The sequence below is a fragment of the Fistularia commersonii genome, chromosome 15 (assembly GCF_037954325.1).
Source record: "Fistularia commersonii isolate RoL2024-O1a breed Wild chromosome 15, RoL_Fcom_v1.0, whole genome shotgun sequence".
Taxonomy (NCBI): domain Eukaryota; kingdom Metazoa; phylum Chordata; class Actinopteri; order Syngnathiformes; family Fistulariidae; genus Fistularia; species Fistularia commersonii.
In genome coordinates this window covers 9,606,160-9,746,892 of record NC_141298.1, presented here as the reverse complement: position 1 = coordinate 9,746,892, position 140,733 = coordinate 9,606,160, and the positions used below count along the sequence as shown (strand labels likewise).

At 47.6% G+C, this 140,733-nt stretch overlaps 8 protein-coding genes across 15 annotated transcripts in view; 3 read left to right on the top strand and 5 right to left on the bottom strand.

The window, feature by feature from the left end:
- camkk1a (calcium/calmodulin-dependent protein kinase kinase 1, alpha a) overlaps positions 1-14,887 on the bottom strand; it is a 31,566-nt gene extending 16,679 nt beyond the window's left edge. Inside the window, exons 1-2 of one of the 2 annotated variants that reach the window (XM_086160286.1) lie at positions 14,619-14,887; positions 78-435 (exon numbers count right to left, since the gene is read on the bottom strand). In XM_086160286.1, the coding sequence (XP_086016412.1) occupies positions 78-398 (321 nt within the window). In that variant the 5' untranslated portion in view covers positions 399-435; positions 14,619-14,887. The remainder of the gene's footprint in view (positions 1-77; positions 436-14,618) is intronic. The other variant, XM_086160287.1, reaches the window with a different exon arrangement.
- A 5,082-nt stretch (positions 14,888-19,969) lies between these two features.
- atp2a3 (ATPase sarcoplasmic/endoplasmic reticulum Ca2+ transporting 3) lies at positions 19,970-57,639 on the bottom strand. Its single transcript, XM_086160913.1, has 21 exons — positions 57,005-57,639; positions 47,840-47,857; positions 47,471-47,553; positions 43,341-43,445; positions 42,981-43,119; positions 39,123-39,203; positions 38,935-39,020; positions 38,367-38,831; positions 31,900-31,988; positions 31,006-31,108; positions 30,402-30,533; positions 27,420-27,536; positions 27,114-27,332; positions 26,710-27,045; positions 25,840-26,060; positions 25,564-25,766; positions 23,852-23,937; positions 23,265-23,398; positions 22,860-22,977; positions 22,217-22,334; positions 19,970-21,866 (listed from the first exon to the last, which is right to left on the bottom strand). The coding sequence occupies exons 1-21, from the start codon at positions 57,495-57,497 to the stop codon at positions 21,823-21,825; spliced, it is 3,390 nt and encodes a 1,129-aa protein (XP_086017039.1). The 5' UTR covers positions 57,498-57,639; the 3' UTR covers positions 19,970-21,822.
- Positions 57,640-73,047: 15,408 nt separating this feature from the next.
- zzef1 (zinc finger, ZZ-type with EF hand domain 1) lies at positions 73,048-99,887 on the bottom strand. Of its 2 annotated transcripts, XM_086160912.1 has the most exons (51): positions 99,346-99,887; positions 98,828-98,972; positions 98,357-98,735; positions 98,074-98,273; positions 97,758-97,968; positions 97,557-97,673; positions 97,300-97,478; positions 97,121-97,219; positions 96,943-97,034; positions 96,714-96,859; positions 96,532-96,637; positions 96,202-96,426; positions 95,598-95,689; positions 95,316-95,506; positions 95,090-95,223; positions 94,925-94,995; positions 94,729-94,843; positions 94,482-94,641; positions 94,269-94,390; positions 94,062-94,184; positions 93,818-93,987; positions 93,661-93,742; positions 93,383-93,584; positions 91,988-92,139; positions 91,672-91,894; positions 91,520-91,599; positions 91,362-91,446; positions 90,842-91,265; positions 90,468-90,752; positions 89,316-89,477; positions 89,091-89,223; positions 88,491-88,629; positions 88,244-88,409; positions 87,900-88,162; positions 87,632-87,804; positions 87,012-87,186; positions 86,773-86,918; positions 86,368-86,651; positions 86,095-86,269; positions 85,888-86,020; positions 85,580-85,806; positions 85,083-85,495; positions 84,868-85,003; positions 84,430-84,789; positions 84,203-84,346; positions 83,960-84,128; positions 83,771-83,869; positions 83,530-83,695; positions 82,405-82,555; positions 77,161-77,232; positions 73,048-75,811 (listed from the first exon to the last, which is right to left on the bottom strand). In XM_086160912.1, the coding sequence occupies exons 1-51, from the start codon at positions 99,787-99,789 to the stop codon at positions 75,737-75,739; spliced, it is 9,015 nt and encodes a 3,004-aa protein (XP_086017038.1). In that variant the 5' UTR covers positions 99,790-99,887; the 3' UTR covers positions 73,048-75,736. The 2 variants fall into 2 exon arrangements, with proteins under 2 accessions (XP_086017038.1, XP_086017036.1); XM_086160910.1 differs by lacking the exon at positions 73,048-75,811 and having other exon boundaries at positions 76,564-77,232.
- Positions 99,888-99,994: 107 nt separating this feature from the next.
- cyb5d2 (cytochrome b5 domain containing 2) lies at positions 99,995-108,982 on the top strand. Of its 3 annotated transcripts, none has more exons than XM_086160906.1 (5): positions 99,995-100,373; positions 100,907-101,047; positions 101,607-101,793; positions 101,866-102,067; positions 107,914-108,982. In XM_086160906.1, the coding sequence occupies exons 1-4, from the start codon at positions 100,118-100,120 to the stop codon at positions 102,035-102,037; spliced, it is 756 nt and encodes a 251-aa protein (XP_086017032.1). In that variant the 5' UTR covers positions 99,995-100,117; the 3' UTR covers positions 102,038-102,067; positions 107,914-108,982. The 3 variants fall into 3 exon arrangements, with proteins under 3 accessions (XP_086017032.1, XP_086017033.1, XP_086017031.1); XM_086160907.1 differs by lacking the exon at positions 107,914-108,982 and adding an exon at positions 107,490-107,889; XM_086160905.1 differs by lacking the exon at positions 107,914-108,982 and having other exon boundaries at positions 101,866-102,562.
- ankfy1 (ankyrin repeat and FYVE domain containing 1) lies at positions 102,148-113,026 on the bottom strand. The gene is made up of 25 exons (XM_086160902.1): positions 112,750-113,026; positions 111,106-111,292; positions 110,828-110,946; positions 110,368-110,503; positions 110,111-110,234; positions 108,603-108,752; positions 108,363-108,528; positions 108,058-108,262; positions 107,900-107,968; positions 106,954-107,156; positions 106,774-106,871; positions 106,375-106,576; positions 106,195-106,293; positions 105,970-106,123; positions 105,724-105,892; positions 105,491-105,609; positions 105,237-105,393; positions 104,954-105,154; positions 104,697-104,873; positions 104,462-104,609; positions 104,247-104,337; positions 104,012-104,136; positions 103,800-103,946; positions 103,630-103,720; positions 102,148-103,529 (listed from the first exon to the last, which is right to left on the bottom strand). The coding sequence occupies exons 1-25, from the start codon at positions 112,757-112,759 to the stop codon at positions 103,397-103,399; spliced, it is 3,480 nt and encodes a 1,159-aa protein (XP_086017028.1). The 5' UTR covers positions 112,760-113,026; the 3' UTR covers positions 102,148-103,396.
- Positions 113,027-113,709: 683 nt separating this feature from the next.
- Positions 113,710-119,701, bottom strand: ube2g1a (ubiquitin-conjugating enzyme E2G 1a (UBC7 homolog, yeast)). Of its 2 annotated transcripts, none has more exons than XM_086160908.1 (6): positions 119,464-119,701; positions 117,388-117,490; positions 117,143-117,240; positions 116,657-116,835; positions 116,417-116,536; positions 113,710-115,067 (listed from the first exon to the last, which is right to left on the bottom strand). In XM_086160908.1, exons 1-5 carry the CDS (start codon positions 119,507-119,509, stop codon positions 116,450-116,452), a joined length of 513 nt encoding a protein of 170 aa, XP_086017034.1. In that variant the 5' UTR covers positions 119,510-119,701; the 3' UTR covers positions 113,710-115,067; positions 116,417-116,449. The 2 variants fall into 2 exon arrangements, with proteins under 2 accessions (XP_086017034.1, XP_086017035.1); XM_086160909.1 differs by having other exon boundaries at positions 116,444-116,536; positions 119,464-119,692.
- Positions 115,686-129,360, top strand: spns3 (SPNS lysolipid transporter 3, sphingosine-1-phosphate (putative)). 2 transcript variants are annotated; one of them, XM_086160903.1, is made up of 13 exons: positions 115,686-116,149; positions 122,441-123,157; positions 123,222-123,287; positions 123,466-123,602; positions 124,841-124,992; positions 125,900-125,966; positions 126,049-126,191; positions 126,617-126,769; positions 126,864-127,053; positions 127,214-127,279; positions 127,358-127,456; positions 127,538-127,694; positions 128,472-129,360. In XM_086160903.1, the coding sequence occupies exons 2-13, from the start codon at positions 122,941-122,943 to the stop codon at positions 128,528-128,530; spliced, it is 1,506 nt and encodes a 501-aa protein (XP_086017029.1). In that variant the 5' UTR covers positions 115,686-116,149; positions 122,441-122,940; the 3' UTR covers positions 128,531-129,360. The 2 variants fall into 2 exon arrangements, with proteins under 2 accessions (XP_086017029.1, XP_086017030.1); XM_086160904.1 differs by lacking the exon at positions 128,472-129,360 and having other exon boundaries at positions 127,555-127,671.
- A 10,571-nt stretch (positions 129,361-139,931) lies between these two features.
- spns2 (SPNS lysolipid transporter 2, sphingosine-1-phosphate) overlaps positions 139,932-140,733 on the top strand; it is a 44,465-nt gene continuing 43,663 nt past the window's right edge. For both annotated transcript variants that reach the window (XM_086160901.1, XM_086160900.1), the window contains exon 1: positions 139,932-140,432. In XM_086160901.1, the coding sequence (XP_086017027.1) occupies positions 140,156-140,432 (277 nt within the window). In that variant the 5' untranslated portion in view covers positions 139,932-140,155. The remainder of the gene's footprint in view (positions 140,433-140,733) is intronic.

The window sequence follows — 140,733 nt, the reverse complement described above, 5'->3', positions numbered from 1 at the left end:
GCCCACCGTGGTCACATGACAGTTTGATTGATTGCCTGATTGATTGTGTGACACCCAAAGAGATGATGCTTCCTCACCTGAGAGTCTGATATGGACACGCGTTTGGACTCCACGGTTGGCCTGCGGGCTACCCGGGGTGACACGCCGCCGCCGGCCCCTGAGGACAGGTAGGTGCCCCTCTCCTGAAGGGACAGCTTCCTCCCAGACAGGTGGGGCCGCGGCGGGGGAGCCCTCGCCACAGAAACTTCCTGTGGGCCGCGGCCGTCCCTCACGCCGTTGGCGGGCGGACCGCACGCTTCCTCGGTGGTCATGGCGGCCATGATGTCTGTGAGTGCGTCGGGCTGCTTGTCAAAGGCCGGCTCAGACCCCCCGCGGCCGGGGTCCCCGCTCGTGGCCATAATGCGGGTGGACCCTCAGCGGAGCTGGAGACGGGAGCTGTCAATCAAAGCAGGACGGGAAGAACATGAATTAAACAAAAAGATAATTGGAATCGGGTTCCACGTTCTTCCTGTGGGTTCTCCATGTTCCACTCAATATGTGGCCCTGTGATTGACAGGTGAGCTCCGCCCCTCAAGTTGTGATGCATTTTTTTCAGTGACTTTGCAGCTTTGGAGATACAAGTAATGTTTCCATAATGTTTCCGGTTCAGTCTGGACATGCTCACGTCTACCTGTTGTGTGTTAGCATTAGCTAACACACGACTGGTAGACGACAGGTGTGTTAGCTAATGCTAACACACTGGTAGACGACAGGTGTGTTAGCTAATGCTAACACACTGATGGTTTATACTACACATGCGTTTTCCTGTCGGAGTTCACCGGAGCATGCTTAGATGCAAACAGCTCCTCCAAGAGTATTAAATCGAAGATGCCATTTTTGTCTGCAAGCTGAGGTTGAGCCAAGCCGGGACTCGGAGAAAATACATTGTGTGTTTTTGTGTTTGTGTGCGAGTGTGTGAAAGCACATCAAGGTCATTGGCTTCCGCTACGTCGGGTTTCCACTTGATAGCAATCTAACACGGGCCGGAATTTGCTAAAAATGTCAGTTTACCTTGGTGCTGAAAGCTACGCTTACGGAGGCCCGGGTTGGCACCGTTTTTAAATGATGCTTTATGACGATGTAATTATGTAATCAATGTAATCGCTCTTCACCTCTATCTTCCCCTCTTCCATTTAATTTGACGATTCCTGTTACACTGGCGGCAGCCACTTCCTCGCTCTTATCTCCTCTTCTGCTTTTTTTTTACCCCCTTCCTTGTAATACCTTTATCATGGCGTTTATTACTCAACACTTTCTGTGCTTTTAATTGGAATTGGGTGTGTGTGAGGGTGTGTGTGTGTGCTTGAAAGCTGGACTCCATTCAGGAGGCACAAAAAGGGGAACTGTTGCACTTTTGAAATATCATCATCACATAATCTGCCGAACATGAGAATGGGGGGGGGGGGGGTCGCCATGACGACCACCAGACCGACATCATACAGGACTTTTTGTCAAGAGCCTCAAATGTCTATTTATGTATTTATATATCTTCTTCTTCTTCTTCTTCTTCTTTCGGCTTTTCCCGTCAGGGGTCGCCACAGCGAGTCAACTTTCTCCATCTAACCCTATTCTCTGTATCTTCCTCTCTCACACCAACTACCTTCATATCCTCTCTCACTACGTCCATAAATCTTCTCTTTGGTCGTCCTCGAGACCTCTTGCCTGGCAGCTCCAGTTCCAGCATCCCTCTACCAATATATTCACTATGTATTTATATATATTTGCAGTTATTCATTCTTCCAGTTGGGAAACACGGAGATAAAACCAATAAAACCGCTCAGTCTGTCTTTCAGTTCCATCTCTTGATTGACAGGTCACCAAATGAGTGTTTATTAATTGATTATCAGCAGCCACCTGCTTCGTGTTTGAATTCATTTAAATCCTTATTGGTTCTGAGTAGTCAGGCAGGAACGCAGAGCCAAAACGCACACACACACACACACACACACACACACACACACACACAGAACACAATCGTGACAGTAGCGCTGTTATGACAGCTCGTGTCAGACAACATGGGAAAGCGCGCTTTTACTTTGGCGGGAAATACATCAGGTGCTGAACCTCACGTCAAACCAGTTAAGGATTAGTCAGTCCCGTGAGCTTTGGATCAACCAGTCGTGAACGCCATTAGAGGGCTTTCTCCGTTAGCGTGATGATCCACGTCGTTCCGGGCCGATGCGCGGCGAGGGATACTCCCCGGACCGCCACAGGAAGATCGGCTTCCTCCTGTCGCCCTTCATCTCCTCAGACGAAGGGGCAGGTCACGCTAAGCCGCCGAGGAAAACAAGAGAAGAAGAAGAAAAATGGAGGGGGTGGGTGGATGGATGGATGGAATCCCCCGGCAGGGACGCGTGCTGCTGACGACTGACGGAGCCAGCTAAGGACAACGCCTGCTAGCTTTTGTGCATGTGAACACACACACACACACACACACACAAGCACACACACACGGGCCCACACACACACACTTGAAGTTGTTTTTGGTGAGCGGATCGAAGCAGACGTTTCACCCACACTCACATACACACACTAGCTGTCCTAGCGTGGCTGCTGTCACGGTGGCTAACAAAAGCTAGCGGTGATTTCCCCCTCGATGTTTAGCAGATCGGGACCCTGCCCCTGCCGAGGGAAAAATAAGGGGGCGCAGTAATCAGCTGCAAACCCTGTCGTCAGCGGCGCCGAAGCGCGGAGGCGGAGCCTTGGGCGCTGCAGTCGCGGCTTAGCGGGAAAGAAGCAGTGCAGAGTGGGAGTTTGGCACGGTGTATAAACATCACCAACGCCTGATGCTAAATATATATCCCCCTCCATAGGTCTTTAAAAACTCTGTCTCAGGCAAACACACAACAGAAAATAGCGCTAATGCTAATGCTAACTGCCAGCCTCTGCTGCTGTTCCTTGTAACGGCGTTGCTAAACCCTTGCAATGAGAAGAAGCAGTTAAATATGGGCATGTTGGCCTAGCTTAGTCACGACCAAAATGTGTCTTTCAGCTACCCGATAATTACCACCTACGTAGCAAATTTGAATGGATTTCGCCCTGACGTGACCCCATCTCCATGTCCGAGCCCATGGCAATGCCTCTTATCGTCGGAGCCGGCAAACAAATTACCGCTTAGCTAAAATAGCAGAAGGGAAGAGCAGGCTTTAACAGAGGAAGATCAGGTTTCAGTTCTCGCTTCCATTTTTAGAAGATTGAATTAGCGTCGGAGAAGTCACGCCGTGCTATCGGCATCTCCCGCTTCACAGCTAACACGAGAGCAAAGCAGTATAGTGCCGTCAACTAAACTAGCTAAACATGAGATTCGAAGAGAGACGAAGCTTTCCTCCTCCGAGCCGGTCGGCGGTTAACGAATCACAGTTGACGATTCTGCAATCCCCAACTTGATAGCATGACATCGGCTACCTGGAAAAATTTTAAATATGGCCTCCCTTTGAGCACAAGGAAAAAAAAATCCACATTGATGTATTAGTAAAGGAGGTTATTGCTCAGAGAACATTAGCATCACGCTTATTGCTAACAACGCATGAACTGTAGTCCCTGAGAGCCGTTTTTGTGATAAAAGAGCTACAACGAGAGTCCCACAGAGCCAATACTGGACGGCGCAGCACCTCCTAGCCCAGACCGTTCTCCTCATCCACCGGCTAATCCCCAGAACACTTCAAATCAATACAGGAGATTAAGCGGGCCCGGCGGTGCAAATCGGCGCTAGCTGCATCTGTAACAACCATCGCAAGAGGCGTGGTGGGGGTTGAGGTTGACCTGTGAGACGACGTCGAAAGAAAACGGCCTTGGGCGCGAGACTGGAACGGCTGGAAACCTCGGCCGCCGCCAACCTCCCTCTGGTGGTAATAATAATCCCCGGGATTACACCGGATTGAAGAATGCAAACTGGCAAATTGGGTGAGCCAATTATTTCTCCCCGACTCATGCTGACAGGGCGCCGCTTCCTGCACCGTTGACCTTCGCGGGATATGAGAAATGTCACCCGGCGAGGGTCCGTCTCACGAACCAGCCCCGCCCCTCCTCCCGATCCTGGCGGATATTTACAGTTGGCTGTAAATATGCTGATTACCGACCTTCAGTTTGGGAACAATGGCCACTCTCATTGAACGGCGGTGCCGTCGGTTAAGATCACAAGTGACGGTAAGCTGCTAGTTAGCGCCGCATCACACATGACGGCCCTTCCACTGAAATACATTTTGCTTTCTGACCGGGTTCTCACTCGGCTCTCCGCGTTTATTTTAATTCTTAAATCACCCTATCGGAAAAATCCGAAGGCGAGTTGTTTTCGTCGAAGTTCCAAGCTAGCTCAGAGGTTAGCGTGGGAGGGTTAGGTCGTGTGCTGAGGTCGGATGATTTTCTTTTCCCTTTCAGCAAATTATCGCGGAGAACAAAGTCCCGACCCCTGACGCCACGCTCAATTATACGTCCCTGAAGTGTGTGTGTGCATGAGTGTGTGCTGTCCGAGGTTTCCGAACGAAGAAGCAAAGATACTGTGGGATCATGACACCGAGGGTGCAACCCTTCTCTTCCTCACTGTGCAGGAGCATTTGACCATGTGACCATAGGACTGGGTGGGCGTGGCGATGCCATGTTGGCCACCAACGACAAGTTGCTCCGCCTCCATCAACACACACACTGTCCCCGCGGGGGGGGAGGGGGGAATCTGCTCGCCGCTCAGTGCAGGGCAGCATGTCCTTTCTAGGTGTGTTTGTGTGTGTGTGCATATCAACACCACTTGCTGAACACGGATCCATCAGCAAACGCCTCCGGGAGCTGATTTTTCCACTGAAAACCTTTGTTTACTCCGCTCCTCTCTCTCTGCCCGGACGCCAAAATCCGGAATAAAAGGAGGGATTATGTAAACGCCGGTCGTCTCGTCTGAGTCACCGCCGGTTATTACATGGCGTTCTCTCGGCAACGAGCCGGCGGGGACGTCGGTTGCCCCGGGTTTCGTCTCCCCCGGCGGCGCGGCTCGCTTTCAGCTAAGAGGGACGAAGCACTTGATCCGCCACGCGTCTGATTAAAGCTGGCCAAGGGGCGGTGTGTGTGTGTGAGTGTGTGTGTGTGGGGGGGTAATTAGGGAGGGCTGTGATCGACCAGGGGCCTGGATAATTCCTGGATTTCACCCTTTACAGCTCCATTTACACTGAATAATCCGGATTATACGGCCTGGAATTTCTATTCCTGTTTATTTTTTTTGGGTCAATCGTTAGGAAAGAAGAGACAAATTAAGGATTGAAAGTCATATTTTAGTCAGATCTTCATTCTGTCATCCAATTCCAGCTGTCATCGGGCGAGAGGCCAGGTCACACCAAGAAACGTGCAACCAGGTTTTTCACGAGCTCTCAGTGTGTGTGTGTGTGTGTGTGTGTCAAACTCAAGGCCCAGGGGCCAAATATGTCCCTTTATGTACATAAAATGTTATGTGGCCGCGAGAACATCTTATAAGGTCTGATTGTCTTGAAATGATCCCAAAATGTCCAGGGAGAGAAAAGTTGATGCAGATGGAAGGCCGTTTCAAGAAAGACGGCGATGCATATGTAACATTTTGGATTTGAGGGAGTAATAAATTCAGAATATTTAACATTAAGGACTAGTTTATTTTAGTTTCATTTATTTTACATTAAGTTACCGTTACATGCGGCTCTTTGAGGGCAACCATTATGCTGATGTGGCCGTCTGTGAAAATGACTTTTGACACCCCTGCTCTAAAGCGTGACTAGCATTGCGATGCTATCCGCCTCTGAAATGAATAGACGACCAAACCGATGGGAAACAGTTCCTGTCCCACCTGCTGCTGCAGAAGCTTATTAAACTACTGACTTAATAGTCCAGCATGTCTTCGTTGAAAGACGTCTCGTCCAGATATCGATTCTTCTGCCTCTCCTCTGTCTCCTCATCCATCCCTAGGGATCTGCAGTGGTTGGTGTTTGTTTGTTTGTTTTTGGAGAAGGTCATGGGGAGAAGGTCTGGGGGGCCAGGCCATTAGCAGGCAGCTCCTGGTGACTCACTGTTCATTATAATACAGACACACACACACACACACACACCACGTCCACCTTCGGAGGATGAATTTCAGAAGCAGACCATCGTCACGCCAACAGCGTCGCACGTAACCTGCCACCAGTTGTCCATCCTCCTGACGGCAGGGGGGTTTATTTTCACCGACAGCTACTTCCTGCTAACGTCAGCGCTTCTCAACGGAGCGGCATGCGAACAATTCCGACACCATCCCATCATATCCAGGGATTCAAGGGTAAAATTGAATATTACAAAAGGCTCAGATACTTGAAGGAAAAAGCAGAAGAACCCTGAAAATGCTGCTTAAGTTGGAGGTGACCTCAAAGAAAAACAGCGTCTGTTTTCCCGCAGACACCGAACGCAGCGCAGGATCAGCCCAGACGCTTCCCGGCATCAAAAGGAAAACGTCGAGGAAGGTCTCTGCTCAGATCTTTTGACGACTGTGACGCCCCGGGTGACTCCGAGTACTCGCACGCGATACTCCAGTATTACGGTCGCTGTTCACAGTCGTTATCGGCCACACACACACACACACACACAATCTGGTACGATAACGGTCGGGTAGAACTGAAAAACAAATCCACCCCTGCAGTACGAGGGGAAGGGAGGTGGTGAGGGGGGGCGCCGACGAACCTGGAATGGACGCCATCTGTCGAAAAACGCGTCTTTACGCCGCCATGGAGCGCCGGACTCCTCGCCGCTACAAGCCGGATTATAATTTTAAGCCGGAATATGCCGCCGGCCCACATTTTTAAAGTCCTGTACCCCCCTGGGGATGGCAGAGCTGTCTGGGGGTGACGGAGGGGGAGGCAGAGTGTGTGTGTGTGTGTGTGTGTGTGTATGGGGGGGGGGACAGACTTATGACACACACACACACGCATCTTTCAGATTGCTTTCCAGCAGTGACATGCAGTCAGGGGAGGCAGGAGAAGCCTTGCCTCACTTGCCAATCTTGGAAAGAAAAAAATGCAAAGTGGAAAAATAATGAAATGGTTGTATTTATCAGTGATTTGCACTATAAAGATATTTTTCATTTAACTTTACCAGGTTTATTTAAGGGACCCGGATTTTCACATTTACTGTTCAAATACTGAGAAGAGATGTGTGGTGAAGCTGTGAAGTGTTGAGCCTCAATGTAGATTGCGCAATGACGGCTGACTGCTGGCATGCTTTGCACTAAGACCGTATTGCTGTGTCTCTGGATGCTGCTATTAAAATGTTTAAACACTTTTGCTTTATGAACTACTTTTCCAATGTACGGTGTTTTTTGTCAGCAACTGGATGTGTTTTACTACTGTACTTTTTGCACTATATGGTGCACTTGAAATCCGTGAATTTTCCCAAAAATTGGCCATGCACCTTCAAATCCAGTGTGCCTTAAGTATGAATTATTGTGCTTACTGACCTCCAACCAATTTTATGTGGCACACTGCGCTCAAAAATCTGTCAAAATGTTTTAAGTGCGACTTTGCCAAGTGACGAAGCCGCTCCGCTTGATTGACGGCCGGACCGTTCCCACCTGACATGGAGACGTTGTTCTAAAGTTGGTTGAATGTGGTTTGCAATGTTGGACAATGTTAGATAACTCATATGTAGAGCTGGAATAAATGTTCTCTCTAATATTTCATGTCTCTGAGCATACAGACAACCTCCCTGAGCACACCGAGGACCCCTGTGAACAACATTAGACGTGCACACTGTGGCCACACACCAGTATCACACCTGGGATCATAGCTTCCATTTAGTCCATATTTTCCATCAGAAAACTCGCTTACTACTTTAGTTTTGCTGCATGTTTTGCAGAGCAGACCTTCCTCACTCGAAAAAAGAAAAAAATCTCACCCAGTTTCACCGCTTGTTCTTCTATTTGCATGAACTCCAACAGCCATTCCAACTTAAAAGAACCGCATTTCTTATTTGGCCGGATCACATTCACAGTCCGCTTGTTTCGGCATGATAAGGGGTTAGCATGTTAGCATTAGCGTCTCTTAACTCCACCACACTGTTATCATTGTTATATAGTGTGTACGGGCAGAGCACGTGCGCAAGTATTGTCAATGCCGTGATTGGCTGCCTAGCGTAATTGCATTGTATCGTATGATCGGATGGACATCTGTCACTCACAGTGTTACACAGCAAAATGATACAGAAAAAAATGTTGTATATCTAATTCATTTGCAGCGCACTCACTGTGCTCGATCGGTTTTCTCGTGCGGGGAGAGTGCGCAAGCAGTGCGCATTTGCGTAGCTTAGAGGGAACATTGGCTGGAATACAACGTTGTTCCAACCTCACACTAACGTCAAGTGTCTGCTATCGCCAGCAGCAACGATAAACCAATCAGAGAACTACGTAGTACACTTACCTGCACATAATATTACTCTATATTTGTGTGTATCAGGACCCCCAAAAATGGCACCTATTAAGAGACATGCTTACGAAGCGGAATTCAAACTCAAGGTGATCAGTCACGCCGTGGATGATGGGAATAGAGCAGCCGTGAAAGAATTCAACATGAATGAATCGATGGTACGGAAGTGGAGGAAGCAAGCAGATGTTGCCCAGCGAAAAATGAGAGATGGTCATAGTTAGAGGACAAAATTGAACACTGGGTTAATAAACCAGTGAAGGAGTTGAATAAAGTTTGACGAAACTATTTTGTTTCACTTAATATATTGTATGTTTTATCATGCGCTTTATAATACCGTGCACCTTATGTATGAAAATAGAGCCGTTCATTCTTATTGCGCCTTCTAATGCAGCGCGCCTTATGGTCCGCTAAATACGGTAGTTTTTTGCGCTGAGCGACCATAAAACATTTGAAAAGAGCCACCAAGTAAGGCACGCAGTTCTCTTGTAGGGGGCGCTCGTGATTCCAGGGATTCTTCTTGTGACTCCTTGACTGCAGAATACAGTGATGGCAAGCTAGAGTTAGCAAGTCAAGTGTAACCATCCATTTATTTTTTCCTCTCCTCACTTTCAAAACGGAGGATTACATGTCCAAACTCTTTTCAGAATAGGACTTCACTTGTAGGCAGGTAAAACCATAACTTTTTGATAAAAACGGGCCTTTTTGTGTTCTCCAGTTTCTAAGAGTGAAGAAAGCCGATATGAGATTTAAACAGATTTTAGTTTGTAAATCTGATTGTGATGAAGTCACTGCTTTCTAGCCATACGGAAACGGTGAAGGTGGGGGAAGGTGCCTGCTGGATTCGCGCGTGCTGTTTTTTTAAAAAGACCAAGGCCCTGAAATAAACATCAAAGAGCCACTGCGGTTAATTTCATTACGGTTTAAAGTGAAATATAAAATGACTCTAGGGCTCGGGCTGGACCGCTGCTGCACGGGGCCGTTAGCTCGCCGGCTAATGAGGTTGGGAGGTGGAGGGGATGGAGGTAGAGGTGGAGTGGAAGCAGAGAAGCACTTGGTCAGGGTTAACTGGAAGATCTGAGGACCCTGAGAGTCCTCGCCGCTCGTGCTTTGAATAATGAAGACTATCATGCAGATGTGGCCACGCGCTCCACTGGGCTAATGAGCGCCGCCCGCAAACACACACGCACATTCGGCATCATAAGTCAAGCCGCTTAATTGTGTTTATCTGACTTTTATGGGGGATGAAGGAGGAGACGGCTGTATTAGCCGCCGCTAGCATGGCATGCACAGCTCTGGAACTATTTTGGCTGATGTTTCCTTTTGGGTTTGTCATCATGAGATTGTGAAAAGTTGTATGTCTCTATATGACCTGTGAATGAGACGATGAATGGTTTCCTGTGTCTATATAACATACATGATGGGGTGAACTGTTGTCTAAATATGACATTTGAATAAAAGGGTGAATGTTTCAGTCTCAATATGACATGTGTATGAGAGGGTGAATAGTTGTATTTTCTATATGTGGCCCTGTGATTGACAGGTGAGAAGTCCAGGATGAACCCCTCATGTAGCCTCTGCAGCCTGAGTGAATGAATGAATGAATGAGTGAGTCACCTGTCACGTGAATCAGCTCGCTCTGCTAACGTTAGCTAGTTGGCCAAAAAGCGCCTCTCGAAGCTGCCACCTGGACCGATCGAGCCTTTCTCGGGATATTTTGTCCCCCCCCCCCCCCCGGTCTGTTTTCCAGACAACACCATCCATCTGCACATTTCCTGCTTCCATCGAGCGGGCGCATTGATTGGTCCATGTCTGGAGGCGACCCGGTGGGATCGGCCATGTTTTTGAGATGTCCTTGACGCAGCGTTGCAACCTCAGACGGGCTGAATTTTCACTCTTTTGCCTCCCTTTTCCCAGGAAAGTGGTACTGTAGATAAATGCCGGCGTGTTGCAGAGGCGCAGAGTAGACAGAGCCAGTGTCTGGAAGTGAGTTAACCACTTCCTCTTTCTGGATAATCAGTCACAGGTTGTTTCATCCAGACGCCTCTCAGGAACCGGCTAACACCTGGAGGCTCCGACGAGCGTTTCCGCTCACCTGTGTGGGGCGTCGCCGGCCATTTTTACTTGAAACAGCACAGGAAGTCACACACACACGGGAGACGGAAAGCCTCATAACTGAAGATGAACCCATCATTTCTGGTTCTTACATGCCACGCTTCACCCGCTTCCTTTGACTGCGGGGGGCGGGGGGTGGAGGCGAGGGGGCTGTGACTTTGTTAACTTGATGTGCTAATTAGCCATGAAACAGTGATTGTGCAGCAGCTACACACACACACACACACACACACACACACACACACACACACAGACAAGCAAACGGCGGGAGATGGGGCACGGTTCCACAGAGGCGGATGCTAACAGGGCTAGCCTTTGTAAGTGAAGCGCCGCAGCGGGTGATGGCGGCGCGAGAAGCTCATCAGGCTTCAGATGAGGAGCTCTCGGCCGCAGCGTTGAACCCACGCCACGCAGAGAACCCGCTCTGCCGGGGCGTTTGCAGATCTGAGGGAACTGAAGCTTAAACACACTTTAGACACGTCGGGAAAACACACCGGGAACATAAAAGCACTTCCTGCGGTTTGTACGAGTCTTTTCGGCCCTCGAGTGACCAGAATCAGTTCCTAGGAGGTCTCGGAAGGAACATAAATTCCAGATAACAAAATGCAGGCAGGTCCCCGAAATCTCCTATCAGGAGCAAGTAAGCCAACTCCATATGCCATATTCCTGGGTAAGGACACACACACACACACACACACACCTGCAAACACAGCAACGCTGATTTCTGTCCCCTCAGCCTTATTCAAGTGATTTCCCAGAGGAGCTGAAGGAGCACTAAGCTGTTGACACGTCCCCTTTTTTTTCACTGGGATGGGCTTCAGCTCGGGGTGATTAGCGGAGGAGGCTGGAGGAGAGTGTGTGTGTGTGTGTGTTCAGGGGGGCATCGGGGTATCAAACAGCAAAACGTGTGGGAAACGACGCAAAACGACACTCATCAGCGCCACTTCGCCAGTGTGACATTTTACATAAAGTTGAAAGGCCGCCGCTAACGCTTGTCAGCGCTCTTAGGACAATCAACTCCATGTTTACTCTCCTGTTGATAAATGGCCATTAAAAATGAAAGCACCTTTTGGCAGCTAAAGATCAGGTTGGACAGGGAGATTCAGGCGTCCCTTCCCCCGGGAGGACGTTTTAATCCGCCTTGAAGTATTGCGTATCACTCATGTAGTCGCAAACCCTGTGTGATTTTCTTATCATTTTAAGCACGTGGAGGCTGAATAATTGCCTCAAACGGATAAGACGGGATTTTAACGAGCCCGACCAGATCTGCGCACCTTTTCTGTTCAAACGCAGCTGTGCCGCTTTCACTTCCGATCAATGGTCACGTGAAGCTGCAGGTAGCGATCGGCGGTTTTAGCATTTTAGCACAACAACACTACTGTTGGTGTATTCCACGTGTCAAAGTCAAGGCCCGCGGGCCAAATGTGGTCCGCCACATCTCTTTTATGGGGCCCGCGAAAACGTCTTAAAAGGTCTGATTGTCTTTAAATAGATAAATCAAACATGTGCATTGACAATAACCTCAATTTCCCACAATTCATCCTGATCACGGTACCCGCATAGTGACGGCATCCTGCCATTAGATTGCATTGCATCCACATTAATGCCATTTTGATTTTGACACCCCTGGTGTCATTAATTCATTTGTTCCTTAGCCTCTCATTCACGTCATGTAGATATACAAGTGTTCATGTCATGTAAACATACAAGCATTCATTCTCACCCACACGTCTGGGTGATTTAGAGTTGCCAATGAACCTACTTCCTGTTTTTTGACTGTCTAAGGAAAGCGGAGAACCTGGAGGAACTCCACACAGAAAGGCCCTCTGTGGGACCCCCAACCAGGGATGCTCTAGCCGCAAAGTGCCAACCCCTGTGCCGCCCGCTAGCTACTCCTGGTTAATAAAAAGACCCAAAAACATCGGCACTAACTGCTCCTCCATGCACGTCTGAGATAAAAACCCCTGATCAGAGACTCGGGAGCTGATCAGTAATCGATCAGTAATCAGCCTCATTGCTAAATTAGAGCTAGATCTGCAGGTTAACTCAATTTAGGGATTAGCCATCAAGTTAAGGGGACGGATTTGGGGTAAGACTTCCATATTGGAAAATACACACAGATGCGCACACACACGTAGATGGGTGAGATGTTTTCAGTCCTGAGCGGCCATATTGAATTCTTCTTTCTTTCTCTTTTCCTAATTAACCAAAAAGACATAACACGGTTATTATTTCTTTGACATTGTAGAAAAAGCAAATACAGAGATGGAGAAAACTACACCGCCGCTCATGGGTATTTGCACTGCGGTTTCTAGAAAAAAATACTACACCCCTATTATAAACTCACACAGTGACTCAGTGTCTCAAGAGCAAATACTGCAGTCATTGGATCCAATGCCACGCTTTATCAGACATGCAGTAATAAAACTCCCATATATTTACATATATAAAAACGAGCTTGACGTTTTTAAATTACAAATGTTTGGACCTGCATTGTGCAGGAAGTAGAGTTGGTGCCATCCGTTACAATATGTCTGTGTATTTATTTACTGTAATTTGCAGACTAGCTGCTACTTTTTTCACATGCTTAAGAAATTATGCTGCTAATTCATGGATTTCTTTGGGCAAACAAGCTTCATGCTGCCAAAACATTTAGCCTCATCACATCGGACCAATGAAATTACTGTGAAATTCAGAGGCCCTTCAATTCCGACACAGAAGAAGAACACTATAATGGTTTTAGTGTGCAGGAGGAAGAAGAAGATAGCGGTCAGCTAGCCGGTGCCGCTCATATTCAGGCGCGCTCAATAGTCCGGAAATCACGGTATATTCCATTTATTCATACGTTCATTCATTATCTATATGGCTAATCGGACAGGGTCGTGAGGGCAGAGCCAATCACCGATGTTGATATTGCGGTTCACCTTTTGCAGTCAAATTTTATATGATTTTTTGCAGTGTCAGTGTAAGTTTACATATATATTATTTCAATTATCTTTTATGGTAAATTAAGCATTTTCTAGGGCAGTGACCAACCACTGCGCGGTGTTCTATATCCCAGGATATGATTTGCTCAGTGACTGTAGCATTATTCTACGCATTTCCTGCACACTGCATTACACGGCAATGTTGGGTTTTTGTGAATTATCCCTGGAAGCTTAACATTTTTCACAATCCCCTAATAGGACGCCCAAACATTCTGCGCCTTCTGCAGGTATCTGGCACTCAACCCCAAGCGGCAGAGGAAGATGCTAGCCGTTGTATATAAAATGCGCAACTTCTCCACACGTTAGAGCGAGAGAGATGCTTCCATCACTGTGGAAGAGGTAAACAAGGGCGAGGGGAGGGTCATAAACCTTTAAGATATCTATAAATAATGAGGTGAGATGTTCTTTAATGATCCCATGCTTGGGAAATTGTTCAGCAGCAAGACATACAAGGACAAGACAGTGACAAGCTAGATAAAAATTAAAAAAAAAAAAAAAAGGAACTAATAAAAATAAATACATAAAAAATTAAATGAATAATTGTGAATATAATTAAATAAAAATAAATAGAACAAAAACTGATTGTAAAAGAATAAAGTATAATTCGTTAAAAAAGAATGTGGACTCTACTTTGTGCCTACTTTCACTATGAAACATGCGTGTTTAAATATATGGAAAACACATTCATATATTTGGGGAAAAATTGATTTAAATGATTAATTACACATTGTTTTGTTTTTTTTCCTCAAAATAAGATAATATATGTATTTTTAATTTTTTTTTCATTGATTTATTTATTTTTTATACACGAAAACAATTCGGGCCGCCGTTGGGCTCGCGGGCCGCCGCTTGGAAGCCGCCGCGTGCCGCAGTTCGACCGACAGGTGCGTGAGGCGGCACGCGGGGGTGCGGGTGTCTGTCGCGGCACGCGTGCAATAAACGGGGGGGTAGGGGGGGGTATCCGGTGCGGCTGCGCGCGAGGAACCGGAACTCCGCTTCAAAGGGAAATAAATGTAGCGCGTGCGGTGGGAAAGCCACCCGCAAACACACGCGCACTTTAAATGGACTTAAAAGTTTCACTCACCGGAACGTGCGCCGCAGCCCCCCCTTCTTCCTCCTCCTCCTGCCGTGGGTGTGTGTGAGGGGTTCCCCGGTAGCGTCCCGTCACGCCACGCCACGCCACGCCGCGCCGCGCCGCTCTCCCGCGTGTGTCCGCCCGCCCTCGGACGAGCGCCGGGATCCGCCGCTGACCCACGGCACGCGCGTTCCGTGGGGTTTCACTGCCTTTTCACGCCCTCCCTTTCTCTCTCTCTCTCTCCCTCTCTCTTCCGGCAAACACGGCCGGGCCAGCCCACAGCCCACGGCCTCCTCCCCCTCTCCTCCTCTTCTTCCTCTTCCTCCTCTTCCTCCCGACGCCGCGCGCACGTGGACACGCGCGCGGCTTTGTCTTGCGTCGTCCGCGCGCGCCCGACCGCAACTTTTAAGGCTCGAGGAGCGAGGTGAGCGTGGCCGCGCGCGCGCGCCTCTATTCGCCCGCCTGAAAAAAAACAAAATTTAAATATGATTCATTAAAAAAATAAATAAAAGAAATTAAATAAAAAATAAATAAATAAGTTAGCTCGCGCGCGCGCGATCGGGCACGGATCCCCGGCTCGCGAGGACCCCCGGCGCGGCGCGAGGAAACACCAGCTTGGTGACCCGCCGCAGGAACAGCGCCCCCTAGCGGCCGAGACAGGAAACGCCAGCACAGGACCCTGTCCACTCTGGTAGCAGGAAACTACCATAATAATAATAATAATAATAACAATACATGAATGAATGAATGACTGATTAAGGCGCCGTTTTCAACACTCAAGGACAGACATTTAACCATAATCAAGATGAAGATCTAACACACACTGAAAATATAAATAATATTGGTGGCGGGCTTTGCATTTTACACTTAGGCCTTCAGTAGCTCCCAATCAATCCACCCCCCAATGATTAGTTTATGGCTATGAAAAAACATTTTATGCAGAAATGCAGTATAAAGAGAGGTGCATCAAAGATAGATAACTCTTGTAGCCACAATAAATGCCTTTATAGAAAACAGCTGAAATGCATAAAAAGCACCAATAATAACCCTATAAACTTGCAGTGTTATTTAGGAAAATAGCAGCATTTTACTCACTGAAAATTTTACAAATCATTTGTAGACAAAATCCATACTCCTTTCTTTCCTCAAAAAGAGTTCAATTATTCTGTCGTACAGATTATCCGTGCGGACAAATGTCGGACAAATCCTTTTCCTGGTTGTGACAGGTTCACCAGCTTAGGAGTTGCCCGACCTTTCTTTAGTATGTCCAGCTTTTCTTCTGAACTCCATCGAGAAAATGGCTTTAACAATATATTAGCAACTAAATTAGTTTCTTCTCCTCCTGAGGTCATTGTGGGTTGAAAAAAACAATATTAAACAAAAACAACTATATTTCTGTTCGCAGCTCACTCGTACACTAGTCCACTGTCTGACCATCCAATCAGAGGGTGTGAATATGCTGACGTTGCTGTAGCCTGCTAGAAGGCTTTGTATGTCACCAACTCAAAATCTGATTTGTTGGAGTAAAAGTGTCATCAACGCTTATTTTTTTTTTTGTGTAAAGGGCTTGCAGAGCTCATTGTGCAGGCCCCCTCCCAGGCAGATTCCTTTGACTTTGACCCTGCAACAGATGATGGCTGAAATGTGATTGGTTAAATGCCTTAATATGAAAATGCATGTCTGGAAGCGGCACAACCTGGAGAAAAGCTATGAAAGGAAGTGAACAGACCATTTGGAATTATTTAATAAGTATTCATGGACAAAATATTATTAACATCTGGGATTCAGGTATTTTTTTTGGGCCAGCAGAGAACGCCTTGCAGGCCCTGACGGTCCACCACATTATATACATATATATATATATATATATATATATATATACAGATATACACATGCACATACACATGTACACATATATAAATTTATATTAATCTATTCTCACACGAACACATATGTACACCTTAACACATATCTCCAGTAAGTATCAGAGGAAATATGGAGTATTTTTGGTGTTCATATACATAACATAAATAACTACAAGTGACAGAGCATTTTAGTGGTACTTGTATCTGAAGGTTTTTAACAGGAAAATGAAATACTTTCTGTACTCATTGACATTGCAATGCTCCCAGTATACTGTAATGCAGTATTTACATGTGCTTGTAAATACTGCATGTTGAGCAGCTCAGTGATGTGCAGAAAAAGGATGATCCTTTTTTTAATATCCTTTTATATAGTAACAATTATTTTAATACTACTTGCATCTTTTATTTTTTTCTCTCAAGATAATAAAAAAAGTAATGGAAAGAAATAAAATATTTTTGTTAAAGATTTAATATAATATAATATAATATAATATAATATAATATAATATAATATAATATAATATAATATTGCATTAAAGCATATTATGTTATATTATATTATATTATCCTCAATTCATGCCACAGTTAAGAATGAATGAACATGTGAATGAATCTATACCACTATTAAATGGAAATGAGCCTGATAATAACAAAAGATCTGATTGGTCCACCTCTGCTGAGGTACAGCCAAGTGTGACGTCAGGCGAGTGTGTCAGGGAGTCGGGACGTAAAACCCACGCTGAATGACTCACTGGCAGCGAGGCGGCAAACAGAAATCGTCAGTGACGTCACGAAGGGTATGTGCACCTGTGTGTGTGTGTGTGTGTGTGTGTGTGTGTGTGTGAGTTAATTTTCAAGGCCCATTCAAATAAAAAAAAACTTAGAAAAATTAGATTAAACCTTCGAGTCACTTCAATGACAATTTTATTTTAGACGAAGCCTGGTTCGTCATCACAGTGGTAAAGATGACAAAGAAGATGACGCTAATGAAGATGATGATGACGTTGAATGTGGTGATGACAATGCCGGCCATGATGACGATGATTGCGATGATCAAGATGATGTGACATTGATGAGAACGGTGAAGATGCCGATGATGGCGACAACGTGATAATAATGATTGTGATGACGATGATGAAAATGGAGTTGATGACAATGGTTAGAATGATGCAGATGGGATGATGATAATGGTGACGATGACAATGGTGCTGATATCATGATGATGACGATGGAGATTTTTTGTCTATCTATCTATCTATCTATCTATCTATCTATCTATCTATCTATCTATGGATTTATAGTCCCATGTATCCCAGCAGCAGCAGCTGATGGTTTGTGGACATCCACCCAAAAGTCACCACCTGTCAATCAAATGGCAGCGCCGTTGGTCATCCTGAAGCTCTGTCATGCCGCTCGGTAATAACACCTTGACGACTGTGACTGTGCACAAGCCGATGCTGCGCCACTATATTTCTCTGCTTCGCCCGAGCAGTTTTTAATAATTCAGTTCCTCCGACCTTTTTTTTATTCTCTCCATGTCTCGGCAGTTTTCCTTCCCTGCAACCGTCCTGGAATTCATCCCTTCATCCACTGACTTTTCTCTTTTTCCAGGCTTTTGCTAGGAGGTGACACTCTGTTTATAAACAAACACACTCTGCATGCTTTCATTGATTCATCACTGTGTGTGTTTGTGTGTGTGTGTGAGTGTTTGTACAGGTGTCTGCACACACACATTCATCATATAAGTCTGCCTCTCAGATGGAAGTCACACAACAACATAAGAATGAGGATGTTGACGCCCTGTCTTTAGAGAGAATCCCACACACACACACACACACACACAGACACACACACAAACACTGTTAATGTGTTAAAACAGTGTTATAACAGTGTAGAAAAGCTGTGTTGGCGCTGAAGCTGCCGTTGACGGGTTCACACCAAGTTCATTTCAGTTCCTTGGCAACCATCTGAGCCTGGAGGTGACACCTGAGGACAAGGGAGGCCCGGGAGCACCATCCTCCCCCCAAAACACACACACACACACACACACACACACACATGCCTCCATATCCCAAGATGGCGTCTGCAAGACATAGCGCAAGGCTTTGTTTATAAAGGTGAAGGACTCCACCATTGCAGAAGGTCACAGAGGAAGAACGGGTGAGTCACGGATGGGGGAGGAGGAAGAATGCTGCTCTTATTCTGTTCGGCCTTCCATGCAGTAACATTCATGACGCCATCTCAACCTTGCTGAAAGGCCCCTGCTGGAAATCTACCCGGTAACAGGTGATGCTTTCTGCAATTTGATGTTTTTGTTTTTTAATTCAGCATAAGCGTCAAAGGTTTTTTTTTTTCCCCCTGGAGCTTTTTTTTCTTTATATTTTATTTCCCTCTTTTTAGCAGGGCGTGAAATTTACAGGTACTGATCAGATCGATTGAAGACAATATAGATAAAAAATGATGCCATATACAAGAAGGGTCAGAGCCGCCTGTTCTTTCACAGGAGACTCAGGTCTTTCTTACCTGTGGCCATCAAACTTTATAACTCCCCTTTCTGCAAAAAGGAAACCTGACAGCAATAAAAATCAAGGTTTTATGTGAATGGATGTCATGTTGGAGCCATCAGGCAAAACAATTTACTTCTGTGTTAATAAAGCCCTATTTGTGTGAGAGAGTGAATGTTTGATTGTTTCCACGTGACAGGATAATGACAGTGTCTAAAAGTTGTGTTTTTACAGTCATTAAAGAGTTAATTCTGGGACGCGCTCCTTGGAAAAGATGCACAGAAAAAACACACAAATAAAGTGTGCACACACACACAACAGATTTTTACCTCTGTTTACCTCTATTTAAAGTTTTCTCTGTGTGTTTAACATGCTGACACTCCAGCCTGAGGATGCATGCATTCGCGCATGCGCGTACCCTCCCAAGCGGCGGTTCGACAGCGCCCCCTGCTGGACGATCGGCGTCAGCGCACAAACGAAGTTCTACACAGACCGGAAGTGCAGGAAGTACTTCCGGAAGACGCTTCTGACTACTTTATTACACATCTATGCCTCCCAAATCATTGCTCAGCTGCTTTCAAAAGTTAAAAAAAATGTCATATCAGAGTACTCCAACTATAAAAGTACACTTCTACCTGCCGTATTTCCTACATACAGAGTAAAGTTTTGTTTAAATGACATGAAATGAAAGGGAAAACTGCAAATCTAAACTTGCCCCCCCCCCCCCCCCCCCCACACACACACACACACACACTTTATTACACATCTATTACACCCAGACAGATAAATATACTGTTTTGGGTACTTTTACTTTGAAGTACACTCAAACTTTGACTACATTCTACATACGGAGCAAAATATTTTGTTTAAATGACAAATGCAAGAAAATTGCTAGTTTGAACTCCCAATTGGGCTGATATTCAAAGTTCTAATAAACAGATAAAAAGTGGACAGAGGGAGAAGAAGATGATGATGAACAAACACCTCTGAATAAATAACAAGATAAATAATCTTTATTTCCACGTCTTTTGTCATTTTTATAAAATTATGTGTCCACAATTCATATTAACAAGGCGATACAGAGAAACCCCTGGAGGTGGAACCCAGGCTCCGGAGACCCCGTGACCTTCCTCGCTCCTCTTCTGCACACCGATAAGGGCCTGTGCATGTGTGTGAGTGACTATGTATGTGTGTGTGTGTGTGTGTGTGTGTGTGTGTGTGTGTGTGTGTGTGTGTGTGTGGTCTCCGGAGCCTGCATCCTCCCCCAGCCGTAAAACTTCATTACCCAGGATCCACCACCGCCCGGCATGAACCCCCTCCGCTGAACGCTTCCCGCCGAGAGGAAAACCAGAATGGAAGCCCCCCCCCCTTCGGTGGCGCCGAGAGGACTCCCCCAGGAAAAAACAACAGCAACAACATCCGAAACCGGCGGTGAAAAAAAACACACGCGAAGAACAAAACAAAAAGGTCAGGTTTTTTTAAAAAAAAAAAGAAGAATCTATTGATTATTTATCAGTGGTGATTAGTTTTTAAGGTTCCATGCAATGGGGCTCTGCTCTTCTGTACAGGGTTCAGTAGTAAAAAAAAAAAAAAAAAAAAAAGAGTAAGGAAAATGAATAATAAGATCCCCCATCGGGGTTGGGGGGGGAGGGGAGCTGTTCAAAGCTGATCGTTTGGATGGATCTGCGAGGGCGGACATCACCGATAGCCCGGGATCAATGGCGATTTCAATGGGGGCTATCAATCATCCGATCCATAAGGGCAATGGCTGTTATTACACTGTTATTATGCATTTTTAAAGCACTTACACCCAGGGGGAGAGGGTTATTTAAAGTTTCTAGAGGGAATATTGGTGTCCACGTGGTGTTCGCCGTGCGGTGTGTGTGTGTGTGTGTGCCGTGGGGGGGGATGCACGGGAGTAAGGAGAAGAGCAAGTGGTGAGCAGCGGAAAAAATGCTGAAATATCTAACAAATTAAATTTCTTTATTATTCAAGTAAAGGCTAGAAGCACGTGCGCACACGCTCACACACATCCACACACACACACACGCACACACAGTAAGGCTGGTGCAGGACTACGTTCTAGGTAAAAGGTGTGACATTGAGCTTGATTGGCAGCTCAGCAGTGTGGGAGGGGGCGGGGCCAAGCGGGCAGACGGACCAATGAACTACAAGACTGCGCTTTGGTTCCTGTTTTCACGCGGGGAAAAAAAAGTTTTTAAACATTTTTGCCATGCGTGGCTGTGTCTGTGTGTGTATGTGTGTGTGTGGGGGGGTGCACGGCCTGCTGCGTGCAGTGAGCAGTTCTCGCCACCAGGGGGCAGCACACAGGGAAGCAAAGCGGCCGTGTGATCGGAGAGGTGTGATGAAGAGGACGACGCCATTAGTGCAAACTGCAGAATCCTACCCCGAGATAGCACGCACGCACACACACACACACACACACACTCATATGCATGCGCGCACGCACGCAGACACACTCACATGCGCACACACACAGACCTCTACATTTGGTTTGTACAGTAAAGAAAAATACAGCAACTTTTAGAAAGCAAAGCCTAGAGAACATTTTCGTGTGTGTGTGTGTGTGTGTGTGTGGTGTGGTCTCGCAAAACACACCTGCGCCTGCACGCACACATTCACACACATACACACACTCACATGTGCACAGATAGTGTCACTCCTGCATTTCCAAATCGTACCCCAACCCTTTTTCTAGTGGTGGGTTTGTTTTATATGTGCTGACGTGCAGGGTGGGTGGGGTCCCTGGTGGAAAGAGGAAGGTGTGTGTGTGTTTGTGTGTGTGTGTGAGTGTGTGTGTGTGAGAGAGACAAGGGACAGGTCTCAGTTCAGCTGCCGTCTACTCCGGTACTTCTTCTCTTCTTCGCCTGCGGAGAAGAGGGGAGCGACAAAGGTGTTAAATGGCGGCGGCGGCGTGATGCATGACTAAGAAAAGAAGAAAGAAAAAAAAGGAAAACAAGGAAGTGGGGACATGCAGTACCTTTCTGCGGGAGAGGTAAGAATTTTAGGCTGCATTGGAAATGCAGAAGAAGAAGAGAAGACGTATAAACGTACACACAAGCTCATCGTGTGATCTTTGTTTGTCTTTTTTTTAATATGAAAACATCCAATGGAGCCATTTAATTATCTCATAACTTTGGCTGACTGATTAGGAAAATGACAGAAAAAAAACGAATAAATAAAAAAAATTAAAAAAAAATGAAAAAATTGGACGTACCCTCTAGATGGTTCCTGGAGATGTATTTGAGTGCTTCGTCCAGGAGGATGACGGGGATGGAAATCTTCAGGACCACGATCCACTGGGACCAGCGCAGGGGCGTCACCTGGAAGATCAGCTGAGGGGAGGCGGAGTCGCATATCAACACAAGAAAAATTCATACAGGGGGAGAAAAAAAAAAAAAAACATTGAAGGGTGAGGGTTTCCTTGGAGATCTAAGGGTGTTTCCTTGACGACCAGGGGGTTCACTTAACCGTAGCCAAAATAACCCGGAGGGACTTTTAGGTTTGGTTATTTTTCCAGGGGAACTTTTAGAGAGAGATGGCTGAACGCCTCCTTGGGGGACGTGGAAAACTGTGGCGGACTCAATGACCCATGCTTTAAACTTTAGATTTATGCTTAAACACATTCATTCGTTCAATCCTTAGCCAGCCAATCACAGAGATATCGCATTCATGCTTCCATCTTGGAGGCGTGCACGTCCGGTCCCATCCCGAATCGTAAAGGTATCTTGCGACGTGTTCAAGAAGCAAAAATAACAACATCTGTCAGGGCGTCGTTGGAGGCGGAAGGTTTTTTTTTTTTGCTTTCGTGCAGCATCGGCGACCCCGCGCTTATTAAACAACTGGGATGAAGAACTCACCGGCAGCGGCTCCACGTAGAGGATCAAGAAGTGGAGGGACAGTGAAAGAACGATGGCGCCCAGGAGCCAAATATTGACCCAGGGAGGCATCCGGAGCAGGGACTGGTTCTCAGACAGGCTGGGAGAAGGAAAGGGGAGGAGAAATTTCGCACATCATAATGTGGAAGCCGTGCTGCGTTCAGGGACTTATATGGAGAAGTGGATTTGCCGTTGGGAGTTTTTTTTTTTTATTTACCCTTGGAAACACTTACTTAGGCCTTGATTTAAGGCCTAACAAAAAGTCCCACTCCTTCTGAGCAACCCCCTTCTCTACCCCTCTCAGCTAAGCCCAGTAACAAGATGGGCTTCTGAAGTCGCCCCCTTCTCCTGAGAACAAAACTTAAAACGAACGCGGCGTCCTCCCACCTGTTGAGCGAGTTGAACATCTCGATGGTGACAAGCACGGACAGCGCCATGGTGGTCGGGTAGCGGGACTCAAATACCTCGCAGTCGATGCCCTGGAACATGGCGTTGGTCTCGGTGCACTGCATGAAGTGTCTCTGCAAAGACAGCCAGAGGGGGTTCAGGTGTGTGTGTGAGTGTGTGTGGGGGACCTCTCGTGACCCAGTTTGATGGAGCTCAGATCTGACACGACGTGGGAGGGGGGGGGGGCGGAACAGCTGCTGAATCCCGTCCTGGTTCCCACCCCGGCCGCTAACCCGACCACACAGGAGCTACTTCCTGTTCTATTCCTGGCCTCCGCTGGGACGCCGGGGCGTCTTCATCACCACACGCACTTAGAACCCGAGTGGGAAGGAGAACATACCGGCAGGCCCAGGTTGGGAACTTTTTAAAAAGAAACTTTTTTTTAGGCGTTTCGGGGGACGCCCTTACACAGACTCGTGGATTTGATTGGTTGAAATCCAAATAAAAACATTGTAATTCACAGATTGTCTTCGTTAAGGAGCCAATAACGCGGCGAGAGGTCGTTTATAAAAATGGCGCCGACTCACCAGCTGGTAGAAGGTCACCTGCGGACCGTCCTCGTCGAACAGGTACCACCAAGTAGCAGCGCTCACCGTCCCCAAACCCACGTAACCTGCGAGGGAGGGGGACCACACATGCGTCACGGCGCCATTTAGATCTCGACCCATCACAAACTGCTAGTAATGAGATGACACGTACTGAAATGAACCCATACTTGGGAAACCATTTAGCAGCAGACATACAAGGATGAGACATTCCAAAAATACAAGTAAAAAAATAAAAAAAAAGAACTAATTAAGATAAATAAATAAATAAAATCAAAAGTAAACTCCGAAGTGTAAAATAATAATTAAGGAAAAGAAAATCATTCATTCATTCTCTAATCAACTTAAGTGTGTGTGTGTGTGTGTGTGTGGGGGGGGGGGGGGGCAGGGAACCATCGCTGCTGTCATTGGCCGGGAGAAGGGGTTCACCCTGGATCCATCGCAGCGCCACAGACAACCATCAACCCTCTCGATCGCCAAAAGACATAAAATTATTCACATGCCGTATGGAGACACACAACCTGTCGCCCTTTTATTCACGCGTCTGGGCAAATCAGGGTCTCCAATGATCCTCCTGAGAAAATGGAGCGCTAACCGCTTGGTCCGAATTTAAATTAATTACCCACATTTTTCATTTCCTACCATGTTTGAGCATTGGTGGAGTCGGCCAGCGGGAATAAACACTTCATTTAAAGAATAAATAAATGAAAAAAGGCGCTGCCTTTTGTGACTTGAGTGACCTGGACTATCAGATGAGATTGTGCCAACCAATCAGCACCGACTTTTGTCCAAAAGGACTTGACCAAAGTCCACCTGGTCCACGGCTGTCTTCGTCAGATAAGACTTTCAGGAGAAATTAAAAGGAAAATAAAATAAAACCCAGTGAGGAGGTGTGTGTGCGTGTGTGTGTGTTTGTGCGTTGTTTAATGTTTGCCAGTGCCTGGAAGCGGCTGAAATAAATACAATTACAAAGCAGGAGCTATTTTCCAATTGATTAAAATGAAACCAATTTGGAATTATCTGTTGCTGGTTTGGCCGGAATTTTTTTTTTTTTTTTTTCCCAGATCAATTTTTTTTTAATTTTTTTCCTTCCATGCGGTCAGAGGAAACAGGATCTTTTAAAAATTCCCGCATGAAAAATGTAAGTGGCTGGAGTTATATAATCTCCAAAAAGATGAACTGCAAAACAATGACTGTTGTCAAGTTGCGCAAGTAATCCACAGCGGAAAATAAAGCTAACGTTTAATGTTTTCCACGTGTTTCTCTGGTGTGAACGCTTGGCGACGCGTTATCGCGCCATGTGCGCACACGCACACACACACACACACACACATCAAAATCGCATACATCCATGCAAAATGTTCACACACTCTCTGCAAAGTATTTCAAAGATTTCCCATTTGTTTGTTGTTTTTTTTAAATAAGAGCAAAATATGGTGATGCTGAGGCGTCACCATGGTAACAGAATCACACATCTACGTTGTAGGAACAGATTAAGAGTTTCTCATCCAAGGGATTGAACTGCGACTCCGCTCCGATTTTTTTTTTGTTGCAGAGGAGGGTGGAAATATGAGGGAATAAATTCCCCTGCAAAAAAAAAAAAAATAAAACTAAAAAAAATATTTTGACACATATCTGGATAGTTAATCAACAAATTCCCGGATGTCAAGGCAACGTTTCCACTCCGGTTTTACCTCCGATGGCCAGGTATCTGAAGAAGAGCCAGCCAGAGATCAGGGGCTCCTTGGGATTGCGTGGGGGTTTGTCCATGATGTCCAGGTCGGGAGGGTTGAAGCCCAGGGCGGTGGCGGGAAGCCCGTCCGTCACCAAGTTGACCCACAGCAGCTGCACGGGGATCAAGGCCTCGGGGAGGCCCAGGATGGCGGTGAGGAAAATGCTGTGGAGAAAGTAACAGGGGTCAGGCGGGGACGTCGACCACGAGGAGGAGGAGGAGGAGGAGACGTCCTCACCAGACGACCTCGCCCACGTTGGAGGAGATGAGGTATCTGATGAACTGCTTCATGTTGTTGTAGATGGCGCGGCCTTCCTCCACCGCCGCCACGATGGTGGAGAAGTTGTCGTCGGACAGCACCATCTCCGACGCCGATTTGGCCACCGCCGTGCCCGACCCCATGGCGATCCCGATCTCGGCCTTTTTCAGGGCCGGGGCGTCGTTCACGCCGTCTCCTGTCTGCCATGGAGAATGGGGAGTTGTTATGAACGCAGAAAAATTTAAACTCCTCCATCGTGGAAAACATGGCCGAAAAAAAATAAAATAAAAATATGGCGGATGTTGAAGGAAAAACCAACAGGGTATGACTGGGTCTTTTCGCGAGCCACCGGAACGGTTTCAGTGTCCCGACTGTCAGAGATTCCACGAGCCTGGAAGTCTGAGCGCCATTCTTCCAGGGGGACGTTTGCCTCATTTGGTGTTTGGAAGAGGGCAGTGGCGGCGGTCCAGGAACTCCCCGGGACGCCGGCCTCGGGTTCAGACGGGGCGACGGAAGATCCGACCCATTGCGATTTGCATTAAACGTCTGCGTATAGTGCGACTCCTCACCGCTCTATTTGTTTGCGGCGACGGGAGGCGGGATTTACCAGTGACGCTCCGAGTAACCGGGGTTTTCCGAGAAAGGTGAGGAAAAAAACTTGGGGCGAGTTTTATTTTCTAAAAACTATCTAAGGTGAGGCAGGTGATGTGTATCCGCGTGTCTCATAACAGCGATTAATCGAAAACAAATAAACCTGGCATCAAGTAAAAATCTGCCTCTGTATGCCGGATTGATTACCACTGATGTTAGCATTGCTAAGCTAGCAGCTAAAGTGGGACGCCCGCTCACCATGGCGGTGATCTCGTCGAACGACTGGAGGTACCCGACGATCTTGGACTTGTGCGCGGGTTCGACGCGGGCGAAGCACCGCGCTCGTTTCACCGCCTCGCGCTGGGCCTCCGGCGGCAGGTCGTCGAACTCGCGGCCGGTGTAGGCCTTCCCCGCCACGTCCTCGTCCTCGCCGAAGATGCCGATGCGGCGGCAGATGGCCACGGCCGTGCCCTTGTTGTCGCCGGTGATCATGATGACGCGGATGCCGGCCTCGTTGCAGAGCCGCACCGAGCCGATCACCTCCCTCCTCGGCGGGTCCAGCATCCCCACGCAGCCGACGAAGGTCAGTCCCAGCTGGGGAAGAGAGGAACCGGTTAACCTTTGACAGGAGAACCCACCTCTTCCCCCCGGGCGTCGCCTACCTCGTAGTTTATGAACTTGCTGGAGTTCTCTAAGTCCATGTCATCCTTCCGCGGCGGCGAGTCGTGGGTGGCCAGAGCCAGGCAGCGCAGCGTATCCTTCCCTGTCCCCCAATCGCGGATTTTGGACAGCAGCTGCTCGCGCAGCGCCGGCGTCAGCGTCACCTTGCTGGTGCCGACCCGCAGGTACAGGCAGCGCTCGATCACGCTCTCCGGCGCCCCCTGCGGGAAGACGCCGAACAGGAAATTCACCATTTTTACTGTCTAAAAAAATAGAACTAGAATAGGTTTTTATCTGCGGAGCCGTGCCTTGACAAATAGCTTGCTCTGGGAGCCCGGCTTCACTGGCGTGCAGTACACCGACATGGACTTGCGGTCCCGAGAGAACTCCAGGGTGAACTCCTTCCTCATCAGCTGCCGGATCACCTGACGGAAGAATGAGAAAGAGGGTTGGACGGCGAGTCGACGAGCCTCTGGTACGACTCGCCTACACTTCTTGCACGATGTGGCACTTGACAAGAGCCCCCTTTGCACGCTCGGGTATTTTTACAGCTCCTAGAACCTTTCCAGGAACCGGTCTGTTTCTTAATGCGTCGGGACAGCAGAGGAACCAGGAACTATTTTTGCTCCTGCTCCGAAATAGGGGCTTTTTACATTTCCATAGGAACACATAGGTGCTCATTGGTGGAACTCATAAGCCATGGCCATTATCAGATACTTCTTGCGGACTGTGGAGCGCCATTTAAATAAATTGCACTCATTAGCCAGCTGTGACAAAATGGACAGAAGCAGCGAACAGCGGAGCTACAAAGAGGTTCAAGCTCTTCTGTCCTGCTACAACCCAGAGGGGTTTCAAGGGCTCACAGAGGAACGGCATATCATTCGCTAACGGCTAACAGGGTTCTTCACACGGCCAAGCAGCGCAGGGAGAATAAAACACTTCGACCCATTATTCCCGCCATGCAGAACACGCAGATCTTCCCCCCTTCTTTTGCTCTGGTTTATTTTAGAGTTTGGCCCGTTGAAGAGCGTGTTGCTATCCCTTTGCTCCTTGTGGGAAAACTAAAAAAGTTCCCCCCGGAGGAGGCTAGTTTCTGGATCCTGGATTCTGGATCTTGAAAAGCAGCTAATGACCTTTTCCAACCCTCACGAGGATCTCCATTCATTCTACGATTCATTTTTTTTTTTTTTTTACGCTTGTTCGTGTGATAGCATTATCAAATAATGAAGTCCAAATTCAGGGTAACCTCTCTGTAGCTGGTTTCCAGCATTTAAGTGACCAAAGTACAAAAACTCAACTTTCGACCCTTTGAGTCCAATTTCAGACAACAATCTAATTTTCCCTTTTTTCATTGATTATAATACCAAGAGTAGAGGAAAAATCGGAGGTTGTGAATTATAAGCAGGTCGGAAGAACATGTCTTTTGCTGTAAAGGGCTGTTGGGTTTTACTGTTAATACTTTAAATAATAAAAAAAAAAAACCTGGTTCCAATTGGAGAACCCAGAAGTGTGTTTATCCCTGGGGTAACAAATGACAGCGCTGTTTAAACCATTCTTCCTTTAGGACGTTTGGAATTGATGGGGTTTAATGACTCCCGTCTGACGCAGACGTTTACGATTTTATTAGAGCAGAGATGGAAAAAAATAATCCAGGTTTATGCTTGGCTACGCGATAGCACCGTTACTTGGACGGCGTAAAATAAACCCGGCGTCACCGTGTGAGGACGCCCTCCCCTTCTACTTGATCTTACGTCCCGCTGCGATGTTTACTTTTCGTTCAAGGCCATATTTGGGCGTACGGTTCCCGCCAAAGAGCTCAAAAGAGGGTTTAAAAAAAAAAAATCAGGTCTTTGGAGGTTTAAGCGGTAGAGGCGACGAACGCATGGAAAGCGAAGAAGACATGCTCGTAAACAAAATGAAAAGTTTCGCCCGCATTTCCCCTATTCCACCAGCAGGGGTCCTCGCACCTCAGCCGCTGCAAAGATCTGGTCCCAGAGAGCGGCTTCTTCTTCTTCTCCTTCTGGTGTTTTCACTTTTTTCGCAAGTAGCCCTGTTTTATATTTCTAGCTGAAACAAGTCTTCATTTTTAATTTTTTTTTTTTTTGGTCCCCTCTTTATTTCTTTTCAAATAAAATCCGAAGGAACCCCCCCCCCCCTCCCCGGTCCACGTAGACCCGACTCTGTCAGGCGAGAGCATCCTATTAGGAATAGTAAGGCGTTATATAAACGTTGCAAATTTCAAACTCACAACCGGGTTCACGCCCAGTTGACAAACACGCTTGCAGGATCACTTCCTGTTCACCCCACGTAGCTGCTCGTGATTGGTCGCATCCCTGAGCAAACATGTCAAGAGTGTTATTTTTACACGTAAACCTACCTAGTACCTGAGAGGATCATACCCTGACTTACAACTTTAATTTGTTCTGCGACTGAGCTTGTGATTCAATTATACATTAAATTCCCCCAAAAGATGTCAATTGAATGATTCCAGCCCACCATTTTTTGTTACGTGTTTTTAAATGAGAAAAATGTACTTTATAAATAAGTGGTTAGCGCTTTGGCCTCGCAGCATGAAGGACCCTGGTTCAATTCCAACAAGGGCACCTTTCTGTTTGGAGTTTGCATGTTCTCCCCGTGTCTGCCTGGGTTTTCTCCGGGTTCTCCTGGTTTCCTCCCACAGTCCAAAAACATGCAGCGGCTTAGTTGAAAAATATCGGGAAAATTGCCCCGAATGAGTGAGTGAATGATTCTTTGTCTATATATGTGGCCCTGCGATTAACTGGCGATCAGTCCAGGGTGTACCCCGTCTCTCGCCCGACGACAGCCGGGCAGACGATTGATGCATGTAAAAAAAAATAAACCGTTTTTATTTAATTTAAGTGAGAAATCGTCTGAAGATCGGTGGAGGAGTTTGGAAGTTCCTCATTTGGTGCTCTATCGCTTCACTTACTGGCTACACACTTGACGCTACAATGTGTTGCTAAATGTCGCTTGCACACACTTTATGGCTAACAGAGTGAATACCGCCCTTTTTTTTTTTAAATTATGAAACTCTCCCTAACCGGCTCTGAACGACTCCTCCGATGCCTCGTCCGTTGACGTTCCCGCTCTCTGTTGCACCAAATCCCCGTAAATATCTCACAGATGCTCACGGTATCTCAGCAACAACAATTTCTCCATCTCTTCACGGTCCACAACACGCTCATCCCGCATCTCGGATCTCGGAAACCCCCTAAATCTGGCGTCTCTTCCTTCGCACAGGGAACTGTCTCTGCGTGGTGTGAACTTACGGAGTTGCAGGCGCCGGCTCGCTCCACCTTGCTGAGGCCGGAAAGGTCGCTCTTGAAGACGTTCATCTTCTCCACCAAGGTGGTGAGCGCGGTCTCCGTGGCCTCGCCCACCTTCTCATACACACCCTTGGCCTGAGGTGGAACGGACAAAATAAAAGCGTTGCAAATCATTAGATTATATCTTTTTTGTGTGAAAGCATTAAAAGGGAGGAGTAGGGTAGAGAGAAAAAAAAAAAAAAAGCATCCAAATGATTTTTTTTTTTTTTTTGAAAGCGAGTCTCGCCTCCTCGTCGCTGCGGTTACCTCGATACGGGTGGTGATGACAGGGAAGGTGAGAAAAAAAAAAGTGTTGAGGGAAGAAAGTCAGAGTAAAATTAGCTCTGCCGCCGAAAGGGGGGCTGAGAACGAGTGCGGGTACAAGCATAATCAAAATAAATGAGAAAAATAATAATAAAGAAAAATTAATAAAAAACGTTTCAAATTAAAAAAAAATGATGTCATCCACCATGGTTTTAAATTGCATTCTGTATCTCAGAGCAGTGAAAGAATTTGTGTGTGTGTGATTGTGTGTGTGTGTGTGTGTGTGTGTGTGTGTTCCAAAGACCTCGTTGTAGTCCAGCGAGGAGTCGTTGCACATGGAGCACACAGTGGCCAACTCCAGAAGTCCATCATAATCTCCGCACTGGACCGCCCTGTCCCCTTTCAGGCTGGAGGGGGAGACACACACACACACACACACACACACACAGATCACACACAAGAAGGAAAACACTCCACGGTCGACTGCCTCAAAGACAGATTGGTGTTTGCGTGGGGAGGACGTTCGGTGGTTTAGCATTCTGAAGCTGAACGGCCAAACAGCGGCTGCGGGGTACTGCCAGAGTATATGTGCGTGTGTGTGTGTGTATGTGTGTGTGTGTGTGTGTGTGTTCCCCCGGCAAGCGGCGCTGATTGCATGACAACCGTGGATCCCTTCCCGGCAGAGACGGTTGCTAGCGAATCTCCCACACAGTAACCCACACGCCGGCGTTATGAAAGCGCGGGCTCAGGCCGAGTCAGGTGGCAACGCTCCAGCAGCGGAGACGACCAGGACGATGACAACAACACAACAACCTTTTTTTAATAAAAAAAAAAAAAAAAAAAAGGAAATTAAAACATCCCCGTGATGCCAGATGAGGCCCAGAGGACAGAAAATTAGACAGAAGACGTCCTTCAAGGAATTCTTCACTTGAAGCAGCCAAAGCTGCAAACTCAGATTTTTTTTTTTTTTTTAAAGAAATTACCATGGCAACCCATCAAGCGGAGTCAGCTGCGTTGTTTTTTTTTTTTTTTTTTTTTTAAACCTCCATGTACATTGTATTCTGGGCTACAGGGCCACTTGGCAAACAAATTAATTTTAATTCAGAACTATTCGTTATTTTTAATTTTTTTTTTCTTTTTGACATGAAACACACACACACACACACACACACAAACACTCATAGATGCGAAAACTCACACTTGTCCCTCGGGGGCGTACGTGGAGCCGGTGATGGAGAACTCGTGGAGCGAGCAGCTGGAGTCCTCCACTCGGTCGGTGACAAACATCTGAGGGGGAAGGAGAAAAATATGGAGTTCAGTTTGGAGGACAAAATAAAATAAAAATAAATGTAAAAAAAATGTATGTATAAATAAAATAAATTTAAAAAACACAGGATGCGGAGAATTGAAGTTTAAAAAGGAAATAAACTGAACGGAAACGAGGAAACAAACAAGTGCAAGATTTTCTGGAGGAAAGAAGACAATAAAATGACGTGGAAGGATTGAAAGTCTTTCATCGGTCGAAAGAAAAATGGTGGGATGATGAGAAAAGCGAGGAGGAATCCAGGACTCCGAAAACTAAGGGGCGGTGACGCAAACACCTGTTTTGTTTTTTTTTTTTTTTTTTTAAATCAATATGTTCTTCAAATAATCCTATTTGTGGAGGCAGCGTCACCCAACAGGATGGTTTGATCTAAAGGTCCAGGAGCTAAATGTAAAACGAGAGGCGAAGAACCGGAAAAAAACGTTTGTAAAGTCACAGAGGAATGGAAAATTAAAAGTAAAACAACACCTGTATTTGCAATTTCACAGAATAAGTGCATCAACTTTGAATTTCTGAGACTCGCTGGATTTTTTTGCTTCACGGTACAAGACAAAATTTGAGTTAGGAGCATTTGACGCAAATGTGGCCACTGGTAGCCCAGAGAAAATCATGGAAGAACATGAGCGAGTTGTGGATTTTTTAGTGAAGAGATGGAGAAGCTGTTATTGATGAGATACCGTGAGCATCTGTGAGACATTTACGGGGGATTTGGTGCAGCAAACGGCATCGGAAGAGACATTCAAAGCTGGTCGGGGACGGTTTGATGGTCGCTAAAAGAGGTTTAGCCATTAAGTGGAGCAAAGTGTGCTAGTTACACTTAGCAGCATGTAGCATTGAGTGTGTCGCGACTAATGCTGGGCTTACACCTCAAGATTTTCAAAGTGACAGACTAAAAACTGAAATTTTAGGAGTTTTACGGGGGTTGCATCACTCACGTCATCTCGGTGAAGTATGAGGAGGTCATTTGATCAGTCTTTTCCTACAACAGTATCAAACATGTCTGATATTTTGGCAAGTTTTTTATTGTCTTTAGCATGACGAGCAACAACCGCTAGATGAGATCTAACAAAACCAGAAATCTGGTAGACAAACAGTCACCAGAGTGTTATTGGCGGCAGAGATGGCATTTTTTTGGCAGTATGGAAGAACCAGAATGGCAAAGGACGTCCCGTTCAGCGTGGAGGATCCAGACCGAGGGAGGTGGGCTGTGGGTAGAACAGCCTGGATCGGACGATATTAAATCTCCGACGTATCACGACAGAGCGGAGAAGGAAAAGCGATTGACCGAAACAGCAGAGACTCTGCAAATATCAAATGACTGTTACTCGGTGGGTAAAAAAATGCTGAAAGAATCTTGTAAATAGTGATCCTGGAAAATTCACATTTGCCAAATTTCAGTCTGAGACTTAAAACTCTAAAAACTAGTCTTTAGATGTGAGAAGGTGTGAAATAATAGTTTTCCGCACATCAATTCAATTCAAATCTGTTCTGATGTTTGGCTAGCGGAAGTTAAGTGAAGAGACAGAGCAACAAATGACAAACTCTCATTGGCCGATCTTCGTCGTAAATACACTTAATCGCTTAATCAAACTTTCTCTCCATTCTCTGTTGTTAATGTCTTTTTTTTTCCACATTACTTGTTATTTGTAAGTTCATTTTTCTTATTTAAACACTTAACAAAACGGGGGGGGGGGCAGAAGGGATTAATAGCATTTCAATTCATTTTAATGGGGAAATTAAATTTAATATAAGTGCATATTGGGTTAGAGTTACGAGCTTTGACCACGGGACAAATTAAATACGTAAGACAAGGTATTACTGTATTTTGAAAACCACGCGTGAAATAAAGACATTTTTCATCTGGTGTGAAATGTCAGAAGCAAGACAGGGGGACTCGCCGTGACCTCCCTAAGCCTTGGTATTTCAGAAAAGCCTCTGCATTCTATATAAAAAAAACAATAACGTGTATACACACACACACACACACACACACACACACACAAACACTCACACACGTTTATTCTACAATCTGAACATTGGGTCGTATAGTTATGGAAGATGCCATTCGGGGAAGTTTTCCTTTTGTTTTGTTTTTTTTAATGACAATTTTAAAAATCGTCCAAATGTCAGCTAATAGTCGGCTATTATCTCAGTCAATTACCCGTGTTATTTCAGTAATTACGTTAAAAAAAAAGCTTGCAAACCGACCCTGTCGATTATGCGGTGAAAAACGCAACGGGGTGGACATTATGGGATGGCGTTGAGAGTCAGAACACAGTGCGGCTGTGACGCGAGTCAGTGATATCTGCATTATCCATCTCACATTAGTCACCCACTGTTGGGGAAATATTAGGCTTTATAAAGATGGAGCCTTAATGGAAGCCGCGGTTTTAACAGTAAAATTGCAATCTTGAGCAATTTAAGTATGACAAATTTAAGAAAATAAGAATACAATCAAGACTTGACAGTCCAACATTATATTCGGATTTTTGAAAAAAGACATAAGAAATGAACTGCTGACTTGCAAAGTCCCTTAACGTTCCCTTAAGTCTGATGATGCCAAGAAATACCCTTGGGTTTTCTGTAAAAGTAAAAATAAAATTAAAAAAATTCGTGGTTGATTCCAGCTTCTCAACCACGGGAAATTAGGCCGAAGAGAAATTAACATATCATGGCTTTGAAATGAACGCCCGCGCTGCCGAGGCTTATTTGTCTGCAGCTTTCAGTCACATTTTAGAGAGAATATGAACAAATATTGATCAAGATTAACTAGTTTTATCTTGTTAGGTGTACTGAAATGAGGTTATGGGTTAAGCAAGTATCTTCTGTAAGGCTAAACTTGGCTCTCCAGCTGGGCTACCAGAGCAGATGCTAACTGCTAACCGAACCTTTCCCCCCCTTAATATCTTAAACAGCCTCTGCCCTACCGAAAATTCTAGCTACTAGCTAGAATAGCTAGACAGCATTATTAGCCCTAATTTCTACTCCAGCAACATTAGCCCACAGCGTTACAATGGTAGCATTATCATAAAGTGCTACTACACCCGCATTAGCAGACACTGTCATGACAGCACTGCGACAGAGGCATTAGCGTAAAGTGCGACAACAGCATAATTAACTGTAAGTGTTATGATAACATCATTAGCCAACAGTGCTACGACAGCAGCATCAGCTGACTGTGCTATGATAGCAACATTAGCCCGTGGTGCTACTACTGGATCATTTTACCTCTGTGCGACGATAGCTACATTTGCTGAGGGCGCTTCTACAGCGATACTTCTCATAGCTTGAAAAATGTTTTACTTTATTCTTCTTTGAGTTTTGAATCCTGAGCCATCTAACTATACGTGTTATTACTTTTTTGGGACATGCTTAACCTCTTGGTTTGGTTTATTAGCATTCGCTAGCGCTCCCTATCCAGCTAGTAAGTAGTGAATGCGGTTCGCGTGCGCGGTTGTGTACTGATGAGCATTTTCAGGTTTGTCCACCGGGGGGCGCTAATGAGCTGTGTAATGCAGATCCAAGGATGTGCCATGTTTTTCTGCAACTTGTTACGTTTCCCTTCAAGGACGGAAGAAAATTGACATTTCATAAAACTTAAAACCTGCTGCAAAATCGGGAACAATGACATTTAAAAATATAAATGAAATAAAAACCGTTCCCGCCTCCTCATAGAGTGGTTCAGCTCTTTTCCGGTCAGTTCTAAATATTTTCATCTGCTTTATGTTGCATCACCTGGTTTGCATTTAATATAATTATAATATCTATCTCTATGTCTATAAATATACATATTTATTTTTTTGTCTTTTTTAAAACAGGTTATTTAGAAGGATAGCAATTTACAGTTGGTGTTCCACGCCTCTGTAACACATCCACGCGCCGCCGCTCGGAGGCGCAGCTACTTCCGCCAAGCAAAGATAAGCGCACCCGCGCACGCACACACACACACACACACACACACACACACACACACACACACACACACACACACACACACACACACACACACACACACACACACACACACACACACACACACACACACACACACAAAAGCAGGCTGCTGAGGGAAATAATAAGGCCCTTTCGCTTTGGCCCCCGGTCACTATTCCCTTTGGTCACCAAGGAAACGGGGGCGCCGTGATCCATGTGACTCAGAAGGTTGTGGAACAAGATCGTATTCTTCTCCCTCCTCCGAGCTAGTGCAGGGTGGGAGGCTTGAATTGTGTGTGACCTTTGTCTGTGTGTGTGTGTGTGTGTGTGTGGACACAGAGGGTAATCCCCGGACGTCATGCCAATGTGGGGATACCCTTGAAGCCGCGGGAGATACGCATTGCTATTGGGCGAAAACACACACACAAACGGCTAACATTCATGTGAGTGTAGATTTAAAAAAAAAAATGGTTAAAAAGACAACGGGCCAATTGCGCTGCACAGCTGGTGTAACGAGGGGTGGGGCTATCTCCGAGTGTTTCGTGTGTGTGTGTGTGTGTGTGTGTGTGTGTGTGTGTGTCCGCAAGAACTGAGGGCAGCAGGCCGGCCAGTCTGGAGGAAACAGAAGGTCAATATTTACCAGCGTCAGCTTGGTTCTCTTTTTTTTTTTTTTTTTCTTCCTCCTTCAGGGGTTGTTGTGAGATCACTTCTCCATGTTCCTCTGGTTAGAGGGAACTCCCTGCTGCTAAGCATTCATTACAGATACTCCACGTCATCTGGAGGGGGGGGGATTATACAACGAACGAGGAGCAACTGCGGTGCAGAACGGCTGAGCTGTGTGCTTCCTGTACCGCATTCAGCTCCTCTCTGGCCGCCTGCGATAATTTTAAGATCCTATCTGAGAGTCAGAAGACGCTTGTTACACAGCGATGTGCTGATAAAGCACAATTATCATGATCAATGTGGATTTTTTTTTTTTTTTTTTTTAAAGACCTGATTAAGAAAAAAAAGACATTTGATAAAAAAATGCATGCATGACAGGGCTTTGTTACCAAGTAACCGCAAATTAATTTGAAATTTAAAGTTTAGTGCAGAATAGTATTTTACTGTGAAGTGGGTTTTTGTAGAGCAAATATAAAAATGAAGCAGGTGACAGCAGGTTTATAATCAAGCAGGATTTCATATTTAAAAGTTAAACATTGAATAATGTTTTAAAAAACAATGACATTGTGATTATTGTTATTATTATTAGGTGCTTATTACTTTTGTATAAAGATTATTACGCTTCATCAGGAACTATAAACCTAGTTATGTGACTGAGTGTGTTTAGCTTTAGCTTTTAAGTCCTAGAAAAATAAAAAAACACACACAATCGATACATTTCCCAAAAAGTCACCGCCGTGGAGAAAAACAAAAGGCGATGGAAATGCGGAGTGGGTTGTGACTTTTTTTTTTCTTTTCTAGGCCTTGGCGGGCCTTATTGACATTTGCGCTCGCCACCCGGACGTCCTGCCAACGCCCGCGCCGCCACAAACAGAAGGTTAAAACGACAAGACAAAAAGAGAGCGATAGAGAGAGAGAGAGGGGGGGAGAGAAAACGCCTCGACAGCTGTGTAGAATCATTCCCGGAGTGCTATCCTGTCTGATAAGAGGTTATAACTGTGTAATAAGGGCTTATAGCCATTAATAGCCACATCATAGAGTGTTTACTCTGTGTGTGTGTTGCGATCTGCCAGGTCATGCCAAGCCTGCGTTACTCCACCGGCGGGCTGAGGGGAAGGTAAACATTACACAACACCACAGGATTTTCCATTCTTCTTTTCAAGCCTCGCCCGGACGCCTTCCAGAAACAGGGGTTGGGGTGGGCGATGGAAAGGGAGAGGAAAAAAAAAAAAAATCTCACAGATGAATGAACTGTCAGATTTGGCATCGATAACGAACACTCGGCCCTTGTCGACTTTTCTCTCAGGAAAATCCCGGATTTTTCTTTTTGAATTTTTTTTTTTTTTTTTTAATGATGCATCAATCAACTGACGGCACGCCGGGAAGCAAAAAAAAAAAAACAACAGAATTTCTGGAATTCGTCGAGGCAGAACGGGGCCAGAACACCATGGTGGGCTAACCCAGGTCATGATGGCACGTCGTGGAATAATCCCCTAAACCGGGAATAATCTTAAAATTCAGCCATTTGTTCATGCATAAAGTTTGACACTTTATATTTGACTGTATTTCTTACTCTCCCTCTTTCCTACTATTATCTATTATTGTTATGTTTTGCTTGAAACTCTGGCACAACAATTTCCTTCGGGATAAATAAAGTTGTTCTATCTTATCTTATGCATTCATTCATTCATCCATCATGCACCCAGGGAAAGGGGGCGGAGCCTATTGGCCACGACGGCGCTCACCCTGCAGACAGACATCTGATTGGTGGTGAGGGTGCCCGTCTTGTCGGAGCAGATGACGGAGGTGCAGCCCAGGGTCTCCACCGAGGGCAGGCTGCGCACAATGGCGTTCTTCTTGGCCATGCGCCGGGTCCCCAGCGCCAGGCAGGTGGTGATGACGGCGGGGAGGCCCTCGGGGATGGCGGCCACCGCCAGCGCCACGGCGATCTTGAAATAGTAGATGGCCCCGCGCACCCAGGAGCCGCCGTGCACGGGGTCGCCGAAGTGTCCGATGTTGATGACCCACACGGCCACGCAAACCAGCGAGATGACCTTGGAAAGCTGCTGGCCGAACTCGTCCAGCTTCTGCTGCAGCGGCGTCTTCTCCTGCTCCGTCGATGCCATCTGGTTGCGGATCTTGCCGATCTCCGTGCCGACGCCGGTGGCCGTCACCACGCCGATGGCCCGGCCCGCCGCTATGTTGGTGCCCTGGCGCGTAGAAACACACTCTGAAGGAAAACTGCCCCGGATTCAAGGGCGTGATTAAAAAAAAAAAAAAAAAAAAAAAAAAAAACAAGAGGCGGGTGCTTACGGAGAACAACATGTTTTTCTTGTCCTGGTTGACGGCCCTTGGGTCGGGGACGGGGTCGGTGTGTTTGATGACTGACACTGACTCCCCTGGTGATGAAAGAGGGGGAAAAAAAAAGCATTTTTAAAGAAGTACTTTAAAAAGGATTACTACGTGGCTCAAAGTGTACCTGCGAGCACACACACACACACCTGTGAGGATGGACTGGTCCACGCGCAGGGTGGTAGACTTTATCGACGTCACCCTGATGTCGGCGGGGACTTTGTCGCCCACTGGAAGGAGAAGAGCGGGCCAAACAAACAAAAGGACTTTGTCATCACTGTGTAGTAAGCATGTAATAAGCGTGTAATAAGCATGTAATAAGCGCGTAACGCTCCGAGCTGACGCCATCTGATCTCATCTGGCTCAAGATCCGCTGAACGCCGGGGAGGCGGCGAGAGGACAACAAAGAAGAGGTGGAAGAGCGCCCATGTTTCTGTTTCCACGCATCCCTGCAGGAACACGTTGTGTTTGTGCGATGATGTGCGTTTATGTGTGTTTGTGTGGGTGAAGTGCCGAGCGGGGGGGGGGGGGGGGGGGGGGGGGGGGGGGGGGCAGGTCCGCTGCACCGGGACCGGCCGACAGGCTTTTCAGAACGCCTACCTGTGACTCCTGCCCCCCCACCCAGCTGAACCACCCACAGAGCCCCTCCCATCTGACAAAAGAGGGATTTAATTCTGAGCGCTCAGAGTTCAGATTGTACCTGAATGCAGCGTTCAAACCTTGAAACTGATGCTTAATAAAATGAAATCATGACAATGATAATGATAATTGTTTTTCACTCACCCGTAACTAACTTACCTTTTATCGCTTTTATTTTTATTATTTCTTTTAAATCTGCATTTTGTGTATATGTAGATGTCTGTGCAGCGTCCTTGAGTGTTAATGTGCGTTAAAAATAAATTGTATTATCATTATCTCTTTATCTATGAAAATTGTGACTGAAAAAGGGGTTTAATTATGAAAATTGTAACCTAATTCTCAGGAATATGATGAAGGAAATGTAAGTAATGGGACCAGTAATAGAGTAAATCGGATTACGTAAATATAATTTATATTACAATCAGAAAAGAAATGGCCTTGGAATTTTATGAAATTCAGAATAGAAAATTCAAAAGTCTGACATCAGCAAACAGTATCTCACGCTCTTAAACGGTGTGTTTGCCAGCGATACCCAGGTGGCTCGTAAATGTTTCGGCGGAATATTTGTAAAAAAAAAAAAAAATCACCAATAAACCAATAAACTCCGCATAAATAAGTTTGCAGAGGGAATCCCTCAGGGGCCGAGCGCCGGTAATAACATCTTAGTAAACGTAATAACTAGATCTGGATCCGCACTGTTGTAATTCATGGAAAAAAAAGAAAAAGAAATAAAATTGCCATTTTAATTTTTTTTTTTAATTTCACCGACGCTTGATCAAGTAGTAATTGACCCTTTCCGAAGAACGCCGTTGCCAGACGGATTTATCCTCCGGAGTCAGGGTTGAACTGGACAACATCAGGCGGCGTTACATAAGCCGCTGGCGCCGGCGCCTGCCTTCACATGGAGGACAGCCGTGACTTGTTCGCCAGAGAGAGGAGGACGAGGGGAAGGGGGGGGAAGTGGAGGGAGCCAGGCCGGGTTTCCATCTCCTCCGAGGAGTTCCCGACAACCCCGACCGCGGCGGTCGCTCCGTCAGAAAACCCCGCCGCCGGCACCGCCGGGGGGAAAGTTCCACCAGAGGCGCGAGTCAGAGCCGTGTCATCGCCAGAGGAGGTGAAATACATTTCTTTTTTAACAGTTTTTTTTTCCCCTCCTGCCTAGCAACCGGGGTTCGCCGCTGTGTATATTTTTTTTTTCTGCAAATATGCGAAACACTTTTTTTTTTTTTTTTTGCAAAGTAAACCCTCGGCTGCACATGCATCACGTGGTCAAATGCACGCCGACCCCGCCGTGTATTTACATATTTCATGTAAATACAGCTGGAATAAAACGTGCGTACTCAGTCTTTTAGAGGAGGAGTAACAAGAGATACTGCCGACATGTTTAGTTAACGCCGGCTAAGTGATAGTCTATAATAAAAACATTTTAAAAGAGTGGATCTGTGTGCGCACCCCAGATGAATAGCTTATTTGTTATTACAGAATATGCTCTACCAAAGTAGAACAAATAATTACGAAACTTTGTTTTTGTTGTTTTCTCAGGAAATCCATGTTAGGAAAAAGGAATTCCCTTGAAAACGGCAGCAAAATAATGAATAAAATTAAAAAAAAAAAAAAGAAAAATGGATGATACATGGCAAGAAGTGAAAGATAAAGGCCAGGATTTTGCTTCTTTTTCAAAATAAAAATACATTGGATTTAATTTTTTTTTTCCTTTTTTATAAAATCATGGATTTAGGTTTGTTTTCCAGGGTAAGAGATTAAGTCTAGGTACTTATTTAAAGAAAAAAAAGACAAAAATGACATACTTTTCCAAACAATTAAACACTGGGTTTCAGTACTATTTTCAAAATAAAATATTACATTTAGGCATATTTTCCCAAACAAAAGATTGAGTTTGATCTTTTTTTTCAAAATAAAAGCCTTGATTCAGGTACGAAATATAGTAAAAGTTTAGGAAATGATTTCACAATAAAAGATTTATAAAAGAGTACTTTTCTCCAAGCACATCTCTTCAAAAGTAAGAGACTGAATTAAGCCTCTTTTTCTTTTTAAACAAAAGACTGGATTTAGGTTTCTTGTCTGAAATAAAAGATTGACTTTAGGTACTTAATTGAAGGAAAAAAAAAAAGATTGGAGTCAGGACATTTTCCCAAACACAAGATCGGGTTTATATACAAAACAAAAGCCTGGATTTAGGTTGTAATTCAAAAAGAGGTTCAGGTACTTCGTGTACTTTTTCCAAAATTGAGTTTGAGTGGTTAAAAAAAAAAAAAAAAAAGGATTTAAGTTCTATTCTGAAAAAGGTAAATAAAAAAAACATTAGGTTGACATATATTCTCCAAAACATAAAGACTGAGTTTACGTATGTTTTACAGAATAAGAGACTGAATTCAGGTACTACACTCAAAATAAAAGATGATGCTACACTTCTTAACCATAATAAGAGATTGAGATTAAGTAGTTCTCATCGTTCAGAGCCTCATCGCTGCTTCCTTAGATTTGTTCGTCCAGACGCTAAAGCCGCGCGTCACGGAGACGAGCGCACGGAGACGAGCGCGGCCGGTTGCCATGGTGATGCTGCCGGTGTTGACAGCGACGCCGCGGCGGCAATGGGGGGGGCGGCCTGTGAGGGCTTGCTGTGTAAACGGCCGACGCCGGCTGGGACAAGCCCAGATTCCAGACACACACACACAAGCATACATGCACACACACACACACACACACACACACACACACACACACAGATGTGTTTTAAATGCAGTCGTGACTCTGCACAGGGTTGAATGTCTGAGAGAAAGCGAAAGGAGCCCCTGCTCAACTGTACGTGCTGGGATTATGAATGAAACACACACACACACACACACACAAATCAATTGCAGAAGGGGATTACACGCCGCGGTGACGGCAAGGTGATTTCCTCGCGTGCGAGGCAACTTCAGTCACACACACAATCACACATGTTCACTGACAACAGGGCTATTTTTAGTCGTGTGCTGCCCACACACTGGTGAGTTCGGAGTTGGGGGAGTGCATGTACGTGCACGAGAGAAAGGGGCGGGGGGGCAGGGAGCTGACAAACATCCAGCAGCATCCAGGTGGTGAGACTGAGAGCATGGAAAGCAGAAAAAGGGGGGAAAAACTACGGAAAATCAAACTGGGCTTTAAATATGAGAGGCGACCACAGCCACTTCCACCGAGCCACACACACACACACACACACACACACACGCTAAAAACAGAAGACACAACTGGACAGCAGCCCTGGCACCTGCACATCCGGAGCAAAACACTCTTATGTAACGCGGCATGTGATATTCCAGCGGCGTTTCCAGGCTCGCCGCCGGTTGCGATGGCGGCGCGCTTACCTGCCACCTCCACAATGTCGCCGGGGACGATGTCCCGGGCCTTGATCCGCTGCACGGCCTTGCGGTTCATACGATACACCTTCCCCATCTCCGGCTCGTACTCCTTCAGGGCCTCTATGGCGTTCTCGGCGTTGCGCTCCTGTGGGAGGGCGGGAAAATGGCATTTTACAATATGTTTGATGGAGCCGCAGAGAAAACACGCAAAAATCCCAGATTTTCTATCAGCGAACACATCTTCCGAAGCCATAACTTTAAGATAATGTGCTTTTCTTCACTGATGACGTCATTGTTTATTTCCCAAAATCATTTTTTGCATGAATTCACACACTATGTGTGTGTGTGTGTGTGTGTACATCTCACCTGCCAGACCCCGATGACAGCATTGGCAATAAGGATGAGTAGAATGACTACTGGCTCCACGAAGGCGGTGGTGGTCTCCTCGCCCTCCTCAAATAGGGCCAGCACCTATTGAAACACACACACACACACACACACACGCAAGTTAGCAAACACGTGCTAAAAGCCCTTAACACCTCCTGGAAGCCGGTTCGTTGACATTTTCAGCAGGGGCTCGATGCGTGAAGGTGTCGGAGGGATGGCGGTTAAGGAAAATATGCGAGGAGACGGAGACCCCCGGCGCTTTGGCTCCGCCCCCAGCACCGCGGTAAACGTAGACGCCGCTCTGCTGACCATGCAAACAGGATTCTTAATGTTTTTTTTTTGTTTTTTTGAATTATTTCTGCCATTTTCAAAATAAAAGATCGTGTTCAGCTACGTTTCCATGATAAAACATTTTTTTAAGTATATTTTCTTAAAAATTGAGGTTTTAGGTCCTCATTTTTTTAAATAAAAGGATTGCTTTAAGCTACTTTCCTTTATGAAACATTAGGTTCAAGTCTATTTTTCCAAAGTAAAACATTTTCACAATGAAAAAAAATAAGTACATGGCATAGTTTCCAAAATAAGAGATAAGTTATGTACTTTGTTTCCCAAAATAAAAAAGTTCAGGTTTAACTTTGCTTATATTCTCCACAACAAGCAATGGAGATTTGATACTTTTTCCACAATAAAACTTTCGGTTTAGGACTTTTCCATCATAGATTAATGGGTGTAATCATTTTTTTTTTAAATGAGAGACTAAATTTAGGCACTTTTCCACAATAAAAGACTGACTTAAGGTACTTATTTCAAAATAAAAGGCTGCTTTTAGCTTCATTTTCAAGAACAGAGTGGGTTCAGGTGCTTCCAAGCATCCTTGGGGCTGCAATGAACACAAACGCTCATGTTCGGGTGACGCCAACCGGCATTCAAACAAGAAACAGGATGCGAGCGGGTTTTTCCCACAAGGCAAATCGGAAATTATTTGGGTATTTTCAATTTCAGGGTTAATGAAGCAGCAGAACCGCGTCTCAATGGTTTACACGATGACATCAACTCATGGTTTTGGCAGCGCTTTCGGCTGTTCATTAACTATCAGCTGCAATTGTTAGCTTTAGCTGACACCCTGTTTGTCTTTATTTGTTAGCCTATTGAACGGTGTTTTATTCATTTACACCTCCATATTTGCCAGGTTGCCAACTTTATTAACTTAATTCAAATTTCAGGTTAACTGAAGTAGTTTACTCACTTCCATTTGTTTTAGCTTTAGCGAGGATACCACTTTAGCGGTTTCCTCTGCTGGATTGCGCAACCCAGCAAATTTCAACGTTTTGCTAATTCATTTCAAGCCATATCTATTTTAATGTTACCTTCCTACAAGAACTGCCTGTCAGTTAGTTAGCATTGTAGGCTAGCTACCCGTTCCTTTAAGCTAAATAGTTCAGCTGCTTCCTGCTTATTTCTTTCCTTTTGACGCCACATATCTGCCACCTGAAATTTTGAAAGTATAAACAAAAAAAATGAAATGTACAGGTGTTAGCCTGTGAGCTTTGCTTTCACGTTATTTTGCAAACAATATCCGACAGATTGGGGCATTGACGCTCATTTGTCTTCAATATCCTTAAAAAGGGACAGAGCCGCAGGTATTAAGGCTGCCTCAATAATATTGTTAGCTTGTCAGCTAATTGTGTACGTACTTCCAGCCCCAGCCCCGCCACACCCATCCGACCCCCTTCAGCTCGGAAACAGGCCGCGGGCTTGTTGTGTCAGTGCATTTGAAACTTGCAAATGCCTACAGAGCTGGAGACGACGACGAGTTAATGAGAAAACTAGGAAGTACAAACACTATCGCCGCCCTTTCCCCGGTCCAAGCGCAGGAATCTCCGCCTTCTGGGCATCTGGAATCCTCCAACAACCCTCCAATTGCTATTTAACCTGCCCTAAATTGACATTATTCCCTGGAAGAATTGATCATTATGTCATTATTTCAGTTTTTACCACAGCATGTAGTCGGAGGCTAATGGGCTAATGCTAACGCTAATAAGCTTTGTTCCAGAGATGGTACCAGCTGGTTCATCTTCTTCGCACAATCACCTCCTGCCTAGCTTCAACTTATTTTTAAAACTTAGCTTTCACAATAAGAAGATTTGCCAATGCCCAACGCTTAACCCCCCCCCCCTCGAATTACAGCAGTATTTAACAGTATTTATCTGCTCCTGCATTCTTCCTCCAGGCCAGTCTGACCAAAAAGAAAAATGTTTACCTTTAGCATCACCCTTAAACTTCAACACCTTTAGCATGCAGTGTTAGCACATTAGCATGCACAGAGGCTCCAACACTGGTTATCCACACACAAACACACACACACACACACACGCACACACAAGCATATTAAAAAAATATGTTTTAATCTCACAAACACACACACACACACACATCATCCCGTAAGGCATATTTAATACACATTCCACCAAATTAAGTCAAAAAGTATGAAAATATGCAAACATTTTTCACACTGTAGTAAAATATGTAGCAGTTCATTAGCATATAGCAGTGTGTGTGTGTGTGTGTGTGTGTGTGTGTGTGAAAAATGAAACCCAACCCTCGAGAGACAAAATTAAAGTTGCACATTTGAAACCCTTGGAAAAAAAACAACGAACGCACACTCACACACACATGCTAATGAAGAATTAAATATTTTGCCACAGTGTGAAAAAAGGTGAGGTGTATTTAAGTACTTCTTGATTTAAAGTTCTTGTTTTGCATGAGAGTGTATTGAATATTCCTGATGACTTGCATCCAGTGGGATGATGTATGTGTGTGTGTGTTTGTAAAATGAAACCCAACCCCTAAGAGACAAAATTAAAGTTGCACATTTAAAGCCCTTTAAAAAAACCTTGGAAAAAAAAAAAAAAAAACCTACGCGCACGGACACACACATAATTTCCAAAGGTCACCCAAGGAAACAAAAGAACCCAGTGGACTCTTTACCATTTCCTTCCTGCCGTGGGTTTAAACGCGAGGCGATGCGGAGGCAGAAAAAAAACTACAACAATGAAGGATCAACCATCTCCCTCTCACTTCCTGAAAGACAGGAAGCGGTGCGATTGTTTCAGGTGCACGGCGAGGCGTCGCGCTGCTGCGGCGGCGGAGGGCGCTTTGACTCCACCCCCCCCAAAGCATGACCCCACCCATGACAGTTGTCATGCAAAAATCCCAATGGCTTGTTTTGAATAAATTCAAAAATGAAGACGGCGCCGGTCTTACGCCAGCAGGAAGCATCGGGTCTCGGTGGCCCGACCACTTCCTCTTCGTGAGATAAGGGGAAGACTCGCTGAGCTCACGTCAACACCCGGGGGATGTCGAAAAGTATTATGGTCTGTGCAGCCAAGGAAACCGAGGCCGGCGGTTCTCGGTCAGCGCCAGTTTATGCAAAAAAAGCCCGATTTGCATGGAGGGCGCCTCGGTTTTTCAAAGTAAAAGCCTGTCTTATCATATTTCTAAATGATCAAGTGTGTATGATATATATTTGTTTCACATAAAACCTTTTTGTGTTTCATTTTTTCCAAAGTAAAAGCCTGATTTGCATTGGGGGGGAATTCCTGCCTTCGATTTTTCAAGTAAAAAAGCTTTTTCAATGAGAGGGGAACCCTGCCTTGTGTTTAATTGTTCTAGTAAAACCCTTATTCCAGTGAGAAAAACCCTGCCTGATATTATATTTTCTGCACAGTAAAATCCCAAATTCACATGTTTTCAAAATAAAAGCTTGATTTACAGGAGGAAAAGTTGCCTATCTTATTTTTCCAAAGTAAAAGCCGGATTCCCGCAAGCGCACCCGACCTGGCCTTCGACGCGGGTCTCGCGCCAAAAAAGCTAGCGTGGCCGCGTTAAGTCATGAACATTTTTAGAAGCCTTTTTTTTTTTCTTTCCGACGCTCATAAGGAGTCGTTCCGTCTCCGCGACGCCGGAGACCTCCTGGAAACGGACAGGAAAAATAAATAAAATTTAAAAAACGCCAGTCACGCCGGGTTTGTCGGTGGGAAATAAAAGACAGCTGGGACCGGGCTATTTCCTGGAGACACCGGCGCCGGGGACATGTGAGCGGCACTTACGAAGGAGACGCAGGCGGCCAGAAGCAGGATCCTGACCAAGAGGTCTTCGAACTGCTCCACCACCAACTCCCACAAGGATTTCCCTAAAACACACACACACACACACACCTTAATGCACTGCACTGGATTCAAACTTCTGCATCTGTAAGATGTATTGACTTTGGCTTCCCGGCGCCGATAAGATAAGCAGCTGCAGAGTAAGACAATCCCTAGGCGTGTGTGTGGAGGAGTAGTGGTGTGTATCCATGTGTGTGTTAAAGCTGCAGGAGTGTACACATTGAATTTACCGCTTGCCCGACAGAGAAGAAACAACCTAAGACGTTAAATTGAGGACGGCGACTGACTGAGGGGGGAGGGATCAATATTTACCTTCTTCAGCCGGGAGCTCTGAAGATGTCACAGCGACCAGGAGAGGAGGAGGTGGAGGTGGAGAGGAAAACACAAAGAGTGGTTAAAACATTTATACTGACTTTAATAAAACAATAAAAAAAAAAACACACACATCAAAAAAGATTCTTTGGGATGATCTATCGAACGCCGAAATCGACCAAGGAAACAGCGCGACGGGTCAAAACATCAACCTCAGGAAAAGGTTGGGCCGTAACGATCGCTAACATGCTAACGTGCTAACACTCGTCTCGAACAGGACACTGCCGGGGACGAATAAATATCGACATCCTGCCGGAGCGTTTGCAGAAGACTCTTTATGACGTGCTGTTTGTCAGGAGGCAGACTCTGACATGTTTGCGTTTTCCAGCTCTTGCGATGATGATGATGAGTACCGAGGGTTGCTTGATTCTGCAAAAGACACATTTGATTGACAGATTTCAATCAAAAGGTCGACTCGGACTAACCGGACAAAGGTGAATGATTTGCGATGCTTTCCCTTGGAGGCGCTGTTCGCTACGGTGACAGACAAGATCACGGGAATCTCTGCTGAAAACAGCTCAGCTTATGAAAGCCCCTAATCACAGATAGGCCTAGGAACAGTTTCGATCAATTTTTCGACCTGCGATCAAATCACTGTGCGTGAACACGCAAACAAATTGATGGGCTTTCCACGTTGTAGCGTAGCAGCAGTCATGCTTGGCAATCCGTGCGGTTTACATCATTCATCATCGTGTTTTCTTGTCATAATACGGTTTTCTATTAGTTATCGCTCATTATGGCTCCCAAAAAAGTTGGGTACTTTGCCTATTTGTATCAAGTTAATAAATTGATCTGAAGAGGAAAACGATAGCTAAACGGGAGAGCGGTGTTTGTGTTGCAGATCGTGCCGAGCGCGACGACACGGCTAACAACTGTCTGTACAATCCTGACGAAAAAGGACGCGCTAAAGACAAGTGACGTGGCTAAAGGGGCGGCTATGTTAGCAAAGCAAAGGTCTCAGGTCTTAGAAGTAGAAAAGTGATTGTTAGCTTGGATGAATGAAAGACAGCTTGTTGGAGATAGCATTAGCAAGATCTGCAAGAAGGCTTTACATTTAATGATCATAATAATAATTCATCCTTGATTAATCCCCATTCTCTGCAATTAACCCATCATGGATGAACAATGAGCAGTAGGCTGCCGTCCACCAGCGCCAGGGGAAAAGTTAGGGGTTCAGCGTTTTGATCAACACACAAGGAGGAGCCGGAAATCGAACCGGGAATCTTGGGTTCCAAAGAGGAACCTCTCGCCGTCCCCTTTGCATTCTGATTTTGTGAAGGAAACACTGAGTACAAGCGCTGGCGAGAAGAGAAAGTATTAAGTTAATAATTGAGGCTAACTTTAATCCCTCCCTGTATTTTTGCCACAAATAAACCCATAAAAAACTTTTGAAAGAGTTCAGTATGTTTGTGGAGCTGGAGAACAGATGAGTGGGATTTACATTGATTTCAACATTTCGGTTCGCAAACGGAGTCAAAGAACAATGAAATTGCCAAGCCCAATGATCTATTGTACAATGTTTTGCAGATGATGCTGTGACGAAGTGTATTTATGGATACGCCTACGGGAATCTCCACAGAATACGATGTTTTGCAGATGACACTGTGACGTATTTAGAGGATACGTATTTAGGAGTTGGAGGTATCATCGGTTGGAGGTATGCTCAGAAGGTCAGCTGCAGAGGAGAAGAACCCAAGTCCAATGTAGTACCACGTGGAGCTATAGATACAGGAGCTCTTTGGTCCCAGTACTGTAGTTACTATTTCAACTATTGACAATTCTCCATAATATATATATAGTTTGTTTTTTTTTCGGGGGGGGTAATCCCCACTAGACATGTGGGCAGCCATGTTTACTTCCCGTATTTTTCTTCTTCTGGCATTGCTGGAGGTCCGAGGGCAATGCAGGAAGCGGAAAGCATCCGTTAACATGGCGCTCGCTCTTTAGCCTGTGTTCCATTTCCTGCTTTTGAAACGGGGGGGGGGGGGGGGGGGGGGGCAGCAGGAAACGGCATTTTGTTTTGACGAATTCGTCAAGATGGTTGACGGACAAAAATCGAACAATCTTGAAAACCTGTCGATTGATGAGATATCAAAAAAAAAAAACGCCGGTCGAACACATGTCGTCATGGTTTGTTTCTGGGGTCTCACGCACTCCCATACACGCTGGTTATACAGCAGGGTATAAATGACATGGTTATTTGGAAAAAAAAAAAAAAAAGCGTCTAAATTTAGAAGTTCTTAACCCCAAATGACAGCAGCGGCTGCCGGCGCAGTGGAAACCCCGTGTTTCCAGCGTGTTTTGACCGGGGCCACCGCTACACGAGGAGAAAACGTGACCGTAAGGGAAGAGGGTCTGGAAAGAGGAAGGGCCATGACGCCAGCCGGCGGGTCTCCTTTCCAAAAACAGAAAAAAAAAAGAAAAAAAAAAACCATGGCAGCGGTGGAAAGAGAAATCATCACCACTTCTGAAATCATTCCACCGCTTTGAAATCTAATGTGTTTTTCTGTCGGCCGGAGGGAACGAGAAAGAGAGAGAGAGAGATTGAAAACAACTGGTAACCTTCCCGATTTAGATGATAATAAAATAAGTGGGAATGAAAGCTTGTGGAAATCCAAACAGCCTCTTAAAAAAAAAAAAAAAAAAAATCCAAAGCTTCCCCTCCTCGCTGGGAAGATCGACTCTGAGGTAATAACTTCCACTCGACCCCCACACGATGGACTGTTGTTATTACCGCATTATTACCGTGTTATTACCGCGTTATTACATTTGCACCGCCTGTCAGGATGAGGTCGACCTTCAGGTAACAGCCGAGCGGCTTTTTTAGGTACCCGCCACCCGAGGGGGAGGGGGGGAGGGGTAGGTTTTAAAAAAATAAAACATTTCGCCAGCGGAGAAGAAGTGGGTTCCGCTGTTTTCCACGCTCCGCCGCTCTGACATGAGCCCGTTTCCCCATTACCGTGCCTCCCTGGTTGTATAATATTTTCTTTTTTTTTTTTATGGCAGACAGGGCTGGCTGGAGACAAAGAGCGGAGCGAAAAAGGACAAGACGGAGGGGAGGTGTGTGTGTGTGTGTGTGTGTGTGTGGGGAGGGGTTCCCCGGCTTCCCCCTGCCAAGGATTCCCTCACAGTCATCTGGGCCGTGTCAACCCCAGGCTTGCCCAGGCACATTCCTGAACACTGACTTCACCTCCCTCCGTGTCCCTGCAGCACCTCCTCCTCCTGCCTCGTTGCTCAGACAATGAATAAAAGAGCTTGTTTACACGCTGCAGAGAAGCGGGCAGCGCCAAGCGGGAAAGGAAGGAGGTGGCGGGATGGGGGAGGGCGGGGTGAGGGTACTTCCCGGATAGCCGTTTGCCAGCGGTTCCGGACGTCTGCAGGGGTCATGGAACCCTCCGTCCCCGGGGGCCCCCTGTTCGCGATGCGCACGACCCGAGAAGAAGTTTTCGCCGGTTGCCGCGGCAACCCTGCTCCTGGCGAGCCCTCGAGAGTGAGTCGGCGTTTGTCAGAACTTCACGAGTAGTAATGATTATGTAACTGGCCGAGGCGGATGGGTTCGCACATATCCGACGTTTCGCTAGGAGATGCTAATGCGGCGTTAGCATGAGGTTAGCTGCTATGTCCGGCCCGGAACCCAAAGATCGAGGCGGTTTAGCGTGGACGGGTCACCTGTCAATCACAGAGCAACCATCAAAATTAAGATTTATCAATTAACCTTGTTTTCAGCCACTTAGCACAACCAGCGCGCACAACTTATGCAACGACGACGCATCAAACCACACCGGAAAACATCCAAAGTTGTGTTTTCTTAAAAAATCCAATCCACAGGCACATTTGTTGCTCCTTTCCTGTGTGTGTGTGTGTGTATGTGTGTGTGTGTGTGTGTGTGTATGCACACCGCTGAGGTTAAACAGGGTCAATATGGACGTTCTAAAAATTGTCCTCGTCCTTCTTCCGGAACAACCGCCCCATTGATAAAAAAAATCATCCAAATCGGACCGCAACTTTTCCTGGTGGAGTCCAAAAGTGGCGCCTTGGCAAAGGGGGGTGTTTACAGTTATGGAAAAAAAAAAAAAAAAAACTCCCGCCCTCGCATTGGGGTGCGAGGGTTGTTTACAGTTATGGAATTTTTCACTGGAATATCACCGTATCATCTGCAAACAAAACATAGAGCTGCTGCTTAGCAAGAAGGCGCTATCTCGGGTTGGGATTTTATCACCAGCAACCCTTTAAGCCCCGTCTCCTCCGAAAGATTTGCGCTTTCCAGTGACGTTAGCAAAACATCCCAACGCCTAACATCTCGGGGTCTTTGTATGACGGACGTTTCAAGGCTCCGTCGATGCTTTTTGAAAAGAGCTCTCAAAGTTACGACGGTATCTGACCCCCGTATCGGAGTCCGTAAATGGCAACCCCTTAATGCCTCCGACATCCGCTCGCTCTAATGTGCTCTCCCAGAAAAAAAAAAAGGTCGAAATGCATTAACGATATCAAATGTGGACACTTAAACGCACCTCCTGGCCATTATCATATGAGTCATGCTGAAGAGCCTCCTTCTCAGAGAAGGGAAGCCCCCTTCTCTGAGGGAGGCGGCCATCTTTACTGGCCAACAATGAGGCTTTCGCTGTTTCGGCGCCGCTTTTGTCGGCAGCCGTTCTTTTCTTCTCTTAAGGGTCAAAGCAAAACCGAACATCTGGTCAACAATTGGGAGCCAAGATTAGCATTCACACGTACGGGTAATTTACGATCTACTTCCGGGAGAGAGACCACGCAGAATCGGCGAGAACATGGGAACGTCTACGCACCGCCGTCCTCTACGCCACCGCGGTGACGGGGTGTAATGCGCAAATGGCGATTAGCGTGCCGTTGCTTCCTGTTTGAAGCGGCGGTTCTTCTCACCCGGAGGAAGAAGAAGGATGGCGGCACCGACGCCTCAGTAACCAGGAAAGAAGCGCAGTGGAGAAAGAAAAAAAAACATTGATCCCCCAATCGGTGCCCCCGCCTCCGCCGACCGGAGAATCTGTGCTACCGCCGCGCTATTTCTGGGGTTTTATTCTAGGTTTGGAAATCAGGGCACTTCCAGCCAATCACACGGCTTCTTTCTGGGCTACTTCGCTCATCCTCGCCCCACGGGGGCGCCTTCAATGGTGACCCTGCAAGCACAGAGCGGCGGCTAATGTCATTAGCTCCAGTGGTGGACCAGATTTTAAAAAATTATATACAAAGACAATTATATGTATAGACATACTAATACATACATACATACACATAAAATTTATATATACACTCATAGATATGTGAATATGTAAATTCTATTTTTAATCTAAATATGTACATATAAATATATGAATTTACAAATTAAAAAAATACATATTTTTATTTAGACACACACACACACTGGTGATTCTGTACCACACGTGTATACATACATGCACACACACACACACATATAAATACATACACTCACATATATATACACGATATATAGACACATTGGTAATTCTGGTTGTATCTCCTTCTGCACTATAGATAGTTTAATTAGAGTCAATGGCCTGAAATACTCTTTCGCTTGTGTCGACACGGTCTCCCCTCAACCACCAACCACACACACTCGAATGACGCACACACACTCACACACACGCACGCGGTTGTGCCTTAAAAAGGACTTCACTTCTTGTGTAAACATTAAAAAAAATCTAAAACACCATCTGTCCGGGAACCCCAGAATCTGAATATGAAAAACGCTTGTTCGCTACGGAGCGCCGTCCCCTTTTGTGCGCGTGTGTGTGTGTGTGTGCAGCTTCACGGTTCGTCCGTACTTTGACACACACACACGCTTCAGAAAAAAAAACAGTGTTCACTTAAGGTTATATGCCGAATATTGCCGCATTGTTTGTCATGCAAATACAGCAGTCACCTTTGAAACACAAACCTCTCAAGGCGTCAACCCCCCCATCATCATGACTCAACCCCCCCCCCGCGCAAAAACCCGTGGGCGCCACGGTGATTGACAGGTGCAGAGGTGGGAGGGGAAGGAGGCCGGATCAGCTCATGACAAGCTACGACAGGATCACCGCCACCTTGAGGGGAATCGGAGAGTCGGAGAGCCGCAAAATCAAAAGGGGGGAAGTTACTCAACCCCCAAAAAGACTCCCAATCAACCCCCGTCTCTCTCTCACACACACACACACACACACACACACACACACACACCTCCTGAAAGGCTCCTACGGTTCAACTTTCCATTGGAGGAATCGCAACCCAAGTGACAGCCATAACGCAAGACCAACGCCACGTGCAAGGGACGTCGGGGGGAGGGGAAGGGGCCTGGGGGTGCAGGAAACTCGTTTTCGTCTATTTCAAACGAGGGAGCCGGCAGACTTCTTTCATGTCGAGCTGCAGAACAGGAAGAGAAACAACGGCGATAGTTTCCACCGGAGGAAGTTGTAGTCATTATTCACGGTAGCGCAGAGCAGGAAGGGGAAAGTATCACACAAGATTACATCATTTACACCAGGGTGACATCCCATAATAAGAACAACATTAGCGCCCCCACTCGGGATGGATACAAGGACAGAAAACAATAACCCCCCCCCTTCACCGTGTGATGTTTTGGAAATTTATGCAGCCTTTCAAGTGATTGTACAAGAACACAATGCGGTGGGTACGCTAGCTCACTCCGCTAACTGGCTAACTAAGCAAACAGCAGTAGCGAGGAACAGAAACGACTTTGTATTTGACTATGGAAGCATCATTAGTGTAAATTATACAGTCTGGAAAGTAACGCCATGTGTCGGTGAGCTAGGCTGACGCTACTCGTCCAATCATTCGCCTGAAGTTATCACTCGCCGCCGTGGAAGAGTTTACCTGGAAGTTGGTGTACATCAAAAGTAACGGCGGAGTAGCTTGGCGACACTAGCTAACTGCGCTAATAGCATAGCAGTTTGTACGTTGGCACGGGTGTTCGGCTAGTATCCTCCACGTCGATAAATTAGTGGGATTAAACTGATAGAAGTGCGCTTTCCCAGAGGGTTAGCATGGCTAGCAACCAGCAGCTAACAGCGCAGCGCGGTCCGGGCCCATGTTCGGATTAAAAAAACTGTAATTAGAGGTGAGATCAGCTTCCATTCCCAAACTCATTGTGATGAGATTGTGCAATGACACAAACACACAAAACACACACACACACACACACATGCAGCCAGGTCACAAACAGCCTCCACCCCAGAAAACCTTGAATCCGGTGGATTCAAGGTTTTCAAGTAATCTCACGCTACAAGCTGCGACAGCACCGAGCATTCTTGGCGCGCCCACACACTGTCAGCAGCGCGTGTGTGTGCATACATGTGTGTGTGTGTGCGTAAAACTTCCTCCGCCACATCAGAACCAACTATTTTCAACAACGAAGGTGATAAACTGACTTGTAAATGGAGGCGCTTGGAGCTCTCAGCTGTAAATTTCACAAGATCCCTGCGGCGTGCGCGTGTGTGTGTGTGTGTGAGTGTTATGGGAGCCTATGAAGAAACAATAAAGGAGCTGCTGGTGGACCATAAAAGGACGGGTGTGAATAAAAGGTCAGCTTCCTTATCTGAGGCGCAGGTTGGCTATTTAAGAAAAGACGGTCCAGATGCGGAAAAAGGGGCGGAGCTAATTTCCCAAAGATGGCGATGGACGGATCGGAGGCGACTTAAACCTCTTGTTTAACAAAATCGGGAATAAACCTCGGGATAATCCGAAAACTAACCTTCTCATATGGGGAACAATCCATTCGAGGTCTAAGCGGACCGATGACGGGTTTTTTGGCCGTGACGAGCGCCTATCAATCACAATCCGGTGGACGCTAACGGCTAACAAGCAACTCTCTGATTAGCCTTACAGCTCAAACAAAAAAGCTAATGGGGTATGAGATACCCTGATGTAGCCTTGGGACTTTAGCGCTGGTTCTCAAGAGCGTTGCTCTTGGAGTTGGGTTTTGAACCATGGAGTCCCTGCAGTCAGCTTGAAGCGGACGAGTCTGAGAAACAGCACCGTAAACAAACCCCAGCAGCTTTAACGCCGCCACCCTTGCTGGCCTCGCCGAGCGGACACCCCCTTCGCCGTACCGGAGGGCCGGCCGGCTGAGCGGCGAATCCCCCCGCGGCGTTTATCAGCGCGGCGGCAGGAAGTTTCCTGGCCAGAGAAGCCGAAGGAAGAGATGTTATCTGCGGCGAGACGTCGCTTTTTCCATGAAGTCATCAGCGGCCCCCTGGGAGGGACGGCGGCGGCGGCGGCGCAGCAACAAAAGGCCCACTGTTGGACGAGCACAATATGGTGCTTTGCTGCCCGGCGGCCAGGACACACATGCAAATGACAGACCTACATGTGGGGGGGGCAGGATAGGTGTGTGTGTGTGTGTGTGTGTGTGTATGACAGCAAACCCAGGTGCTTCATTAAAAGGCAAACCCCACCCCAAAATAAGTTAAATCCTGATTTTTGGTTGGTGCAAAAAAAACAAAAAAAAACCGGCAAGCGCGCACGGGCACGACCTCCCCCCCCCCCTCCACACACACACACATACATACACACACTTCCCTCTCTTATCACGTAACGTGAACGGGTAAGTAAACGTTGTTTTGAGAGCAGCTGCTGGGAGGGAAAACAGGTTGGCCGGGAGTCTTCCGTTTCACGCACGCTCCCGCAAGCACGCGTGCACGCCAATCGTCAACCCATCTCCTCTCCTTCCGTTCCGCCAGCCGTTCACTTCCTGATCCATGCCCGTCGAAACGCGCACGTTGCAAGGTTCTTCAAGTTTTACGTGTGTGTGTGTGTGTGTGTGTTGGGGGGGGGGGGGGGGTCGGCAACCGGACGTGCCGTTTCCAAACGAGATCCCACGACGCGTGCGAGCGACGTATCCACGGATCATCGGCGCACGTGACCGTGTGCATGTGTGTGTTCGTGTGCGCGTGTGTGTGTGATTGTTTTGCAGCACGACTTCCGATGAAACGATTTCCAAAGCAGTAACCGGACGAACGAACGAAGGCGCGCACCGGAGCGTGATCGGGATCGATAAGGGTGATCGGGAAGTGCGTGGAGGGTAGTGCGTGGAGGGTGGGGGGGGGGGGGACTCACCGTTGGCGCCGTACTTCTCCATCTGTCCGCGGACCTGCTCCGGTGTGAGCCCGGTGTTCTCGTTCACGCCGAAGTTGGCGAGAACTTCGGCCGCCGTTTTGGTGTGCGCGGTCTCCATCTCGGGCGGAGGCGCACAGAAAGCGTGCTGCTTCTGCTGCTGCTGCTGCTGCTGCTGCTTCTTCTGCTGGAGGTGCTGGAGATGTTCGCGCACACGCACGTAGATGAACGTCCGGGGCACCTGTAGCCCTCTTCCTCCTCCTCCTCCTCCTCCACGCCTGCACAGACCCTTCAGGTGAGACGCTGAGAAGCTCAGAAGGTGGAGGAGCTGCTGCTGCTGCTGCGCCGCCGCCGCCGCTGCTGCTCCTTCATCTCCATCTGAAGGTGTGCTGAGTGTGTGTGAGTGTGTGTGTGAGTGTGTGTGTGTGTGTGTGTGTGTGTGCACCGCCTCTTTTTTTTTTTTTTTTTTTTTTTTTTTTTTTTTGGAGCACTCCATCCCGCGCTCTCATTGGCTGCGCACCTGAGTGCGCGGGTTCGGGCAAACCTCCACCTCCTCCACCCGGATCCACACATCCTTCGGTCCAAAAACGAAGAAAAAAAAAAGAAATTAAAAAAAAAAAAAAAACTCCACAGCGATGTTTCTCCGTAGGGTTGTTCTCGCGATACCGCCGGATGACGTCACCGCTCGTTATTTCGCCTTTACGCGAGGAGAGGTGTTGGCGAAAGGGAGAAGTTTGCCCAAAAGGTTGACTTTTTAAAAAAATGAATCCAACCTTTAGTAAGTCAGGTGACGCAAACACACACACACACACACACACACACACCTGGTAGATTAAAAACAAAATTACATTTAAAAGTCACATTGTTATCAGTGTTTGTGAAAATAAAAAAAAAAAACAATCTCAAACTTATTACTTAAAAGATCATAAATAAATACAAATATAATTTCGAAAAATAGTTTTTGTTGTTTTTTTTTTAGTGTGTTATGTGCCAATGCGGGTCTCCAGGATACTTTCTGGCAAAGCAGGAAATACCTGGAAGGAGACAAACCATTGAATTACACACACACATGCATACACACATACACACACATTTACACGGCTGGCGGTGTGTGACAAAGCACACTTGAAAAGTAAAAGCCCATGACCTCACATGACCCCACTCCCTCCGAGGACTCGTATTTCTATTTCCACCTCAAATGGGTGTTGTTGTTTGGGGGTCCATATGTGTGTGTGTGTGTGTGTGTGTAGTTATTTCACACACCCAATTTGTGAGCATGGGTTTTTTTCCTCCGAATGCAGTCAGGATTTTTGGGGGATTTGAAAAGCGTGTCATAGGACGAGGTTGACTGACAGAAGGAAATAGCACTTGAGGGGGAACATCCGTTTGTGTGTGTGTGTGTGTGTGTGCGCGTGTGTGTGTGTGTGTGTGTGTGAGCACATCCTCGGTGAACTGGTCCTGCAGCTTTGGATAGCTCGCTTACAGGTGGGTGATGTATCCAATTTTCCCTACAGTGTCACGAGAAGGAGATGTGACAGTCCAATAAAACAGTCCCACCCCCCTCCCACACACACACACACACACACACACACACACACACACACACACACACACACGTGCACACACACACCTCGGACGCGGGCCTGGACAGAACCGGGTCGCCTTGCTGAGCTCCACGAACATTTCTCAGGTGGCGTTTCTTTTTCACTGCCTCACAATAAGGACAACGTAAGACTTACGCTTCTTGTCATGCTAGCTTTTAGCACGTGTAGCCACGATGGCAACTTAAGTCCTACCAGGGCAAATGGCTTGGAGGGCGTTGGGGGTGCGGTGGGGGTCTGATCCGGGGGTGAGGGGTTTATCCAGGGGTCCGCATCCTGACCTTCACTGTTAAACAAGTGAGTCCAATGACAGATTACTCCAAGCTAGTTTCCTACCGGAACCAAGAGGTCTTCTATTTGGACTTTGCGGGGGGAGGAAGACAGAAGAAGGAGAAGGAAGGGGGAGGATGGGAGGAGGAGGGAGCCCTGGTATCAAGCACAGCTTGTCCGGGTGTCCACCTCGATTGTATGCTCGAGTCTTTTGTCCCCTCTTTGGAGAAACGACCAAGCAAAGGCTCAGTGAGGCTAATGCTAGCAAGTTAGCATTTATAGGCGCAGAGCTGAGCAACGTCATGATGGCGACGAGTTGCGCAAAGACTACGATAGGGCCGTCACATTCGGCGCTGTGAAGCATGAACTGAGTTCCAAAGTTAGCAAGACATCTTGTCAGCTGCCGGGGGAAATATAAAGTTTGGACTATTTGAGCTGGATTCGGTCTAGCTTCTTGTCTGCACCGCTCAAAGTCACCGGTTACGCTAGCTAGCAAATAATAGCTAATGTTCGCAGTTAGAGGTTAATCTCGCGCAAAGACCCCGCAACAAAAGTCCCGTTGCGAACGTCACGATTCACAGCTGATCGCTGACCAACGTTCTTGTTGGATGATTTACCCGGAGACCAGCCGGTTCCTCCAAACTTTCCAGCGGAGCACTTTCTGGAAAGTTCTGAAGCGTTCCCGCTCCACTCCTCCCGGCCGAGCTCTGCATGCGCCGCAGACATACTCACATGACTTTAATAAAAAAAAAAATCTAACTCCAGGAAAAACAGTCAGTCAGTCACGACTCGAGCCAACAAGGTAGTTACATATAGTAAAGTACACACGAGGAGTACGCTAACGTGCTAACTTTCGCAGAATGGAAACATTGTTAAGGCTAATGTTCACATGTGTAATGTACAAATGGCGGCTCGTCAGCATTTAGGTGTCAGATTTCAAATCCCTGTCGCTCGGGCAACCAAGCACGGCGTCGACCGCCCGGGGGGGGGATATATTAATCAGTAGTCAATGAGGTTTGCATCTGAAGTCAGCACTATGCTAATAAGCCACATGACATTTAGTGGAACGATAACCCTGCGCCGAGGATATTACCATATCTGTGCTACTGTTTCAGAATGAGAATGGATTATCTACTGTACAAATGAAAAAAAAATGGCGGTTTTACAGTGACAGCCAACTGCCGGGAACGCCGGGAATATTTACGCTAACAGTTTCAGACAAAAGATAATACAGGAAAGGCAAAGTGGCAGTTGGGTCTGTGTTTTATCACTCATGCAGGATAGTTCTACTTCCTGTTTACAGACAAAAAAATAGTTTTCTGAATAATAGCGGTATTTTTTATCATTTACCTCTCATCTGTTTGTATGTAATTGCGCATTTATACACACGTGAATAATGGTCGTTCCAATCGCGGCTTAGTTAACTTAATTTCGGAACAATTAACGTAATGAGCGTTGACACGCAAACATAAACACGAGTCCCCGTCGCCGCAGCAACCCCACAGAGAACCTCCGAGGTTGGCGAGGATTTCAAATTTATTTAAATTTGTACATTACATTTATAGGCCACACTTATCTATCAGCTGCAAGTGTCCACGTTGTAACATGAGATTTTTTACGAAAACTTTTTTTTTAACTTTGAATGAAATACATACCGGTAATATCCACAAATATGTACTGTAAATGCTTTTTTTTTTTCGACTAGTGTCTGTATAGTGACTGATGAAAAAGATAAATAATAAATAACTCAAGAAAAGTCAATCCATCCATCCGTCTTCTATCCTTGCTTTGTCCTTCTCCAGCTGATCGCTATCCTCGTCTTCTTCCTGCGCACTAAAACCGTTAAAGTTGTCGTATTGGAATTAAACAGCCTCAGAATTTTATCGTAATTTCATTGGTCCGATGCGATGAGGCTAAATATTTTGGTGAAGCTCATTAGCCCGCAAAAATCCATAAATTAGCCGCATTATTGTTCAAGCCGCGGCGTTCAAAGCGTGCGAAAAAAGTAGTGTAAATAATAGCTAGGAAATTATGGTACACATTTGTTACTGCTGCAGCGGGAACGTTGTAGTACTCCCCGCTGTTTTAATACTACAAGTGCGGCGACCTTTAAACACGCGGGGTCGCCAGCTGCTAATAATCCAGCAGAACCCGGGGGGTGAACCTTCTCGGAAGAAATATTCAGCAACCCCCCCCGATCCCAGATATCTTCAGGAAGGAATCCCTTCCTTCATCTTCTTGACCTGGTATAAGGAAATGAAACAATGTCCCAACGTCCGTCCGTCTTAAGTGTGCGCTCATTAGCCTATACAGACATGTTGCAGCGCCCACTAGTGGCGGGGGATGGAATTACACCAGCAGGAGACTGGTTTTATAATTCATTCATTACCTAATGCACTTATCCAGCACTCAGGGTCACTTGGACTTTATGTGGACATAAAAAAATTCACCCTCTCATTCAAATACAACTATTCACTCTCATCCGGGCAACGTCTCCAATGGACCACCGTAGAACATGGCGACTCCTCAGAGAAAGGCCCTCCTGTGGAAGTCCACCCGGGGACCTTCTGGCTGTGAGGTAGAAGGGCTAACCGCCGCGCCCTTCTCAAGTTTACGAAGCTTCCTGCGAAATGATGAGGTACGCAGCCGTGTACTAAAAGTATCCCAGTAGTTTGGAGTCAGGTTTCTACGCCGAACAGCCGAGCGCCCCCGTATGAGGACACTATTGTGACAAACTGCCCGACGTTCTCAAGCTCTCCGTGAGGAGGACTCATCTTTCTTCCTGTCGTTCGTCAACGGCGGGGGGAAAGCTCCCGTCCCACATTTCCTTTTTCCGTCGCTTCGTCCCGAACGCTGCCGCAGCATGACTTCGCCGTCGGGAGAACACAAGGGCCAGAACCAAGACCCCCCTTTTTTTTTTTCCCTCTGAGCGGCAAAATATAGACGGAACAAGGCGCTCCAGTTCTGTCCTCGGTCACGGGCCGGCCTACTCTCACTCACGCAGGTTTAAAAAGAAGAAGGGTATTTATACCCGGCTGTTACGTAATCTAAAGAACCGCCATCCTAGAGGACAGAACCCGGGACACCGGCATCCTCCTGGATGTTCTGCAGCTTCCACCGGGGGGACGGGAGGGGAACTCATTTTCACATCAGCATGATGGTCGCCCTCCAAGGGCCACATGTAACAGTAACAGCATAAATATAACTAAATTTAACCAGATGTAATTAAAAATAAATGTAACTTCGCTTTAATGTGAAATAACTCCAAAATGTTACATATGCATTCCCATCAACTTTTCTCTCTTCTGGACATTTAGGGATCATTTGGATCATGTGGATACCGTCACTTCACGGGTAACATGATCGGCATGAATTGTGGGAAATGTAGTTTATGATCAATGCACGCATTACACTTCTTTATTTTAAGACAATCAGACCTTTTAAGACATTCTCGCGGGCCACATTCGGCCCGCTGGCCTTGAGTTTGACACATGAACTCCAGGCGCAAACATTCACCCACTCACTCATGTCATATAGAGACTTGTTAACATTCACTCTGTCATTCACATCATACGGACATGAAATTGCTTACTCTCTCATTTAAACATCCAGGTACAAACATTCACCCACTCATTCATGTCATTTTTACACATGCAACCATTCACCCTTTCATGAACACAACCTCCAGGCACAAACAAGTATTCATTCATGTCATAGAGAGATCAAGCCATTCACCCTGTCATTCACGTGTCACATAGAGGCGTCGTCTTTGCCTCAGTTCATGTCGCCATCTCTGATGGAATCTAAGGGCCTCCACCTCTGACAGCTCGCTTCCTACACTTGTCACATTTCATTCGGCCCTCCGCTGAAAGCCGACGCTTTAATCCAACCCCCCCCACCCCCGACACACAGGCTCTCACCGCCACTGCTGTCGCCGCCGCCGCCGCCGCTATGAGTCATCATGCCACCATCAATCAGCCCCGTCTGTAATGGAATCAGAAGCCGCGTGTGAAGCCATTAGAGTCGCCGCCGTCAGAAGTAAAGAAGTCCCTTCACCGTCCCTGTGAGAGGATGCCGCATTTCACTCAACGCTTCGTGTAACCCTCCGGTGGTTGCAAAAGAAATTAATGGAAATGTGCAACAATGTTAGCGGTTGCTAAATACTACTGCTAACCAGGAAATGCTCATTGGAGGACATTGAGAGTCGCAGGCGGTGACTGCTATTAGCTAGATCCCGCCGCTTGTCCTCATGTTAAGCTAGCAGTAGAACAATAAGAACTGTTTTTAAGAGCTAAAAATGACAACGGAGAACGCGGTCATGTTAAGAACCGCAATTATTCAAACACAAGTTGGCGGCGGTGAAACCTTTCCCCCGGCGCCATGTTTTATTTCATCATTTATTCACCGATACTCAAACATTTGCTTTTAACATTAGCATCAGAGGTTGATTGTACTTCCTGTCTCGAGCGAAGCTGCAAAAGTTAAAGCGGCATTCGCCATTCGCCCATGGCGGTCCCGGATGGGGGAGACGACCAGCAGCCCGAGTGAAATATCACAGCAGTCGCAAGTGATTAGAAACCGGAAAGTGAAGAGTTTCTTCAACAGATGTCGTCCACACACACACAACACACACACCTGCCCACCCACTAATGGGCCTTTATGAGCTCGCTTTGCCGCATCACAACACACACCGGGAAAGCGAGCGACAACTGCCGCTTCCTGTCAAACGGCTCCAATTACCAATGGGTGACCTGGGAAAGAGACGGGGGGGGTCAGCTGAGGCACGAAGCAATAATATGAGATGCAAATGAGAGCGGCGGGTCTACTCTCTCCAGCTGAGAGGGATGCGGCGTGTTGTTTTGACGCCCAAAATTGGGGTCTGAAGGACGTAAATAGGTCGTCCACGGTAACGAGGAGCTTTCACGGACGCTTCTCCACTTCAAGCATCATAAAACACTGAATAATTGCAAGTGAATTGCATTACTGTGGTATAAATTCGCATCGGGAACGATGTTCGGCCCGCAGCTTCATAGAATCCCAAAACCCAACGCTGCTCGGAGTGTGTGAGGGGAGGCGTGAGGCGGATGAACAACACCAGACGGCTGCGATCCCTTCTTTTCCGTTGTTTTTTTTTTCAAGCTTCCTAACAAGAAGACCAGTCTCCTCTGACGTGGAGACGGAGAGACGGCCTTGATCCCCGTCCAGGGGGAGATCTGTGTGTGTGCGTGTGTGTGTGTGTGTGTGTGTGTGTGTGTGTGTGTGTGAGAGACCCTCTATTCCGACCAAACACTTTTAACGAGGGACAGATGGCTCCCCATCGCTTTCTCTCCCTTACTTCATCAACTCTTTCGTGGGATAGCAGAAAGTGGGCGGGGCTAAAACTCACAGCCACGCCTCTGTATCATTAAAACTACAAAAATGTCCGACATTTGATCAACGATATGACACGGCTCACTTACCCTCTGGTCTCTGTTTTCAATTCTTTCAACGACTTCCAGAAAACAATCTGCGCCTGAAAACATTAGCGTTAGCATTAGCCTCCACCTCTATGGGATGCTGAGCCTAGCGACCCTGCGCTAAACTCTGTACCTGGTTCCATTCCACGCTAGCGCTATGTGCTAACAAGTAGATATCATCAAACGAGGGCCCAGAAAAGACAGCAAAGGAAGTAGTAATGATTTGAATATTTGAAATCTATGTTCTTAAAGTGTCTTCCGAGGCACCGGCTGGATTATAATCCCCAATCTTTCTGGAGATTGGGCTAGATTCAAAAGCTGTGAGCAATTTCACGAAAAATAAAAATTAAAACAGGAAGTCCACCCCTCCTCCGATGCAAGGGAGATGATGTCTGAAATTCACCAGCTGGGAATATACAAATACAATCATTACAAATAAATAAACAAAGTGGGGGGGGGGGGGGGGGGGGTTGACAGAAGAGCCAGGTGGATGAATGAAGGTTCTCCACATGATTCTGGACGGAGACGCCAGTCAAAGTGCTTTTGTACATTAAAATGAAACATAACAAGATGTGCGGGGGCTAATCTAGAAATAAAAACATAAATATGCTTTTGGAACCTCGATATGCAACAATATAAAAAGCTAAAATAAATTAAAAAACTGTTTAAGGGAGTTTCTGTTTTGCTTTTTCCTTCCAAAGCTGCTATCGGAACTCCAAGGTATTTTTCTTGTAGTTTAATTCTCATGCAACCATTGACTCTCTAATTCACATATCCAGACACTTCCTGACACACACACACACACACACACACACACACACATCATTGTGGCAGCTCTGTTCGCGGTGCCTCTGTACATCTCCCTCGTCACAGACGAGTCCACATAATGGGTCGATTCAAACCGGACCTCGCCGGCATCGCCACGGAGACCAAGGTGAGGTGTTTGCGTTAACAGGACGGGACTGCGAGTGTCTGCCGGTGTCACCAAAAGAACCAGCCATGGACAGCAGAAGGCTCGTTTTTCGATGTTTGAAGAGAGAAATTCGAAAATGTTTCCATGTTGAGATTCCTGTGCTGTGTCATGAGCGGGGGGGGGGGAGGTTGGTTTACATAAGGTGACTTGAAATGGCAACAAAGACATCATGGAAAGACAGAAAAAGAAAAAGGAAAAGCCTTAGAAACACATCCCCCTGGAGGGGAAACTCACACCAAAGGGATCATCCTGAGAAGATGGAAATACTGTTATTACTATGTAATTACTGTGTAATTACACTGTCATTGCTGTGTAATTAAACAATTACCCCACTGTTGCCCTCTTGTTGTGATGTACCTGCCCACGTACCAACATGCACTTGTAAGTACTCTGTATCCAACCTGGATGTTATTAAATAGTCATGTACTTTACACCTTGTTGTAATTGTTTCGCATAGCAATGTTGTTTTTAATCACAAATGTTTTTTTTTCCCTTTAAATTTATAAATAAAGCTGTAAATTGTATTTGAATAATTACAATCCAAGAAAACATTTGGAAATTTTTGACTGACAGCCCGGAGGGAAGGAACCCGTTCCAAGGAACGGGTGCCGCTGTCGGTTTGAAACCCATTTCCCGTCTCCTTCCTGATTGGTTACCAGAGGAAACCGCCAGTCACGTCGTCACAAGACCCCCCCCCCCCCCAAAAAAAAGAAAAAAAAATCATCAGTTCATCAAGCAAGTACATGAGGTTTTTGTTTCCTCAATAAAAAAAAAAAAAATCGAGGGGCGATGTGAAAAACGTTTCCCATCCCGGACCCCCCCAACCCCTTGAGAATGCCTGCTGCTCTTTAAATAAATCGCTGGCCTGATTACGAACCCCCCCACCACCCGCAGCCGGCCCACATGGCCTAGATGCAGCGGTCCGGATCGGGGGTGGGAGGGTGATAATAAAAAAAAAAAATGAAAAAAGAAAACACCAAAGATCCTGGTTTGAAGCGAAACCAGGAAAAAAGGTTAAACTCCTAATCTGACTTTTCTTTTTTTTTTTTAATCCCACTGAACTCCACAAACCTCTGATTTTAAATGTGAGCTCCAATTTGTATGTGTGTGTGTGTGTGTGTGTGTGTGTGTGTGCGCGCATGTCCCGCCCCCTCAGATCAGAGCTGATATTAATGTGATACAGATAAAAGCCTCTCAACATGTTGATAAAGCGATAAAAGGATTTAACATTGAAGGATATAATTCAAAAAAAAATCCTAATCCCTAGGAAATCATAGTTTTGTGCATTATATGTAAAGATGTAAAAAAAGATGTAAAAAAATAAATATATATCTAAATAAAAGTAAAAATATTGGATCCAACAGAGCAGGAAGTGAGGCACAAAAACTAGAGCATTTTCAAAATAAAACACCTGGAAGTCAGCTGTCAATCATCAGGCCGCCTATAGATTCAGCCCAACAGACAATTTCAACATTTTACATACGATATATTCAGTCTGCATTTTAAAAAGAGTTTCCCAGGGAAAAGGAAGAAGTGCTGAGAGTCAGCAGGAGGCGTGGACGGGTTCCTGTGCTCGGGGCTCCCGGTGGAACGCCGCTCCGGAAAATGGGATGAAAAAGCAAAAGAGGAGCGGATGGATGGTGGGAGGGGTTGGAAGGGGGGCAAAAGTTTAAAAAGAAAGAAAAGCGTCTTATTTTTAACTTTGTTAGCGACAGCGGCTTGGCTGAAGAGGAAGGTTGAAGCCGGAGCCGAAGCACCGGCTGCTATTTGCCTAACAAACGACGGCAGGCAGGGATGCAAAACCAGCTGGGAAGAGCTGGGGTGTCGCTGCATGTGTGTGTGTGTGTGAGTGTGCGTGTGTGTGTGTCATTAATATAATCGTCTGCCACTGCGACCGAACAAACAAAAGCTCTATTTGAAGTAAAAAGTGCTTGTACGCGGTTACGAGTACTTGACTTCCGTAAAAGGCGGCCGGCAGAGATCCTGTTTTAAATCGTAAAAATAGTAATAAATGATTGAATAATGGAAAAATTTACCAACCCTGGTAACCATGGGTTCACAAGAAATGTCATAAAATTTTTTAGTACTATTTACTAATCCTGCTTTGCTTTTTTAATTATCATTATTATCTATTTTGTAATAGTTTAATTGATTTTTACCAGTTTATTTTTATTTATTTTCTTCTAATAAAAATTTTCTTCTTTATATGAACCCATTTGAATATTTTTTTAGTTTCCTGTTTGTTTTCCCTCCTATTTATATAATTTGTTTTCCAAATGTTTTTATTTGTTCTGCGTGAACAATGTCTATGTGCAGTTCCACCTGTGGCCACTAGGGGTCCCTGCAGGGCCAAAAGCATCCACCAATCACATGATATCCTGACAATCCAAGATGGCGGCGCAGGAGTTAGTGCAGCTGAATGCTAACAAAGCTACATGCTAAAAAAAAAAACAGAAACACAGGCTTCCCCGTAATCCATCAAGAGATAAAATAAATACTTGCATTTTATGTACCTTTACAGCCCTGTGATTGTCTTTCATTAGCACGTTAGCTTAGAACTGATGTTCAGTTCTAAGCTAACAAAATGGAAATTGGGTTGTATGAGGTCTGTGTGTGTGTGTGTGTGTGTGTGCTCGGCTGTTGCGGGTTGCCCTAACATCCCGCCTTTTGGGGGTGGCGGCGGCGGCCAAGCTGCCCCCGACAGGAAGCCAGAGAAGCACATTCACTCCATGACTCCACACCTTCCCTGTTTTGTCATACACACACACACACACACACACGCGGCAAGCATTAATAAGGTGACTATTTGGAAAAGGGAAATCCCACAGAAACAATCGTCTACTATTTTTCCCTTATTTTATTATTTTCCAGAGTAATCCCCCGCTGACATGCAGATCTGCCATTTTCCAGCTCTTACAGTAACACACTCTATGAAGTCACAAACACACACACACACACACACACACACGCTGCCACCCACCGCCATGTTCCTGGCAGATGAGACATGGCGGTGTTTTTGGCGGCGAGCCCCTGACACCCGAGCGCGTGATGCACCGCCGATCCGAGTTCAGGTAATAACACAAGCATTAACTATTAACCGGCTCTCGTCTTTGTCCTCCAAGGTCGTCGGGGCCAAGATGGAATATCAGGCCGAGGCGGCGGGATAAAAATAAAGGGAGGGGGGTTTAAAATATCGCCTTTCTCGGGCCGTTTTCTGGAGCGCTGATGCCTTTGGAGCGCCGCCGGCTGATGAGCGGAGCTTCGAGTGGATTGCCGCAGCGCCTGACCTGGAAAATATGCATTTATTTCACTTCTTTTAAGTTATTTATTTTTCTCCTCTCTTATTTTTCTACAATAAAAGTGGTAAACACTTGTATTGTTTGAACATCATTGTGTCGTTTAAATCTTTTTTTGGTGTATATGTATATGTCTGTATGGTGTCCTTGAGTAGGGTGCCTGAAATAAAATGTATTATTATAAAATTTGAAAAAAATATTTAAATCAGGAATACTGCGAATGCACTTCCTGCCCATACAGACTAAAGATAAATTGACTGAAACTAATGTGCAGCACATATGGCTAATGTGTTCACAATTAATCATATAAAACGCAGTAGTCTATTGATGATGTGTTAATAACATGTAATAGTGGGTCAAACATGTTTAATAACAATGTAATAAGCGTTGGGTGATTATAATTGGAGTCCAGCGGTGTGATATATCAATTTATTTCTGAGAAAAAAGGGACGACGTAGGGTGAAGAGATCTCGGGTGCGTTATATAATCCAGATTGGAAGTTACCTCTGCTCTGAAACCCCTGACTCATGTGAAGATGGATGAAAAAAAAAAAACAAAAACGGAGGAAACCTCAGCGTTGAATCAGACCGCGATGCCGAGGCTCATCCGGACGTCACCGCGTGCCTCCCCCCCCCCCCAACTTTTAGTCATGAGAACTCCTCATCGCCACAGAGACGTGCTGCGGAGGCTGGGATGCGAGAGAACATGCAAACCAGATTGCGGGATGAGGTCATGCGGTTTCGACGGAACGCAGTGTGACGGGTTTTTGTTTTTTTTTTCGAGATGCCTTCGATACGGCGGGGGGAGAACGGAGTCGGAGGGGGGTCAGAGGTCATGAAGGTGGTGGTTTTAGGGAGGAGGGGGTGGCGAGGCGCAACATGGCGGCAAAGCAAAGCAGCAAATACAGGAAGTGAGAACAAGGGGGTTTACCCGGTGACTCCGAGGGTTGGTTAAGGGCCGGTCACCGAGTTCGCCAACCCGTGTCAGCGTCCTCGCCGGTAACTTGCAGTCCGGTGCCCCAAAAAGAGGCAGGGCTTGGAGGAAAATTGACCCGAGTCCTCACCCTCTATTTGGTCTCTTCCCGAAGCTGCCAGCTAACAACCTGCACTTTTAATTAGCAGTAAGATAACTGGACATCCGGTTTTCTGTGTGTGAGTGTGTGTGCGCATGTGTGTGTGTGTGTGTGTGTCTGTGTGTGATCTGCGTGCCGAACCCCCGTGACCGTCTGTTTGCGATTCACGACGCGGCACGGCTTTGCACGTGTGCAGCTTCTGTGGAAGCGGCTGTGCAGCGTGTGATGTCACCAGGGTCACGCACACACACACACACACACACACACACACACACACATCACTTTGTGAATTCAATCTAATAAGATCCTTAAGTCTGAATAACAGGCGACACATGTGGAGCCTCCTCCTCCCCATCTTCTCAAACAAAAAGATGTTCTTCCATGACTTATTGTGGAGGTGCGCGTACACACACACACACACACACACACACACACACACACACTCACACACACAGTTTGCAGCTTGTTCGAGCCAGTTTCCAGCCGGGACGACGACAAGACAAGTGGGAGGCAGGAGGGCGGCGTGACCACACACCCAAAAACAGCAAAAGAAAACGGTAAAAGAGAAGAAGAGGAGGAGGGATGGAAGGCGAGAGAGGGATGAGGGAGTTCGGCGCCGCAGGTGAGTGTGTCCACCTGGCGTGGGCGGCCGACCGCGGCGCAGGGGAGACGACGCGCAACGGCGCCTGACGGAGGCTTTGTGGTTCTTCGCCAAGACCAGCCGCCTCTCAGCTGGAAGAGTCATGGCACAGCGGGCTGGAGATGGAGAGAGGGAAAGATGGATGGAGGTGGTGAAGGAGATGAAGGCGGGATGGTGATGGAGGTGGGGAAGGATGTAGAGGTGGAGGGTGGCGTTTTTTGCCAAAGGTCTGCGGGAAAAAAATAATCAAAACAAACATGAGGCATTGTGATTAGCTAACTAGCATGCGTTTCAAGTGCAGTTCACACACACACATATGCACGTATACACACACATACATACAAAATAAGCACGGCGGGGGGGGGGTTCGGATGACATCATGGCTGACGAGAATGAAGGGAACGACATGAAGTGGGTTTAACCTGCAGGTCACCTTGTTGGTATTGAACCGAGAACCTTTTAGCCGTGTTGCGCCAATGCTAAAGGCATGCTAACATGTGATGCTTCGTATCAACAGAAATGAAAGGTAATGCATGAACAGGTCACAACATCATGAGTTCGGCGAGAGGCAAAACGCAGGTTGCCGCAGCCTGCACACACACACACACACACACACACACACACTAACACACACACTTCCCCAGCTATCCATTATAGTCCGCTGTCTCCCGGTACCACAGGTGGCTGCTCCAATAACGGCCAGCCTCTAACCCAGATAGGAGGAAGGCAAGAAATTAGATCAGAAATGGTGACACACACACATACACACACACACACACACTCACTGCCACCGCAATCAGACTACGGTGTGTGCTAAATGCGGGCGCAGGCCGAAAGTGCGGATTATCCTCGCCAGATTATTTAAACCTCCCAATTATCCTGGAGGCTCCCGGGAGGCGACCCGCCGTGACCTTCTCGTCCCCAGGTGGCCCAGAGGAAGTAGGTCTCATTACGGCATTAAAATTAGCATTTGAATACAGCTAAAGAGATTAATAAACATAAAAATAACCATTTTAAAGAGAAAGCATCTGATCCAAAATGACTTGAGGGTCACATGATGTGGTCCCGATGTCCTGTAACGTAATGTTGTAGCTTTGAACGTGCTAGCGGGAGCCAATCTAAAATGTCCCAGATTAGCATTCACGTTATGGGTATAAATGAACATAAAAACAACCCAGTAAAAGCGACATGTGACCTGAATGACCTCAGGGTCACACGAGGACATTCACATGTACCGTAAAGTAACTTTGCAGCTTCAAACCGGCTATAAGGAGCTACTTTCAAATGCACACACATTGAAGCTAGTGACTGATGTTACTTTAAAATTAGCAATTGAACTCCTAAGTTAGCTGCCGCTACATGGCAGCTAACTGCTCATGGTTCAGCCATGACTTGTTTAATGTATAGAAAGAATTTCCCAAAAAGGATTAATAAAGTATACATAATTATCAATGATTATTATTATTTATTATTTGGATAAATCTAAAGAATGAAATAACCATTTTAAAGCTAAAGATGACAAGCTGCTGATGTCCCACAACAAGCGCATGCTAATAGCAGTGTCGTAGCCTCCAACAAGCGTGCAGGAGCGACTTGAAAATATTTCAAAATTAGCATTTGCATAAAGCTACTAATAGCTTTTCTATGTAGATTTCCCACTTCCTGTTGCCCTCCATTGCAGTAACCATCCATAGAGTACATCTTTATCTCTTAAGTTGCACTACTCAAAACACAGAGTACACTAAAACACAGTACCAAAAGCTAGCGGCTTCTTGCACGTCACGCAACTCCGTTTTGGCACCTCAAATATCATCCAGGACTGAGACTCGGAAGAGGGAGGCGGTGGAGATCGGTGTCACAGAGGGGCTGCAGATGGCACGGCGGGGAAAACTCAATTGACCTTCATCTGACTTTGATATTTGTATTTGCAGCGCCGCTTCCGATATTCATCACCGCTGGACTAATGCTAAATGTAACGGGATAATTATGTTAAGGAGGAGGTGGGGGTGGCTGAGGGAGACGCTTTCAGGCTACCTTTTAATATATATATAAAATTATATGATTAATTATTAATTCATATATATATGTGTGTGTGTGTGTGTGTGTGTGTGTGTGTGTTTGTTTTTTCCTTTAATTGATGAGATGGCCAATATACAGGTAATAAAAAAATCAATGAATAGAATAAATAAATTTGTGTGTGTATATATATATATATATATATATAAAGAGAGAGAGAGAGGGGGGGGGAGAGAGAGAGATTTTATTTTTTGAAAGCTGTCACTTTTATTTTTTCTATTTATTTATTTATTTAGATTTATTTAGATTTTAGATTTTTTTAACTATTTCTTTTAAATCTGCATTTTGCGTATATGTATTTGTCCGTATATGTACAGTATCCACCAAGACACCTAATAAAATGTACATGTTATCATAATTATTATTATAATTATTGTTACACAGGGAGAACTGGTGTACATGAAAAATATATCATTATAAATATATCAAATATATCATTATAAAAACTATGGTACTAAATCTAAGTCAATAATAACTACTCGCTTAAAGGAACAAACATTTCAACTGTTTGAATACATTTGAAAATATATTTTTATATTCTATATCATACATAATAATACATTTATATATACGTGTGTGTGGTATACGTCATACAAAATCATGATATATAAAAAAAATGAAAAATGTTCAAACATATATGTTTTGGTCATTTGAATGTGAGCACATTTCAACATTTTTATTTATATGATTTTTTTTTTACAATATATTTTGCAGTCAATGGATAAATGTCACAAAATATTCTCAAAAAAACAATTTTTTTTTTTGGAAAAGGGCTAAACAATGATGATTACAGAAAAAATATCTAGATAAAAATTTAAGGTGAGAGGAGAAAATCATTTCTAAAAACTTTATTTTAAGTATTAAAAAAAAGGATTTCAAAAAATAAATGTTAGAAGTGCAACACAACACCAATTAGCATCCTCTCATCCCAGGAGGTGACTATTAAACTACAAATGCAAGAAAATAACAAAAAAATTCACCTTAATGCAAACTGGCTGCAGGATACCTGAATCTCTAGGTGAATTTACGCCAGGACTCGCCGGACCGCGATTGGCCGGGCGTAAGGATCAAGGTCACCAGAGGTAAAAAAAAAAACCAACTAAGCTTCCCTTCACCTTTCTGAAAGCGAGTCGTGTGAGACCAAGGCGGCGAGAACCTCGGTGAGCAATCTCAAGGAGGTGGGAGAGAGGAGCGGGAGAAGGCTGACTCACTCGCTCTGAATCACCGGGAGCCTTATTGAATATTTCCTGCACTTGATGTCATTATCGCCACGGCGATCATCATCATCATCATCATCGGACGCCGTCATCTGCGCCGTCCAGGGGCCTCGCAGAGGGAGAAGGTGAAAGCACGGCGAGAAACAAAAGGGCAGACCGATGTTCCGGTGAAAAAGTCAGACATCGATGGAATGTGAGGCGGGAAAGAGACGGTGTGTGTCCTTTTACGGTTCTCACAGGTTTTTTTTTTTTTTTTTTTGAGGAGAAATAGAATCTCGCCAGCAAATACAACAACCATCGTTGGGCAGCGTAAGATTGTGTGCATGAAAGTGTGTGTGTGTGTGTCCTTTTAGGGTTCTCTGGGATTTTCTTTTTTTAAAAGAAATAAAATCTTGCCAGCAAGTAAAAGAACCATTGTTGAGGAGTATCCATGTGTGCGTGTGTGTGTGTGTGTGTGTGTGCGTGGCCTGCCCACCTTAAACTACTCTCATCACAAAAGTGATCACACCTCCCCGCTTTGTATTTCCTTTTTTTTTTCCATTTTATTATTATTTTTTTTTCCCATTTCTGCCTCCGATGTGGCATGCATACAAAATCAAGAATCTTCGTGACCCCCTCCCCCATTCCCCCACCCCCGATTAAAGTTTATATCTGCAAGGGGGTTTCCATACTGATGTCTCTGCTGTGCAATCAATATTCACAGATATGTACATTCGGGTCACTCGCATATCCGCACAAAAGGAAATCAAGGTTCAAAGTAAAAAGGCCCGCCCCCCCGAAACAAACAAACAAACAAACACCCGCCCCCCTCCCATCCCGACAATATATTTCAAAACAAAAAAAAAAAAAAAAAAAAAAAAAAAAAAAAAAAAAGAGTTCAAATGAATTTGCTTGGCTATAAACCGTAGGCACGTGTGTCGGCCGGGCTCCCTGCAGCTGCAGCCCCGGCTCGGTGTAAACAGAAAGCGCCCCCCCCTCGCCGTTCCACCACCTTTTTTTTGGGGGGGGGCGGGGCTTGCTTTCAGAAAAAAACAAACAAAAACAAAACATTAGAACACTTTAAAACAGGTCGGCGGTGGGTCGGGCCGGGAAGGACGGGGGGGGTTCGGAGACGACTCCAAAACGATGGGGTTCTTTGGTATAAAGCACCGCGGCGTCCTGCGGCTGTGTGTGTGTGTGTGTGTTGGGGGGGGGTTCAGCCTCAACACCTGTGTGATTAAAACCTAAAGGTGCTTTGATTGACAGGTGATTGACCTTAAAACACCCCCCTCTTTTAAACCGCGCCTGGGAGATGTTGGAATAATGTTGGAAGAACATAGTTACGACATGGTTATTAACAAGCTAGCCCAACGGCAGGAGGCTCGCTAAGGTTCACTAGGCACGCGGGTGCAATAATAATAAATTTATAAGACCGTGGATTAAAAGGGATGTGACTTCTCCTCTTTGTCCCCTTTACGAGAAGGTGTGAGGAGGAAAGCAAAAGGGAAGATGAAGAGGAGGTGAGAAGGATGACGGGGAATAAAAAATTCTCCCGCCGTGACTAATGAGGCCGCACTGTCCTCCTGGAAGGCTGATTTTTATTTCTTTTTTTTTTTTTTTTGTTTCTTTCAGGACGTCGCCAAGGTGACCTGTTTTCAAAATGATGGAGGATGTAAAACCCCCCCCTCCCCCATCAGCCCTCCGCCCTCCGCCCATCCCCACCGGCCGCCGGTTGCCCGGGGAGAGAATTAAAATAAAAATAAATACAAATAAATCAAAACGGCAGGGGGAAGAAAAAAAAAAAAAAAAAAACGGGAACGCACTTCCTCCTACTTCGCGGCGGCGGGGTTTTGGCACGGCGCCGTCCGGCGAAAAATAAAAAAAAACAAAACCATAAAGTTACCTTCACTTTAAAAAAAAAAAAAAAAAAAAAAAAGAAAAAATAGAAAGCCAGCTCGTCTTCCTCATGTTCTTCTTCCTTTTCCTGGTCGGGTAATGCTCGTGCTGACGTGCTGGACTCGCGTAAGGCAAAAAGGACTGTGACTTAAGTGTAAAAAGTGCACCGTGCCCCCCCCGACCCCCGCCCTTCAGGGATCGGGGGTCCAGTTGGAGGGGGAAGCGTTGGGCGGTCGGCGTGAAAAGACTCCCCCGCTCCTCACAGCTGGAGCAGCTTGGTGGATTTGTTGGGGTAATTGATCGCCAGGCTGATGGCGGCGATGTTCTTCAGCGCCTAAACCGCAAGTAAATGACAGAAGACGAAGATGGATTTAAACACCCAGATGTGAAGGAGAGGGGAGATGGAAGTGTGTGTGTGTGTGTGTGTGTGTGTGTGTGTGTGAGGGGTGATGAAGAGGCGGCAACTTTGAGAAGTACCCTGTTTGTTTACCCTTCCTTATCTAGCATGGCAAGCTAATGCTAATCAAATATGGCTGCTGCTTCTGCGGAAGATGCGGGGTGTCCGAGACCTGCGGACGTCGTGTTTTAACGCCTCAAAACATGAAAAAAAACGGGGAAAACGGAGCGAGGGACCAGACGTCTTCTGAGCTCCACGCCGGCGGAGCTATCCCGATCCTCCAGTGTCCACTCACAGATCCACTGCCTCAATAACGACAATAAGCATTAATAACACCTTTATTACCGTGTTATGACAGGCTTCGGCTGCACAAACCCACCTTCCTTCAAAAAAAATAAAAAATAAATAAACAAAACGTGTTCCGCGTCAACCCTTGTCTCATCCTTTTCAATCTCATCTTAGGAGTAATTACAGCGTAATAACACAAAACCATCTGCCTTTCAGCATCTCGCCTCCCGAACCCTATATTTGTTTAAGATCGAGGCCTCGGGGGGGAAGAAAACAACGAAAGAAAGGATGGATAATGACGGCCGGGCAGCGAGACGGAGCGTAAACAATGTTCTCTGTGTCAACGCCGCGTGGCGGCGGTTTTGGTTTCCCGCCCCGACAGGTGTTAGATAACTCCTCCACGCCACCGCTGCCCGCCCACAGTGTTTGCTCGCTGCACCTCCAATCTACCTGCAGGGTGCCTCTTCTCGCTCCGCGACGGGGGTGGCGGCGGACGGCTAGCCCGCTAACGCTAATGGATCGTAATAAAACCAAATACATTAATCCTGAGTGCGGCCCACACACACTTTCAAAACAAGGGGGAGGGGTTGCCGGGTGTCAACAGCTCGGGTGATTCACCCGCTGACAAATGGCCGACAACGGCATGACATCACCGCACCTTGGTGTGTGTGTGTGAGTGTGTGTGAATGTGTGTGCGGTGGTGAAAATATGACAGTTCGTCATTTCTCCAAACCACAGAACCGGCGTGAAGTTCATGTTCCGACTGCGTGCTATGATGGCTTCGGATATTCCGAGCTTTCCGTGGGGCATGTGTGTGTGTGTGTATGAGGAGCAATTTAAAATAAAAAATAAAAAAATAAAAATTCCACCATGTTTTCCCACCTACAGCTGCCATCGTGGGTTTGGTACGGCCCGAAACGGAGGGACTCAAATCTCGCGCGGTGACTGTTTCTAAGCAACCGCGACCTTCCCGTTGCCAACAGACGTGGCCGTCTTACCATCGCAGTGCGGTTGACCAGCTGCTCGTCCGTGGTCATGGCGAGCAGGTACTCCTGGAGGACGCCTTGCGCCTGCGAGACACAACAGGGGGGAGAAAAAGTCAGGAAGTAGAGATGGACGGACAAGGAAGGGGTGTAAGGCGTCTCCGCCGTCGCCATGGTGAGTCTTCACCCGGAGTTATAAGGAAAGCCATCGGAGCTTTCGCCGGTTATGAGTCGAGGGGGGGGGCTGATCGTGCTAAATGGGCCGAGACGGGGCCAAATGGAGCCTCACCGGCCCCTGAAGATGAAGTCCAGAGCGCCCCCCCCCCCCCCCCCCCCGTCCAGCGTCCGCCATCCCTCACGCAGCACCCCGAGTGTTTATGCTGCCGCTAACATCCTGGGACGATTTGTCCACCTAGCGGTGCGTGACACTCTGTTGTGACGGCTAAATTTAGCTCCGGACTTCCGGAGATTTTTGGGGAGGGGGAGCTGGATTTCTATAAGAGGCTTTGTGACAGGAACTTCCTGTTCGGCGGCGAGGACCCATAGCTCGCTTCAAAAATGACCCGTGACAGGCAGACATGACGGAGTGCTGCTGGTGACCCCTGGTGGACGGACAGGCTTCGCACCCATGCACCGGGAGCGCTTCCTCTTAATAATTCAAGGCGGCAGAGAGATGGAGAACACACACACACACACACACACGGTCATGCAAAATGCATCTCCTCTCGTCTTGCGAGCAGCCAGTGTGGCATGGCGGCGTGCCGCCTGGCAGATGGCGAGGGGCCGGGCTTTGGCCCCCCGCCCGGAGGAGGACAGGTGGGTCTGAGGGAACGGGACGGATGCGAGGACCAAGGCAGAGAGCGGCGCGTCAGGTCGGTTTCACATGCAAACACACACACACACACACACACACACACCTTTCATCCAAACAAAAACAAAGGGATCCTGGAGCTATGATGACTGTTGGCGCCGGCGCCAGCGGATCGGGTTCTACGATTGGATGTCTCTACGAAGCCCCGCCTCTCACAGCTGACGGAAGCCTGGATCCATCTTGTTTAATACCACTTGGACTGTTTATCATTTTGAAAACGCTCCAATTCTTGCGCTCGACTTCCTGCTCCGTTTGAGCAGATTGATTGACAGGAGGGCCCGTCCGGGTCGAACCCGCCTATCGGCCTCCGTCAGCTGTGATTGGCTCCGGCTCCCACGCTATCTTTTTTCATTTTATCTATTTTATTTTAAAAAATACTCACTTTTTTGTCCCTGACTTCCTGCTCTGTTAAATTTGTCCTAACAATCGTGTTTACGCTTAGATATATACACTTTTAAATAAATTATTTTTTTAAAAGTCTGGACCGTAATTCCACCACTAGCATGACCTGTGATGCGGTGATTTGCTTCACTCTCGACATAATCCATCAATTTTATTTTAAAATTATTCCAGTTTTTGTGTCTGACTTCCTTTACAAACATCATTCATATCTATCTATCCATCGATCTATATACATATATATACAGAGAGAGCGAGAGAGATATTCACACACACACACACACACACACACACACAGAGTCAGGTCAATAAGTATTTGATCCCCCTGTGATTTTGCAAGTTCTCCCACTTAGAAATCATGGAGGGGTCTAAAATTTTCATCGTCGGTGCATTTCCACTGAGACAGAACCAATTTAAAAAATAAAAAAAAAATTGGAAATCACATTGTATGATTTTTAACAATTTTTTTTGTAAATTAAAGGGTCAAATAAGTATTTGATCCCTTGAGTCAAATAATTTTTTCCTTTTATCATACGATTGTGCACTCCTTACCTCACTTGTTACTAAGACACTTATAGTTTTATCACTTGTTTACTAAGACACTTTATAGTTTCACTGAGACACTTTATAGTTTATAGTTGATTTTATTTCTAATTCTGCCTTTTCTTTTTAATATTTATTACTGTTATATTTTCTGTAACTCTGGCACAACAATTTCCTTCGGGATTAATAAAGTTGTTCTTATCTTATCTTATCTCATCTTATTTTTAAATTTGGTACAGAGCCTTTGTTAACAGTTAGAGGTCAAACTGTAGGTCCTGTAGGTCTTCTGCATCACACGCTGCAGCAGGGATTTTGGCCGACTCCTCCATACGGATCTTCTCTAGATCGCTCAGGTTTCAGAGTTTCATCTCCCTCCAAAGATTTTCGATCGGATTTAGGTCTGTAGACTGGCTGGGCCACACCAGAACCTCGATTTGCTTCTTACGGAGCCGCTCCTTGGTTTTCCTGGCCATGTGCTTCGGGTCATTGTCGTGTTGGAAGACCATCTTCAATGGAAGGAGGTTTGTGCCCAATATCTCATAATAGACGGTCGCGTCCATCTTCTGCTTCATACAGCGAATTCGTCCTGGCCACTGTGCTGACACACACCCCCCAAACATGATGCTTCCACCCCCACGCTTCACTGTCAGTCTGTTATAATTGGGATGATACTCATCCTTCTTCTTCCTCCAAACACGCCGAATGGAGCTGAGACCAAAAAAGTTCTATTTTGGTCTCATCTGACCACAAAACCTTCTCCCATGACATCCAGATGGTCTCTGGCAAACTTCAGCCGGGTCTTGACACGGGCTGACGTAAACGGGGGGGACCTTTCCGTGCGATGCATGATTTTAAACCATTATGTCTCAGTGTATTACTGATAGTAGCCTTGGAAACAGCTGTCTTCAGGTCATTGACCAGCTCCTCCCGTGTAGATCTGGGCTGATTCTTCACCTTTCCGAGCATCACTGACATCCCACGAGGAGAGATCTCGGTCCGAGGGACATTGACGGTCATCATTAGCCTCTTCCATTTTCTGAAAATGGCTCCAACAGTTGTTTTTTTTTTCACCAAGCTGCTTGGCAATCGCTCTGTAGCCCTTTCCAGCTCTGTGAAGGTCAACAATTTTGTTTCTTGTGTCTTTTGACAGCTCTTTGGTTTTACTCCTACTGGCCGCTACACTTTAAGAAAGCCTTTGAGAAAGCTAACAAACTCAAATAGGTGCTACTCAATCAGAATGATGAGCAGAGTGTAGTTGGACTTTAAAAGCAGAGGAACACGTTTGTGAGGGTCAGAAATCTGGCTGATAAGCAAGGGATCGAATACTTAATTGACCCCGTGATTTACAAACAAACAAAAAAAAAATTAAAAATCATATATATATATATATATATACATACACATATATATATACATATCTACATATATATAAATAAATATATACACACACACATACATACATATATACACACATACACACACACACACACACACACACACACACACACACACACATATATTGTATTTTCCACACCATAAGGCGCACCTAATTTTCTCTTCAATTTTTTTTAAAAAACCACAATGCGGCTTATAATCCGATGCTCCTTATATGGATCAATATTGGTTAATTATGGGTACCTGAGTCAGGGGGCGTCACCTAAGAAGCAGCGGTAAAAAAGGGTAAAGGGGAATTCCAGTCCTAAACCACTTGTGTGTGTACAAAGACCCCAAAATGTCGCCTTTCAAGAGACACGCTTACGACGAAGAGTTCAGACTCAAGGCGATCGGTCACGCAGTAGAACATGGAAATACAGCAGCAGGAGGAGAATTCAACATTAGTAAATCAATGGCGCACAAGTGGAGGAAGCGACAAGATGACCTGCGCCGAGTGAAGAAGACTAAAAAGAGTTTCCGAGGAAGCAAAGCGAGATGACTACAGTTGGAGGACAAACTCGAACAGTTGGTCGTTGAACAGAGAGCGGCAAGTAGAAGCGTCGGTATTCGAATGAAGGCAACAGTGCTAGCTAGCGACATGAACATCAATGAATTTAGAGGCGGCTCTTCTCGGTGTTTTCGTTTTATGAAAAGCTTTGAACTGTGACAAATGGAGTTGGAAAAACGTTGTTTTCAACAAAGGCGGCGCAAATACCGGTAAGAGCTACCGGTTCGTACGGTACCGTATTGTGAACGCACTAACTTGTTTTGGGGGTGAATGGAATTGTCAGAACGTTGGGTTGTACTCTATAAATTAAGTTTGACTAACTGACTTATCTGACTGTTTTGTTGACATTCCCTTTAGCGCAGCTTCATCGAGTGGATGCATAACGCAACCCCAGCCCCTACTGTAGTTTCTACTCTATGCGCCTTATAATGTAGTGCGCCTTATATAAGAAAACAATTTCAAAACAGGCCATTCATTGAAGGTGCGCCTTATAGTGCGGAAAATGCGGTACATATACACATATCCATCTATCTCTCTATCTCGATATGTATACGCACCCATATACATACATACACACATATACACACATCACTTTCGACATCCCGGTGGAGAATAAGGGGACCAGCACGGTAACGAAACGCACAATGGGGTACGAAGTCTTCTTGGAGACCGCAGTTTCACTAAAAGTGGAAGGCAGCGCCGGGCGAGTTCCGCCAAAATTTGCGAATGGATCGTAGATGCTCGGGCTAACGTGTCTGCCGGCACTTTTGTTCGAGCCTTCGCAAAAGCCGGCATCATTTCCGAGGAGCCGCGCGGCACGGAAAGCGACTCCGACAGTGAAGAAAGTAAACCCGGCATGTTTGATGGAGATTTAGCACAGCTGTTCAAATCAGAAACAGAGGATGGGGACTTCGATGGGTTCGATTGATGACAATTAGCGGTTAAAAAATGTGAATACCAAACTCAGCTTTTACATACGCACACTTGTATGCTTGTGTGTGTGTTGTTGCTGCGAGGCAGACGTAGTAAAGGACACCATGAGAACGTTAAAGGGGGAAGTGTGGGCATGGATTGCATATAAAACCCGCGCCCTATAATCAGGCGCGCCTTATCTGCGTGTTAAATACAATAATAGCACACATAACTGAGACTGTGCCTTTTAGTACTGTACGCCTTATGGTCGTGAAAATGCGATATATATATTTTTCTAATTATTTTTCAATTTTTATTTATTCATTTATTTATTTATTAATTATCTTAATTCTATGTTTGGGAGACTGGAATCCCACCGATGACCTGTGATTGACACGTGACCGGTCAAGGTTAATTACTCAAACAAGTCGACCTCTACCACTTTGAAACAGCTGAGCAGGTGTTGGACACCATCACATGCATGGAGTGACTGAATGAATGAGTGAACGTCGTGTACCGGCTGGGGTTAATACGAAAATTCACGGGGAAAATTAAACCTGACCGGATAAGATAGGGTGTGAAGAAGACTCACGATGGCGCGGGCCTCCGCGATGAAGAAGAGCTCGGTGAGGGCCCGGTGGAGCGGCAGCAGCACGGTGACGCTGGTCGGGTCCTGGCTCAGGTTGCTTTCCATGGAAACGAAGAGCTGCCAGAGGGGCCGGAGCAGCGTCAGTTCGCAGGCCCTGGGGAGAGAGGGGGTGGTGGGGGTGGGGTCACACGGAGGAACCTCCATCCTGGACCCCAAACACCCCGACTGGGTGACGAACATAGGGGACTTTGCTTTTCCTGGTGAAAACACAGGTGTGCTGCCCCCTAGTGGACACCGCTGCAATGTGCGCGGTACTTTACTGCACTTCTCTCCATGGGGATGATTTATGGAAGCCAGCTATCGATACAGAAATAGGAGTACTAGAGAAGCTAATCTTGGAGATACCTACATCGTCTTCCCTGTTCCTTTCAGCCAATCATCGGCCGTGATCTCAGCTTGCATCCTCTAGTCTCACACCAACAAACTCCATGTCCTCTTGTCCCCCCCCTATCTTTAAACATCTGTTATCTTCTTCTGGACCTCCTGCCTCGATGTTCCAAGCTCGACATCCTTTCCCACAGCTCTTTTCCCCAGTTCATGTCCAAACCATCTCAGCCTGATTTTTCTCTCCGGATGATCTACAATGCCAATTCCAACTGTCCCCCTAACTTCTGTATCTTCATCCCTGTGTCCTCCAGCTCTGCCTCCCGTCTTCTCTTCAACATCTCCGAACCAAAGACCTTTCCATTCACTCTCTCCTAAACCGTACCAAAACCCTTGTTTGTTCACCTCTTCTCCACCCTCTCCATTGGTCTGGACAGTCGCCCCATGGTACTCCGAATCATCCAACTTCTCCCGCAGCTCCGCCTCTCCTCTCATCCACACGCATCCGTCCTGCCACCTTCCTCCTCTCCAGGTCATACCTCCACCCCTCCAGATGCCCCTCCAGATGCCCCTCCACCCGCCCCCTGCTCTCACTGCGCATCACAGTATCATCTGCGAAACATCGTAGTCCGTGAAGAATTCTCATCTGTCTGACCAGCGACCAAGAGACCACTGACGCCGACATCCCCGTATGTCAAATCCGGTGTGTGTGTCTGTGAATGTGTGTGTGTGTGTGACTCTTACGTCTCTGATTGACACTGCAGGAGGCGGAGCAACAAGTGTATGGCCTTGAGCCTCTGGTTCCCGGTCTGGCGGCAGGCTACGCCCACCTGCCACTCCCAGATGTCGGCCAGCGGCAGGAGGCCGAGGACCTGGCCGTCTGCAAGCATCTGCTTGAGGATCTCGAAACCTGGAGGAGAGACGGGGTTCAACAAGGCGTCTGATTGGATAGGAGGGTGAGGGATAGATGGCGTGGTATGCCTGCCTGTCTGGAAGCGTCCCCGGTGGCCGCCGGTGATGGTGAACTTGTAGCCCCACTCCGTGTTGCTCATGTCGGACATGAACCTGTAGTACAGCGTGTCGCCTGGGAAAACAAACACACACACACACACGCGGCGGTCAGGTTGCGGCGGCTATCGGAGAATGGAGGTTTACCACCGGAAGCGCCGCTCACCGGGGATCTCAAAATCGGCCCACTTCTGCGGCGAGCCGCTGAAGTTGTGCACGTCGTGGAGGAAGTCGGCGCTGCTGGACATGATGAGCTCGTCGCAGCCCTCCTCCGTGTAGCAGCGGGAGTCGAACTTCACCGACAGGTAGATGGCGCCCGGGATGTGCACTTTGTCCTGCGGGGCGGAAAAACGGAAGGGGTTGAAGGAGGCGCGGGTGCCGGACTCGCGTTGTTTTCTCCAGCACGCACCTCGAAGGTGGTGTTGTTGTCGTAAGGGTGCTTGGACTCGCGGAGCTGCACCGCCATGCCGGGCTCTTCCATGAACTGGCAGGCGGTGAGGGACAAGCTGCACAGCATGCTCCTGCTGCAGCCCTTCAGAACCCTCCGTAGGATCTGCGGCAAAAAGATACAAGTCACGCTCCGAACCCCATGTAGGCTGAGGCAACACTCCGCCGCCGCCGCCGCCGCCACCGCACCTTCTCCCACAGCGGCCGCTCTTCCAGCTGCATCAGCATGTCCAGGATGTATGCCATGTGCGAGGCGCCGCTCAGCTCCAGCGCCTCCTCGCTCAGCGCCGCCTCGGCCGGCCAGTCGGCGAGCAGCGACGCCAGCACGTGTCGGGCGTAGAGAGTGGCGATGGCCTGGTTGACCTTCACCAGGTACTGGCGCACCGCCCGGTTGCTGCGCACGTCCAGCTCCTTGTGCAGCAGCGCCGAGCTCTTAGTGCGCCGCTGCTTGGCGTAGCTGAGCTGCAGGTCGCTCTCCGAGTTGGTGATGAGCTTTTGCGCCACAACGTTGATCTCCTCGGTGGCCTTCTCGCAGTGGCTGGGCTTGGACTGAGGAGGGGGGGGGGACCGGAGATGGATGAAACCCCTATCAAACCTCGGGAGGTGCTTCTTTTGACGATGACCCACCATGCAGGAGGCCACGATCATGTCGGTGTCCACCGCTTTGGTGTTCCTCTCCTCCGAGCGCAGCCGCCTTGCGGGCTGCCACTTCTGGGCCAGGGTCCGGATGGTCTCGTCCGTCTTTATCTCCTCGCCGTCGAACCTGAGAGGAGCAGAAACGTTAGCTTCGCTAACCTTCCGGTCAGATGCCGGACCCGCGACCTTCTCGCCCGGCGCCGAACCTCTTCTGGACCTCCAGGAAGAAGGAGTCCGTCCTCTTCATCTGCAGCTCGTACATGGCGCGCAGGATGGGCAGGGGCGCGTTCAGGGCGTCGTGGGTGATCTGGAAGCAGATCTTGGTCTCCTCGTCCAGGCCGTCCAGCGGGTCGGGCTTGCCGGCGTCGGCGTCGTCGGCGCCGCTGCCGGAGTGGTCCGAGTCGTGGCCCTTCTCCGGCTCCCTGTGCTCGCGCTCGGGGTCCTGCGCCATGGAGTGGATCTCACGCTTGGACGAGTAGAGCATGATGGACAGGATCTCCAGGTCGCGCAGCAGCCACAGCTTGCTGAAGCCCGTCCCCTTGCTGCACTTCCGCACCAGCAGCTGCGTCAGGCCGGACTGCTGGATGGCCTCCTGGGCCTCCTCCACGCCGTGCTTCTGCTGCCGACGGGAAAAAAAAAAAAAAAATGTATTTTACGTTGAAAAAACCCAGCCTCCGAGCCGCTCCCGGTTTTGGTTTGGTACCTTCAGCGTGTTGTAGAGGCCCTTGAGGGCCAGCGAGAGCACCCAGGACGCCTCCACGGCCTCTGGGGCGCCGCCGTCCTGGCCGGCCTGCAGCAGGTGGCTGATGATGGAGGTGAAGTTGCGCAGGTAGCGGCCGAGGAGCGTCTTCGTGGGGCGGCGACCGCCTGGCTGCTCCGGAAGACCCGCGGCGGACGAGTCCTGGGACTGGATTAGCTGGTAGTCCTTCACTGCGCGCACACACACACACCAGGAGGGGTTACCCGCTGTTCTTAGGTGGCGGTTCCGGGCGGCACCTTCCTTCCACAAACCTGTTTTCCTCTTGCGCGTCTTGATGTCCACCACGGCGGCGTGGTTCTTCTCGGTGAAGTGCTTGAGTAAGATCATGCTGTGCTGCTCGTTGGCGTTGTCCACGAACACCGTCTGCGTGCCCACGCACAGCACCTGGGGTGGCGAGGCGGGGTTAAACACGGCGGCGTCGCCGGTGGCGTTCCACTCCGTTCCCTCTCCCCACCTACCTCCGGGAAGCCCACCAGCACCAGCAGAGTGAAGAGGTTGGTGCGTCGGAGTGTCTGCGGCAGCTGCTGCACACAGTGGTCGGTGAAAGCCGCGATGACGCCGCTCCAATCGGGGCAGGCGTTCAAGCTGTGCAAGATGTCAGCCACTGTGCACGCCCAGTCCAGGCCGATGCGGCTGGGGATGCGATGTGTAATAACACCCCGACATGTGTAATTACATAGTAATAACATCCGACAAGTGTAATTACATAGTAATAGAGCAGGGCCGAGTACCTGTCCAAACAGACGGCGCCCAAACTGAAAAGCAGCTGCGTGGTCTTCCAGCCCGCCGTGTCGGCCGCCGCCGCCGCCTCCCCCTGCGTCAGCAGCTCGTACTTGTCCGCCAGCGCCTCGGTGACGGCGGTGTCGGCCTCGGCCGGCGGGATGCGCAGCAGCAGCTGGCCCAGGAGCCCCAGAGTCAGGTGGTAGGTCTCGTTGAGCGAGCCGGCATTCGACATGACGGCCCTGAAGAGCTGGTGCAGGATGGAGCTCACGCTGGGCAAGCGCAGCGGGCCGCCCTGCCGGGAAACAGATGGCGGAATGTGACTATTTTTCAGGGCGGGATTTCTCAGGTATAAACCACGCGACCGGCCGTGGCTAGCTCTGATGCTAAGCTAACGCTACTGAGCATCGACGTACCGGTTTGGTGGGTGGCAGCATGGCCGCCAGGAGCCCCAGGATCCTCTCCCGGGAGCACTCGGAGAACACGTGCTCCTGCAGCGGCACCTGGGGGAGCCTCTCGTCCGCCTCCTTGGCGCCGTCCGATGCTGGCGAGTGTGCCGGAGCTGAGGAGACAGGGGGAAAAAAAATAAAAAATAAGAATAAGAGGGTTGAGCTTCGGCGTTCTCGATTCCCGAGGTTGTCGCGACGGTGCTTACGGCGCGCCACCGGCGAGAGGGGGTCCTCGCTGGACACCGACGGCGTCTTGCTGAGGCTCGCCGAGTCCAGGGTGTCCTGGGCGACCAGCTTCCCCCTGTCGGCCTCCGCGGTGCTCGGCGGCGACAGCGCCGACGGCGGGGAGGTCGGCTTCTTCTCCTTCCCCAGTGGTTTACACTGGAAGAGGAGGCGCATGAGTCAAAAGTATTGTTATTAACACCTATTACACCTCCGTGTTGTAATAACTATGTTATAACATTTTGTAATATCTGGGGAGTTTTTTTTTTTTCTCCTTCCCCAGTGGTTTACACTGGAAGAGGAGGCGCATGAGTCAAAAGTATTGTTATAAACACCTATTACGCCTCCATGTTGTAATAACTATGTAATAACATTTTGTAATATCAATTGTTGATGGTGGGGAGTTTTTTTTTTTCTCCTTCCTCAGCAGTTTACACTGGAGGAGGAGTAGTTATACTTACTCACATGTTCATGTTGTAATAACTACGCAATTAACGTTTATTAGTGTTTGTTGAAGGCAGGGAGTTCAGTTTTTTTGTCCTTCCCGATCATTTAAAGAGGAGGAGCCAAACTCTGTGTTGTGATAACTATATAATCGCCCTACCTTGTCTTTGGGCGACAGCGGCGAGCAGATGGCGGCGGTGCTGCCCGGCAGAGAGGAGGTGTCGGTGGCCGTGCTGAGCTCCTGCGAGGACTCGGGGGAGGCCGGGCACAACTCGCTGTCGGACGCCGACTCATTGGACAGCAGCAGGCCGAGCAACGCCGAGGAGCGCAGGCCTGAACGGCGAGGGCGGAGAAAAAGGGGGCGGGGTTAAAACCTCGGCGAGCGAGACCGTGAGCGCGGATCGGGACGACGAGCGCTCGTGGCCGACCTTTCCCCGTCTGGCCCTTCAGCAGGCAGTCGGTGATGAGCTGGGAGCAGTGGCTCTGCAGCGCCACGGCGCGGTCCAGGGCGCCGGCGTCGAGGGCCTCGCCCTCCGCCCGGCCTTCGCTGCTCAGCTCCGACGTGTAGAGCGCCAGCGCGGCGAACAGCAGCCACGAGTAGTTGTGGACGTAGGGCTGGATCAGCCGGTGGCGGTCGCTGATCCGGATGGTCACCATGGGGTAGACGGTGATCCGGTGGGTGGGGAGGTGGCTGGACGGGTGGCGGGAGGGGGGTTGATCACTCGGACAGCTAATCCACCAAAACGGCGGCGGCGGAGGCGGCGGGACTCACCTGTCCGGGTACTTCTTGGCGTGGTAGCAGCCGAAGCACAGGTCGAAATCCTCGCACACGTTGCAGTTGATCCTGCTGCCCACGATGAGGCCCTGACAGTGGTCGCACGCGTACTCCATGTTCACCATCTCGTGGTCGTCCTCGTGGCCCTCGGGCTTGGCGCCGCCTGGGATCGGGAAAACGCACACGTCTCATTGGTGATACGCCGACCGCTGGGGGCGTCCTCGACGGAGGGGGCGGGGCCTACTCAGGAAGCAGGTCTTGCAGAGGTCCATGTCCATGCACTGCAGGCAGCGGTAGCGGTGCCACGGCGCCATGCGCTCGCAGCCGTCGCACGAGATCACCACGTTGAGCAGGTCGCAGTATCGCGCGATGAACATGTGCATCTGTCGGTAGAGGGCGGCCGTGTTGTGAAAAGGAAGCTAAGACTGTACCTGCTAAGCTATAACACTTCTCTACCAGCTAAGCTAGGATGCTAGTCTACCAGATAAGATAATACACTACTTTATTCACTAAGCTAAGAAGTTACTCTCCTGGTAAATTTAAGACACTCCTCTATCGACAAAGCTATGATGCTAATTGCTAAGCTAATGCTAGGCGCTGCTCTACTGGCTAAGCTAAGACTCTACAGGTGAGGCTAAGATATTATACTCGTAAACTAAGGTACTAATCCACCTGCTATGTCAAGATGCTACTCTGATTCTTAATTTGAGATTCTACTGGTTAAGCTAAGACTACCCAATTGGCTAAACTCAATTGGCAAAGACTCCTCCACCTGTCGCCATCCTCCGTGTCTCTGCAATAAAGCTAATGAACCCCTTTCCTTGCGTCCGACTGGCGGCCTCACCTTCCTCCTGTCCTCCATGGAGTCCTCCTCGTCGATCTTGTCGTACCACTTCTCGAACATCCCGTCCATGCACTCGTCCATCCAGTCCTGGTTCCTCTTGTAGTCGGCGATCTCGTCCTCCTCCGTCCACTGGCTGGAGGTCCAACACGGAGAGCGGCGGCGGGTTATTTTGGGATCACGGAGAAAAGGGGGGCGTCAGAGGGGGGGGTTAAATCTCGCCGGCACCTGATGGCGATGTCGTGCACGCTGATGTTCTCCTGCGACATGGCGAGCAGGAGTTCGGGCAGCTGGATGCTCTGGAAGAGATGGAGGTCCTGCACGTCCCAGCTCATGTCCAGCAGGTGCAGCAGGCAGGTCTGCACGCAGGACAGGGCCGGCAGGAGGGCTCTGGGAATGAGATGAGAGATGAGATGAGAACAACTTAATTAATCCCGAAGGAAATTGTTGTGTCAAGAGTTTCAAGTACAAAAACATAACAGTAATAGATAAAGTAGAAAGGAGGAAGAATAAGAAATATAATGAAATATGAATTGTCTAACTGTTAGCAGGAACTACAAAGATTGAAGATTCCCTGCGGCTGAGGGAAGAGGAATTAAAAAGTCTGATAGCCTCAGGTGGGAAAGACCTCCTGTGGCGTCTTTCCTACTTGAGGCTACCCAGAGGCTACCCTGCCTTTTCCTACCCAGAGCATATCTCCACCTCTCTAGAGTTTCCTCAACGTGTTCTCTGCTCTCACTACAGATCACAATGTCATCCGCAAACATCATGGTCCATGGAGATTCCTGGCTAACCTCATCTATCAGCCTATCCATCACCATTGCAAACAAGAAGGGGCTCAGAGCTGATCCCTGATGGAGTCCCACCTCCACCTTGAACTTCTCTGTTACTCCTACAGCACACCGTACCAGTGTCTCACAGCAAGCATACATGTCCTGCACCAGTCTAACATACTTCTCTGCCACTCCAGACTTCCTCATACAATACCAGAGCTCCTCTCTTGGTACCCTGTCGTGTGCTTTTTCTAGGTCTACAAAAACGCAATGCAACTCCCTCTGACCTTCTCTGTACTTTTCTATGAGCATTCTCAACGCAAATACTGCATCTGTAGTACTCTTCCTCGGCATGAAGCCATACTGCTGTACACAAATGCTGACTTCTGCTCTCAGTCTAGTTTCCACTCCTCTTTCCCATAACTTCATTGTATGGCTCATCAACTTTATCCCTCTATAGTTGCCACAATTCTGCACATCCCCTTTATTCTTAAAGGGGATGTGTCTAACAAGGGGCTAACGAGATTCCCCTTCTCTGGGAAGGGGGACGGAGGCTGTGTTAGGTGGCTCCAGGCTCGCCATGGACGGAGCCTCCGGCCGGACTTACTTCTCGTTGAGTTGGGCGAAGCCGTGCACCGCCTCCACCAGCATGAGGACCAGCTGGTGGTAGCAGCGTCGCACCCGCTCCCCCAGCTCCTGCCCGCCGTCCGACAACTGGGAGAAGTAAGTGGTGAAGTCCTTCTGGCACGCCAGAAGCTCCTGGAGGAAGAGGATGCAGGGCGCCTGGAAGAGGTGCGGCCGCCCCAGCGAGCGCAGGCACTCCTGGACCATCTCAAGCACCTTGCAGACGCTCAGCGCTTGCGCCTGGTTCAGGGACAGCGTCTGCAGGATGCTGCGGAGGCGGACGTTTAGGGTCGGGGTTAGTCGACTGGCGAGATGTGCGGTGCGGTTGAGGGCGAAAAATCGGGTTGCGGCGGCTACCTGGACGTGGTGAGGGCCTGGTCGCGGATGAAGTTGAGGATGTGCTTGAGGACGGGGTGGCGGTCCTTGATGGAAGGCGCCATCCGCGGCTCCTCGGTGGAGCGGCAGGAGAGGAGGCGGAGACACGCCCGGCTGAAGGGCGCCTTGCGGGGGAGGGCGGACGGGGAGGCCGGCTCTGCGGCGGCACCGCAGGAGTGCGCGGCATCCGCCGAGCCCACGCGGCCTCGCTTGCCGTGCCCGCAGGAGGAAGACGACGAGGAAGAGGGCTGGGTTTGAGGCTCGCCGGGCTCGTCGGCGTGCGGGCTGGCCTGGAAGTCGTCCTCGGAGATGGTGCCGGGGCAGACGGGAGCGGCTGCTGCGGGGTCGCCCTCCTGGCAGGGGGCGAACCGGAACAGCAGGAGGCTCTTCTCGATGCACATGTCGGCTACATGGGGAGGGAGAGAATCGTCAAAAAAAAAAAAAAAAAAAAAACGAAGGGTTTGGGGGGGGGGGGGGCAACGTTGACAACCGCGGTCCTCACCTAGAGTCTCCATGGTAACCTCATCCGGACCTCCGTCCTTCTCGTCAGTCATTTTCCCCACGATGTACCTCTGCTTCATCTCCAGCTGGCGGGGAAAAAATGAAAAAATTACAGGCGCGGGACGGGAAGGACGAAAGCGACGGGTAACGGTCGCTCACCATCCACGTCCTGATGCTGTCCGCCAGCGAATACGCCTGCACCAAGTCCTCGCCGAGGCAGGACTTGCAGTCTTGGTTGACTGGGAGTAGAAGCGGGAGAGTTAGCGCTGGCGTAGCTGCACCCGCTGGAGGGTGGATGTCGGAGGTCTTACTGTAGGCCTTCAGTGCGCGGCTGAGAGCCGGGGTGTGGTAGACCATGGCGGCCCAGATGGCATTGACGGCGTGGTCGGTCTTGGAGCCGCTGGCGATCTCGCTCCTCACCGCCTGTTTACTGCAGGACTGCGCCAACGTCCGCATCAGCTCCGTCCCGCCGCCGCCGCCCGGCTCCTGGGCGGGGTTCCAGCGGGCGAGGTCCTCCAGGAGAGCCGGCAACTCCTGCGAGGGGTGACAGTAGCGCTCTGCTCACCACTGTCTTTCAAAACCAGTGCCGTCGTCTCGCTGGGAGACGGCACGGTGCGCCATTTGTACCTGCGTGGTGGAGTTCTTCGTCCCGCCGCCGCCGCCGCCGCCGCCGCCGCTCCTAGTCTCGCATAGGCCGTGTCGCAGGATGGGCTTCCACAGAGGAGACGACTGAACGTGGGACATCTTCCCCGTCGGGAGCTCCTTCACGGTGCGGATCTCTGCAACGAAAATGATGGCATCCAGGAATCAAAAAAACGACACTGCGAACTAAGCTAAAACATTGCTCTATCGGAAAAGCTCGGATGCTACGCTACAGGCTAAGCTAAGATGCTAATTTACCGGTTCCACCACTGTTTCTCAAATAGTAGCGTGATACCGGGGGGGGGGGGGTCGCATGTGAGCCAAGGGATCAGTTCATGTTGAATTTTGTGTTTGCGTATTTTTTAATCAAGCATTTTTGCACAACAAAAAAAAAAACAACAACACACAAACACAAAAATCTACATGAACGTAACAGCCACATGTGACTCGGGAGCCACAGGTTGGCCAGGCCTGGTGTGGGTTTTTTGCACCAAGCATGTGCACAAACAGCACAGAGCAGGAGATATGAAGTGCAGTGAACAAACCCTCAAGAAACACCATGGAAAATATTGAACAGGGATGATAAGAAAGGCGGTGAGAAACGGAGATAATGAGACGAACCAAAGTCCTCGAAACCGAGAGTTGCAGTATCATGCTTCAAACCACGCTTTGAAACGCTATGCACTGCCATTAATTCTCACTTCCTCATTTTGATTAAAAAAATGAAATAAAATAACTGTTAATTCATTTATTCTTTTTTGTTTAGTAGGTTTAAGTGTTTTATATATTGTGCTCCTGAGTTAATCCCTTTGAATTTATTATTATAATTTATTGATTTTATATGACTTTATTTTCAGTGTCAATTGACTCAGTCGGTCAAAAAATGTTTACGGTTGAAATAAGGATTGATTTTTTTTTTATTACAGGCAAACGGATGCACTTTAAATCTTTTCTGACAGACTAAAAACAATGTTAATTAAGTTATTCTTTGTTGCAAATTGATCTCTAGTTCTTTCTGTTCCTTCTCTTTAAATAGGGACACAATATTGACTCAGCTAAGATGCTACTCTACTTGTTAAGCTAAGACTCTATCACCAAAGCTAAGACACTATGAGCTGAGCTAAGACGCTACTGTACTGGTTAAGCTAGGACCCTACAGGCAAAGCTAAGATGCTACTTTATAGGCTCAGCTAAGATGCTACTCCAGTTGTGAAGCTACAACTCTTCCAGCAAAGCTAAGAGACCACTCTAGAGGCTAAGACGCTACTCTACTGGTCAACTTAAGACTCTATCAGTAATGCTAAGATACTACTCTATGAGGTGAGCTAAGATGCTACTGCACTGGTTAAGCTAAGACTACTGTCAGAGCTAAGATGCTACCGTGGGGTGACTTCAGCGCCAGGGTCCTGGAGGCCAGACGGCCCATCAGCCGCGCCACCAGCAGCTGCAGGTCCGACATCCAGGAGATGGTGATGTCCGGCAGGCCCAGAGCCGTCACCGAGAACTTGTAGCCCCACTCGTTGTTGCTGCTGTCCGAGTGGAAGAGGAACTGCAGCTGTGGCCCGGCGTCGAACGTCACCTTCTGGAAGGAGAAAGAAAAAGAGATGGTGAGGGAGGCGAAAGGTCCAAAGGAAAGGGAGGGGGGTCTTCACGCCTACCTTCGGCCACTTCTCCGTCCCGACCTTCATGTCGTAGCGGACTTTCCCCCCCCGGGAGTCGGTGAACTCCAGGTAGTCGTATCTGCAACGTCGAGGCGGGATTAGAAAGAGCCCTTTGGCGGGGGAGATCCCCGCCGCCGCCGCCGCAGCTCCTCACCTCTTCTCCGTCTCACAACGGTCGTCGAACTCCACCTCGAAGGAGGTGGCACCAGGGCAGGCGAAGATGCTGGTTTCGTGCCGGCTGTTCTCGTAGTTGTGTGGCGACTCGGCGTTCCACGTCCGTAGCACCACCGGCTGCTGCGGCTGGTGCCAGTGCTCCTGGTCAGCCTGAGGGAGCGCAGGAGCACGTCAGGCGGGAAGAAGAAGGAGGAAGAAGAAGAAGAAGAAGAAGAAGAGCTGACCTTTGAGAACATGTCTCCCGTGTCGCTGGACAGGCTCTTCAGCAGCTGCACCAGGGAGGAGAAGCTCCTCAGCAGCAGGCTGTGAGGGACGTCCAGGGCGCACAGCTCCAGGAGGAACACCATCTAGCAGAGAGCCGGAGTGTTTTATTGTGCCGATGTGTGTGTGTGTGTGTGTGTGTGTGTGTGAGTGTGCGATGACTGTTTTACCAATTGCCGGAAGACGGTGGCGAGGATGGAGCCGCCCAGCTTGCTGGTGATGTCGGCTCCGGCGTGCCTCTCCAGCAGGGACCCCAACGTGGTCCTGACGTTCTCCAGGAACAGGTTCACGTCTGCCAAAAGGAACGGGGGGGGGGGGGGGGGGGGGGTGTCACGTGACTGAAGAGACAGCGGAGGGAATTCAGGTGTTTCGGCGCGTCTCACATCTCAGCAGGATGTCCCTGGCGTGCTCGGCGGCGGTGGCGTCGCCCCCTTTGAGCTGCAGGTAGCACCAGGAGAGCAGGCTGCCCTGCAGGGCCCAGAACAGCGAGAGCAGCACCGTGCGGCTGGCGCCGCCGCTCTCGTCCCTCATCATCACCTCACACTGAGAAGATGAGGAAGAGGAGGAGGGTTAAGACCGGTTGAGGCCGCCGCCGCCGACCTGCTGGTTTTGAGGGGGGCGGAGCCTAACCTCTCGCGTTGACACCCGTAGCAGGGTCTCCATCACGGATAGGACAGGGCTGACGTCGAAATCCACCGGCGCGCCTTTGGGTGGCAGCAGCAGGAGGCCGGTGGGGTCGCGGTCGCTGTGTGGAGAGAATACAGTGTGTGTGTGTGAGTGTGTGCGCACATATATGTGTGTGTGTGTGTGTGTGAGCGCTGTTTACCTGAAGTAGTTGCACAGCGATTCAAAGGTGACTCGTAGCGACTCGGCCTGCTGCTCCTCTGTGATGTTTTTCTGCATAAGTGACGGAAACCCAATTACATCTTGCCGTCCCTGTCAGGAGTAATCAGATTACCCCCCGCTCCCTCCTCCTCCTCCTCCTCCTTACCATCATATGGAAGAGTTTGTCCCGCCTGGTGTGTTTGTCTGGGAAGAAAACCGCTGCGCCGTTGAGGACGGCTCTCACGGCTTCCTTGCGCAGCGCCCGCTCCGCCGCCGCCTCGCCCTCGGCGCCGTCCACGACTGCAAAACACCACGCGAACACAGCGTGTCTTATTTTCTCAATCTTGGCCCCTCGCCGACAACCCCGCTCGAGAGGCGGCGAAGGGTCTTACTGTGGCAGAGGTGGGCGTAGAGCTCGGACACGGGCCGCAGTGAGTCGTTCTCGGTCACCGCAGCTGCCGCCGCCGCCGTCGCCCTGCTCTCCTCGGAACCCCGGGGCTCCAGCGGGTTCGGCAGCATGGGGAAGCAGTTCTGCAGAAGCTGGAGGAGGTGGACTCTGCTCTTCAGCACCTCCTCACCGGCACTGAGGACAAGTCGCAGGACGTTACACACTGGTCCACTGTGTGTGTGTGTGTGTGTGTGTGTGCGTGTGTGTGTGTTTCACGATCACTCACATTGCCCTGAGTTTACTGTAGAAGTTCCAGAAGAGCTTCAAATTAAGACCAGTGAAGTCCAGAAGATACTTCTGCTTGAAGTGAGAGGCATCCTGATGGGATGGAGAGAGAGCCTGATCAGACATCAAGAAGCTGCAGTGCCTCTAATGGCCACACGGTGGCGCTATATCTCCGCTTTAATACATGAAAGGAAATAAAATACACATTAAAGATACAAATTCACTGATAAAAAAAAAAAAAAAAAACAATTTTATTAAATGGATATTGAAGAAAAAATATCTAAGTTTATTTTTTTGTGGGATATTTTTACTTCCTTGTGAGCTAATCCCAATGTCCTCTGATTTTTAGGATGTCCTGTTTGTTTATCCTTAAATGACTGTGTTAAGCAAACTATAAATATAAATAAACTACGTTTAATTAAAAACAAATCTTATTTAAAGCTGAGTTTCTGTATTTTATTACTGCACACTGACTGGCTGCAGTTATTCACTCTGCAGCCACGAAGGGGTACCAAAAGTCTCAAACCGAATGTGAAAGTTAAAATGTAATGAAGTGCATGTACTCCCTAACTTACTGTCAATCATGAAAACAGGAAATAGATTACCAGGTCCAGCGTGAGCTGCTGGATGAAGAAGAGCGTTTTATTGAGCAGGTAAAGGCCTGAGACGGTGTCGCGGCCGGCGCCGTTGCAGTCGGCGTCGGGGCTGAGGTCCTCCAGGTCGCCCAGCTTCTCGGGGCCGCGGCAGAGGTAGCCGCTGAAGCCGAGGGACTGGACGCCGAGGCGCTCGGCCGTGTCCTGTCTAGTGCAGAGGAACTTTACCATCAGGAACTGGTGGAGGGAGGGAAAGGGAACAAAAAAAAAAAAAATGTCAGCTGAGGAAGAACGGCCGATGAGATGCAGGGGGTTAGCGGCGGCGGCGGCGGCGGCACGTACCTTTGCGACGCGACATTGCTGCAGCTTGATCTCCACATCGTTCCAGTCGTCCTCCACCTCGAACCAGCCGATTGGCTCGTCCTCCGACTGTGCCGGAGTCCTCGCGCTGCGACGCCGCGAGTACGTATTTATATCATCTCCATGGTAACGCTTCTCCATCCTGCGTTTTCTGCCACACCTACCTGTCCTGGACAAACTCCTTGTAGTCCTTGTGGTCCCACGAGTCGTACTTCCTGAACCTCCTGAAGTGCTTCTCGGCGTCGAAGCTCTCCTCATCTTTGTAAGCGAACACCAGGCCGCACTTTGCACCGATAGCGCCCTTCCGCACCTGACGAGGGGAGGGGATTGGCCGGTCAGGAGGTGGCGGCAGCGTTTGCGGCGGGAAGGGAAGGGAAGGGAAGGGGATCTCACCTTGATCTTCATCTGCGTGACTTGGAAGTTGCTCTGGTCCTCGGTGGACAGGATGATGCTGGCCTTCCTCCTGCCGCTCTCCGTCAGGAACCCTTTAAGGGAGGCAAACAAACGCCTGGATTCGCAATTATTATCATCATTAATTTTTGCCAGTTCGTCCTCCCCTGCCTCGCCATACCGTCTCCCGTGGAAGATTCTGCCAGCATGTTCTCCGGTCCTGATTTCTCCTCTTTGCTTTTGACATCGCAGGCCTGGAGGTGCAGCTGCAGTGGCTTCCCTGCACACACACACACACACACACACACAGCGCTATATCCTCTGACTCTCTGATACCGCGTGAAGCCTGGCGGCGCTTACCGTTGCGGTAGAGCAGCCGCAGCCGGACAGCGGCCATGGAGGCGATGAGCGGTGAGGCCTTGTACTCCGTCTCCAGGTGGTCGCTGATGCAGGACAGCGCCTGCAGCACTTTGGTGACGCTGCCGCGCGCCAGGGCGAACGCCAACAGTGTCAGCTCGGCGTCCGGGCTCACGCAGCAGCTGGGCGGGACGTTAGGAGTTAAGACGCGGGTAAACGAATTGAAATCTGGAAGCTGGCGTCACGCTCCGAGCACTTACTCCGCTATCCTGAGGAGAAACCCGTCCACCTCCTCCAGGATGTTCATGGAGAAGAACTTGGGGAAATCAGTGGACGATGGTGTCAGTGACAGCGGCGGCATGTGCTGCAGCGCTTTCCTGGATGGAGCAACGGGAAATAAAATAAATGCGAAGAATTCCTCCCAGGACGACGGCGGCTGCCGGCGGGATTCGGCGTCTTACTGCGTGCTCTGGAGCACGGTGTGGGCGAGCGCCGGGTTGGTCTCCATGGAGGCAGTGACCAGGGAGGTGAGGAGCGACAAGTACCAGATGGCCGAGGCGTCCGACACGGACACCTCCTTGTTCTTGGTGATCTGGTAGCCCAGAGTCTTCAGGCCGTGGATGCGCGTGTCGCAGCCGTCGCTCAGGCAGCGCTTGATGTTGATCTGGATGTCTGGGACGGGGAGAGGAAGCCGTTAGCATTAAAAAGCTAACTGCTAATCCCCCACATTTCCAGGTGGTTCGGTCCCGGTTGGGCCGCCCCGACCCGCCGACTCACAGGGGTGCGTGATGTTGGCGTTCTCCAGGAGCGCCACGTAGCCTGTGACGTTGCTAGGGATGCGGATGTCCCGGATCTCATGCAGCGAGTGGCGGTTCTTGCCCACCACCACCGACACCAGCTGCGGCATGTAGCTGTGGTCATTGGCCGCCACGGCGATGGCCAGGCGCCTCAGGACCACGTCCGGCTTCAGCTTTAACCTGCAGAGGGAGAACTCGCTGCGTGAAACAAGAGAAGGAGTTGTAGAAGACGTAACCGTCCGGGATGGAGACGCGTCACTCGCCTGATCCAATGGGAGCGCGCGCTGCCGTCCGACTGCCAGAAGGAGGAGGTTTCACCGTTGGTCATCTTGTAGATGTCGGTCACGTTGGACGAGGCCTCGATGGTGCTGTAGCACTGCGTCACCACCTTGACCTTGTCCACCTCGGGGTCGCGGTCCAGCTCCGCCCGGTACTGGATGTCCAGGTCCTTCTCCCTTTGCAGGAGGAACTCCAGGAAGTCCTGCACCACGCTGGACCTCATTGTGCAGATGCTGTTGTAGCCCTCCAGGATGGGGAACGGGATGGCGCTGCTCGGAATGCGGTTCCTGTGTAGGAACTTGAGGATCTTGGAGGCGTGGGCCCCCAGACGGTCCTTGCTCTTGGAGAAGATGTCGACGAAACCTGCCGGGGATCGGCGGGGGCCTCGTTACCGGCGGGCCGTGTCGGTCCGATTGCGCGAAACGGGAAATTTGGAAAAAAAATACGGGGCGTACCTGGGGTGAGGGAGCATGCCTGCAGCTGCCGTATCACGTGGCTCAGCTCGCCCTGCAGGTTGGCGCCGTTGGAGTTCTTCAGCGCGATCAGCATGCTCTCCACGTCCACCACGCCGTCTCCCTCAGCGTCAAACTGTCCGAAGGCCTGAGAGGGAGGGCGGGGGGGACAAAGACATCAACAACAACAACAATTCTGGAGTGTGGGGTCATCGGGGTCAACCCGCCCCCACGTTTCACCAGGTGGTTAAAAAATAACAAATGCCAGCCGGCGGGTGACAAAAGCTTTTGCTGCCAGCGGCTTTCTCTCCCCGTGAAAAGAGAAAGCTGTTGTTTTTGTTTTAAAACATCCAGCGGACGAGTTATTGGAAAGGTCAGAGGAGGAGGGAGGGGGTGTCATGTCTGCTCCTCCTATTACACAATTTCTCACTCATCCACAGTGACATTTATCTCACCCCTGCACCAGACGAGCTCTAAGGACACTTGTTTTGTTTTGGTTTTGGTTTTTTTTTGGTTTGTACCTCCTCGCACTCGTCCCTCGGGGCGTCCCGGCTCTCCAGCATCTCGCAGAACTGCTCCACGTTGACGGACTCCTCGCCCCGGTTGAGCCGGTCCTCCAGCCAGCGGACCAGCACCCCCTCGTTCCCGGCTAGCACCGACTCCTGGATGGCGACCCCGGAGTCGCTGATCCGAGCCGCCGCTTCCCGGAGCTTCACCTGCTCCAGGAGGACGCCCGGGCTGGGCGGCCTGCCGCTGGGCACGGCGGGCCCGCTCGGCCCCCTCCCGCTCCGGCCGGAGCCGCCGCCGGAGCCGCCGGAGCCTCCGCCTCCTCCTCCGCCGCCGCCGCCGCCGCCGCCGCCGGTGGCCGCAGAGGCCGGGCTCTCTTCCGCGAAGCCGGGACTCTCCGTCTCCACGTCCTCGTCGTCGCCGCTTCCGCCGCCGCAGCCGCTCTCCGCGTTCCCCATGGCCGACCTAGTCGCTTCCGCCCCGCGATCCCCGGGGCCCCCGCGGCGACAGTTTCGAGCGGATCCCGCAGGTCAGCCCTCGGACCCCCGCTCACCTACAGCTCCTCCACACTACTACCGCATTGACGTACGCTACGTCAACTTGCACGGGACGTCCCTCCCTGCGTATCAGCTTCGCGCATGCGCACTCGCCACCTCTCAAATCTCAGCTGTTCTCGCGATGGGACGGGCGACGCGAACGACGAATAACAACAATAATAATAAAATAGAATTAAACGATTAAAAAAAAAAAAAAAAAAAAGGAAAAAAAAAAGAAAAAAGGACTACGATGTTAGGATGTATTTCCGTTGCGCTGCTCTCCGTGGCGATCGCGGTGCTCTTCCTCCCCCGCGACTGGCTCGTGGATACCGGCGTTGGCGAAGCTAGCGGCCCGCCCGGGCTGCTCCTCAGCCGCCGGGAGTTGGCGCTGTGCGACGGGGCGCCCGGCGCCCGGGGACTCTACCTGGCCGTCCTGGGCCAGGTGTTCGATGTGCGCAGCGGGGCCAAGCACTACGGACCAGGGGGCGTTTATCGCGGCCTGGCAGGTGAGAGGAAAAACATTTAAATCAATAAATGACTGCAAACACGTTAGCATGCCAATTAGCTGCAGTAGGGTCAACACAGTGTTAGCTAACTCATCATGAGCCAACATTAGCACCCGAATTCATTAACCGTTTATTGAAGAAACGTGGAAGTTGTCATGTATTTATGTATTTCCTCAAAAGAGGACGCTGCGGGTATCGTGAAATGACAAAGAAATAAAGGCTTTAAAAAAAATCCTCTTCTCATATTGGTCCATCATTTGAACTTTGACCCCAATTTATGTCTGAAACATCTGTATGTAATGTTTTGAACGCAAGCATATCCGAATAGAATGTTAGTTTTTCCACTTTCATATTTGTTTACACAGTATTTTGTAAAACCGATCCAATCGCCGATGTGATACTGTGAATTTTTGCAGAGATTGCTCTCTTTACGATGTCTTATCTCTGGGTTTTATCACACTTTGAAACAATGTCCAGCTCTTCCTGTTTGCACACACCAACACACACGCTCAGTGCATGTCTCAATTTTCCAGGAAAAGACGCGTCGCTGGCATTCATCACCGGGGATTTCTCAGACAGAGGCCTGACTGACGACTTGACCGGTGTGTCCCCCCTGCAGGCTGTGGCCTTGTTCGACTGGCTGGCCTTCTATCAGAGAACCTACCAGAATGTAGGCACGTCACAGTTTGTCCCTTTGTCAAATCCTCCTTTTCCAGTAATGATGCACCTCGCAATAATGGATGGATGGATGGATGGAATATTCCGCATCGCATATGATTCTCATTTATAATGTACTCAATAACAGCTGAGTTGCTTTGAAAGTGTACCACTTCCTTTCCAGGATTTCTTTTCATAATGGATTGATGAATTTGTCTGTTTTCCAAAGCCCAAGGAAACATCCGCAGCCCAGAGAGATTGTGTTTCCTGCCACAGAGAAGCTCTCAGCCAGCGATAGTTTGTCCAAAGTGGTAAATGATCAGTAATAATATTAAGAACTTATGGATCAGCGGGCAGTTGTACTATAAATTAAAATCACCAGGGAAGCAATTCAGGGACCAATATTTTACTTTTTTGTTTTTTTGGTAAATAGTGGATCACGATTGTTGGTTTTATATCACCAGCGTCACAGTCCATATTTGGTATATATATATACTCATAAATTCAGAGCTCTAACAGCAGGGTCAGGTCACAAGCAGCTTCTGATGGTGAAAAAGGACTCTCCTGATCGTTTAGGTCGGGTAAGCGGACGGTTCTACTCGGACAGCGGGCAGCCCACACCGGCCCTGCTGCAGGTGCGAGCGCTGCTTGCCGAAGGGCAGCGTGTCCAATCCCAGCTGAAGGATGAGATGACGCGCCTCCCGACCTGTAACTCCGAGTGGAGCGCTGCCACGGGAGGACGAGTCTGGTGCTCCACTAAGAGGTATTGTAGGGTTCAGATTAGGATACTGTTAGCTAGAGTATATTTTACTCCAGCTGCTTTCTTTCACACCAGCGGCGGCGTAGAGAGAGCCTGGGTCGGCGTTCCACGGAAGCTCTTCTCTCCGGGGCCTCGCGGGGGCCGATGTGTCTGCGTGGAAGATCCGTCAGCGGCGGAGAAAGACCCCAACCTGCAGCAATATGACGGCTGCCCGCCCCACGCAGGCTCCTGCTCAGTTCCAGATTAACAGCTGGGAGAACGGACACCTCCACTGCAGGTAAAGAACTCAGGAACGAGAAGAAGGACCAATGCAAGTAATCGACAGAGTTAAGAGAGAGTGATGGAAGAAGCCTCGTCTGTTTTTCAATGACGTTTATGTAAATTTGCCCTCCCTTTCTCTAAAAGGATACACCCGGAAGAGACTGACTAGATATCTGAGCATACAGATACGATACAATGTGCATAAAAGATTAACAGAGGCTAAGTTGTTTTTTTTTTTTTAGGTATTGTCACAATGACAAGCACAAACTGCATTTTTAAGTACAAAACGGTTGTAGTGGTCAAAAAATATCACACATTTATCTGTACAATTTAACAATACTTTTAAGAGGCCCACACCGACTGGCCGTCCCTCCACTGCCACCTCCTTCCCCAAACCGTTGGAAATGTCACGTGATCTCGATAAAGTGCGCCCATTTGGTTTGGGGGTGGGGGAGGGCGAGAAGTGTAATATGGGATGGGGGGGTCAAGACGACGACTTGACTTGAGGCAACATTTTTTGGAGGGGGGGGGGTGGATTCAACACTGCGCAACTCGACAGTTGAGTGGCATGGAATGTTCTCATTTTGCCTGCTGATTCTGAAACTGAACGACGTGATTCTGAAGGTAATGCGGGAAGGCTAGAAATTAAAGGACATGCATAGGCATAGCAGGCATTTCAGTAACCGAGGCGGCTGGCGGTTGTTCTCATCTTGATATTCTGATCTTTTTAACAGACAGTGCGCTTAAAAAACAAACAAACAAACAAACAAACAAAAAAAATTAGTGAATGTCTCCCTTTTCTTTGGCTCCTGTCCACGGTGATGGGTCAAGGCTGAATCAGTCCTCACGGCGGGGAAAGACGACACGTTGCGGCGTTAGCGCTCGCGTCACCGCTCGGAAAGACTAGGATCTAATGATCCTAGTTGTAAATGATGAAGTAAGAGATCAGAGAAAACATGGCTAACGGTTAAGTTTGCACTGATCTCCTTATACAGATCCAGTTTTATTCCTTATCGTCCTCAAAACTTCTCCGGATATTGTCACCAATGGGCGGCGTAGTTTTAATGGAGACGACCCCTGCAAAAGGAGGGGATTCGATACTTTTAGACGTTTTTCGTCGGATGGGAAGGGGCTCTTTTGAGATATTTTGATCGAAAAACTAAGAAAACACAGGATGTTTCATTCACAGACTGGAAAAGTATAAAGGCGATGGTCCGTAACTCCAGGAATCTCATTAGTATGTCCTGCTACAGGTGTCCCTTCTGGTGTGCTGGAATAACTGTGCTAAATTTGGCCTGGTGGGGCCGGCGTCAGGACGGGGGGGGGGGGAATCCAGGCCGCTGCATTACGACACCCCGCCCAGAGTCAGTACGTCGAAGCAGATGTCGCACACCCTCACCGGCTTGTTCAAGTCAAACTTGATGATGGGGATTTCCTTGATGGAGCACTTGTGGCACAGCAGGCGCCCACAGTGGCGGCTGGAGGAGGAGGAGGAGACGGTCACCATGGAGATGGGATTAGATACAGGCAAAACGAAAGTATACGTATATACAGGTGTTATTTTTGAAGGAAGCTAACCAGTGATGTTTCCGTGTTGTCACACCGAACTTGGCAGCACATTCATAGCAGTTGGAGCCCTCGCACCAGGGCGGTTCTTTGGACAGCATATCTACGCCATCAACAAATAAACTTAGTTTCGGGGTACTAATTGTCCCCCCCCCCCAAAAAAACACAGCAGTGAGACGTACCTAGAAGGCGGAAGAGTAACTGTTTGGTAGCCACTTGGTAGTTAAAAATGTTGATGCCCTGGTTGTTGTTGTAGCCCAGTTGGGCCCCAGCCCTCACGATGGCACGGCACAGGTTGGCGTTTCCCTTCATGTAGGCCAGGAGCAGCACTGCAGAAGATGCCACGTCACTAGTCTGCGGGCAGTGTGACAGTTCCAGGTGACGGCGGTGGTACCTGTGTTCCCTTCATTGTCCGGTTTGTCCAGAGGGTATTCCGGCATGCATTCCAGGAACAACTCGAAAATGGCCGCCGCATTCTCTTTCCCGTACTGGCCCAGCACGTGCATCGGTGACTGACCCCTGGACGAACCAAGAGCCATTACATACAAAGGGGAGTTTAGGTGTGTGTGTTTTGCAACGACGATGCCTTTTTGTATTTTTCTTTTAAATCTGAAGCCGAGTTCCAACACCTGAGATTGAAGGCCTCGGCGTCGATGTTGGACTCGGTGAGAAGGGCTCGGACATTGTTAAGGCGACCCTGCATCACGGCCAGGTGCAGAGCTGCGGAGAGCGGAGCACACAACGTTATCATTACCCAGGCGGCCAACATCCAAGTTGTACAGCTGTGACACAAGAAGAGGAAAGCTCCGGAATATACAAAAAAAATAAGAAGATCGGACGGTACCATTATTGCCGTTCTCATCCTCGGCAGCGAAGTCTACTCCGTTCTCCAGTAACACTGAGCAAATAGTAGCCAGGTCCTGCTGAGCTGCCAGATGCAGGGCCGTCTGCCTATGTTTGGTCAGTTCGTTCACTTTGGCCCCGGCCAGGAGCTGGAGGAGGAGAGAAAGACTCAAAATCACAACGCTTTCCCGTATCACGCGGGCTCCACCGCCTAAGATGGAACCGGGGGAACCTACCAGGTTCCGGACGATAATCTCGGATCCGGCCTGCACGGCCAGGTGGAGCGGCGTGAATTTGGACGCATCCTGCACCCGAGAGTTGACGTTTGCCTGCACGCTGATCAGGAATAGGACGCTCTCGATGTCTGAGCTCTGCACAGCCAGGTGGAGAAAATTGCGGCCCTTGTTGTCGACCTGGACAGAGAATTGGAGGGATTTAACCCTATTCTGCAGCCTTCGGAAATCTTGTCACGCCGCCACGGACCAGGTCTCACCTGCTCGGCGGCCCCCGGCTCCCTCTTGAGGATGGCCTCGGCCGCTTTGTTGTTCTTGTGCGTCATCGCACAGGCGAAAGGCGTCATCCCTTGACGGTCGCGGATGTTCAGACGGATGTCCGGATGGGAAATCAACAGCTGGATGATGACGTTGTGCTGGTTGCTAATGGCAGCGTGGATGGGAGCTCGACCCTCTGCGTCCTGACAGGAAGCAGCAGATGGAATTGAATCTGCGGGCTAAATGCGTTAGCCGGAGTGAGATCTGGTGAGATGGGGGGCCGACCTGCGTGTTGACGTTGGCTCCGAACTCCAGAAGGCACTGCACCACCTCCTCCTGTCCCCAGCTGCTCGCTAGGTGGAGGGGCATCTGTCCGTCTCGGGCCTCTTCGTCTCCTTCGCCGTTGGGCCCAGGCCGCCTCGGGCTGTTTACGTCGCAGCCACTTCGCGGGCGATTAAGTCGGGTTTTAGGCGAGGACGCTTACGCTTAACATTTCGACAAGATAAACGAGCGGCAAGTAGGAGGAGGGGGAGGCCAACCTGCGGATGAGGAAGCAGGCGGATACCTCGTTGTTCTCGTCGACCGCCCGGTGCAGGAGGGTCTGCTGGCAGCCGGAGGGGCCGCTGCTCCAGTACGTGGCGTCGCAGCCGTGGCGCACCTAGGTGGCGCACAGGCGGAGGGGTTAGTTCCTGTGGGAAGGCCCGTTCTGCCCCGCCCCCAGCTGATCGCGGGCGTCCGTCAACCAGACTACAGTGTCCCTTGTGCGTCTCACCAGCGTGGAGGCGATGTCCTCTAGGCCGTTCTCCAGAGCCAGCCACAGAGGGGGGTCCCCTTTGTCGTCCACCACCAACATGTCAGCGCCCCGCGTGCAAATGGCGTCCACCACCAGTGGCAGCTGGTTGCTGATGGCCAACTGCAGCGCCGTCTGTCCTTCCTGGGTCCTGGCGGCGGCAGACATGACAGCAGTGTTGCCACAGGTGCGACGGGTTGATGACGGCCGCTGGCGCCGGACCCCTACCTGACATTGATGTCGGCCTGGTGCTCGAGGAGGAAGAGGGCGCTCTTGCTGTCCTGCCTCTGGATGGCCATGTGGAGAAGCGTGTGTCCGCTGGACATGGTGTCGTTGATGGACGCCCCCGAGCCCAGCAGCTGGGCGGCAATGGTGTGCATGCCTGGAAGGGAAGATGGCGAATGTTCATATCGACGGCGACGGCGTTGGAAACTGCGGCGTAGCGTCCCGTACCGGTCCACAGGGCCAGGCCCAGCACCGTCTGGTCCACCGAGTCCTTGAGACTGAAGTCCGGGATGATCTGGAAGTTATTGGACGCGTGGAGAGCGTTCGCTGGAATCCGAGAAGGGGAGACGTGAACACGGGGTCGTCATCGGGAAAAAAATAAAAACAAACAAAAAAAAGACGCCGAACCCTTTTGCTCCAGGATGACGGAGACCACGTCTGGGTGGTTGTGGGCGATGGCCATGTGGAGGGGGGTCTGCATGGCCACGGCCGGAGCGTCGTCCGGGAGGGCCTTCTGGGTCTGCAGGTTGGGGTTTGCCCCCTGCTGGAGCAGCTCCGCCGTCAGGCTCGGCAGGCCGCAGCGGCATGCTGTGTGGAGCGGACTCTCGCCCTGGCGGAGGGAGAAACGAAATGATGGTACAACACGTCAGCGCGAGCGACCCCGCGAATTGACTCCCCGTAAACGCAAGAGCTTTTTTTGGCTGAGTCGTTCTTGCTTGATTTGAAGGTCTGCGCCCTACGCTATCTTACTGAAGTGTGAGATTCGGTTTCGCAACATGTGACAATCTCGGCCGAGAGCGTACGCACCCATTTGTTGACATGGTTGACCTTTGCCCCATGAGTGGCGAGGAAGAGAGCGGCGGCCTCGTTTCCGGCGCACCCTGCCCTCTGCATGAGGCAGTTTCCTAAGGGAAAAGGAGACCAAGGTTTAAGGAGAAACCGCCTCGAAGATAAAAAAATCAACACCGGGACTTCTTTGAAACACACCTGTGCTTGAATCTGACGCATTGGGGTCGCTGCCCCTCTGGATGAGCTGCGCGGCAAAGCTGTTCTCGTCGAACGACGTGCCGTTCACCACCGGTGCGTCGTCCTCGAAGGGATTGACGGAGGCGTCCGAGGACACGGTGATGTACTGGAGGGCGAGCCACAGAGGTGTGCTGCCTTCGTGATCCTTCAACTCCAGGTCAAGCCTAGCGGGTGGAGGCCAGAGTCAGATTAAACATGGCTACCGTGTTTTCCGGACTATTGAGCGCACCTGAATATAAGCCACACTGACTAAAACACATACATATATACCTACATTTATAGGCCGCACTTGTCTGTCAACAGGTGACAACGTTGCAACGTGACATATTTTTTACTTTCAATTAAAAACATACCGATAACGTCCACAAATACATACTGGAAATGCTTTTTTCCAAACAGTGCCTATAACATGGCTGATGAAAAAGATTAATAATAAATAACACAGGTAAAAGTCCATCCATCGATCCATTTTCTATCCCCGCTTTGTCCTACTCCAGCTGATCGCTATCTTCGTCTTCTTCCTGCGCACTGAAACCATCAAGTCGTCTTCTTCTGTGTCGGAATTGAACAGCCTCAGGATTTCACAGTAATTTCATTGGTCCGATGTGACGAGACTAAATGTTTGGGCGGCGTGAAGCTTGTTAGCCCAAAAATCCATAAATTAGCTGCATCATTGTTTAAGCCCCAAAGTTGGAAGTGTTTGGAAAAAAGTAGCGGCTTGTAGTCCAGAAATTATGGTAAATGCAGCTATAGTTCAGGTTGTGTGTTTAAACATTGGGACACTGGAGACAAGAGATTTCAACCTGCAATCCAAGGTCGCTAAAACGCCTGCTCTCATTGGTCGGACACTTAACGAGACAAACTGTGCAATCCGTTATTTAACCGCCGCTTTGAAGGCGCGACTCACTGTTTGCACTCCAGCAGCTGGTTGAACACCGGCTCGTTCCCCGAGGCCACGGCTTCATGCAGCGGGGTTCTGAGGGGGAGAACGGGGGCAAAAGGTGAAGCCCGACGTCTGCAGACGAGGCGGGACCCTTCCATCTGCTTCGTGAGGGGGAACCCTACCTGCCATTGCTGTTCTGCATGTTGGAGTTGGCGCCGGCCTTCAGCAGGGCCCCGGCGATGCGGGCCATGCCGCTCATCACCTCGGCCGAGTGCTTCTTGGGGCTGAAGGAGCAGACCAGGTGGAGGGGGGTCTCTACCGCCCCCACCGTGGCCGCGTTGACCTGCGCCGAGTGGCGAATGAGGAAGATGGAGGCGAACTCGTCACCTAAGAAGAGGGGAAAGAAAAAGATCTTGTTAAAAGCGTGACGCCCAAAATGCTATGCCGCCCAAAACGGAAGGTCGAGACGAAAGCAGTGGCTCCACACCTCTCTGGATGGCCTTGTGCAGGAGGCTCCACCCGCTCTGGTCTACCATGTCCACGTCGGCCTTGTTGTTGACCAGCGTGGTGGCGATGCTCTCCAGCTTCCGGGAGAGTGCCAGGTCCAGCGCCAGGTCCCCGTTGTTGTCCAGCTCGTTCAGCTTGTCGGGAAGCTGCGACCGGAAGACAAAGACTTCAGATCAGGGGCCCGGCGGCAACCGTGGCTGGGGGACGGGGAGCAACTGACCAGTGAGTCCATCTCGATGAGGTAGAGGAAGACCACGTCTTCTCGCTCCACCTTGATGGCTTTGTGGAGGGGGTAGTCGGTCTTGGACTTGATCATCTTGTACAGGAGCTGCGCACTCATGGTGCTGAAGTCCTCTTTCCTCAGGTCATCCTGGGGACGGACACACACACACACACACACACCGGTTCGTGACACAAGGCGGGGCCATAAATGGATAACCTTGACAACTGCTGAGCAGAGTTATTGCATCGTAAACGAAGCTGAGGGGGGCGTTCCAACCCCGCGACAGCTAAAGAAGAAAACTGAAGCCCAACTCCTTCGATTTCCAAAAGCTCCTACTTTTCAGTCGCTGATAAATAAAACTGTCTTGTCACCCCTCACCTGTTCTCTTATCTTCTCAGTGTCAGGTTCTATATTTATCCTTCGTCCGGGCCACGTGGTGCAAAGGTACTGGTGCACATTGGGTTTGTTATATAAACAAACAATCAACAAATCTAGTCGGTCTGCTCCAGAGCAACAGAGAGTGTGGAGAGGAGGTGAAGAGATGCATTCAGGCAGATCGGAGCAGGTGGAGGCAAGTGTCAGATGGTAAAGGGGTGTGAATAGAGAGGTGTTGAAGACGGAGGGGAAAGCAGCCACACTGTCTGGTTTTGAAACAGTGAGGAGGAACAGCCAGGATCATTGAACAAGCCGGAGATCCAAGTCAGACGGAGATGGTTTCGACATGGACAGAAGAGGGATGGTGAAGATCTGGGTGGAAGGATGCTGAGGTTGGAGCTAAAGGCAGCAGATTCGGAGGAAGACCAGAGAATTGGTGTATGGATTGAGTGGAAGAGAACAGTAAGTTTGTTGGTGTGAGAGAAGAGGGTTAGATGGAGGAAGGTGATTGGCTGTGGCGACGCTTGAAGGGAGCAGCCCAAAGCAGGAGACGAAGAAGTCAGTTTAAGGCTGATCTTCAGATCCTGTTGTCCTGTTCTACAACACGTTTGAAAAGAAAAACACGCACATCCACTGCCCAGGTATGGATGGATGCTGGATCAAAAAAATTTCGACCAAGTAAAGTTTTGAAAAACTCTGCACAAAATAATTTTCGCTTGAAACATCATGCATGAGAGAAAAAGTGTTTTGTGTTATATGTAAAATAAATCATCCTTTCTTTTTTGAGCATTTTTTGGTGTGCGGATTTTCTCAAAACTCTTCTGTTCTACAACACGCCTCCTCGTTACAGGAGCGCAAGCCAGACCATCACAGACAAGCCGCTTCTTTGTTGTGCTTGCGAGAGCACTCGTCTTGCACTCGGACGGGCGAGAGAACGTCAAAAACGCCGAAAAAAATAAGGAGCTGTGAAAGCAGTGACAGGCAGATGATGGTATAACGCAGGCAGCAGACCGATATGGTGCTCTGCCTGCCAAGAGCTTTATGAGGATGGGAGGGGGGTTGATGATGCCAACTGATCATACTTCCTCCAAATGCGTGTCTGGCGGAATAATATCTGACAGGAAACTCACCCAGTGACTGGCTATAATTTCCCCGCAGTAGTTCATCAGGGTGGTTGCATTTAGCTCTTCTGCTGTTTGGTAGAAGCGGATGCAGTTCCTTACGTTCACGGAGGACATGACGCCCTTTTCACACCTGTTGCCGCCGGGGAGAGACGTCGTTACTAGTCGGGCGGCCGCGCCATATGTGCAGCTGTCGCAGATCGTGACTCGAGTGAAGAGGAGCGCGCCGCCGGGTAAAAGGTTGCCTCTGGACGTCAAGCACTGACCTTTCTCTGAGCAGTTGGAGCTGGAAGCGGTTGGCCAGCTTCATCAAGTCGATGAGAAACACATCGTCCTCGCTGAGTTCCAGCTCGTCGGTGTATGCCCAGCGCAGCATCGCCATGGCGACCTCAGATTTACAATCTGGAAATGCTTTGGGATTAACGATTTGACGCAGGACATTTTAAAACGAGCTAGAGAAAACCAATGTGGGGATTATTTTACCTTTGAATTAATGAACGGTAAAATTGCATTGGTTTACATTATTAATAAAATAACAAATAGTCCACAATAGTCTGGGTACAAATAGCCCACAAAGATTCCAGGGGTGGACTTTGGCTCTGCATGTTTCCATCCAAAATAAATATTAGCCACCGCCACCGCCCATTGACCTGCAGGTAAGTGGTCTCTCTGAGGTGGCGGGCCGGTTACAACTGGGTTTTCAGTGTGACATCAAACCGTGCTCACCGGATAGGTCCAGTTCCGATGTGGAGGCCAGACTGGCCAGGCTCCAGGCGTCGCTGCGAGCCGCCAGCACAAACTTGTGGGCATTGAGAATCTCCCCGGCCACTTTCACTTTCAGATCGCTGCAGATCCAGACGCGTCAGAGACAGATTGCGTGTTATGGATGTAAGATGTCGTTAATAACCTGCATCAGCACGAGTGATTGGCTAAAAAATGGTCGGTGCAGGTGACCTGCATAAACACACTCCTGCAGGGCAAACAGAACCCACGCTTGTCCTCACCTGTACTGCTCCTGCCGATAGAGGTCAGCCACGATGTCTAGCAGACGGCTGATGAAGCTGTCCGCCGCGGCGCCGCCCTGGGCAGCGAGCACGGCACAGCGTCTCTCCGTGTCTGCCAGTTTCTGCTGCATCTTCACATACTCCTGCCGGAGCAGGGCCAGGTGCTTCTGCAGCTTGGCCACCTCCTCTGTACAACCACGACGGCGCCGGGTAGAACAGGAGCCATGAATAAACGGAGAATATTCGAGAAAACAGATTAGAACAAGACTCTCAAAATACTTTACACTGTATCACTACAGAAGATTACTGGGGTATCGATCTTATACTCCGAATCACATTCCTTCTGATGACGTGGGTTTGCCAGACTCAAGTGAATTATGAAGTGATTATCTTCAAAGGCCTTTTGCAACTGCAGCCAAACAAAAAAAAAAAAAAGGTTTCCCAAAAAAATCATCCATACAAGTTAGATTATGCAAAACTGAATTATTGCTGAACTGACAAGAGAAGGTTCCCCTCGTCTTTGGGCGATATTCGTGTTGGAACACAGACTCATGACTCAGCCAAGTTTCACTGAGGCCTGTTTCCTTCCCTCAAAACAGTGGAGGTTTAGCGAGGTACAGAACGCTGAGGCAGCACGTTACTTTGGCCTCTCTTGTAAACCGTTATTGCAACAGCTAGTGGCGACAACTGAGGGGGGGAGGGGGTGAACCACCTGATCAGCTGGACACGGAAGGGCAGCAGCTGGAGGCCGACTGACCCTGCGGCGATCTGCACAGCCAGTGCAACCATTACTATTTTCACTTTGTTTGGACACTTCCTCTGATAACATGTTGATTGCACATTTTCAAAATCAACAAGAACAAACAAACTAAGAAGCCTCCTCACACTGGTGGAGGCTGAAGCAACACTAAAACATCCAAAACACCACCAACATGAGAAGTGAAAGTAAGGCTGCGATGACTACAAGTTAAATACTTGATAAGTGTTAAGTCCATGAGTCCTTGTCAGTGGGGAGGATTTAAGTTGGTTAAGTGGATTTACCCCCCCTGCTTGGCCGTGGCACCCCGATCGGGCATACCTGACAGAGGGGGCGGAGTGACCTACCACACCCCACCCCGGATGGGGGACACACCTACTCGGAGCCTCTCTCCTGGTTACTGTTAACCGTGGAAGGTGATCCCGAGTTAACTTCTGTTGACTAGTGAGCGCCGCAACCGGGTGCTACATAAACACCGGAGCTAGCATCCTGTGTGTATTCTTTTATTCACCCATTATAGGAAATAAGTGAATAACAACCGGCCTCGGACGAATTTGCCCCACCTCCCTCCCTCCCGAACGGCACCCCACCCTCTCTTCCTGCCCGGTTAGGCTTACAATTCGAGGCATTATGTGCGTTTGTGGGGAAAAACATAACAAGAAACGTCCAGCTAGCAACGTCAACTAGCGCCAGCGATAAAGCTCGCTCACTTAGCGGGGTCGGACGTGACAAGCCCACGGACAGAGTCCCCCCACCCCCACCCCACGGACACCGCGGGGTTCATTCCGCGGCTGAGACGCCGAGTTAATTCGGTCACGCAGTCACACAAGTCTCCGACGGGCGGAAAGGGAGTGGACCCAAATAGTAAAAAAAAACCATTCTCATACCTTCCGCCATGTTGCTCAGCGTTAGCTCCGTGGCCCGGCGCTCTCTATCGCGATATGACGAGTGAGCGAGCGGGTGGTAAGCGACGCTGTTGCGTTCAGGGGACTCTCAAAAAAACTGGAAAAAACGCTACACTTAGATATAATCATATGACCGTTATGATCGGGAATAACGCGAAGGGTTATTTACACGCGTGTTGGGTTTGAACTCAAGAAAACTGAATATATAACTGCTGGATTTGATGGGTTAATGCTAAAAAAAGGAAATAAGCCGGAGAGGGAAAGAAAAAAAGCCAGTGGCCAACAAATGATCATGTCGTCATGCAGAATGTGAACTTCCCCTGAACGTGTCCTGTCAAGTCTCTATCATTTCTAGTAACTATCGTCCCTCCTATAACAGTAATAGACCAGTGGATGAGATGCACAACTGGTTAATGTAACACACCGTCTCTAGGTGATTGCGTTTTTAGACATTTTGTCTAAAAATGGCCTGCAACAGAGAACAATGACCACTTGGTGTACGGTGGAAATATTGAAGAGGGTTTAACATTAAATCCCCCTTCAGGATGCTGTATGTATTTCAATAAAAGTTGATTAAATCTGAGTGATCTGTGCCAATGGAGTCGAGTCAAGCACACATGAAGATTATACACTTATTGATGTGTGCTGATTCTTTTAGGCTCATTATACTGTGAATCACAAAAAATATTTGTTTATATGACAAATATAGGTGAAGAGGAGCAGATGCTACATGAGCTTATCCACACCAAAGCAATCCCTCTTGAATTATGTCCAAATATGACCTGTGTTCGCATTTTCGATCTTAAAAGAAGCGATTCTGATGTGGATTTGTGCAGTGAAAACACAGCGTACATGGTTGTTGTTTAGGTAATGAACATGGATTCCATGTTGGACCCTGCTGCCCCCCGAAAAACAGACCCCGAAGGAAATAACACAAATAAATATTGGAAAAAAAAATGTAATATTTTAGAAGAACTCACTACAGGTTGACAGGTTTCATAACATGAAAAATATACATCAGTATTTTGTCTTTGTACATTAGGCAAAACTGCGAAAGCTCAGTGAGCAGAATATTCATGAGATTGTGGATGTGTGTGGTGTGGGGGCAAAAAAAAAAAAAAAAAAAAAAAAACGGGCACACGTACTGTGTAGAAAGTCATTCGCAAACAAAATCCCAAAAATGTTTTAAAAAAAAAAAGGGAGGAGAAAAAAAAAAAGGCATGCAGTTTCTACCGAGGAGAACGCGAACAGGAAGAAGAGCAGATGGCTGGAGATGAGGGGTCCAGATTTCGGACAGGATTGAGGGGGATTCATAACCAACACCTGTGCTCCTCATTCCAAGGATCTTAAGATTATTGCTACAACAATTTGTCACCGGTACCCAAAAGATAAAGCGACTCCCACCCACCCACATCCAGACGCCGGCGATACACACTACTGCCATCTTGGTTTTTTTTTTCCAATGTCTTTCGTAACACTAGATCAATTGCAGGGTGAGACGGCCACTTTATTAGGAGGCACTTTTGAAAAAAAAAAAAAAAAGAAAAAAAAAAAAGGGGTGCGTTGCCTTTCTTAAGTTAACAGAGTGAGATGGTAAGACATATTTGCAAAACTAATCGGGGGCAGGGGCACGAGTTGGGGTGACGAGCTCTTCGGCACGTCAAGAGGAAACCTTAACAAACCACAAACCTCTGCAATGTGGCAGCGTTCAAAAAACATCAAAAAAAAAAAAAAAAGACAAAGAACAAAAGCAACAACGTTGAGTCACATCTTTCATTGGCGAGCTTGAATCAACCAAGCCCTTCACAGGTGACAGTCCTCCAGCAGCGTCGACACGCTCCATCTATCTCAGACCTCCTGTTAAAACAACCTAAAGAGAACTAATGCATGCTGGAGTAGAGAAAAAGGGGTAGAACGGACAAAAATAAGTATCTGAACCAGCACTATTCATTTGGTCTAAATGTCATGATAGATGGAAAGGGAGCTTATATATTATCCGGTTTAGTCTGTGCTATGTACATGTCTTTACAATATCTTCCTGAATGTTGAAGCAGTTCGTAGACTTGAAAAATGTTTTATCATCTTCTGGGTTTGTTTGTTTTTTCTTCTTTTTTTTTTGGAGTTGGCACTTTGCTCTGCGGCGTTCCATCGGCCTCGGTGTTCACCGTTGTTTCTATTGCAGCCTACAGTTGCCGGTCCAATCCTGCCAAAATTTAAAAAAAAAAAAAAAAAGAGGACAAGCCTGGCAGCAGGGTGGAAGAGTGCAGGAAACAGTGCCATGTTGATTTCCAATTGGAGACCTGCGGGAGAGGGGCGAACGTCAGTGGGTTGGGGTCATGTGCGCGCGCGCACACGCACACAGGCGCACACACACACACACACACACACACACACACACACACACACACACACACACACACACACACACACCTCAATGTAATCACTGACCAATCAGGATGACAACAAAATAATCTCACCTGGGCATGTTAACACCCCAGGAGGAAAATGCGGTTCTGATCACAGGTGATCAGCTGTCGTCCAAATCCGATCTCAGAGACCCCCAACTGGGCGGCGCAAGCCCGAATTATCAGAGCGTGAAGTGAAAGCATCCATGTGCAAACGAATATTAAATATTTTTTTGCGCAGTGATCAGCCCTCTGTTGTTTGAACAGTGGCAAACGGCCCGAAGGGGAAAATTACAATCATGTTAGCGGCGGTGACAAAACTCGTCGCTCTCGGTTTTATTAGGAAGTATGCGTCTCTTCACCAGCAGTAAATTGTCCATTCATATCATCCAAACCCAACACAGGGAGAAAGAAATCCATGAGCACCGCCTGCAAGGAATGCACGTAGAAACTAAAATATATCCAATTTCATTCTTGGTCTATGCTGTTAATCATGCAACTCAGGGTCGCAGAGGGACGGGAGCCTATTCCAGCTGTCATTGGGCAAGAGGCTGCGCTGGTCACCAGTTGATCGAAGGGCCACATAGAGACGCACAACCATTCACTCGTCATTCTGAGCCTCCTGCATGTTTTTGGCCAGAAACCAGAGGACTCAGGAGGAAATCCGTGCCGACACTGGGAGAAAATGGACACTCGATGCAGAAATCCCCCCCCCCCCCAAAAAGGAATCCAACTGGGGGCCTTCTTGCTGCGAGGTGCGAGGCGGAAGCCCTAACCCCTGCACCCTGCATGTATATTCGGTCTCAGCGAGCGTAAATAATCTGTTTGTCTGCATTCCGTGCCGGGGGAGCGTGATCTGATCACCAGCGTGCAAACGGGGCATTCGACACCTGTTATGCTGTGCCATCGGGGCTCGTTCCTCCGAGGGGGATGTTTACACCGCGGAGGAGGAGAAAAACAACAACGCCGGTCAGCAGGTTAGCAACCGCAGCGGTTTGCCTTTTCTAAACCAGGGAATGTTTCAGCTGAGTTTCGATTTGTTGACAAAAACTCAAGGGGAATGGTAATTATATCCTACGCGGTAGAAGAATAGGGAGCCTTGGAACATCAATCACAGGTGGTGTCTAGTGGGTTCCTCCACGTGTATCTAAGCCGGCCCGCTGACAAAACAACCACGTAAGTACGAGCTGATGTGCAAAGCCGCAGAGTCACACAGCGAACGGCTAGTGCTCCGTCATACTTGCCCTGAAAACATGAAGCTAGATACTTGCTAAGTATCACTCAAACGCAGTCTCTTGGCTTTTCCGTACGCAGCGGGCGACTTTCCTCTTGAACGCGCCATGTCTGTCCTCCCTCCACTCTTTCTGCACGACGACAGGGGGAAAAAACAAACACACACATCATTATGATACGATTCGACAAGCATGTCCATTGCCGTGTAATTATAATCATCTTTTTCCTTTTTTAAAAACAAGCAAACTTACTGCAGCATCCACGTTGGCCGGTGAGTCACCGTTCGGGTCTGCCAGCATAGAGATAACACTAATCATGATGGTTTCCACTGTGTGGATGGGCAGCCAGCGCTCCTCGGGCTTTTCGTAACCATACTTGTCCTCGCCGGGCTCGTGCAAAATAGAAATACATACATCCCCGTTCTTGTCCACTAGGAGGAGAACACGCAGGAGACAGTCGTTTTTGACAATGTACACGCTTAAAGATCCACCCGTGCCAAAACAAAGCCTTTCACTTATCGCAGTACTTTATTCAACTATTTTAAATCTCCGTCTCAGCATAAAATGTCAATCAAAAGCCCCCGCAGGACTGGAAGAAGTTAGTCACAGAAAGCACATTATTGCCTGTGGTGCATTGAAAAAAACAAGAATAGCCTTAATGTTTGTTTCTTTCGGACGTATGTGCGCAACTTCAGTGCAAGCAAACACCAGATATATATTCAGCGGGTGTTTACATACCGTTGGGATGCCAAATATCTGTGATGAATTTCATTTTGGGAGGCCTGAGGGGGTAGTCTTTGGGAAACGTCAGATGGGCTTTAAAAACGCCACCTTCGCTGTAAACAAACCAACAAAAAGATGGTCAGAGATAAAAATCAATGTGGCTATCGGTGAAAATATTGTGTGCGTTTCAAAACATCCAGCTGTTCGCAACTCAACGCCATGAATAAAGATTCAGCACAGAAAGAAAATGGAATACTTACTAAAGTGTATCTGGTGGCCCGATGATAAGAACCTCCCATCTGTAGAGATCATTATCCTCGATCAGGCCTGCTGAGAATCCCTCGACTGGGTTTTTGTTCAGCTCTGCGACAAGAAACAAAAAGGCAGAGTGAAGACAAATAGCCAGCGGCTCCAATCATGTTACCTTAAGCGCTTTAGCTGGAGTGATCTTGTGCTTCTCTGAAAAACCACCGTGGAGACAACACGAGAAGCCCAAGGAGACATCGCTCTGGTGGCGGCACTAAAAAAGTATCAGGGGGGCCGACTCACATTCCTGATCACCCCAGTGAAACAAAATCAGCGCTTCCATTACATGCAAAGTTGTTTTGAGTTGTTTGACACACCAAATGCCAGAAACTTTACGTAGTTAGTGTTGGAATCAAAAGTGTTTTTCAGAAATCTTGTGACGCAATTTGCAAAGAGTGCATGGGAGACAGCGTCTCAATATTCCAGAAAGCAGAGTAACCTCCACTTCCACTTGTATTCTGGTGAAGGGTGTGAAGTATATAAATGCAACATGTCCTTTCAAACATTTGGTCCGTAGCCTCTTCATTACATTTAGAGGTGTGAAGGGTTTTTATAAATCCTTGTGTGGCGTCGGGAGACACAGACCACAAGCCCTATTGGAATGTTCAATGCATCCACATGTCTGATGATTTATATGTATGTGTTGGTTCACAGCCGAAACTGAGGAGAGCTTGGATTCAATTATAGATTTTTTTTTTACGTCAGTGTATTTTGGCACAGCACAAAAAACTCTGACACTTATGGATGTTATTGTGCGATGCATTGGGTCGCTGGGTCTAAAGTCATAAACGGGGAGTGTGTGGGGGTGGAAATGGAGGATTGGGCTCACCATTTCATGTATGTAACACAGTGCTGCGCGTCTATTCTTTTTATTCTATTCTATTCAACATTAAACTACTGTTAGACTATATGTTTGATGGACGTGTTAAATCTAAAACTCTGCACTTTGAGCTGTTTTGCTTTAAAGCTCATTTTCAGATGTTTCTCCGACGTGCAGGGGCGTCATTGTAGATTTCTAAAATGACTTGCATCGAACAATCGCGACAGTATCATATCGCAACATTCCACCGACCCTTGGTTGTTTTTTATTGAAAAACAGCTAAACTAAAATGGCCCAGCCATCAAGATCACCACTGTTAACAAAAGACGATGGCCTTTTTGACTTACTTTGAATCGCACAGCTCTGAAGTGACATAATCGACTCAAACTCAACTGAAATTAATATTCGATCAAACTATGTGTGTGTGCGTGTGTGTTAACCTCAAGGAAGCACAATGTACCCTGACAGTTCGAGCTTAGCGTTTTCAACCTCAAATACAGAACATCAGTGGTACAGAGTGAAAAAATAAAATAAAACATTACACAATCTATGTATCCCCCTTCGGCTGTTTTGGTAGCTGGTTAAATTTAGCGTTTCTATATTTAATTCGCATCTGACGCGGCTAAAATAGCGGCCAAGTGAGGCGAGATTATCTTTAGCCTGCGCTAGCTTGGCGTGCTGCAGCGGCTAGCAGGCGGCACAGTTTTAGCAAAACAGTGCGGCGAGCGACTGAAAATAGGTCAAGTTGAGTAGCGCCGCTTTATTTTATTTTCATTTGGCGAAACTGCGTCATGTTCATCGCGTGACCGACGAATGACGTGTCCGGATAAAAAATGCGAAAACGGCGGGGGTTACGTCGTGTTGAAATAAATGTAAACACAAGTCATCCGAAGCGGCTAGATGCTAACGCCAGCCTAGCCGATGTTAGCTAACCCCGGTTATCAGTCGATGGGTCTCGCTGACAGCTTTCAATCGCGACGTCGATATGCTAAGGACCGCGGGAGGCAGGCGGCGGAATGCGGTCTCCCCACACCCGCTGCGGTCCCACCTCCCCGCCCCAACGTCCGCTGCCCGGTTCGGTTCGTCCTCGGACCCCGGCTGCTCCTCGGAAGGTTCAAGAAAACAGTTTGCGCCCGAATCGGGATCGAACGGCGACGGCTCGCCGTTAGCTAAGCCCTCCGTGTCGGGTCAGCGCCGCTTGATATATTACCTGCAAGCTGTCTCCTGAGTAACAGCGCTGACTGGGGCTCTGTCATACTTTTGAGAATTTACTGTAACTACAGTCGAGCGGTTGCGTTCCGGGGTGACAGCGTTAAAATTAACGTTTGCCGAGCGCTCCTCCGTCCCCTCTATTTTCCGTTTAGCATTCTCGTCATTCTTCTTCTTCGTCGTCGTCTTTTCCCGCAGCTGCAGCTGTCTCCCTCAGGTCTCCCTGCCGGGGCGGCTTCTCCTTCTTCTTCGCGGAAAGGCAGGTTGTAGCAGCCTGAGACCCGAGCGGCGCACTACTGCCACCTAGTGGCGTATTTGTATAACTACAACACTTTATTCGTATGGTTTTATGGAGAAAAAAAATAAAAATTTAAAAAGTTGTGGGTAAATCCAAATCACAAACAAAATCTAGTTTATTTATTTATTTATTTATTTATTTATTCATTTGCTTTGGGAGACCTGGAATCTGAAAAGTAGTTTGAATTTGCAGCTTCTTTGAGGTATTCAAATCTCCGTCTAACCATTTCCTCTTACTTACTTCCTGTGCTCTTTCATTAACCTCCTCCCTGATCTTCCTCCAGGCCCCCTGCAATGCATTTTCAACCTCAACCAATCTCCTTCACTATACTTTCTCTGTACACATCCAATCCCCCTCAGTCCTCAATCTCCATACTATCTAACACTTTATCCCTTTTGTGGATTCCTTCCTAATCAATCCATCTGCTTCATCCCCAAAGAACCCCAACATCTTCATCTCTGTTTCCTCCAGCTTTTCCTCAGTGTCACAATCTAAACCAGACACCATTGCTGTTCTGACCAACCGTCTGGTCTCTAGAAGCTTCACATGATTTGTGTGTGGGAGTGTGTTTTCTTTAGGTGTCTCAGGGTTTTCGATTTCACACTACCTTAGTTCTCATGCTTGCTCTACAGCTCACAGCTCTGCCTCACAAACACCTTTGTGAGGTGAAAAGAGAATCCTAGAAATGTAACACATTTTAACATCAACTTGTCATAGTCTTTAAAACGGTACAATCATTTTGTGTTGTGAGAGCTTGAAAAAAATCTCTATTTATAGAACTCAGCTGTTTCAATTTAGCCGACATCGTCTCTATAATCCCATGATCTACGCCCAACCCTGTTCTCGAAAAAACAGACAGATAGACAGATATACTGAAAGACAATCATTCTATCTGTGGGAATACACCTTTAACCTAATTGTCAATTTGAGGAATTTAGTCACATCTAATTTGACTATTTATGATGCCACAGGGGTCAGACCAAGGGTGAGGTTGGGGTTTAAGCTAAACTTCTGGTCACACCACCCAACGTCTACATGATAGGGGGTTTATTTTGCAAAACAATCAAAATAACACATTGCGGTGCAGGGCAAAAATGTCACATTCAGTCTTCTTTTTACTTTAACAGGGCCAAAAACACTTGAAGGCAAGAATTGGAGCAACACCCAGGAAGGGTGATGTGGTTAAATTTCTCCAGATGAACAGGAAAACATCGCACTGCAAGACACTGTATTCACTCAAAAAATGCTATAAGATCTCAATAAGAACCGTGTCTATGCTCCCGGTTCCCCTGTAAATAAGCAAAATGAATCATTTACCAGCTATACATACATCTGCTTGCGTGCAACAGGCCACATTGAGTTTATTTTAAATATTCAATGACCTGAGCATTTCAACAACAAGCTGAGCCAAACAGAAAAAAAAAAAAATCCGAAGCAAATGAATGCAAAGTGTAAACGAATAACTTCATATCAAGACATTCACTTGTTATTGAAATGACGAGCAGCTTGCATTGCAGAGAACATGCATGTCACCTGGTGTCTCCGGTTGCAATATCTAGAATTGACCAACACATGGCGACAGAGATGAGGGTTTATTTGAAGTCAGCGGTCATGATGATGATTGACAGTCCTGATCGTGATGGCTGTTTAATAGACAGAAAAAGTAAATACTGGCATCGGGGTTTTAGGGATTTTGCCTCTCTGATTTTAAGGTTGTTCTTCTTAGGGCACTACACATTCTGTTTTTGTTTTTCCTCATTTTTCCTTTAACACGTTAAAAATTGCCAAAATGTCGCCGGGGAAGTGATCATAAGGAGGACGTTTGATTGACAGCCTGCTGATCCTGTTAAACCAGCCATGAGCCAAATGCTGGTTGTAACTAAAACAAAGTAGCCACCAGGAAACCCGATCTTGCTACCGTAGTGAAATAGAGAGGTTCGTGAAAAGAGTTGATTTTCATATTTATTGCTGTCTTTTTCAACAGGAGTTGTGGGATTTCTCCTGTGCTGCAACCACATATTTTGGCATAATAAGATTAAAAACCAGAAATCAATTTTCAGTTGAGTGATCTGTCATATCCAGAACACTGGGGGACTCTGAAGTTTTGTATCTAGATTTCCTTATTCATCCTAATACTGCCATTCTGGCAGATGTGAAATCCTCTTTTTTTTTTAAACCTGAGAAAATGATTGATTTGTTGCATCATCAAGACGGCATCTCAACAGGCAGAGAAAATTTCTCACCCATTCACTTGCAATCATTGACCTTCTCATTCACACGCGACACAGGGACACGCAGTCATTCATTTGCACGTCATAGACGAGGAACCGTTCATTCTAAACAACAAACAAACCCCAAGCTTGCTTGTAATGAGTTTTGCGTTTTGCAGAATAAAAGCACATCCGGGCTGAAGAGGCGAAGGCTTAATTTTAGAGATTGCCATTCAAAAATAAGATATTCCACAACGAAAAAAAGCTCCCTCCTCCCTCTGGAAGCGCTTCAATCTGACCTATATTCTCAGGCTAGTCGAGTATTCTGATCCGTCAAACAGTCGCCGAATGTCACAGCACCTCCATCCACCTGACGGCCCCACCCGCCATCCTCCACCCTGCGCCTTTGCCCTTATTTAGCCTGCAAAAAGCCACGCCCCTTGACCAGGTCGCCTTTTTTGCGTCCGCAGAGGAGAAGGCATGACGGGCCGCGGCCAGCCTCGCAGCACAGTGCCGGTCTGTGTGGAGGCATGTGACCCTCCCACCCCGAGTGGGACGGTTTCTCCGCCTAACTCAATATCCCAGCCCCGGGGTCTGCGACTGCAGACGACAGAGGACGACGAAGACCAGGGCTGTTATTTCTCTACTCTACATGTAGCAACCTTCCTTCCCCCTTCCTGCTTGGAGGTGTAAATCATTAGTTCATATTTTGCATAGCCTCTTTTTCCTTTTGACCTCACGTCGGGCCACTTCTGCCATCTCCAGCGCCGCCTCCTGATTCGACCTCTGACAAGAGAAACAAGTTTTTTATCAACACGGAGTCTTCTAATCGGGAAGGAGCTGATGCCTCATTCTCGTCTTGCTTTTTGACAAGATTTCCTCAACGGAGTGGCGAAACCGTCCCGTTTGGTGAGATTTGCAGGAGGCGTCTTTTTTTTTTTTTTGCCTTCCCACCCTCTCGGTTAAAGACATGGAGTCGACGGAGTCCCTCCAGGACAAGCCCGCGGACCCGCAGAGCATCAACTCCGTGGCGGGCCTCCACTACGGGTCCCTCGCCAACAGCTTGGCGTCGCTGACCTCACGGGCCGAGCCGCAGCCCGCCGTGTCTGCGAGGAGGGCTTACGCCGCCGTGGCTGTGCTTTGCTACATCAACCTGATCAACTACATGGAGCGCTACACCATTGCAGGTGAGGCGTGCGTTTGGCGGGCGGCCGTTTGACCGGCCGTGACCTTCTCCGTCTCGTCCCGCAGGCGTCCTCCTCAATATCCAGACGTTCTTCCAGCTGAGCGACAGCACCGCCGGACTTCTCCAGACCGGTACGGTCCTTTTTTTTTTTTTTTTCAAAAAATGCACATTGCCAAAGTGTCGTTAAGCAACACGTGTTGCAAGGTGGTTCTGTAGAAGTGACCGTTGCTGCAACATCTGTGGTTTTTTGTTTTTTTTTTTAGTCGTCCTTGCTCGTCAAGCAGCGGTGAGATACTAACACGCTCACAGTTTTCATCTGCAGCTTCCTGCTGCTGGCCCCCATCTTCGGTTACCTCGGCGACCGCTACAACAGGATACGCATCATGGCCGGCGGCCTGACGGTGTGGCTCGCCACGGCGATGGGAAGCTCTTTTGTCAGCCAGTCGGTGAGTGAATAAGACGTAACACAACAGGCAGCTGTCCGGCGAGGTTTCCAAGACTTTTCAAGACTTTTATCTTCATCACACAGAGCGCAACAAAATTTAGAGATAGCATCTCTCAGGTTCAGTGGAATCAAAAACAGACAACCTTAACATGCAGGACACAACACAACAAGTATAGCAGCATCGCTGGGTTAGAAATATGAGAAAGAAAAAATGTAAGACGAGTATACAAATAACATCTGGAAGAATAAATAGATTAATATGTAGAAATATGTGGTAAAAGAGTGAAAAGTGGGAAAAAGGGTTTATCTATTGGACTGGGTTGTGCTGAATTTAGTGCAAATTTAAACTTCTCCCTCTGCCATCCGCCAAATTCACACGTTCATCTGACGCTCAGGCCTTCCTCCAATGAAGGTGTCACACACACACACAACGTAGAGAATAATAGGCTTCATTTTTAATCCCAGAGCTTAAAGGGGAAACACCTAAATTATGGATTTTCCTTTCAGGGAGTCTTTAGATTCATTCATTCGATAGCTTTTTCCCTGCATGCAAAGTTGCAACAATTAACCCTCTCATTCACGTACAGCCATTCACCCTTTCATTCACATCATATAGAGATAAAACCATTCACTTATTCACAAACAACATTCATGCATTCATTCATACGCCACAAAGAAACATACAATCGTTTCATAAGGAGACATAAAACCATTAATTCTCTAGTTTTTGCATGTACACATACAGTCATTTATACACACACCATATAGATCAGCGGTGCCACGGATCGGTTTAATGTCAAACAATATTTCCACGGACTGGCCTTTAAGGTGCGGCGGATAAATACAACAAAATGAAATGATGCGACCAACACAAAGACGTTGGTGTTTGGTAAATATAATAATAAACGTGAATCCACTGCGATCTTGTATGTAACTTTATTAGCAACGTCCTCTCTGGTTGCTATGGTAACGCTTCAACATGCCTTCAGAATAAGATACATAGATGGATGTAAGGGGAAGGAATTCAGTCATTTTTCAAAATAAAACATTGTTCAGATGCATATGATAAATAAAATGGAAATATGTAGGTTCAATTTATTCTTTCCGTGTGGATCTGCACCAAACTACCCATGGACGGGTATCGGTCCGCAGCTCGGGATGGGAATTGAACCAGAAACCTTCTCGTCACTTCCCATACGCTGAAGTGTACCCTTCAGTATCGTCGCTGTGCCGTTGCAGTACTTCTGGGTGCTGCTGCTGCTGCGGGGCCTGGTCGGCGTGGGGGAGGCCAGTTACTCCACAGTGGCGCCGACCATCATCGGGGACCTCTTCACCGGCAGCAAACGCAGCATCATGATCTCGGCTTTCTACATCTTCATCCCCGTGGGGAGGTAAGAATGTTTACATCCCCCTTTGCATGTATGTGTGTGTGTGCAGATCATTACCCGGACCTAGTGGTCCAGGCCTTGCTTATTTAATGAATTAATCGGTCAATTAATCAATCAGTTAATTGGATTGGTCCATCGATTAATCTAATTAATTATTCAATCAGTTCATTTTTGGTTTGCTTTTAATTCACACAGCAGGAACGGTGTTCATTTCTACCTCTAAAAAAATCTAACTGTATAATTTTCCCTCGGCATGAATTCTTTTATTAATTTGTTAAAAATATTAATGTTTCTTAAAAAATGTTTAGATTTTTTTTTTTTTTTGTGTATGTTTTAGTTTTTGTTTGTTTGCTCTGTGCCATTGGTTTTGCCAATGGGGCGGGGGAGACAGGATTTTTTTTTTTTATAAAATGGCTGCAAACAAACAAAAACAGAAAGTAAAGCAGAAAATAAATTAAAAATATAGGAAAAAAAATAAAGGAAATAGCTCATGAATGTCATAAATAAATGCCACACATTTATTTACTGAGTCAGAACTCCCTGCTCGTGGTTCGGCTGCATTCCTGCTTCATTCCTGCCGTCATGTGACCACAGCTGCCTAAAAAAAAAAACCCAACATCCAAAATGACACTATTTACGTATCTAATGAGATTACATGCGGCGCTGATTCATTTCAGGAAACGTCCTGAAAGTCATCAAGTTAAGTCGCTCCAAGGGAGGGGGGGCGGCCTAATGAATATCAACTTAATGCTCTAAATTAACTCCGAGGTGTCATTCCGATGGCGGTGTGACGGGGCCATCATCGGCCAATCAGCAGCCAGCCTTATCCCACCGCGGGAGAATCAATATATCAATAGCAGGATTGACGGGATATGGTTTGAACTCTGTGTGACTTGTTTTCCGTCTCCAGCGGCCTGGGCTACATCACGGGGTCAGGGGTCGCCAGCCTGACGGGTGACTGGCACTGGGCCCTCAGGGTGAGACCCCGCCCCCCTCGCTTTCCACGCCGCCGCCATCAGCGCCGCTCCTTACTAACCCCTCCCCTTTGTCTTTTCACAGATCACTCCCATTCTGGGCCTGGTGGGGCTCATCCTGATGCTGATCCTGGTCCCCAACCCGGCCAGGGGCGCGGCGGAAACGCACGGCGGCGGATTGAAAGGCGCGAGCTCCTACCGCCAGGATGTCAAGTACCTCCTTAAAAAGTAGGACATCGGACGCATGGCCGAAATCCGATCGGAAAAATCAGACGGGACTTTTTTTTTTTTCCTCGAACATGAAGATCGGGTTGAAAAGGACGGCCTCTCGGACTTTAAACAAGACTCTTCAGGAAGGAGTTTTAATTATCTGATAATCTCCAGTATCAACCCAAGAGGTAGAACCCAGGAATTAGTCTGTGCCATTCCTCCCCTAACTTCTGTTCTGGGATCTCCTTTTCATTAGCAGGGAGAGACACACACACCTACATGGATTCTCTCTCTCACACACACACACACACACACACAAGAAGATGTGAAACTGCTGATAAGCATCAGCCACTAGATTCCAGAGGTTTTCAATTTAAATAAACAAGTCCGTCAGGTTCAGGTTGAAATATCGCTTCAAGTGACAGTTCGCGTTTCTTCCCAAGCAAAAGCTACATCTGGTCGTCACTGGGCGTGACCGCCATGGCCTTCATGACCGGCGCCCTCGCTTTCTGGATGCCCACCTTCCTGGCGAGAGCTCACGTGATGCAGAATCTGCGGCCGCCGTGCACGAAGGAGCCCTGCAACTCTTCGGACAGGTGACCCACAACTGTTTGGGAAACCCCCCAACCCACATTCCCGGAGGTTTTTTTTTTTTTTTTTGACCATGCTGTCCCACCGCGTGCGTTGCAGTTTCATCTTCGGCGCGGTGACGGTGTTATCGGGCATCCTGGGAGTCGTAGTGGGGACACTCTTGTCCAAATGCCTGCGCAGCAGGGTGTCCTACGCCGACCCGCTCATCTGCACGGTGGGCATGCTGGGATCAGTGCCCTGCCTCTTCATCCTCATCTTCGTGGCCTCCGTCAACATTCCGGTTGCTTACGTAAGAAAACCCTCCCGCCTTTTCTCCAATGCATGCTTACCTGAGGAACAACTATGTGGGTCAATTTAACCCATTTTAAATCGACTTAGCGCCCCCTGCTGGTGGACAATGGTATTGCACCCAAAAAGGAATGTTGATCAATTGCATCTCCTTGACGCAGGTCTTCATCTTCCTGGCTGAGGTCCTGCTTTCCCTTAACTGGCCCCTCCTGGCCGATATCTTGCTGGTGAGCGCGGGGGGAAAAAAATTCAAGCTTCACCTCCCGTCCGGACTTAAACATTCTCTTCTCTGATTCGGGCATCAGTACGTGGTGGTGCCGACCAGGAGGTCCACGGCCGAGGCGCTCCAGATCTCAGTGTGCCACCTACTGGGCGACGCCGGGAGCCCCTACCTGATTGGCGTGGTGAGAACCGCTCATCCCCCGTGACAAGCTTTGCTTATTTCTTAAAGTGTTAATCATCCTCTACGCGTTTTGATCGTCCAGATTTCCGACGCCATCAGTGAGTCCAGGCCCGGGACGGAGTGGAGCTTCCGGAGCCTGCAGTACAGCTTCCTGCTCTGCCCCTTTGTCGGCATCCTTGGCGGTGTGTTTTTCCTCATGACGTCGCTCTACATCACCCAGGACAAGTTGACCGCTCAAGGTAGAAAACCTTTCCTTTATTCGTCTCAAAAACAAATCCAACAACGAAAAACGTTCAGGATTGCTTTACCCCTCCGTGATGTGCGAGCCATGACCGAATCGTTCATTATATCGACCCGCAAGTCATGATTCCGTCACTGACTTGCTAGTTAGCTAACCAACCACAAATTAGACACGAGACAACATGTCACTATTGTACAATTGCTTTTCTAACTGCATTTTTGTAAATATATCTAGTCAATCACTGTATTAGCCCTGGAAGAACTGTTCACAGTAGCCCACCCTACTCACAAAACTCCCTCTGTAAATCAATGAACGAATCACTCAGTAGCTCAGAGTTGGCCACCCAAAGCACAAAAAAAAAAACAACTCCCTCAGCAACTAAACGAAAGAATCACTCAGCACCTAAGACTAGCTCCCCCCACTTGTGAAACTAACAACTCACTAAGTAATTCGACAAATGAATCACTCAGAAGCTCAAAGTTGGCCTCCCAACTTGCAACATGAACGACTCACTTGGTAGCTTAACGAACGAATCACTCAGGGAAAGTATCCACAAAACAAGCGACTTTTAACAACATATCAATTCCTGAGGCGAATTACCTTTGGAGGAAATCTAAGCATAGCACTGTACCTCTGCCAGAAGAAATAGATCCCTATTAAACCATAAAAACCATAAAACAGTACAGCTCAAACACCGCGTGCTTTATGTTATTTCAATAAAATCTCACCGGATTTCACTCCCAAACTTGTTTTCCTTTTATTTATCTCTCACCAGAGGATTGTCAGATGCCAGACCCTGTGGCCGAATCTTCCATGGAGCTGAACAATAAGTAGCCAGTGAGTAAAGATGGACCAAAACAATTGCGCTGTAAATGTATTTCACCAAAACCCATTTTCCCCAAAAAACAAAGCAAACAAAAAAAAAGGGTTCGAAGACTTGAACCCTGATATTGGAAGATTTCTCAGGTTGAAAAAATTAAGACTTTTCCTCTCGTCCACTGGGATTTTATGCATTTCGGGTTCATTTCACATGAAAGCACATTTTGTACCAATTTTTGAAATGTACATTATTTTTTTCCCGTTTAAATAAACGGGTTGTTTTCGGACTGATTCGTTCCTTACCGTCACGATCCGCGTTGACACGAAATAGTGTTGAAAAAATTCAAAAGAGGCCAGATAAACACAAAGATGAACGGCGCTTTTTACTAATGGGTTGGAAAATGAGCGTTTCTTACCCCCGCGTTGATTTTTTCGCTGACGTTGGCCTGCCTGCTGCGGCAGAACCTGCTGATGTGGCTCCAGGTTCAGGTGAACTTCCTCGTGTTCAGGAGCAGCCAGGTGCTGCCGCGTCCTAATGAGGAGCAGCTGGAGGGAGGCCTCGGGGGCCTGCAACGTTTGTGTGTCTGCAGGTTTAAATTTGAAGATGTCCGCATGGAGTTTGTCTCAAATCCATCATGCAACATCCGCTTTTTCTTTTTTTTTTTTTTTTTTTTTTGGGAAGATTGTTAAACCAAAGGTGACCCAGCTGAACCCATCAGAAACCTATGCAGGGTTCCTAAACAGCCACTAGATGGCGCCAATGTGCAACTTGTAAACCTTCACCAGTGGTTTTTGCTAACCAAATGTGCAGGGCATGCCAGTTTATTTTTTAAATAAATTCTTCTGGCTATTTTAAAAGAAATTCTCATGTTTTTCTTATTTTATTTCTTAATTTCATGGGATTCCTCATTAAGTCTGAAGTGTTTTGTTTTGTCCGTGCATTATCCACCGCTTATCCTGCACTTCGAGTCGCGCAGATGCTGGAGTCTCTCCCAGCTGTGATTGGGCATCATTAAATCAAATTAAATTAAATTAAATCAAATTATATTAAATTAATTTTATGCATCTATACATTACCACAAAAATGTGTATTATTTTGTACACCCTTACCAAGGCACAAGGTGGGACCAATTCTGTGACGTACCTGTAGGGGATGGAGCATTGGATAAAAAAAACAAGATAATCGAAATAATTCCATCCATCTATTTTCTGCCACTTATCCTGCACTCAGGGTCGCAGGGGTACTGGAGTCTATCCCAACTGTCATCGGGAAAGAATCAGGGTACACCCTGGACTGGTCAAATGTCAATCACAGCAACATATAGAGCAGACCTGGGTATCTTATGGCCCGCGGGCCACATCTGGTCCGTTGTGCTTTTTTATCCGGCCCGCCAAACTATTTTCTTTGAATATTTTTGTATTTTCAATCAATATTGAATTTAGAAACTCCTTATTTTTTCCTTTTGTTAAATTTTGTTTGGATGATTACATACAAAATAATGTTGGTACATGCCAAAAAATGTAAATGTTGCAATTTCCATTTTGTTCAAATTACATGATACCTGGTTGGCCCGCGCATAAAATTTAAATCAGAATTGTGGCTCGCCAGCCAAAATAATTGCCCACCCCTGATATAGAGACATACAACCATTCAGTCTCATTCACCTCACACAGAAAAAAGTGATCATTCACCCTCACATTAGACATCATATAAAGACATTCAACCACTCAATCTGTTATATACAGACATGTCATTTAGAGCCATATGGGCCATCATGTCACCCTCGAATTTATTTTATTTTATTTTATTTTATTTTATTTTATTTTATTTTATTTTATTTTGTTTAATTTAATTTAATTTAATTTAATTTAATTTAATCTAATTTAATTTAATTTAATTTATTTTATTTTATTTTTTTTATATAATTTAATGGAAATCCATACAAATTATTTTCCTCTTTTTCAAGCCATTTTTTTTGTTATTTAAAGCTCGTCTGTCTGTCATCCCCTCAACACCCATGTGTGTTTAAGAATGTATCATGAAAGCTGGCAAGACACTGAAGGCGCTAACAGAGAAGTCGACGACGGGAACTGAACCCCATCACGGATTTTACGGTAAGTGGCAATGACCTCTTCCTCTCAGGAGGGCAGGTCGTTGTGTGTGTGTGTGTGTGTGTTATTGTGTGTGATGTAGACAGGAGCCACTCATGAATAAAACACTCTGTGACGACGTGGCTTGACGCATCACCGTCTAAGGGGGAAACAAACAAACTCAAGGCCAGAGTGTTTACCTGCTTCTTGGAGCTCGTACTCACTGAACCCTGAACACACACACACACACACATGTCATGGACAAACAGCACATATTTATGTGTGACAGACATCTTGCTGCGCGTCCCTGTTGCTTAGCGCCGCAGTCAACCTAGCAGCAGGGGTCAAAGGTCAAGGCCCTCGTCCTTGTAAGGGCCAAATACAAGGTCAGGAAATAATTGGGGTTGTTTTGATTTTCAGCAGTGCCCGTTCCTGACAAAACATTTCCGACTTACGGGAAAAATACCGAGCGAACTCGAGTCTCGCCGGGCCGCCTGCCGACGCCGCGTCAAGGTCACCAAGCCTTTGTCAGCCCTCTTCCGCTGCCACCACGCTGTGGAATTCGCCGGCGTTTCCTCCTGTTTTTTTTTTTTTTTTTCCCCCCCGAAACCATGTCGTTTTTCCACGCGTCCGTCGAATAACAAGGCACACGCAAGCAAAGAGGTATGTGGAAAACACTCGAGAGGTAACAGTCCGGACCTGCAATTAAAACACAATGGCTATTGTGCGGCGTGTTTCTGTGCACTTTATCTGCATACCTCGCCGTTTCCCCTGCCGACCCCACGGCTGCACAGGAAAGTGTCACAATGGCTAATAAATTGTGCGCCCGATCAATGAGGGGGGGGCGGCAGCGGATGTGGCCGGTGTTTACACAAGGATGGGGAACATTTTGTCTCGAAAACATGCTTTCGAGCGGCGGACGCGCACACATGCATGTCATCGCTTCATGCTGCGTTCAGGTGCAGGTGCCGCACAGCCTGGATGGAGCCTATTTTATTTTTTTTCTCTCTCTCTCGCCGCGTTACATGACGCAGCTGGTTTGCCTGTCACAGCGGCGCTCCGAGCCCCAATCTCTCGCTTATCGTCAGAAAACTGCAGCAACGTGACATCGTGCAGAGGATGAGGCCCCCCCTGCCAGCCCACTGCTTTCTTTACACAATTACATCATTCAAACACACACACACACCCTCCGCTCAGTCGCACAGATAAGTGACATCAGCAAAAAAAAAAAAAAAAAAACAAAACAAACAAACATAAAAAACATGTGAATGGAGAATTATTCTGAGCTGGACAGATAAACTTGGACAGTTTTTATTTTTTTGGATATGTGGGAGATTAACTAATAAAAGGATGTTGTTCTTGGAAATGCAAAAAAAAAAAAAATTCTCAGGCCTATAGTGAAGATTTGCTTTTAAAAAACAAAATATGTAAAGTGAGAAGAACGTAAACAAGGAATAAAGTAGAAATCATTGTTTTACGCAGGTAATAATCCTATTTTGGATGATTCCTATCAATCATCAGTGTAAATGTTTGTTGTTCAGATCATAAGACGTTAACATACATGAATATTTTACTGTGTTGTTTTACTATTATGGGATTACAGAGTTCTCGAATCCAGTGTTTCCCAAACCTTTTTGAGCCACGGCACATATTTTACATTAAAAAAACACATGGTACACCACCAAATAAATATATCAAAAACATTTTTAATGAAATAAAGTGAAACTGTAGTCTTGGGCTATGTCTTTAACAACACCAGGGCCGAATATTTTTTCTGCGATGCTTTTGCAGGCAGGTAGTATTAATGTCTCTACCGCGGTGGGTGGCTGTTTGGATTTAGCGATGAGTTCAGCAACTTTGCAGCTAGCTTTCAGAGCTTTCTCACGCATCCCGGTGGTTTTCTTCAACAGCTGCCTACTTCTCAGTGTGTTTAAGCAGATGAACAAAATAGTCTGCGTTCTTATCTTGAAGTGAAGGGTGTTTGCTTGGAACCACGGCGCTGTTGGACAGCTTTTCCCCGAGTCGGCTCAGCTGCTTCTCCGGTAAAAGTGAATCCAAACGCAGTCTAACTTTCACTGTATTATTTGAGCTCAGCTTTTTTACGTTCTTCCGACCACTACTCATACTTGGGCCTTCATCGGGTATCACTGCCACTGTCTCACTCGAAGGATCGCTAAATACCAGCAGGTAGATCCACAGGTTCATTCACTACCTGTAGCCATTCAGTGGAAGAGCATTTAATTGTTTTTGCCTGTCACTGCATGCTGCCCACATAGATACACATACGGTGACACATTATTTGCCTTGAATGAAGTATTTTTGGATCAACCAGGTCAAAGTGGGCATTTTTCCCGGCACACCTGATGACTGCTCTCATCCATAACCACAAGTGAGGCATTTGAAACCTAATGAAAACATAACAGTCCTTAATAAACATCTCATACAACCTCGAGGAGGAAGTTGTTGTTGTGGTTCAGACTGATGGACCGAAGCACAGATGAGACACTGTTTATTACTAGTTTGATTTTAATATGACAAAAAAAAATGCAAAAATACAGGAAACAGAACTTTCCCACCATTTATTTATTATTTATTATTTATTATTTATTATTTATTATTTATTATTTATTATTTATTATTTATTATTTATTATTTATTATTTATTATTTATTATTTATTATTTATTATCACACACAGACAAAGAACCACTCACTTATTCACATATCTGGGCAATTTATGATTCAAGATGTTTATTGTCATATGTACTGTGTGGTTTCCCTGCACAATGAAATTCTTACTTTGCTGTCCACAGTGCATTGGATATGTATTGACAATAAATAGGTGCTGTAAACATTATCATACATATGAACGGTGTTGGCAGTGCAAGTAAAACATTGAGTGCACCTCGGTGTGTAACTCACAAAGTGCAGGTGTAACGGTGAGTACAGTTTGAATGGCAGTGTTTTCATGCACAGTGCAGCATTTAAAGTGCATTTAAAGTGCAGAGAGGTCTCCAGAGAGGAACCCGGAGAACCCATACAGACCCAGGAGACCGTGGAGACTCAGACCAGGTGCTACCTTGTGAGCGTGGGTTGAAGATGTACGGATTTGTGGATAAAACCGAATTTCCCGTAGTTGATCTTCAGGTAGAACTAGCTGTAGCTCGCTAATGTTAGCGTCCTGTTTTGCTAGCGCCCGTTATTGGTGACTTCTGACGGGGTTTCACCCTGAAATACTGAATCACCCAAAAACCGCTCCCGCCCGTGTCCGGGCACGGGACGGGCCTTCGGCGGAAACGGCCGTCCCCAACGCGGTTTGCTGCTCTATAACGGCTCACGCCAGGCCTCCTCCTCCTCCTGCTCCTATGTACTTAACATTCCTGGCCACGGGGCCGGAGGACGCTGATTCACGGGCTCGGCGGCGGCGGCTGGTAATTACACAGGGCCGGTCGGGTTCTATAAATACGGGCTGCTGGTTCCACCGCTGTCGGGCTCGGATTTCGCCAATTAGGCAAAGCCGGGGTTGTTTTTCGGTTGTGTACGGGATGTAAATGGAAGTGATGGGGGGTTCTAACAAAAAAGAAAGGGGGCCTCAATATGCATGACGGGTTAGACGTCCCATGGCGAGATGGAGGGCGATGGACGGTCCGGCCCGTGGCGTCCACGGCGGACGGAGCCTGTCGGAGCAATAATGAAAACACCAGATAAGAGATGCTTTCTTTCTATCTAGCATTTTTGTCTTTTTCTTCCCCCTGGCGCTATATTTAGCTGCCGCCGTCTCCCTACCTCACGCCGCCACATAACGGAGCGGCCCAGACGACCGGGGAGACCAGACATGAGTCCTGATCTATTAGGATCCTCAGCTGCTCTGCTGCTTGAGTTTACACACTGTGTACACACTGTGTGTGTGTATGTCGGGGGAGGGGGGGTTTGACGGGTGTGTGTGTCGGGGAGGGGTTGGCAGTGGCAAGTTTCAGCAAGCCTCAGTCAGCTCACAGACAGTGCAGGGGTCAAAAGGTCATTGGGGGGGCAGGTTGGGGCCCACACCCCAAGCCTGGGCTGGCTGAAGACCAGGCGGCTCCAACAACAAATTCTGGGGGTGGGGGTGGGGGGGGGGGTGGGGGGGCAACGGTACCAGCTAAATGATGGAGCTGCAGTCTTTGCCCCCCCCTGTGTTATGAATGGGTTGTGTAGAAAAGGGTGAGAGGGCAGAATCAGTGGCAAAGTACTGAGAATTATAGGCGTGTGGGTGTGTGTATGTGGGTGGGTGGGAAAGTGTTTGTGTGTGTGTGTGTGTGTGTGTGCGTGTGTGATGGGTGGGTGGAGGCTTCACTTGGGGTACAGTGTGTTTTTGCCCTGTTAACCCAACCCCTAACCTTCATGTTAGGACAACCTGTGGACTGTTTGCCGTCAGTGCTGCTGTGGTTGATCACCGATTTCCCCATTTATTTTATTTTATTTTAGTTTGTGAAAAGGAAAATCAAGAGGAAAATGAAAATAAAAATGAAAATAAAAATGAAAATGAAAATAAAAATGAAAATGAAAATGAAAATGAAAATGAAAAAAATGATGGAAATGAACATTTATTTTATTTTCTTTAATTTTGGGCTAAAAAAAGGCACTAGTAGTTTGTGCGTAATTTTTTTATTTTAGGTGCATCGGCCTGCTATCAGTTAACCTCTGGGTTGAATGATGACATGAAATACCGCTTTCAGTTAAAAAGACAGGCATCAGTCACATAAATTAGAAAGTCTGATATTTATGTCATTTAAAAAGAATGTTTACATTATTTAAAAATTGACTCTTTTTGCAAAAAAAAAAAAAACAAAAAAAAAAAACATGTTTTTTATTTTAAATGCATCGCTTGGTTAACAGTTAATCTCTGGGTTGAATGCTCATATTATGCATCACATTTATATAAAAAGAAATGCCTCAGTCACGTCAATTGATTCATAAAGATAAAATGAATGATATTCATGGAGATAAAATCAACAGAAATAAGTCACAAATTAAATTAAATTAAATTAAATTGAATTAAATTAAATTAAATTAAATTAAATTAAATTAAATTAAAGTAAATTAAATTAAATCATTGGCCTAAAGAACACCTTAATTGTGATCTTGAATCAATAGCCTCACCTGCGATATGATGATACACACATTTGTTTTTATCATGTAGGATATAGATATGAATGATCAATAATGATAAAAATAGTCATTAGTCTTTAATACAATACCATTTACTGTAAATGTCCTTTTATTTAGCAACTGTCATGGTCAAAAGCATTTTGGACAATGTTTTATAGCTATGTCATGATGATGATCCCATGAGCGAGTTATACTTAAAGTCGGCCGGTGAAAGTCATCAGTTTTCGAATGAAGAAAGCGGAGGGATACCAGGAATGCGTCTATCTGACGAGTACATCATGAGCAACTTCTATGAAAAGTGACTCTGCTACGTGCATGTGACAGGCATGAGTCGAAGGGGACATGTAGACTGTATTTGCTGCCTCAGGGCTAGAATGTAGCGGGACCAGGGCCTTATCGGGCCGCAGGCGCTGCAGACCGCGATTAGCAGGGTTATCTTCTATCCTGCAGGGGGGGGGGGGTGCTTGAGAAAGAGGAAGGAAGCTCTGTGGAAAGGGGGGGGGTGATCGGGCCTGCAGGTCCAGATCTGTATGGTGGAGAAAGAAAAAAAATCACACAGACATGGGCAGAATATCAAAAAGGGGGGAGGGTGGGGGAACCAGGGGGGCTCAGAAGGGGGGCCAGGCGCTCCCTCTGCCGGCCCCCTAACAACCACCCTGCCTGCATCCTCCTTCACACACGCTTCACTCAAGAACAGACTTAAAGCCTTACGTTTTAACAGCTAACAGCTAGCTATAGGCTACATGTGTCAAAACTCAAGTTCCACATTATTTTATATGGCCCTCCAGAACTTCTTAAAAGGTCTGATTGTCTTAAAATAAACAAGTCAAATGCGTGCATTGACCATAAATTATATTTCGCATATTACCCGCAAAGTGACAGCATCCCAACATTAGATTGCAGTGTATCCACATCAATATGATTTTCAACAAGTGGAATTGAGAAATATAAATGATCCCTAAATATCCAGGAAGAGAAAAGTTGATGCAGATGGGAGGATGTTTCGAGAAAGATGGGAAGACAAATACATGTTTGTGGTTCAAGGGGAAAAAAAACGTGTGTCTTGTGTTATGAGGCAGCGTGGGTTGTCAAAAAGTACAATCTACGTCGGCATTTTGACACCGAACACGGAGCTAAGTATGCCAATGTTAGCCTTCCAGAAAAACCACAAATTGTCCAAGAATTAAAAGCCAAACTACAATGGCAGCAGAATGTGGTCAGGAAATCCAAAAACACTGCAGCCGTGAAAGCTAGCTTTGGAACAGAACAATTAGTAAACATATTTTTTTTACCTCGATACAAATGCAAATGTAACATTTTGGATTTGAATGAGTTCTAAATTCAGAGTTATTTAACATGTACGAGTGGATACATCTATTTTACATTACATTTGGTTACATTTCTACTGTTACCGTTACATGTGGCCCTTTGTGGGCCACCGTGATGCTGATGTGGCCCTCGGTGAGAACGAGTTTAACGCCTGTGTTCCAGGCTAGCCCAAACTCATGCTGCCATACGACTGCTACTCGGGGGTGATATCCCATAATGCACTGCTCTCATCCCTCCGGCTGTTCCTATCCTGCATGCACTCACTCAGGCATCTGCCATTTTTATTTATTTTATTCTTAAAGCAATGTATCATTCCGGTGGTTAGCACGTAGCTGTTGGCACTGCGGGTATAAGTATTAGATCCCGCCCTCATACCTGCCCCAGCCGGTCCAGGCAGAAGGCCATCCACATCGAGCTGGGATTCGTTCGTGGATCTCTACTGATCTCCTCAGTATGAATAAGATGTTACGTGTGCATGTGGTAGGATTCATCCGGGCCTTCACCACGACACACGCCAACGGAGCGCAACCCCCCCCATCCCCCCTCCCCTGCTGCTGAGCTATCACCTTGGTAACAAAAACACACGAAAAAGGTCAAAAAGGCTTGTTTTTTTTCTTTTTTCTGGTTAAAAGTGACTGGAAACCAAGTGCAAGTCAGCTCCTAACCCGCAGTCAGCGTGTGTGTGTGTGTGTGTGTGTGTGTGTGTGTGTTGTGTGCGGTTGCTCCAGGGCTTTGGGAGAAACCAAACACCGCCGACCTCCTGCCCTCCTGGCCAGAGTCAACGCACATGCATTTGTTGCAAAGTTGAAAAAAGAAACATTGTTTCCAGCAACTAGCTGGAAGTGTGTACAAGGACACACACACACACACACACACACACACAAGTGTACTCGTTTACATGCAGGACTTTTCCACGTTCTAATCATAACTCTCAGCCAATCAGCTTTCCAGCTGGGTGGAGAAGTTAAACGCCCCCCCCTTCAAAAATGTAAATATCCCTCCAGGTGGATGAGTTCATTCATATCTGGGAAGGGGGGGGTTACTGTCCCCCCACCCCTCCACCCCACTTGGTTGAGTCTGGAGACACCAGGAATGTAGACGAAACACATCCAGGGGATGGCTGGACATCAGCTGACTCTGCTGACCGCGGTGACCATCCATCCATCCATCCATCCATCCATCCATCCATCCATCCATCCATCCATCCATCCATCAATCCAGATCTTGAGGAGACTATAGTTCAAATCTTTCCAGTTGCTCTGATCATTCTGCCCGGGTGCTGCAAATCTGACGCAAGGCTACATTTCATCTTCCTCGCCAAAGACGCCCCCTCCTACCTCCCCGTCTCCCCCGAGAGTTTTGCAGCAAAAAAAAAAAAAAAAAAAAAAAAATCCCAGGATCAAACACCCCCCTCTCCACCAGCGTTGTTTGAAAAAACTAAATAAAAAAAAAGTTGTTCCCCACCACTGACCCGGGGAAGCTATGCTATGCCACAAGTGCTATGCTACTTAAGATATCAGTGAAAGACCTGCACTCACAGGTCTCCTCTAAACACACAAACACACACTCTTACCAGTAAGTAACTTCCAGTAATCCGTAATATTCCCATTCACTCATTCATTCACTCCGTGCACGGAGTGCAGGAAGAAGACCAAGATAGCCATCGGCTGGGGTAAGACAAAGTGGGGCTAGAAAATTGATTTTTCCTTGTGTTATTTATTATTGATCTTTTTCATCAGTCGTGTTACAGGCACTGTTTGGAAAAAAAAAAAAAAAAATTCCAGTTGTGGCTGTTACCGGTATGTATTCATGTTTCTGTGTAAATATGTGATACTACAATATGGACACCTGCAGCTTATAGACAAGTGCAGCCTATATACAGTATGTACACATATATTTATTTAGTTATTTTTAGCCTTAGCGGCTTATATTCAGGTGGGCTTGATAGTCCAGAAATTAAGGTATAGACATTGGCGGTTTTAACTTTGTTTGTATGTAAAAGTCCATGCTTCCATCTTTTTCCCACAAAAAACTCTGTTGTAAAACTCCTTTATTTTGATTTATTATTATTATTGTTAATGATTTATTTATATTATTCTGCAAGTTAATCAGAAAAATAAATTGTGCAAAATAATGAATGAGTGAACCAATGAGTGAATCAGTCAAGTGTCGATCAGTCAAGTCCATATAAATCGTTGTGCAAACACTGCGTCTGCTGAAAAATAGAAATTTGATGAGGATTTTTTTTTTTTTTTACCTGAGAAACTTAACAGATTCCTTAAAAAAATAAAAAAAAAATCCAGGGTGAAATATTACATTTATTTTAAATTTAATTTTTACAATTTTAGAAATAATTCTTTTATGTTATCATTATTAGTTGTTTTGATTTTTGAGAACCCCACACAGGTGAGGAGAAAACAGGTGGAACCAACAAAGGAACTGAGGACATTTACCAGAATTGTTATCATTATTATTCATGTTCATTTAATTACTTTTATGATAATCTTATTATTCCCCTCATCATTTTCGTTATTTTTTTATTGTTGTGGTTGTTTTTTTAGCATAATTATTACAATTAAAAAGTATTTTATAATGACTAATTTCTGCTGCAGGATCAGGTGCGACTATTCTAAAGAAGAGGAGGAGGAGGAAGAGGTGGATGAAGAGGAAGAGGAGAAGGAAGGTGGAAGAGGTGAAGAGGAAGAAGAGGAGGAAGAAGAGGTGGAAGAAGAGATGGAAGAAGAGATGGAAGAAGAGGAGGAGGAGCTGTGACAGGCGGGTTACGCCCCCCAAAGAAGCGAAAAAAAACCTCAACATGTAAAGGATCGGAGCGGCGGCGGAGAGCTTCTCACACACACGCATACACATACACACACACACACGCATACACACATACATACACGCACACACCGCAAGAGCATGAGTCTGAGACGAGCCGCGTCTGAGCGTCCACAGCAGCACTGAAGCCGCTGCAGGTTCGATTCCCCACTCCAACTACTTCTTCTTTTTTTTTTTTTTTTTTTTTTAAATCACACACACCTTCCCGTGGGCGCTGGATCTTCCACTCGTGGAGATGTGCGTGGAGAGCGACGGATGCGAGATAGAAGGCTGCAGCGGCGGTGGCGGCGGCGGCGGCGGCGGAAGCACCGGCGCGGTACCGGACGAGGTGCGGACGCTGTCCGGTAGTGTGAGCCCCGCGGCGGCGAAGGGCGGCCCGCCGGACCTCCGCCCCTGCAAACCGGGACGCAAATTCCAAGCCGCGCTGCTCAAGTGCCGCTCACCGGCCGCCGCCGCCGGGATCCTCAGCTTCGGAAACGTCCTCAACTACATGGACAGATACACCGTCAACGGTAGGACACACACACACACACACACACATATGTCTTTAACTGGGAACAATGGGAGCGGGTGTGTGTTTTATTTGTTTTTTTTTCCGGGTGCTGATTTAATCAGGCGATTGACACAAGGAGCTGATAATTGCTGATCGATCAATTAAAGAGTGTGTGTTCCGCTTAGAGGAGCTCGTATCGCTGGAAATGTGTTTTTTTATTAAAAAAGAAAAATGTTTAAATATATGAGGATAGATGCGTAAGTAAACCACTCAGATTTAAACCCGGTTTGAATTAGCTGGATTAAGACGATGCGCGTCTT

Coding starts and splice junctions, on each gene's coding strand:
- zzef1 (XM_086160910.1), bottom strand. CDS start 99,789: ATGGGGAACGCGGAGAGCGGCTGCGGCGGCGGAAGCGGCGACGACGAG. Junction 97,969..98,073: donor CGCCAACATCACGCACCCCT/GTGAGTCGGCGG, acceptor TCCCCGTCCCAG/ACATCCAGATCAACATCAAG. Junction 88,410..88,490: donor CTGCAAGACCTGCTTCCTGA/GTAGGCCCCGCC, acceptor TCCCGATCCCAG/GCGGCGCCAAGCCCGAGGGC.
- atp2a3 (XM_086160913.1), bottom strand. CDS start 57,497: ATGGAGTGCTCCAAAAAAAAAAAAAAAAAAAAAAAAAAAAAAAAAGAG. Junction 39,204..42,980: donor CGACATTGTGGAGGTGGCAG/GTAAGCGCGCCG, acceptor TTCTCCTTCCAG/TGGGCGACAAAGTCCCCGCC. Junction 27,537..30,401: donor GAGCCGGCGCCTGCAACTCC/GTAAGTTCACAC, acceptor TTCTTCCGTCAG/GTGATCCGGCAGCTGATGAG.
- cyb5d2 (XM_086160906.1), top strand. CDS start 100,118: ATGTTAGGATGTATTTCCGTTGCGCTGCTCTCCGTGGCGATCGCGGTG. Junction 100,374..100,906: donor CGTTTATCGCGGCCTGGCAG/GTGAGAGGAAAA, acceptor TCAATTTTCCAG/GAAAAGACGCGTCGCTGGCA. Junction 101,048..101,606: donor GAGAACCTACCAGAATGTAG/GCACGTCACAGT, acceptor CTGATCGTTTAG/GTCGGGTAAGCGGACGGTTC.
- spns3 (XM_086160903.1), top strand. CDS start 122,941: ATGGAGTCGACGGAGTCCCTCCAGGACAAGCCCGCGGACCCGCAGAGC. Junction 123,288..123,465: donor CGCCGGACTTCTCCAGACCG/GTACGGTCCTTT, acceptor ACACGCTCACAG/TTTTCATCTGCAGCTTCCTG. Junction 125,967..126,048: donor ACTGGCACTGGGCCCTCAGG/GTGAGACCCCGC, acceptor GTCTTTTCACAG/ATCACTCCCATTCTGGGCCT.
- ube2g1a (XM_086160908.1), bottom strand. CDS start 119,509: ATGACAGAGCCCCAGTCAGCGCTGTTACTCAGGAGACAGCTTGCAG. Junction 116,836..117,142: donor AGATATTTGGCATCCCAACG/GTATGTAAACAC, acceptor TTCTCCTCCTAG/TGGACAAGAACGGGGATGTA. Junction 116,537..116,656: donor CGGCCAACGTGGATGCTGCA/GTAAGTTTGCTT, acceptor GTCGTCGTGCAG/AAAGAGTGGAGGGAGGACAG.
- ankfy1 (XM_086160902.1), bottom strand. Junction 106,872..106,953: donor TGCGTCAGATTCAAGCACAG/GTGTGTTTCAAA, acceptor CTTTTCCCTTAG/GAAACTGCCTCATGCAGAGG. Junction 105,394..105,490: donor GCCTGCTTCCTCATCCGCAG/GTTGGCCTCCCC, acceptor TCGCCCGCGAAG/TGGCTGCGACGTAAACAGCC.